At 50.6% G+C, this 141288-nt stretch overlaps 4 protein-coding genes and 1 long non-coding RNA gene across 7 annotated transcripts; all 5 read right to left on the minus strand.

Moving 5' to 3' along the window:
- Positions 1 to 602: 602 nt before the first annotated feature.
- PSMA4 (proteasome 20S subunit alpha 4) lies at positions 603 to 8025 on the minus strand. Its single transcript, XM_027068335.2, has 9 exons — positions 7898 to 8025; positions 6554 to 6579; positions 6271 to 6313; positions 5718 to 5880; positions 4128 to 4205; positions 3536 to 3624; positions 2962 to 3092; positions 2111 to 2234; positions 603 to 996 (listed from the first exon to the last, which is right to left on the minus strand). Exons 2-9 carry the CDS (start codon positions 6554 to 6556, stop codon positions 842 to 844), a joined length of 786 nt encoding a protein of 261 aa, XP_026924136.1. The 5' UTR covers positions 6557 to 6579; positions 7898 to 8025; the 3' UTR covers positions 603 to 841.
- Positions 8026 to 11138: 3113 nt separating this feature from the next.
- HYKK (hydroxylysine kinase) lies at positions 11139 to 27366 on the minus strand. Of its 2 annotated transcripts, none has more exons than XM_027068326.2 (5): positions 27212 to 27366; positions 23116 to 23484; positions 21935 to 22074; positions 16661 to 16844; positions 11139 to 12902 (listed from the first exon to the last, which is right to left on the minus strand). In XM_027068326.2, exons 2-5 carry the CDS (start codon positions 23459 to 23461, stop codon positions 12442 to 12444), a joined length of 1131 nt encoding a protein of 376 aa, XP_026924127.2. In that variant the 5' UTR covers positions 23462 to 23484; positions 27212 to 27366; the 3' UTR covers positions 11139 to 12441. The 2 variants fall into 2 exon arrangements, with proteins under 2 accessions (XP_026924127.2, XP_026924128.2); XM_027068327.2 differs by having other exon boundaries at positions 23116 to 23466; positions 27212 to 27353.
- A 3589-nt stretch (positions 27367 to 30955) lies between these two features.
- IREB2 (iron responsive element binding protein 2) lies at positions 30956 to 75700 on the minus strand. 2 transcript variants are annotated; one of them, XM_027068325.2, is made up of 22 exons: positions 75543 to 75699; positions 74236 to 74325; positions 62990 to 63155; positions 61312 to 61449; positions 60163 to 60381; positions 56782 to 56851; positions 56157 to 56340; positions 55289 to 55428; positions 51910 to 52081; positions 49985 to 50085; positions 46367 to 46483; positions 45121 to 45280; positions 43970 to 44105; positions 42770 to 42854; positions 42239 to 42395; positions 41449 to 41573; positions 40345 to 40449; positions 40108 to 40250; positions 37464 to 37611; positions 37255 to 37377; positions 35100 to 35285; positions 30956 to 33960 (listed from the first exon to the last, which is right to left on the minus strand). In XM_027068325.2, exons 1-22 carry the CDS (start codon positions 75559 to 75561, stop codon positions 33850 to 33852), a joined length of 2895 nt encoding a protein of 964 aa, XP_026924126.2. In that variant the 5' UTR covers positions 75562 to 75699; the 3' UTR covers positions 30956 to 33849. The 2 variants fall into 2 exon arrangements, 1 of the variants encoding a protein (XP_026924126.2); XR_008298876.1 differs by lacking the exons at positions 30956 to 33960; positions 35100 to 35285; positions 37255 to 37377; ... (7 more) ...; positions 45121 to 45280; positions 51910 to 52081 and having other exon boundaries at positions 46346 to 46483; positions 75543 to 75700.
- An 18581-nt stretch (positions 75701 to 94281) lies between these two features.
- LOC106988481 (uncharacterized) lies at positions 94282 to 125124 on the minus strand. Its single transcript, XR_001432359.3, has 4 exons — positions 125035 to 125124; positions 112889 to 112967; positions 105352 to 106919; positions 94282 to 96507 (listed from the first exon to the last, which is right to left on the minus strand). It is a non-coding gene; the product is annotated as an uncharacterized LOC106988481 (long non-coding RNA).
- Positions 125125 to 127881: 2757 nt separating this feature from the next.
- CRABP1 (cellular retinoic acid binding protein 1) lies at positions 127882 to 134224 on the minus strand. The gene is made up of 4 exons (XM_027068324.2): positions 134067 to 134224; positions 133348 to 133526; positions 131302 to 131415; positions 127882 to 128178 (listed from the first exon to the last, which is right to left on the minus strand). Exons 1-4 carry the CDS (start codon positions 134134 to 134136, stop codon positions 128128 to 128130), a joined length of 414 nt encoding a protein of 137 aa, XP_026924125.1. The 5' UTR covers positions 134137 to 134224; the 3' UTR covers positions 127882 to 128127.
- Between the last annotated feature and the right edge of the window lie 7064 nt (positions 134225 to 141288).

Raw genomic sequence — 141288 nt, forward strand, 5'->3', positions numbered from 1 at the left:
AGGACAGCTCAGACTGACAGACCTGCTAAGCCCACCTGGAGTGGAGGGGCGAAAAGCCAGAACACAAACCCCATAGATGAGAGGAAGGATAAACTGAACATAATGTATCTTGGGTACAGGGGTGAGATCTGAAAGGGACACACAAGGGCTTCGCGGGGACTGTTTCTGAGGCTGCTTAGTAGGGACACAGGGTTTCCTTTAATTGTGCCTTTCATACTTTGTTAACTATGCGCACGCATGTGTGTATGTGTGTGCACGTGCGCCCACACGATTTTACGCCCAGGATGATTACCCATCAACAGCACAGGCTGGCAACACCAAGGGGAAGAAGATGACTCTTGCATCACCGGATCTTGCTCTATTGGAGGCCAAGAGAGGGATGGCTCAACTTTGCTCAAGTTGGGCTACAGGGTCTCCACATAGCAGGGGGACAACTAAGGAAATCCTGAGTGCACAATCCCACCTTTCTCTTTGTATGAAGCTTACACGCCGTCAGTTGTGACATCTCACTAGAAGTGACTGCAAAGGCCGCCGGAGTACATTTCGCTCGTGATCCCCGGACCTTCAGGGATCACGGCTACGGAGAATATCTTCCTTCACCATTTCCATTCTTTCCAAGTTTTATTCCCCAAAACAAGGGTGGAGGGACTGGGGCGTCCGTGACGAGTAATCATCAATACAAGATCTGAGTGGACAGAGACAGCAAGGACTCAAGCGAGCTGGTGCCATCCTGGTCTCCCACCACACAAGCCGAAACAAGTCAGAGCTTTCGCAGGGTGAAAAGGACAGCACGGACACTGAAATGGCCCCAGGTGAGTTACAAAACCCATGGTCCTTCCTTCTATTTTTCCTTTTCTTTCTGTTCTTTTTCTTTCTTCTCGCGCTCAGCTTTAGCCTCTTCTTCTTCATGGTTTTTGATCAACTGCTCCACCTCTTTCTGTTTGAGGACTCTGATGACCGTCTTCCCGTTCTCTCTTGTTAGGGTGGCGATTTCCACTGGAAGTGAGCACACGCACTTGTGTTACAGGCGGGCACACTCGGCAAACAAACTCAACAGTCCCAGCTCTTCCCTGGAGCCGAGGCCCCCACTCTCCATGCCGTGTGCTGTGTATGATTCACGGGTACTCTGACAGCAATAAAATACCTCTCATCTTGTGAAGTTCCTATCAACCCTTTCACTTAAGTGTCCCCCCTCTGGCCTATTAGCTGTGACGACCAGATGGAACCACAGCCTCCCTGCTGGAACCTCTGAAGGTGCAGAGAATCTCTAACCAGTGATTATACTCATTTTTCATGGACTTTTGAAACCTCTTTTTAAAACAAAGGCATGAAAAGCCGTTCCCATGACCACAGATGAGAAAAGTAAACGGATACCAAAGAACGAACTTTGAGAGCAGAGGAAATGGAATACGACCTCCTTGAAATTGGTAGAACTAGACAAAAAGGGGACAGCCTGCAAGTAAATTGCATTTTCTAAGGAACAAGAGGAGCTAAATTATTCTAAACAGAATCAATACATTAATTCACCATAGTTTTTGAAAAACATTACTTAGAAATATTGTCTTCTGTGGTTATATGATTTAAGCTACATAAAGTATTTAAAATTGCAAATATGGCATCACATGAGAGATCAGGAGATTCAAAAGAGCAGAGGATACCACAGCTCCTGCAAAAGTCATCCCTTGGATAAAGCGTAAGATACATTACAAAAAAAAAAAAAAGCATAAGATACGTATGTATAAATACCTAATCACATGCATGTTCTTCATCATATATATGTACGCACACACAGATATCACCGTCAAGAAGCTGGTAAGACAATTATCAACTAAAAGTAGCACAACTCAGATCTCTAGCTATGAACACTGAGAACACTCAGGCTCAGGATGTACTGTGGGATTACGGCCCTACAACTTCCCAGTGGTCTTGACCTTGGTCAAGTCACTTAACCCCACTAAGCCCTAGTGTCCTCACTTAGGACACAGGTATAAGGCCACCCAATTCGTAAGGTTGAGGTTTCAAAGAACTCTGACAAGGTGGCCTAACACAGGAGCCGCTCAACTGCTTCTCTCACACAAGCGAACCAATCAGAGGAGTGGACATCGATTACCTTTTTCAGCAGAGAGTTTACTCACATCCATGGTCTTATTTAGGACTTTGATAGCTAAAGCAAGTGCTGACTTCAAAGTCATTTCTCCTTCTTTGTAGTCTTGTTTTAACATTGACACAGCTGCCTATTAAAACATAATGGAGAATCAACAAAGAATTTTCTTTAAATTCTCACATTTTTTAGGAATATGAATTAGTCAGAATAATAATGGCTGAATTATTACGGGCGTTATAAGCAACACACACAATTTCAATGACAGGAGGGCAGACCCGGAACAGGTGAACAGGGCTGTTGGTGCTGTATGAATGGGATCTTTAGCCAGGACTCCCAGGACCTCCAAGGGACTTGTGATAGAATTCAAAGGATCTGAGAACTAGGACGTGGAAAAAATTACACCTTATTTTCACGACTTCTAACTGAAAATTAGCATTTCCAGGCACCTGGGTGGCTCAGCTGGTTAAGCGTCTGATTCTTGATTTCGGCTCAGGTCTTGGTCTCACAGTTTGAGATCGAGCCCCGCATCGGGCTGCTTCCTGACAGCACAGAGCCTGCTTGGGATTCTCCCTCCCTCCCTCCCTCCCTCCTTATCTGCGCCTCCCCCATGCGTGCCCTCTCTCTCAGAACAATAAACTTAAGAAAAAAAATTACCATTTCCTTCCATTATAAACGTAGACAGTAAGTCCCAGTAGTAGCACTACCTGCGACTTCATTACCAATAGAAATTGAAGGTATTTGCATATCACATAAGGTTGTGGCAACTATTTTCAAATAGATCATGTTCACTGCTACTTCAAAATTATGGTGGTTATTAGATCTTTTGCTAGATTTTACAGCAACACAAAACTACTCACAGCACTATTATTTCCAATGCATGTGGCTTTCCATCCTCCATAATTCCCGCTGGGGTCACTCTGGTAGAGCTGAAAACCGTAGTGCTTATCCCAGCCGATGTAAAGCAGGGACACGCCGAAGGGACGTTTTCCTTTAACAGCACAACAAACAGCATCTAGATCAGCAATGCTGCTACCTGAGCCCAGCGAGTGGCACTGGCCCTGCTCTGGGAAGTTAAGCATTCATAAACTGCTTTGTTTTCTGAACGCTGGTGATAAGCTCTGTCCAAACTTCCACTTTTGTTTCCAGGATTTGGACACAGCCAAGAAAGGGAATAAAGAACAGAGGAGCGATGCTGAATTTCATTATTACGTAAAAAGCAATTTGTTTCCAGATTTGAAAATGGCATCACGGCCTTTCAGTGGTCTATTAGCAAAACATGTAACAATCTACATGGTGGAAGCCAATTAGTTCACGAAGCAGGGATGTATGAAAAGTGTTTTCTTATTTCAATTTCTTTTTACTACCTCAAAAAGGTCATTACTCATAAAATGGTTTAACCTTCTGGAACACGACTTCCAAAAACTTCAGTACCTCCAAACTGTGTATAAGCTTGTTTGATATCACAAAGTGCCGTGACCAACTGCTCACAAGGAATTGGCTCCTGATACTGTAACAAATACCTAGAATAAAGAAATTGGCATATTAACAACTTTCCCTAAAACACAAATACACTCTAAGCAAAATACCCTCTGAAAAGAAATCTGTGCCACAAAGACACTAAGAGTCCATGTAATTTGAAGCAGGGAGGAGAGCATGGTAAGTAACATTTTACACCCTTGCTTTAAAAATTTTGTAATTTTTGGGGCGCCAGGGTGGCTCAGTCAGTCAAGCATCCGACTTCGGCTCAGGTCATGATCTCGCAGTTCACGGGTTTGAGTCCCACATCAGATTCTGCACTGACAGAGCCTGGAACCTGCCTCAGATTCTGTGTCTCCCTCTCTCTCTGCCCCTCCCCAACTCATGCTGTCTCTCTCTCTCAAAAATAAAGAAACATTAAAATTTTTTTTTTGTAATTTTCAGTTAATAGATTTTTTAACGTCTTCCACCTTTGCAAATTAAGAGTTCTCCTTGCAAACATCAAGACTAATTTACGTACCATCAGTTACGCTATTTATGACCATACCTCTGTGCAATGAGCCTCAGTTCATTAGTCAGAACATTAGCATCAGAAGTTATGCCTGCCACACTGCAAGCCATGTCCCTTGAGGAAAAGAAAGACATTGATGTGTGAGCAGGGAAATGTCTGGGAGGGGTATTCACAAGTACTGAGAAGTGAAGTTCTGTTAGAAATTCACCATGCTGGCTCCACAGCCACTACACTTTCCAACAAAAGCCACTTACGTTTCATCTTTATAGACTTTCAACTGATGTCATTCAACATAAAAAATAAATACGCCCTTAAATTTTTCTACAGACGTAGTTACCATCACTGCTCCGTGAACAGGGCAAGAGTAACACTAAGAAGCTGAAGTAAATCTCAAGAAGACTCATCCACAAAGACAACAAAGGTTTGGCCAAACAGGAAGACAGGCTACTTCACACCCTCGGGTAGCAGTGTGCTTTCCTCTAGGCCTGGCTTCATGGAGGTGAAGGAGAGGGGACCGGCGGGAAGGGTATTTTATAAGCCTGCCTAGGAGACCCAGGACTATGCTCACCCTGAGGGTGCACTTCCTTTCTCTGTCCCCATTCCCTGAGGTCTGCCCTGACTCTCCTACAGCCTCCATACCCTCGGTCATACCCGGCAAACCTGCAGACAGTGACTCCGCGGAGGGAGAACACTCCTTCGATGAGTGTATCAGAAAGGCCTTGCACCAGCGATCATCTGGCCCATCACCGAAGGGAAGGTCTGCTCTCTGCCAGCTGCAAAGCCCCGCACACCCAAGTGTACCGGAATCTCACTAATGTACAGGGCTTGGCTAAACTGCTCCCAGACCTCCAGGAGGGCTGCTGTTTGGTAACAGTCCATATAATTCAACAAAACTCCTGAGCAGTCACTGAACAACGCTTTGAGGGTCTGCTATAAGCCAGACACTCTGCTAGTTTACTTAGATTTATTTTATTTCACTCAACTGCCATAACCACTCTAGTGGGTTGAGACCTAGAGAAGTTAAACATCAGTGTAGGGTCACACAGAGTTTAACCAAAATTTGGGGCACATGGGTGGCTCAGTCAGTTAAATGCCCAACTTCGTCTCAGGACATGATATCACTGTTCATGGGTTCAAGCCCCATGTCAGGCTCTGTGTTGACAGCTCAGAGCCTGGAACCTGCTTCGGATTCTGTGCCTCCCTCTCCTCTCACTGCCCCTTCCCCACTCACACTCTGTCTCTCTCTCTCTCAAAAAATAAACAAACGAAAGGAGAAGAGAAGAGAAGAGAAGAGAAGAGAAGAGAAGAGAAGAGAAGAGAAGAGAAGAGAAGAATAAATTAACTAATTAACCCAAATTTGTGTGACTACCAAGCCTGTGCTCTTATCACTACACAATGTGGTTTCTCCACTAAGGGCTTGGCTCTGCATTTAAAAAGAATAAATAACGCATCGTCCTGGGCCTCAAGGAGGTTTTAAACAAGGTAAATTAAAAACAAAAATTCTCAGAGATAAAAACAACTGTTCAATTTTACTATGTCACATGGAATGCCTCCCAAAATATGTGCAACGTCACTTAAGTGAGAAAGGGAGACATTTTACATTCCCTTCCCGAAGATCTCACTTACTCATTCAGTTTGTAAATTTTTTCAGAGAAAAAAACTTCATCCAGAAGCTTGTGGATGTTGCGTCTCTCTGCAGCAAGCAAAACACCATCGTTGGCTAAAATCCCCAAGCAGGTGCCTGCATGTCCAATAGCCTCCATGGCATACTCAACTTGGTACAAGCGACCTACAAGACACAGGCAGTGAGTAGCGAAGCACCACTGGTCCCAGAGAATCAGCAACAACCCTGGCAGGCTGCAAACGAGAGGCCCGCTGTGACCCCTCTGTGAGGCACGAAGCCAACCTGGTGACCATAATCAGTCCCAAGCACAAAAAGGACAAACAACTTAGCAAGGATTAAAAAAAAGTTTGTAGGGGCCCCTGGCTGGCTCAGTCGGAAAAGCATGCAACTCCTGATCTCAGGGCGGTGGGTTCGAGCCCCACGTGGGCTGTAGAAAGCACTTAAATAATAAAACTTAAAAAACAAAAAAAGTCTGTAGATTTTTTTTCTCCTTTCAGGTCAAACTCTTTAAAGACATTTTTTATTTGAAATAGATTAAACAATTCCCATTTTTACCTTCCGGAGAAAATATAGTGGTCCGGGAGTCATATCTTCGAGACTGCAAAGGAAAAACATACAGTTGACTCCTACCGCCGAAAGTAAGCCCATCCCTGCAAGCCCACAAACCATCTTATGAAACAGATGCTGGCAGGCGGGGCTCAGGGTACGGGAAGAAAGCGATAAGGAAGAAGACACCACTCCAGCTTTTTCCTTCCATTCAAATTTTCTCATACGCGTCTACGGGTGCATGCAATAGGATTTATGAGGCAACAACTTGCTGGCATGTGTATCAACTCACCATGTTTTCTGAACTTTGTAAAATTCCTGTAAAGAAAAAATAAGATCATTATTAAAAATGAAGTTTACAATTTGAAGAGCGTTTTGTAACTTAAAAAAAAAAAAAAATCTGTTTTGTTCACTCCCTTCCAGCATCTAACATTTTCAGTGTACCAGGCACTATGCTAGATGCATACCAAATTTTGGAATATCCCTTTCCTGAAGAGTTTACAATCTGGCATTCAGGTGAGGGAGGCAGAAACAGACAATTATAAGGCAATGTGGAAACAGGTGCTAAGAGCACAGTAGGAAGCAGGATGGGGAGAAAAAAATCAAGAAAGTATACTTTGAGAAACAAATACAAAAAAATGAACCCAAGTTAGAGACACATGGGAGAGGCAGAAATAAGGCTAAGAACCATTAGGCCTAAGAGGAAAAGTAGGAGAAGGCAGAAGGGAAGAGCAGTCCAGGCAGAGGAGAAAGCCTGCTCTAAGGGCACCGAGGCAGGACAGCTCCATGGGCAAGAGACAAACTGCTCAATTTAAAAGAATCTGAAGAAGCTAGAGAGCTAAGTATACAGATGGACGCAGAGCCTTGAATGCCAAGGTAAGAGGCTGACGCTTTCTCCAGAGTGATTCAGAGCCCCAACTTAGAGCAGGTGGGGGTGGAAATCTTGGATTCCCCATTACCATTCCTGCAAAAGTCAAAATTGGGGCTCGGCGCGAATTAATGGAAATGCCAAACTTCAGATTGCAAAGTCCATTTTCCTAAATCCCGGAGCATCGGGAATCGAGACTGGCAAAATATGCTGGGATCAAGTCCTGAAGGGTCCACGGGCCCAAAAGTAAAAACTGTGAATTTTATCTCCCAAGCAATGGGGCTCAACTGAAAGACTGTGGGGTTAAGAGCCACAGGAGCTGACTGGCATTTAGAAATTATCTCGGCGGCTGAAGAGAGACTGAAGAAAAGGTAACCAGTTACGAGGCTGTTACAACAGGCAGGTGAAAGGTAAGGACGGCCCTGAACACAGCCTCCAGGCGCGACAACTTTCGAGTACTGACCCTCCCAAGCGACACCTCCATCCCGCCTGCGAGACTACGACCCCAGCCCGGACCCCGGCCCCGACGTGCGCGTGAGATCCAAGTATGGACCCCAGCAGGGCCTCTGCCCGGACGCGCGCCCCCCGCAGCCGAGCCCCACGGCGGCCGGCCGGTCGCCGAGGAGGCGGGTGCAGAGTCATGGCACCAGGGCGCCTCGGTGCCGGCTGCAGGCCGAGAGCGCTCCGCCGCGTCGCTCGTGGTCCCTGCCCGCAGGGAGAGCGGCCAGGCTTCCGCGGACAAAGGCTCACCCAGGGGCAAAGGCTCACCAGAGGGACACGCGGAAGAGTAGAGACCTACAAGGACACTCTCCTCGTGGGACACAATCCACCGCCGCCGCCACTACCAACTCCGAGTGGCCGCTGCCAATATGGCGGCCGCGCGTGCGCAGCGCGCCCCGAGACCCGGAAGTCTCGGAAGCGGGGCCGGCGCTGGTGGCGGGGGCGGGAGCGGGGTCCCAGCGGCTGGGGGCGCAGCCGGGCGGGGCCCCGCGGCCCCCACGGGAGGAAGCGTGGCCGTCGCGAATTCCCCTCTCTGAGCCCGGCGCCCTGTTTGCAGTGTGACCGTGGGTTCCAGTTCCGCGAGATCCGCCGCAGGCCTGGGACGTGCGCTGAACGGCGCCGGGAGCCCCTGGGGGCGCCCCTCCCGGGCGGCCGCGCACCCTCGGGGCGGAGAGGTCGCGGGGCGGGGTGGAGGGCTCTGCTCGGGGCGTGGGGGGCCCGGGGCGGACTCAATCGTGCGGACCTGTTAATTGCTTAACTATTCCTGTTCTCAAATGGTGCCACGCTCGTAAGACTTGACCCTGCGTCCCACCTCCTTCCTGAATCTGTCCTTCCTTCCTTCCTTCCTGAATCTGTCGTCTTACTGCTGGCCCAGGTGTTTCTGGACACAGAGCAAGTTCTGATAGGATTCACACCTTTGGGGAGAACTTTACCTTGGTCTCCTCAACCTTCTTCCTCGTGGAAAAGGATCCGCTGGACCACCCTAGTTAAGGCAATACCTACATCAACATGCATTTGTCTTTACTGACGCTGCCCTGTCCGTGTGTTCGTTACCCGTCTCTCCTCCCTGCCCTTTTTTCCATCCAGCTTCACTTCAGCCCCTCTGTAAACCACCAATTCACTCTTTAAGTTTCTTTGTGTTACCAGGTTGGCCAGACCTGGGTTCACATGTAGTCATGTGCTCTTAGTCTCCTCCAGGAAGAGGCCCAGAGGACAGAGATTTTGTCCTCTTCCTGTTGGGTGAAAAGTTAATACTGGGGGGATCTTCACTTTTAATTTTTTTTTTTAACATTTATTTATTTTTGAGACAGGGAGAGACAGAGCATGAACAGGAGAGGGTCAGAGAGAGGGAGACACAGAATCTGAAACACGCTCCAGACTCTGAGCTGTCAGCACAGAGCCCGATGCGGGGCTCGAACTCATGGACCGCAAGATCATGACCTGAGCTGAAGTCGGCCGTTTAACCAACTGAGCCACCCAGGCGCCCCTGGGGGGATCTGCACTTTGAAGAGGAGGCTGCCTGGGAATGAGTTGTATTTTGAGGCCTTTCCTGTCATTTCTGCTTCCTGGGCACACAAGGACAGGAGCCAAAATGACAAAAGGCCCCACCCAGACCGGTGGTGCTCTGAGGGCATCCTCAGGTGATGTTAACTAACTCAGAACCACCGGGGATTCCTGCCACCTTAGTTCATTCTGCAGAATTAAGCAAGTGTTAGCTCAGAGTTTTAAGTGAGAGGCAGAATCTCAGGTCAACAGAAGACAGATCAGTTGAGATAAAAAGGCAGAAGAAAGGATGAGCTTGACAAGTTTGGGATGGAGCAGTTCAGTCTGGCCAGAATAAATAGGACCAAAAAGGAAGTAAAGGCAGAAAGGCATCTGAGGTCAATTTATAAGAGGCCTTCAATGCCAGAATTTTTTTCGTCAGTAAGAGGGAGGATCAAAGTGATGTTTTAGGATGGTGAGGCCCCACAATCTCCCAGCCCACGTGTTCCTCTTACAGCGTGGTGTGAATGCTTCCCATTCAGAGGTCCTGTGTCTCCTTGCCTTGAATCTAGGTGGGCCTGTGACTTACAGTGGTCGGTCATAAAAGATGATATATTTCTGCCTTGTCCTCTTGGGATGGTCATTCTTAGAATGCAGAGAGGTATTCTGCCACAAGCCGAGACGAGGGCCCAGGATTACCTGCCAGGTATGTGAGTGAAGATTGCTCCAGAAAGTTTTAGTCCCCATGAAGTTCCCTCAACCATCAAATCTCCCTTAGTGCTCAAGTCTTCCCGACTGAGGGCCAAGCATTTGTAGAGCAGAGACAAGCCATCCCAGCGCCTGTCTGAATTTATACCTGCAGAATCCATGAGATAATAAAATGATTGAGATTTAAGCCTACGGTTGGGGTAAGTTCTTGGTTAAATTGTCACACGGTAGTATATGTAGCTAGAGTTGTTATCTGCCTCTAGGACGGTGGCTGTAGGTTGGAGAGATTAAGGATAGGAATATCGGAACGTAGGGTTCTCTTGCAGTACAAGAGGGTTTAAGAGCCTGGACAGAAAAAGACCCTGGCAAGAGCAGAGTCTCTCTTGTGCATGTGGTACTGATCCCCAAATCTAGGAATGGGTTTTCTCCTCATGGGTCGAGAGGACCAGAGACTGGCACTTGTAGAAATGCACTCATTCCAGCCGTTTATTAAGGGTGTGCTCTGAGGGTGAAATTCAAGATTCAGTTCATTTTTTCTGGTCCCTAATTTCCTGAATGTCAAGCTTGATTAACAAACAAACAAAAAATGGGAGTGCCAGTCTGGCTCAGTCAGTTTGATCTCAGGATCTTAAGCTCAAGCCTCACTTTGGGAGTACAGATTACTTTACAAAATAAATAGAACAAAATGTTTAAGAAAAATACAATGCCTTAAACTGGGAAGTGTGAGTGCTTTCATGTAAGTGATCTCATTTGATCCCAACACAGTCGTGTTCACGCGCATGCACTTGCATGGGGGGTAGGAGGAGAGGGTTGGGACCCTGGCCCTGGCTGTCTCTGAGCAAATCCCTCGTCTGAAAATGGGGATTAGAGGCGCCTGGATGGCTTAGTCGGTTTAGCACCGACTTTTGCTCAGGTCATGATCTCACAATTCGTGAGTTCGAGCCCCGTGCTGGGCTCTGTTCTGACAGCTCTGAGCCTGGAGCCTGCTTCAGATTCTGTGTCTCCCTCTCTCTCTGCACCTCCCCCGCTTACACTCTGTGTGTGTGTCTCTCTCTCAAATACAAACTTAAAAAAAATTTTTTTAATGGGGATTAATCATACCACTACTTCTCTCATGGGTTTGTTATGGAGATAAAATGAGATAATGCATGTAAAATAATATGACATAGTAGGAAATACAGGTTTAGTCTTCGTCCAGGTTCTGGCACAAAGCTTCTAGAACCCTTGTAATCTCCAGAATGGTAGGGGATAAGCCCCTATCAACTACACACTAATAGGGCGACTGCAGAGGCAGGGAAGCAACAGCTATTCATATAGACTGAAAGGGACAGCTATTGAACAGGGGTTTGCATGGCAAGGGTTGTAGACTTGAGTCGTCTTAGAGAACGGATAGTTAGACCCACAAGAATAAGTAAACAGACACTTAATAAATCACACTGAAGGAGACGTGCAGAGAAATCAGTGAAGGAAACAGTGGTATCATTAACATCAAGTATACAGTGAACCACTGTTCACCAACATCACATTTTCTCTTTTTTTTTAATGTTTTTTTAATCATTTTTGAGAGTGAGACAGAGCATGAGTCGGGGAGGGGCAGAGAGAAAGAGGGAGACACAGAATCCAAAGCAGGTTCCAGGCTCCGAGCCGTCAGCGCAGAGTCCGACACGGGGCTCGAACCCTCATGACCTGAGCCAAAGTCGGACGCTCAACTGACTGAGCCCTCCAGGCGCCCCACCAACATCACATTTTCATGTGTAAAGAGCCACAAATGAGACAGGTTTGGGGGACATCTTAGAGACTTAGTATCAATCGAAAATTGACCGTTGTATTTGTGCCTCGGGAGTCATGGCCCTGCCTGCATGCCCTCTCACCTCCTTGCAGGTCCAGTATCTTCCAGCATCGGTCTCTAGAGTTCCAGCTTCAAGTGTCCTCTCAAAGGCAGACTTTTTCTCAGAACACCATCTGTGTTTCCTCCTAAGGCATCTTAGTCTCTGCCTTATCTTCTCCAACCTTTCTTTTAGCATACATGAATTTTGCAAATATTTTTTGAAACCACGGGGAAAGCACTGTATCGGGTGCAAAAGAAAAAAAGACAGGGGAGACAAAAAATTGTTTCACAGTCTCTGCCCTCAAATAGCTCTTGGGCCACGTGACTATGCAGCCATCATCTGTGATACCGAGTGATGTGCCATGGAAAAGACAGCACAGGGTTCTAGAGACACAGAGCAATAGGAGAAGTCTTCACAGAATTGGTGATATGACAGTGAGGCCTCTGTGCTACACTCGGTAATTTAAAGTACGTGAACATGTCTATGTTTGTGTTCCTTTCAAAGCGTAAAACAGTCATTGATCTTGGGGCTGGAATATATACACCTTGAGAGATTGAGTCAAAACATCACTCTGTGTTTTATACATGAGGCAAGCGAGACCCACAGAAAGACACGCTTGCTCAGGGGGCACTTTCTTAGATTTAAAAAGTGGTTGTGAGAGTGCTCGGAGGGTTCATGTGCACCGATCAGTTCTATAAATTCATTTTTCGTTGTGCAGGGAAATCCTTCATAGAATTAGATTTGGTCCTTCTGGGTTCTTCACCATCCAAGCTAATGTGAAGTTTCGCCTAGTCACATGGCGATCCCAGAGTCGTAGGACCTGGCAGTTTGAAACCAGATTTCTTCTACAGCTTCCTGGCCCATGTCGAACATCTGCTGCAGGTGCTTCCACCCAGTTTTGGCAGTGATCATGAGATATTCTTTGTTCTCCGGGTGTAGCTGGCAAGAGTGTGCAGCTATGACGAGCGACTGACAAAAGCGACCGCACACAAGGAGGAACAAGGCGCCCCTCTCCACAGGTGTCAGTGGGATGACGCTCTCAAATCCGGCAAGGACGTGGCCTCCCACGTGTAGGGGACTCTTGCTCTCAATCATCATGTACATGATGGTGATGGCCACCTCAAACACATAGTAGCCGTAGCTCATGTCACCGAAGTCTAAAATCCCAGACACGTGATACGTGGCACCTTCAGGGGCTGACTTGATGGCCTCCACTAAAATGTTATGGTCATTAAGGTCTCCGTGATTGACACCTGAAAGGAGAAACATTAAGCCACGTGAAAACAGGTATTTAACCCCCAGTTCATTCTTCCCACTTCTCCTTTCTCGGGCATGGCCACTCAAGCAATGCGATGAGCAGTCAGAGGTAAAGCTGAACCCTATTTTCCCTGAAATAAAATAATTTCCTCTGAAAAGGAAAAAAGCAGCTAAATTCGGTGGTTGAACTTGCCTTTGCTTCTGATCAGTACAAGGCCAGACGATGGAGGTTATAGTCACTGCGAACACCTGTTAGCGTAAAGGGAGAGGCAGAACCACCCCAAACCAGAAATGTTTAAAAAGAATACATGTATGTTTGTATTATTATAAGAGGAGTCTAGGGGTGCCTGGATGGCTCAGTCAGTAGAGCATGCAACTCTCGATCTTGGGGTTGTGAGTTGAAGCCCCACATTGGGTGGAGAGATTAAACAATATTGGAGAAGAAGAAGGAGGGGGGGGGAGGGGGAAAGGGAGGAGGAGGAAGAGGAGGAGGAGGAGGAGGAGGAGGAGGAGGAGGAGAAGCCGCCACCAAGAGTCCTAGAATGAACTAGATGTGTCTATTTTAACTTAGGATTTCCAAAAAAATTTCTTATGACGGGGCACCTGGATGGCTCAGTGGGTTAAGCGTCTGACTCTTGATTTTGGCTCAGGTCACGATCTCACAGTTCATGTTCCTTCCAGGAATGCGCTGAGTCGCACTTCCCTGCTCCTCAAGATGTTGGTGTATGGCCATGTGACTTTTTGGTCATTGACATATGAACAGAAGTGATGTCACTTTAGGGCAGAGATTTAAGGGCCAGTGTACAGTGCCCTACATTCTTGCTCCCCGTACTCTAGCAATTGTCCAATTGGTGAAAATCCCATCCATCTAAATCCCAAAGTGAGAATAGTAGAACAGAACTGTAGCCAACCCATGATAGGCATGCAGCCCGAGTTAGAACTAAACCTTTGTTTTTGTAGTCCACATGATTTGGGGGCTATTTGTTACTGCAGCATAGCCTTGCATAGCTGATACACAGTGTGGTATGGGAGGAGACCCAGGCAAATAGAACAGGGGAATAAAATGGAGCCCCAAAACATTTCGTTTATAGCAGAGGTGTACTGCAAAACAAAGAGAGGAAAGATGGCTTTTTTTGAGAGAAAGAGAGAGAAAGGGTGCAAGTGAGTGAGGGGCAGAGAGAGAGAGAAAGAGAAGTGGGACTCACCTGAGGCAGGGCTCGTGTTTACCCGAAATGGGGCTCGTGATCACCCAATGCAGGGCTCAAGCTCATGAACCATGGCATCATGACCTGAGCAGAAATCAGATACTTAACCAAGTGAGCCACCCAGGTGCCCTAGAAAGATGGCTTTTTAATAAATGTTGGTGGAAAAAAATATCAGCCATGGGAAAAATTCACACCATATGTAAATTCCCGATGATTTATAGACCTATTATGAAATGCAAAAGCTATGACATTTTAGTAAGATCATATAGGAGAATATCTTCATGACCACAGGGTAGAGAAAAATTTCTACACAAGACACACAACACTAACCATAGAGTAAAAGATTGATGTATTTGAAACCAATAAATTAAGGATTGTTCATCAAAATATATCATAAAGAAAGTGAAAAGGGAACAGAATGGGACAAAATATTTGTAACACATATAACCACCGAAGGATTTGTATCCAGCAATCAATGAGAAAAAAATCCCAGTAGAAAAACTGGCAAAAGACTTGCATAGGCACTTCACAAAAGGGTTTACCCAAACGGCCAATAAATAGGGAAATGTATAGTAAAACCCCAACAAGAAATCATCACAGGGGTGCCTGGGTGGCTTAGTCGGTAGAGCCTGCGACTCTTGATCTTGGGTCGTGAGTTCAAGCCCCACATTGGTCATGGAACCTACTTAAAAAAAAAAAAAAGTCATCACATTCTATCAGATGGGCGAAAAGTAAAACATCTGATGATACCAAGGGTGTAGAGCCGTGAAAACTTTCATCCTCTGCCGGCAGTAGCATAAAGTCAACATACAACCACTTTGGAAAACAGTTTGACATTATCTCATAAAGCTGCATATAGACACGTCCTATGACCCAACAGTCCTACCCCAGGACCCATGACGTCACACACTCAGTAATCCAGATGAGAAATGAGGGTAGCTTGGAACAAGTGGTAGTAGTTAAGGTGGGGTAAAGTGGGTAAAAATGGGGCACATTTGAAGTTAGAGCTGGTAGAATTTGATTGGATGTGAGGCGTGAGAGAAAGAACAAAGTCAAGGCTGCCAAGTCCTAGGGTTGTGATCAGACCAACTAGTGAGTGGTGGGTACATTTTAATGAGACGAATATGAGTTGTGGGGGCAGACTTGAGGGCAAATCAACTCTGTTTTCCTGCTACCACCTCGCATTGCGTGTTTGATTTTTTTTTAAGTAGGCTGCACGCCCAGCATGGAGCCCATCATGGGGCTTGAACTCATGACCCTGAGATCAAGACCTGTGCTGAGATCAAGAGTCAGATGTTTAACTGACTGAGACACACAGGCGCCCCACCCCCTTGCATTATGTTTACATAAAGTAAATGCTATGGATTGAAATGTGACTGCCCCGCCGCCCCAACAATTCACATGTTGAAGTCCCACCCCCCAGTGTGGTGGTATTTGGAGATGGGGTCTTCAGGAGGTTGACAGGGGTGAGATGAGGTCATGAGGGTGGGGCCCTCATGATGGGATTTATGCCCTGATAAGAAGAGACACCACAGAGCATGCTTGACACCGAGAGAAGGTGGCTGTGAGCCAGGAAAGAAACTGCCCATGACGGCACCCCAGATTTCCAGCCTCCAGGACGGTGAGAAATAAATTTCTGTTGTCTACACCCCCTGGTACTTTGTTAACGCAGCCCAAGCGGAGGCCACAAGGGACACATACTGCCTAGGTTAGGCTTGCTAGAAATGCCCCTTACTTTCTTGTCCTTTGACTAAGGCTTCACGCTCAGTCAAGAGGCTGGTTACACCCTAGAGAAACTGTTCTCCGTGTCCATGAGGAGATGTGGACTAGCGTGCTCACCAGAGCCCCGTGATGTAGCAGAAAAAAAAAAAAAGGGAACCCACACAAAATTCTATTAACAAAAGAACAAACCAGGCCAAAAAAATTACAGTATGTTCAGGGAGCCTGGTGGCTCAGTGGGTTTGGCGTCTCGATTTTGGTTCAGGCCGTGATCTCACGGTTCATGAGATGGAGCCCCACCTCGGGCTCCGTGCTGACAGTGTCGAGCCTCTCTCCTCTCGCTCGGCCCCTCCCCTGCTCACACTCACTCTCCCTCAAAAATAACTAAGTAAAAATTACAGTACATTGAAATAAATGGTGGTACGAACATACTCTGGAATACTATTCAGCAGTTAACAACGGTGAACTAAATGAACTGGAACTACAGGTCAAGTGGATCAATCCAGAGACAACACTGAATAAGAAACGCAGGTTGCAGGGGCACCTGGGTGGCTCGTCGGTTAAGCATCAGACTTCGGCTCAGGTCATGATCTCGCAGTTCGTGGGTTCGAGCCCCGCGTCGGGCTCTGTGCTGACAGCTCAGAGCCTGGAGTCTGCTTCAGATTCTGTGTCTCCCTCTCTCTCTGCCCCTCCCCTGCTCATGCTGTCTCCCTCCCTCTCAAAAATGAATAAACATTAAACAAATAACTTAAAAAAAATAAACTTTAAAAATAAATAATATAAATAGCAAAAAAAAAAAAAAATACTTATTTGATCAGAGGAATACTCACATTCTCGAAAATCACCTAACTTGGTCAGGACCTCGCCCTTGAACAGCTGAATGACCTGTGTGACGATCTCTCGGTTTCGGCTCTGGCCCAAGGCATACAGGTACTTCTCCAGAAGAGGAACGTTTTTCAGATTCCAAATGAAGTTTTCTCGACGAAGGCAACTTAACTTTGGGTGATGGAATTTCTAAATCAAAGGCAAGAAACTCTTTAGAGTCTGGAGAGTCGGAGCGACCGCTACCTCGAGCTCCACAAACCCCCCCACCCCCCAGTGCTGGTCCCAGGAGCGCACGGGAGGGGCGCCACACTCAACAACTCGCCCCATTTAATCCCCCCACAAAACAAGGACTGCATATTTGCACAGGACCTCGTAGCTCTGAGGGCACGTGCCCATCTCGCTTCGCGCCCATGATGGTGTGTCAGGGATTAGCCACAGCCTACGGCAGGGCCGGAGGCGGTTACAGAGAACTCTATTCTCCCCACGTGACCTGCCGGCCCCTCATCACCTCTCTGACTTCACCTTCTGCTGCTTTTGCTGACTGTCCTCCAACCACCCTGGCCTCCCTGCGGTTGGAGAACACGCCAAGCACGGCTCCACCTCGCGGCCTCTGCGTGTGCTGTTTCCTCCTCGTGGGATACTCTTGCCCAGACCTCCATTGGTCCAGGGTCTTCGTTGCTACCAGCTCCTTACTCAAAAACCACCTTCTGTGGAGGGCGCCCTGACCACTCCATCTAAAATCTCAGCCCTCTCTCCAATGCTTCAGATCCCTCTTCTCTGCTTGTTTTTTCTTCTTAAGGTGCGGCACATATTGCTAACATCCACCATACTCCACCCTCGCGCCTGCCTGTCCTCCCTAGAACGTAAGCTCCACAGAGAGGAGTTTTGTGCTTGGTCCCTACGCCTGGAACGGTGCCTGGTGCACAAAAGACACTGCTCAAGCAGTATTTGCGGAACAAATGAGCATTCTTACAACAGAAAATTCTAGAACTGCCAGGGCCTTTGGATTTTGACCACTCTATCTGAGGTTTGAAATGGCTTTGACCATCGTTGCACAAAAGGGGAAAATGAGGTTTGGAGCAGGATAATGAGTTACTAGTGGGGGGCTGAGGGAGGGCTGACCTGTCCCAGAGTGGGGGGATCACCGGTGGAATAGTGTTTCTCCTGTGAGAAATACGCTTTACATGACAACCCAGGATACTGCCAACACATAGAGAGGGGAAAAAAAGTCCATAAACGATACGTAGACTATTATGTGTGAGATATTCTGGTGTTCTCCATTGTATTCTATTTCTTTAAAAATGTGCCTCTAAATTCATTCTAACATCCACTCTCGAGACCTGGGGTTCCAAATCCTTCCCCTGACGTCCCTGCTTTCGCCACCACGTGCTTGAAGTAGCCTCGGTTTCAATACCTCGCACAGGAGGTACTTTTTACCCTTGAACGGTTCTGCCCTCTTCCTTCTGCTGAGCTAAACTCTCAGCAATAGTTATTGCTTCTCAGCAATAGTGTCCCTGCCGTGGGCTGTCACTGGGACATCCGTGCCAATAGTGTCCCTGCCGTGGGGTCTCGCTGGGCCGTCTGGGGCCGTCTGGAACACAGTCAGTGCTTCTCCCACATGACTGTCTTCCATGTACTCCCGGACAGGGCTCCTCCCCCTCAGAGCCTTCTCTTCTGCAGAGTCAACCTTTCTGGTTCCTTCCGTGAGTCCTCACATGACAGGGTTTTGAATTCCTGACCACTGGTGTGTTAAGTGCCACTGCAGATCACAAAAATACCCTGCATAGTAAGCACTAAAACACTGTTAGAAGCTGTGCCTTCTGGGGGGTAGCACTGGAACTAAGAATGGAGATGATAGGGAAGAGAAAAAAATGTTCATGTTATGCCTTTCAGTACTGGGTGAAATTTCAACCATGCATATTTCTTACTTTCATTTTTTTGAGTTTATTTATTTTGAGAGAGAGAGAGAGAGAGAGAGAGAGAGAGAGTGCGCGCAAGCATGGGAAGGGCAGAGAGAAAGAGGAGAGAGAGAGAATCCCAAGCAGGCTCTGTGCTGCCAGCTTAGCACCTGACATGGGGCTCGAATCCACGAGCCATGAGATCATGACCTGAGCCGAAACCAAGAGTTGGACGCCCAACTGACTGAGCCCCCCAGGCACCCCTCTTACTTTTATTTTTAAATAAAGTAAAATATAACACTCTTGCCGCGCTTCCAATGGAGCAACGGTCCACTCAGGAAGGCTCTGAGTCGGCTCCTAAAACGGTGGCACTGTTAGCCATGCGGCCCACAGGACACCCTCTCGGCTCCGGCAGGAGAAGTGGGAGACCACCCGGAATCCAGGCCAGGAGTCACACACGGCTGGGTTTCAACAGGCTCTGCCACTTAATATCTCGGATCTGTTTCCTTGACGGTGAAGTCAGAGTATCAACACCAGCCTCCCAATCGTCTCTGATAAACTAAGACGCGAAACAAATCAAGACCTCATACGTTGCGGGTGCTCAGCAAAGGTTTGTTGAACATGAATGTTGCAGCCAACGCGCCCGACTTCTCTGGCCTTTCTCTCCTGGCTCCTCGGTGCGCCACGCCGAGCTCCTGAGGGTTTCGTCACTACTGCATTAAATGTAAACATCCCGACTGAAGGGCGCAGATGGTTAGGCTGGATAAAATAGCAAGACCCATGTACACACTGCTTGCAAGAAGGACTCGTAATATAGAGGCTGTGGGCATAAAGCAGCCAAGAATTTTTTCCACTCAGTCTCAGGAGATTGTAAATATCAAGTCTCTGGGACAGAGGGCATAAAAATCCCCTAAATCTTATTGTTGGGGTGTTCCCCGCCCCGTCCCATCTCTTAGCTCCTGCTAAGTCTCCACCTTACTCTTCTCGCTAAAGCACCAGCCGGATGGAAAGAAACTGCGGGCAGAAGCAAGGAGTGACTCGGGCAGGCTGACCACAGTAGCCACAAGAGGGGCACAATGTGAGGTCAGTGGGGCTGCTCTGCTTCGTCTGCAGCAAGAAGCCTTTGCCGGCACAGATCTCAGCAACCACCAGCCCCATCTCGGATAGTTCTAGTTCTCCCCCTCTTCATCCCTCCTGTCCTCTGCTCCGGGCTACAAAGGCCACCTCATGACTGATGTCAGGGGAGAATGCTGCCTGCTTGTGCGCGGGGCTGTGACCCAGCAGACACAGGTGGGAACCCACGTCTCGCTCAGCCCCTCCCTCTCCCACAGGCTTCACATTAAATCAATCACCAACTTGGCTCTGTCTCCAAAATATATCTTGAACCTTTCCTTCAAGCCTGAGGAGACCGTCAAGCTCTCAATCCGCGTTTATCTGATTATTCATTAGCTTCCTAGGTGCATTCCCTGCCTCCATCCTGGCTTTCTGCCAATCCATCCACCACACTGATCCACAGAGTGCTATAAACTAGAAATCTTTGCCTGTTTAAAAACCCTCCAAAGTCCCTAAGCTCCTCAGTATCGTATATGCTGATGTATCTTATAATCTGACCACGGGATGTTTCCAACTTTATCTTCTGTCTCCCTCAGGCTTAATCCCTGTATTCCAAGCATAACGAATTACCAGAAGTCCTGGAACATGATCATTTACCGGCATGGCTGTTCGCATGCTCTTTCCTCTAGCTAGAAAGCCCTCCCTCCTTCTTCTCTGACTGATGGGTTCCTAACTTTTAAGAACCAGCTCATAAGTTGCTTCTTTTTTTTTTTAATCCAGTCCTCCTTGAATACCTGCTATGTGTTTCACACTGTTAGACAGCAAGGGAAAAAGATGATTAAGGCATAAACCAGGGGCTCCTCGGTGGTTCAGTCAGTTGAGTGTCTGACTTCGGCTCAGGTCATGATCCCGTGGTTCTGGGTTCGAGCCCCACGTCGGGCTCTGGGCTGACAGCTCGGAGCCTGGAGCCTGCTTCGGATTCTGTGTCTCCCTGTCTCTCTGCCCACCCCCCACCTCAAAAATAAATAAACATTAAAAAAAATTAAAAAAAAAAAAACAAAGCATAAACCATCTCTTAAGAAGCTCACTGCTTCTGGGGCGTCTGCGTGGGTCAGTCGGTTGAGTGTCTGACTGATTTCAGCTCAGGTCATGATCCCAGCGTCATAGGATAGAGCCCTGCGTTGGGCTGCGTACTGAGCATGGACCCTGCTTGGGATTCTCTCTCTCTTCTTCTCTCTCTCTCTCTGCCCCACCCCCTGCTCACGTGTGCTCTCTCTCTCTCTAACAATAATAATAAAAAAAGAAGCTCACTGCTTCTCATGAACCATACGTAACAGGAAGTGCAAATATGCAATAATTACGATACCATATGTGGTAGACTGTTGTTCTGATGTCCCCTATGAATCATGCTTCCTTTATTCACACCCTATGTAGCTTCTCCCAGTTGACTTTGGGATTAGACATGTCGCTTGCTTTGGCCAATGGGACACTAGCTAGCATGATTCAAACTGTCTCAATAACTCAATAACAGGCTCAATGACTGTCTGTGAACTGGGATTTGTCCCCTCGGAGCACTCTCTCGGAAACCAGCAGCCATGCTGTAAAGACGCTCAGCCATCCTGAAGGATGAGACACCATGTGACAAGCAGAGGCCACATGGAGGACTGAGCTCCCAGCTGAGTACAGCTGCATGAGTGACCCCAATCAATACCACGTAGAGCAGGAGATCCACTCAGTCAACCCATGGAAACATGACAAATAAGTCATTACTGTTTCAGGCCAGTAAGTTTGGGGATGACTTGTTACACAGCACTAGCTGACTGGAACATAGCCCAATAAGTACAGTGATAGAAGGATGTCCAAGTTCAGAAGTAGCAAGAGAAGGAAGTGGTCAATTATGCACAGCACGGGAAGAGAAAAGGTCAGGGGAGATTTCACAGACCTGGGCAGAAAGGAGCCTTACTGTCATAAAATTCATGCATCTAAGACCCTATTTCCTTCATCACAAACCTTAGGAGGCACCACACATAAAAAGGGAGTCTGACACTGGGTCTATCTTTTAAGTAAAATAAATCAAAACTAGGGGCACCTGGGTGGCTCAGTTGGTTAAGCATCCGACTCTGGCTCAGGTCATGATCTCACAGTCCATGAGTTTGAGCCCTGTGTCAGGCCCTGTGCTGACAGCTCAGAGCCTGGAGCCTGCTTCAGATTCTGTGTCTCCCTCTCTGTCTCTCTGCCTCTCCCTCACTTGTGCTCTCTATCTTAAAAAAAAAAAAATCAAAACTAAACAAAAAATTCTTATAAATAAGATAAAACTGCAAATCTTACCTCCAGTGTCTTATCCAATTTGCCAGCTAGCCTTCCAATTTCATACAGTAGCTGGGGGCTGATGGGGATCTCAGCTATAGGCCTTCCTGGGAGGTAAGTCAGGAGCCTCACCAAGTAGCTTGCGATTTCGGAGCCACTATCTAGATGGATGGAAGGTTATATCCTGTCAATTATTCTCCAGAAAATGGACTTTCTGGCTTTGTAATTATTATCATAGAGAATAACAGAAATCACAGAAGAAGAGAAATGCATGAGCTAACCTAAAACCAGCCAGCAGGATTTTATGAAGCAGGACTGAGCAGATCGGCGCAGGCAGAACAGACAAACCGCACAGCCCTGGAACCAGGCACTTACACACCAGCAGTGCTCCAGCCCCAGCTTTGCCAGCCTTAGCACTAAACATAAATTGCCTGGTCTGGCAAATGGACCTAAAACACATTTTCATAAGTTTATAATTGAGGAAAGTGTGATATAGAGAAATGACAGTTTCAGAGGCTTCTTCAGGCGCAAACGGGGGGGAAAGCCTGTGTGTCGGGGCCTGGATGGGGCCTCACTTGTCTGGAGCCATGCAGATTATGACAGAATGGGTGATCGTATAAGAGGGAAATAATGGTCAAGATTTAACCTTTAACAAATTCCAGGGCTGAGCTGATTTCAGGCTGCTGCTTAGAGAACTCTACAGGTTCAGCTTAGAATTTTGGCAAAATTAGAGGGAAATGGGCCAGAGTCTCACAGACGAGGACTCCAGTCTTAGGAATATGAAGCAGTGGGTCCCAGGTTACCATACACAGCAATGACAGAGCTGGGATCTAAAATCCCTGATTTCTAGTCCTGTGTTCTTTCTTCCACACCACAGCACCAAGATACACAGCTGGTCTGATGAATAAAAATCTTTCATTATTTTTCTGTTAAAAAAAATTTCCCCTAACTCCACGTGTCCTTAGTGCCTCATCCATCAAGACCTTCCTAAGGGGAGGAGTTACACCAGATCCCAGCTCTAACCACTTCGGAATCAGAGCCCCTGATCTGCACTTGGGTGATGCTGTGGCCTCCCCCAGCCACTGAACAAATAACCACATCCACGCTGGGAGCTATAAACCTGTTCTTGATATTCCCACCTGTAGCCAAAATGCAGTAATGTACATGCACAGGTGATGACGAGTGACGTGGTAATTTCTTACCTGTGGACACAAGAGAGGTTAGGTTGTCTCCTTTAGTGCGACACACAGAGGCTGTTGGGAACCCAGCGGCTCTCAGAAACATGATGATGTGACTCTGAACTTCAATCAGCTCTGGAGTTTTGCTCGACTCAGTGTTGCTTATTTTGAGGACATACTCAGTCGGGCCATCTGTAGTGTCTTTGGTTCTTGAAACGCATACATGAAAGTTTTGGTCATCGTAGCTAGGAAGTGGCTGGATCTTGGAAACTTTTAACCCAAATACCGATTCCACTAATGCAGAGGCTTGGGTTTCACTGAAAGCGGGCTTGGTGAGAGGCTGTGACTGAAGATCATCTCCACGTGACATTATGTCTAGAGAAAACAAAAAAACTAGAAAGAGACATATAATGAATATATTTAATGAAGTGATGTTTCTTAAGACAGACCAATAATGTTGCTCAATATTGATTCTATAGTTCTTACTATTTAAAAAATTTTATTTTGATGTTTATTTATTTTTGAGAGAGAGAGAAACAGAGTGTGACCAGGGGAGGGGCAGAGAGACAGGGAGACACAGAATCCGAAGCAGGCTCTAGGCTCTGAGCTGTCAGCACAGAGCCCGACGTGGGGCTTGAACCCACAAACCATGAGATCATGACCTGAGCCAAAGTCGGACGCTTAACCGAGTGAGTCACCCAGGCGCCCCAATATAGTTCTTATTATTAATTTTCACTCATAAAGTTAAAAAAATCACATCAGCAAATGAGATAAAGAAGTGGGTGTTTTGGCAGGTGAATAAATTTCCTTGCACCACAAATTATGTTTAAACTCACCTTGCAAACAGAAGGTATGTTTCCAGGGACAGGATACAGATGAGGAAAGCGCCTGGTATCACCTCATCCAATTCCTGCTCTGCTCCCCCACTTTATTTATGGGGAGATTTGGGTCCTGGAAGGTGAGAGGCCTCACCCAAAGTGACATACGATGTAACAGTAAGGACTCGGCTCTTGACACTCCTAAGCCAGGGTTTTGTCCCTTTGACTATGTTACCATCAGTTTGGGGCTAAAATATAAGCTGAAACACGGTGGTCTTACTCTCGTAGCCCCACTTGGAATTCTAAGGCTCCCCCTCCAGCTTACCACGCATGCTCCCGGTACGCCAGTGTGGGCTGGCGCGCAGAGCATCATGGGAGGCACAGGTGGCGATGTGAAAGCGCGCCTAGCGGGCTCTGTAACCCCAGAAAAGTTAACTCTGGCTTGCAAATATCCGAACAATAAAAAACTTACGAGCTATTCAAAACAACAAGTTATAAGGCAGTAAGTAATAAACGGAGGGTGCCAAAGAAACCCTGGGTTAAGCACAAACCTGACGTGTCTGAATTGACACTGAATGACTCCATTTACCTTAACTCGTCAAGAATACATTTTCTCCGGCTAAGAGGAATAAGGGCTTGAAATAAACATGTTATGTGGGGCACCCGGCTGGCTCTGTCAGTGGCGCGTGTGACTCTTGATCTCGGGGTTATAGGTTTGAGCCCCACGTTGAGGGGGGAGGTGAGTAGAGACCACTTAAAAATAAAATCTAGAGTGGGGGCGCCTGGGTGGCTCAGTCGGTTAAGCGTCAGACTTCGCTCAGGTCACGATCTCACGGTCTGTTGGGTTCCAGCCCGGCTTCGGGCTCTGTGCTGACAGTTCAGACCCAGGTGCCTGCTTTGGATTCTGTGTTTCCCTCTCTCTCTCTGCCCCTCCCCTGCTTGCACTCTGTCTCTCTCAAAAATAAATAAACATTAAAAAAATTTTTTTAGTTAAAAAACAAAATAAAATCTAGGGGCACCTGGGTGGCTGTCGGTTGACTGTCCAATCCTGATTCTGGCTCAGGTCATGATCTTACGTTTCATGAGTTTGAGCCCACATCAAGCACTGTGCTGACAGTTTGGACCTGGTTGGGATTCTCCCTCCTTCCCTCTCTCTCTGCCCCTCCCCAACTCTCAATGTCTCTGTCTCTCTCAAAATAAATAAATAAAACTTAAAAAAAAAAAATCCTGGGATGCCTAGGTGGCTCAGTCGGTTAAGTAGCCGGCTTTGGCTCAGGTCATGATATAGTGTGTGGGTTCGAGCCCCACATCGTGCTCTGTGCTTGACAGCTCAGAGCCTGGAGCCTGCTTCAGGTTCTGTGTCTCCCTCTCTCTCTGCCCTTCTCCCGTTCATGCTCTGTCTTTCTGTCTCTCTCTCTCTCTCTCAAAAATCAATAAACATGTTTAAAAAATTAAAAAAAAGAAATCCTTTAAGTTCTAAAAAACATTATGGGAAGTTACGTAAAATGAAGTTACAACTGAGTTTCTGAAACGGTGTATGAAATTAATATATGATAGCGATTCGGAGGAGAGGGAACTGATACAGCCTGAGGACGATATTCTTGACAATAGGGATCTGAACTGAGCTACTGAGTATGACTTGGGCAGACAGGATGGGGGAGAGTGTTTTCTTCTCCTTGGTGACACGGCCCTCTGCTCACACGCCCGGCATCCCCAAAGCATCTCGTGACACAGATACAGCGATGTGGGGCTTCTGAACACACTTCAAGGGCCAAGCAGCTAGGGTCCTTGTATCCTCCCTCCCCTCTTTTTATAAAATAGTTTTATTTCAATCCTCCCTTCGTACTAAGTTGTAAATAATTAATAACATCTTGGGGTAGGTTGCATTTTAGGGCACGATTCTGACTGTTGTTCAAGGGATGTAGTGTCATATAAAAAGAATCTCATGGGGGCACCTGGGTGGCTCGGTCGGTTCAGCGTCCGACTTCGGCTCAGGTCATGATCTCGCGGTCCGTGGGTTCGAGCCCCGCGTCGGGCTCTGTGCTGACGGCTCGGGGCCTGGAGCCTGTTTCCGATTCTGTGTCTCCCTCTCTCTCCACCCCTCCCCTGTTCATGCTCTGTCTCTCTCTGTCTCAAAAATAAATAAACGTTAAAAAAAAATTTTTTTTTAATAATAAAAAATAAAAAGAATCTCATGAACAGTTAGCTCTTATTGATAGAAATAAGAAGCTGTTGTTTCTGGCAGGGAGGTGGCAGGAGAAAACGTTCTGGAGGAAAATGTCTATATTTTTACTGTGCTTTGGTTACATGGGTGTATACATTTGTCAAAACTTAGCTTAAAACTTAAGTGAGCGTAAGATCTGTGAATCTCACCAAATGTAAATTTACATTAAAAAAAAAAAAAAAAGGCTGTGTGAGAAACTGGCTAGGAAGAGGGTTGAAGGGGCGTCTTAGAGCTTTCTCAGAGTCCCCAAATCACCATATGCCTGTTAGTGTGCAATCACTTCAGATCTATGAAACCCAAAGCCCAGCCCACCGCGTTGAGGACAGCGAGGTAAAATTCAGGGAGGCACACACAGGATGTGACCCCTTCCTGCCTCAGCCCCACACTGTTGCCTGATGACTCCAGCGATAACAGGAATATTCGTCTAACACGCCATTCCCCTCCGCGTCCCCGCCTTCCTCGACCCTCTTTCCCGCACTGATTTCTCCCACCTCCAAGCCCGCCCCAGCTGCTCAGTTTCCACCACCTGTTATAGTTCCTACGGTCTTGCTAATCACTTCTCATGTTTACTTTCTGACCAGAATATTTGCTTTCAGATTTTGTTCACTAAAGATGTTGTAAAAACGCCTGAATGGGGTTTCGAAACTTAATCTTTGCACCTGAAACCTCTGGGAACCAATATATCCTACCACACTGCGTTTGAGCTTTAAAACTACATGAGATTTTGGAATTCCGGACGAAACAGGGGAGTTATTCTGCATTTTCCCTCCTCTCCAGACGTTACCCCAGCGCGCCCTGCACACACCCCCTCCGATTCCTTCTGCGCTGTCCTCGCGCCAGGCCCCGTGCAGGTCTGCACCCCAGCACCCAGCCCAGCCCCACAGCGCGCCGCCGGGGATTCCGGTGGTCTTCCCGCTGCGGCAGGGGACTGGTGGGGGGCGCCGGGGCCGCGGAGGGGACGAGGAGGAGGGGGCTGCAGCCCCGGACCCCGCCCCTCCGCCAGGGGGCCCCCGGAGCCTCCAGTGCACCCCCAGGCCGGTGCCTCGGCCCAGACCCCTGCTCTCCCCGGTCGGCTCACCCGCAGCGACCCCGGGTCCCGAGAGGACACAGCTGACCCGCACCCCGCGGTCCTGAGGCGGCCCCGGCCAGCTGGAGCCTGCAAGCCCCAACTTCTGATTGGCGCCTCGCCATCCCCCTCCGCCAGTCAGTACACAGTGCTGGGGGGCGGGTCCGCCACGCCCCGGCCCGCGAGATCCGGCTTCTGATTGGCCCCTCGCGATCCCCCTCCGCCAGTCAGCGCAGAGTGCTGGGGGGCGAGGCTCGGCCGCCGGCCGCACCGCCCCGGCCCGCGAGATTCGGCTTCTGGAGTGGCTCTCCGCAGCTCTGTCCCGCCTTCCCTCGGTGGTGACCCCACTCAGAATCCGTCTACCTCTCACAGAACGGCATCTCTTGTTTCTGATTGGCTTTGTGGATTCCGCCCCGCCCCCTTTCTGCCCCGGAAGAGCACCTCGCAGTTGGGTCGAGTCCCTCCGCGGCTCAGAGCGCCTTTTCCACCAGACTTCGGGGTAATCTGCTTTCCCTTGCCTCGGCCTCCGTCCAGCTGCCGCCAGAGTCCGTTCCCGCGCGGCCCGAAGTTACCTCCCTGGTGCCGCGGGCCCACGCGCCCCTCCGCCGCGCGCCGACCCCACCTCCGGCTGGACTCGGTCCGCGGCTCCAACTTGCACTCGCTCCCAGTCCCGCGGGCCGAGCAGCAGATGGAGGGGGCGAGAGGGCGGCCCCCGGCTTCCCGCGGCTGGGCCCAGGTCAGGCCTGAATCCCCTGCAGGAAACCGCCGTGTGCCCGCGGAGTGGGGATCCCGGTGGTCGGGGGCGCCAGGCAGGACTTCTCGGTGGGTCGGGGCTCTGGCCTGCTGCGCGGCCTCCGTGGTTCTATGCCCCCTCTTGCCCCCTGCGGGTACCGCACCCCTCTCCGTGCGGGTACAGCATCATCCCCCCTCTCCCGTGTAGGTACTGCACCCCCACTTTGGGTACAGCACCCCTCCTCTGTGCGCCTACAGCATCCCCCGTGCAGGTAATGCACCGCTCCCCTGTGCGCGTACAGCACCCCGCCCCCACCCCGTGTGGGACGAGGGATGGGGATGAAGGCTGAACCGCCAGAAAATGGTGACAGATGAAGAGTCAGGGCTACTAGCTCCACAGTGGCCTCCTTTCCACCCACAGGGTCTTCTTTAGAAACACTGTATTTTGTCATTTGCCCTTTCATTTTGGGGCTTGAACTCACAACCCCAGGATCAAAAGTTGCATGCTCTAGGGACTGAGCCAGGCAGGTGCCCCCGCCCTTTCATTTTAAATGAGCATCTTTGTCTTTAATAAATCCTCATACATAAATCTTTTGTGCATTTCCATTTATGTCCTTAAAATACCCTGCTCGGTCCTATCACTGGGTCTAAGAGAATGAACATTTCTAAGGCTTTTCATATATGCTGCCAAGTCATGTTTTTCCTCAAAATGCCAGTACTGGGTATCATAATGTAAAAATCTCCACCAGTCTAATAAATGTCATGTCAATGTTGGATGAACAATGTTTTTCATCTCCACCTGGCCACCTGGGACACTTAAGTAGTGGCTCTTAGAGTTCAGTGATCAAAACTTGGAAGGAACAGAATGAACAATCTGTAGGCTGAGATTGCAGGCACGATTTTGTATCATAAGATGTCCTGTCACACATAATAGCCGTTTATGAAACTTTCTTTACAGTGTATTGCAGGTTGTTAAAAATGTTCAAAACTCCGTGACCACACAATCGTCACCACACAGTCACATTTTGTGGGGATTACGTAATACAGCTGCTTTTGCAATACATGTTCCAATTTTGAAGTACACTGAACACAAGCCTAACGGTTTGGTATTTTGAAAAATTATCAAACAACTCACATCAAACCAAAACAAATAGGCTGGAGCTACACTACTTTATAATTTAAAACCTGGACTGGCACCAAGTGGAAACTGGCAACAGAGGCACACTGTGAGACTCCCTTTGTGCTCCAGTATCCGAACCGCCAGCCTGTGCCTGGGTGGGATGAGCCTTTGTAATGCAAACTTCACAGAACGCTGAAATGGAATCTTCAGACCATCTCTAATCATGTGCCAATCTTGGTTCCTGAACACCAGATCTTAATAAACTTGACTCACTCACTTGGGTTGCTATTAAGAGTGGTAGCAAGGGCAGGTATTTTTATTTAATTTTTTTTTCATTTTTTAAAATTTACATCCAAATTAGTTAGCATCTAGTGCAGCAATGATTTCAGGAGTAGATTCCTTAACGCCCCTTCCCCATTTAGCCCATCCCCCCTCCCACCACCCCTCCAGCAACCCTGAGTTTATTCTCCATATTTGAGTCTCCTGTTTTGTCCCCCTCCCTGTTTTTATATTATTTTTGTTTCCCTTCCCTTATGTTCATCTGTTCTGTCTTAAAGTCCTCATATGAGTGAAGTCATATGATATGTCTTTCTCCGACTAATTTTGCTTAGCACAATACCCTCCAGTTCCATCCACGTGGTTGCCAATAGCAAGATTTCATTCTTTTTGACTGCCGAGTAATACTCCATGGTATATATATACCACATCTTCTTTATCCGTTCATCCCTCGATGGATATTTGGGCTCTTTCCATACTTCGGCTGTTGTCGATAGTGCTGCTGTAAACATGGGGTGCATGTGTAAGGGCAGGTATTTTTAGACCAGTGGGCAGCTGACCATATTTACAAAACATCGCTCCAGGACAGAGGCCCACGGCCCTGGCTCCCAGCTCTGGATGACCTGATTCACGGGTCACTAACGAGCGGCCAGCAGAGGGAAGAGGTGTCACCGTCAGCTGACCCTAACATAGAAGCCGATGAAAACACAGCATCTCCATCCTGCATCAAGAGAAAGCCATTTCTGGGGCACCTGGGTGGTTCAGTCTGTTAAGGGCCTGACTTTGGCTCAGGTCACGATCTCACGGTTCGTGGGTTTGAGCCCCGCGGTGGGCTCTGTGCTGACAGCTCAGAGCCTGGAACCTGCTTCAGATTCTCTGTCCCCCTTCCTCTCTGCCCCTGCCCTGCTTGCACTCTCTGAAAAATAAACATTAAAAAAAAAAAAAAAAGCCATTTCTTCCTATAATAGTTTATAGCATGAGACCACCAATTCAGTCCTAAGCGTTCACTTTAACATAAAATACCTCCATAATGAAAGATGTATAGCATGAAAGTTATGTGCACAGGTCCAACTCCTTCACTACTATGTATTTAATGTTTACTTTATACATAAAGTGCTTTATGAGGCATAGACGAATCAGAGAACCAGAATCGGTAGGTGTAAGTTACATTTTCAGCTTGATATCAAGACTCAGTCAACAGGACAGGGTTGCTTAGCACAGCGGACAGTCTCCACCTCATGAATGTTCAAGAACAGGTTGCCCAGCTGGCTGTCACTTGTAGAAGGGATCCTGCTGCCACTCAGAGTGCAGACTTCTCAGGTATAAAACGTGATTCCATGAACTTATGTACCTGTTGAACAACCCCCAGATCGAGGTCAACTTCACCGATTGTTCCCACTGGCGGGCTAATGCCCACCGCACACTGTCACCTTTTCATTCTCCTTGGCCCCAGACTAGAAAGGAAGGCTGGACAGAGGGACGAGGACGACTGTGGCTCACGCTCTGGCAGCCACACTGGGAATGACTAACATTTAGGGAACATCCTCAAAGAGGAATTTCTGGATGCCATCCTATTTAAGTTACGGTGTTTTAGTTTTAATCACCACAAAACATTTTATAACAAGAGATGTGATAATACAATTTTCTTTATTAAAAATAATTTACAGCATCAATAACATATACACAATTGTCATCAACTGAACTTTGCCTCCAATATATTTTTATACAATACTTAACATTATTGAACTTAAAACTGTTACACTGTTTTGTTGGCTTTAAATAATAGACAATGATTTATAGTTACTTGAGATACGTGGTTTCATAGCCATATATGTAAAATTGATAGAAACATCGGCACTATCACACTTCAGGGGAAAAAGCCACTAACAGAGCCTAAATCTCTCCCCCTCTTTATTACTCCAAGTCAAACTAAGACAGAGTCAACACCCAGGATCTCAGTACCTTCTCCTAAAGCTAAAGGCAAAAGACAGGTGTCTTTTAAAACCACAGTAAGACGTCAGGTCCTAGCGTCGCGTCATCCTGTCACCCACCACCGGGAAGGCGAATGCACGTGACACGGTCACCATGTGCCGGCACCCTCTGCTCTGGCTTCCTCTCAGCTACGTGCACTCTGCCTTTGGAGCCAGGAGGTCAGCTGCCCAGCAAACACTGAGTCGCCAAGGCGACTGGCATCCCTCTCATTCAAGTGTCAGCCTAGAGGCAAAAGGGGTAACAGCAACCAGCGTCACCTTGGAACCTTTCCAGCTGTGATAATGGCCAACTCCATGGCTGGACGGGAACCCCCACGCACTTTGCTGCACAGGAACAACGACCACTGAAGGCAGGAAGTATGGCAATGGCAGGTGGCGTCGTTTTTTTAAAGATGAAGACAATGCTGCTATTGGCAATACCTTTGAAAATTGTACTTGAACTTCCAACACTGATCTGCTGCTCTCGTGTGCCTATTATACTTCCTTTCCACAACACTGTGCATTTTTTTAAACAAAATTACTCAGAGACAGTCAACAAAGGAGGGAAATGAAACAACAAGAGCCAACAGATGTCACATCTTCGCCAACAGAGGGTGCGGCCAGAGGCAGGACCACGGGGCGCACAGCCGGACTCTGCGCCGAGGGTGGCCGTGCTCCAGAGCCTTCTGCCCGCCGCACGCTGGCGCGGGGCTGAGAGCCCGGACAAGGCGGGCTGGAAAGTGAGCGCTCGGTCCACAGGGACCACCTGTGTCATCGTGACCTTGCGTCTCGGCTGCCGCTGATGACATCCAGGCCTCTGCCCACAGCCACGTGATACAGCGCGGCTGAAAAATGACACAGAGGTGTCTCCACGGTCTGGAGTCACCACTTCTTCCAAGCACGTAACAGGTACTTTAACGTCCGGCGTGTAAACCCTCCCTTCCTAATTCATGTTTTCAGGTAAATTAAAAACACGTGCACCGACAGATACACAGGCATGATAAAATATCGCGAACACAGTATGAAAGTACCAAAGAAAACCAGTTACAAAAATTTAAATAAAGAAGAAAAATCATTCTGTCGGACTCCAGTCCATGTAACTGTCTACAGACAACTGGCAGAATATTTTGAAAAGATTATGACTGTGTGATTGTTCGTGTGCAAAGCTCTCCACGGTCACACCCGGCCTGGCGGTTTCGGCACCCTATTGACACGGCTCCTCCCGCGTGACAGGAGCCGCCCCCGAGCCCCAGCGGCCTCACTGGGTCAGAAGAAGAGCCCCATGTAAAAAAACACCTCTACAATTAAACTTTCACCTGCTAGGTTCAGTTTCTTAATTTAAAAAAAGGCATAGGACTTTCTAGAATTAATTACCCAACCTTTTTCTTAAAAGTGGCCAAATGTCTTGTTGACAGAACACTTGCTGTGGCGAACAGACACGTACAGAGAGAAAACGGGATATTCAGACAGCAACAATTTAAGTGTTTTATCCTGATAGTCAGCTTTGGTTAAAACAAAAACATAATTAATAGAATCATGCATCCCAGATAAAATAAGGATTCAAAAAGACACAAAGCCAATTTAAATAATTAAGAAATAACCAACATTTAAAATATTCTTAAGAGTTGAGCAACCATATAATTTAGGGTGGATAATTTAAAAGTCTAGAGGAAATAATTTCAGCATTTAACAATTAAGTTCTCTTTAACAACTACAAGAGTGTGGAATTTTGGTTAATGATACCTAAAATAATAGGTTATAGGAAGTAACAGTATCACATAAAGTGAGCAAAATAATCTAATCCAATTAATATAATACCATCTGAGGCCGGCCAGAGGGTCACAGGAGCAAATTACTGAACGGTATGTGATCTGTAGTTTCGCTGGTAACACGTGATGCTATACAACCAGCTCCGTCTTCGGGCCTGGAGGAACCCTTGGTAACACCAGACAGGGTGATCTGGTCAGGGACAGGTTCTGTCCCTTGTGGTTTGACTGGGACTAGGATAACCCTGGCTTATAGTACAAACATGAATGCCAACTATGTCCAGTTCAATTCTGAAAAGGAATTAATGTATCTGAAAGTCCATTTATGATCAGATTCCGATTTCCACAATTTTAGAGTCTAATCTGGCTTCTTACATTTCAACCCGCTGGTCTTAAACCAACAAACAGTAGTACACAGTTTTGTAGGTGCAAAACTAAACAAACAACTTCAGGAAGGTTATTCATATAAGAATCTTCAACACAAATTCAAATTCTGCCTTTATTTACAAAATGGTCTGATAAAATACCCCCGTACTTACAGCCTCTCCCACAGCACACCTCACACGTTGATTTTAGCAATGTTAATAGCACCATTCGTATATTATTTAAAATCAGAAAGATTTCATTTCAGTCACTATGTTGATTCATAATCATTTACACCCACGGTGAGATCGGGGAGCGCACGGGACCGTCTGCGGCTCCACGGCCAGGATTCCTGGATCCAGCACAAAAGGCTTTTTGTATTTGCAGTTACCAGTTCGGAAAGGTATCTGTGTTGAGTAGATACTATGAGAATTTTCGTGCCACAAAGTTTAATAATCCTCCATGTTTGTATAATGTTACTTCCACATCATTTTCAAACGAAGCAATCACGCCGAATACTTTTCCAGTGCTTGTCTTTAAACAAACAGAAACATCTCGTATGAGCGGTGAAACCTTCCACGTACGTGTCCCTCAGACCAGCTGTCCTCACATTCAATGACTATACCTGCCAGACTCTGTCTGAGAAACCTCCTGCCTGGAAAGACCTGACATAGCTAGCCACGGGCTTCATGGCCAAGTAGAAAATCAGGTCCTCTTACCCATATTTCTAAATGACAGTTACCGTATCATCCAGAACACCCAAATGACATAGATTTTGACTTATAACTCGAGAAATGTTACTGTTTATTTTATTTTTGAGAGAGAGACAGAAACAGAATGTGAGCAGGGGAGGGGCAGACAGAGAGGGAGACACAGAACCCGAAGCAGGCTCCAGGCTCCGAGCTGTCAGCACAGAGCCCGACGTGGGGCTCGAACTCACGAACCTCGAGATCGTGACTTGAGTGGCTACTTAACTGACCGAGCCCCCCCAGGTGCCCCATTCATTGACATTTTATATTAAATATTCGTTGCATGTTACATCGGCCACTTTTCTTTTTTTCTTACTTGTAAGGTCTGTGTTTCTCTAACCCTGAACACTCAACTCTGGCTTCTCCTGCAGCCACGTATAAGCCCGGATTAAAAGCAGATCAGGACAGGGGCGCCCGGGTGGCTCAGTTAAACGTCTGACTCTTGACTTTGGCTCAAGTCATCTCACGGTTCATGAGTTCTCACGGTTCATGAGATCTCACGGTTCATGAGTTCAAGCCCCGTGTCAGGCTCTGCTCTGTGAGGAGCCTGCTTGGGATTCTCTTTCCTTCTCTCTCTGCCCCATCCCCATTCACACACTCTCTCTCAAAATAAATAAATAAACTTGAAAACAATTAAAAAAACAGATCAGGACAGAAAGAGCGGACAACCAAGACAAGGGAGCGGGCACGTATAACTGGAAGCCCACGTGTCTCCTTTTTTTCTGGACCGTCTAGTGCTTTCTCCTTTTCCTCACAGAGTATCAACTACATTAACGTGGGTCTGAAGAAACAGGAAACAGTCATCTTAAACTACAATTCACGCTGACATTAGTATACAAGACACGATGATTGTTTTTATTCAATTTACGACCATCTAGTTAGGTATACACCATGTAATCACGTACTTGAGGATCTTAGAGATACCTTTATATTTAACGTAACTCCAGGAGATAGTTCTTCAGGAAACGTTAAAGAAAATGTTTCTCTGCCAGAGAGGCCCAAGGAATCTGCATTTTCTCCCGGAAGGAACTGAAGCGGAGCTATGCCAACTCCAATCAAGTGGTCTTTGTGAATTTTTTCATAACTTTCAGCCAAAACAGCTTTCACACCCTGTAACAAATGTGCATTTTATTTCTTCCAATCATCTCTTGAACATTGCCTTCTTGGAGCATTTTAAAGGGAAAAAAATTCTACCTGTAGCCTATGAAACTTTTTTAACTGAACACTGCATACTGAAGGACAGTAACGTATGAAAGTATTTACAGATTTTTATGTATCTTTAAGTAGCTCCTTAACTTCTACCCACCCCTCTGCCTTTCCAGGGCTGAGCTCGGCCAGCATTGACCAGAGCGAGAGCCCTGCAGTGGGGCGGCTGCTGGGACTCCGACAGGGCTCAGGAGGGTCTGTTTGATCCTGGCAGACCCCACGTGCACGCTCCCCAGCACTGGCTCTTAAACGGCCCCTAGAACACAGGGGTACACAAGGACGTCCCCACAGCAACAGGGAAACCGGGTGCGTGAATTCCGGACATGCTTAGAAGTTACAGGTAAGTGACTCGTTGAAACCACAGAAATCATCAAGTGTGACATTTAGAGAGTGACACTGATAAGGCTCGAGTCCATTCTCAACAACTGAAAACCTATTCTCTGGAGAAAGTAAGCCGGAGAGGCTCTAGCTCCAAGTTGCCCAACTTTTCCACCGCTGTCCTCCTAAGGAGCTCCTCACGGACACCCACCCCCCGCCGTGACCTCCTCCTCGCCGCCCTTCCCAAACTTGAATGCCTCAATCACAGCCCGTGGATCTGTTTAGGAACCATGTGGCTTTACACCGGGGCTTTCCTACAGTTCCCACCCCTCTGTGGCTGCTGTCACCCTGTGGAGAACAGGTGTCCTGGACTGAGGGGCACCGGGCACCGGGGTGGGGGTGAGAACAGCATCAGAAACGGGAATTAGCTGGAAGCCTGTGCCCGGACTGCTGCTCCTTCTTCGGGAAAACTGGCCTCAGGGAGAACACCTGCAGGCACGGACATACGGGGCTCTCCCAAGGAATCCAACCATCTATGCCAAGGCCCGACAACTGACAAAACCCAGCCCGCGCCCCCAGCTTGTAATCAGTGCTTCAATGTCTGACCGAAGAGACAGCCTAGGATCAAATACGAGGAAAGCCTCCAACAAAGAAAACGATGACAAAAGACTTCTGAAAAAAGGGAACCTGTACTTATAATTAATATTCATATTAGTGATAATTAGTATCTCAGAAAGACAAGGCAATTGGGCTCATTCCTACAACTATGAGTATTCACATTTTTAGGGGGGAAATTAAAGATTCAAGAAGAATGAAGTGCGCGTGACCATGACAGCTATGAGGGCTGTCCTGACCGCCTCTGTGCGTGAGAGCCGGGCAGAAAGCACCTGTCCGGACCATCCTCTCCAGCAGACCCCCATCTGTGCTTCGGCAAAGACACAGGTGCACGAGAAATGCCCTCCTGGCAGGCAGGCAGCCAGGTGCCATCATCTCCTACTAGTAAAACCGGGCCACTTGGCCCACTGTCTGAGTCTGTAAATGGAAAGGGGGCCCGTAAACTAGCAGTGGGCACACGTAATCCGTTACAGAGCACCCACCAGTTTCAGACCGGATCTCCTTTCCCTCTACCACACCGACTTCTTCAGGAAGCTTGATACAGGAGTATTACAATGCAACCAGGTTGAGTACAAAATGATTACTTAAAAAACCCCACGAATATGAGATCCAAGTAAGCATGAGAAATCCAAATGAGCAAAATATACTTTGATAGTATGTTACTGATAAAAGGGAACATCTGAAACTCAAGTTTAAGAAAATAAAACTTAAGGGGCGCCTGGGTGGCTCAGTCGGTCAAGCGTCCAACTTCAGCGCAGGTCATGATCTCACGGTTCGCTGGTTCAAGCCCGGAGTCAGGCTCTGTGCTGACAGCTCAGAGCCTGCTTGGGATTCTCCCACCCTCCGTCCCTCCCCCGCTTGCACTCGGTCTTCAAAAATAAATAAATAAGCTTAAAAAAAAAAAAAAAAAAAAAAAAAGATAAAAGTTAAGAATCAATACCAGCAAATATGGTCCTTTGGCAGCCCAGTCTCTTGAATTTCCTGAACCATATTTCTTTCCTGCTAAAATAATCAGCGGGACACCTTCTTTCTGGTACAGCTCTGCCGCCTCAAACACATCTAGCTGTTTAGAACAAACACAAAAATCTGTAACAGAAATTCGGATCTAGTTAGCTAGCAGTTGCCTAAATGCTTTGTAAACGTCCTTACCGTCTGTCCCGAGGGAAAATGAACTGTTTTGGGAGCCGGTTTCCCAATGAACTTATTGAACAGCTTGATGTTTGCAAAAGTGCCTCTCGTCATGACCGCGTCATTGCCCCTCCGGGCTCCATAGGAGTTGAACTCACGAGGAGTAAGGCTACAAGAGAGTCGTGAAGTGGGTTTCATTCCGGATGGGAAATAATCACGTTACTGATTTTTAAAACTTACTCAAAAACACTTCTTTTATGATGGAAAATTTCAAGCGTGTGCACAAGTAGAGAAAACAGCACGGTGAATGCCCAGCTGCCCATCATCAAACTATAGCAACCAACCCACTCTCCCCGTCTCCTCTATGATCATCCCCTATTAGACTATTTTGAAGCAAACGCACGTAACGTATATTAATTAACACTATATACCTCACTATTTTTCTTTGAAATATATGAACGCTCAAAAAATATTACTCAATACCAAAAAATATAGCACAATTTCTTAATATCAATCAAACAGCCAGTCAATATTCCAAATGCCTCCAAATCTGGAATCAACCATTTCTCCAAAAAACGGTGGCTTGTATTGGCTTCCCTGCTGAGAACAGAGCACTCCTATGAAACCTCGCCTAAGTCGAAATGGCATAAAGGAAGATTATCCACCTCCTTCCAGAAATTCACATTGTGCTGCTCTGCTTTTACCAAAGACCTACATGATATGTGGGTGATAACGGCCTTTCCCCGTAAAAGCAAAAACCTTTAGATTTCTTTCAGTTAAGAGAAAACCGGTACTACCATCGGTCCTTCATACAAGCGAAGTGCAATGCCAGCTTGCAGACAGCGGGGACAGCGACACTAGGAAGCAGCAGACACCGTAACCTGGTCGCTATGGGTGTTCATTGCTGCTGGGCTGGTCACAACACATCTGACCTTCTAGGCACAAGAAACGACTCAGTATAAGGAACAACCAGCAACCGACTTTTAGGAGCCTCTAACCTGGTTTCTTACGTAAAGGCAATACGTTTTGTAAACCTGTACATTTAAATTTCTTACTTCAAAATAGAGATGATGAGAGTTTCGAAGGATCTTAAAAACAACTCTAACTGATGAGAACTACTGGATTAAATGCACTGACAAACTCATACCAGAAACTAAAAAACACGTAAAAGTTATGTATCTGAGAAGAGTGGGGACTTTCTTTTGGTGGATGCTATGTCACGATTGTGACCAAGACAGAAATGACGACCAAAAAATATTTAAAAACTTATATTTCACACCACTATAAATAAAAGCCATGTGTGTAACAAATGGATTCACCTTGATCAAGTTATATCAAATGGACTTAACAACTCCTACCAAAAAGTGGCTTTTTAAAAACATTATTTTTATTTTTATTTTATTGGGATGGGCAGAGAGAGAGGGAGACAGAGAGAATCCCAAGCAGGCTCCATACTCAGTGCAGAGCCCAACACGGGGGCTCGATCTCACGACTGTGAGATCATGACCTGAGCCGAAATCAAGAGCCAGATGCTCAACTGACTGAGGCACCCAGGCGCCCCCACAAAATGCGTTTTAATTCATACCAAGCTTCGTTAATCAGAAAAAATTTAAACACAAAAATATTTAAACACAAATTTCAAAACAGCACTGGTGAGATTAGAGTAGGAGCTTTGCAGCATCACTACATGTGCAACCGAGCTACACGGCACTGACGTTTACACGATACTTTGACAAAAAGCCGGCTCTGGAACAGCTCAAGCATCCAAAGCTAATCAGGCACCAGTACAGAAAATTCTGCCCTTACCAAAACTTTGTCTCTGGTGTCTAAACGGTTCTGGATAAGAGCAACACTGTATTATTAATCATGTAGAAATGAAATAAAATTTTTCTAGGTTTAGATTTCTATCTCCTCTATCAGTGATGTTTACATCCACTTTTAGTAAAAATATAAGCTCAAGGAGCAGAAATTCATTGTCTTTTGATCTGACACAGACCAAGCCTAGCTTCACGCACACAGGTTTCAGAGTCCACAAAACACACACTTAAAAATTCTGCACTCCGGCAACAGGAGGGTGCTCCAACCAAACCAGCAGGCTTCGTGTGGTGGGTCAAACCAAGCTGACTGTCTGGCAACGTAGTACTGAAAAGACAATTCTTGCTTCCAGTCAGGTGGTAATTTAGACTACAAGGGCTTAACTTAAAACAGCAATTTCCATTCCTAAAGTTAAAAGCAAGAACAGGCCAGTTACTGCTGAAGTCAGATACAGCGACAAGACACGGTCTGTGGTGATGCCTGTGCAGCTGAGCCCTGGACAACAGGGGGGCTGGGGAACCGACCCTGCACAAAGTCAAAAGTCTGACTCCCCAAAACTTAACACCCTTCTGTGGACCGGAAACCTTACCCGTAACAGAGAGTCGATGAACACCTGTTCTGGGTTGGATGCTTTCTCTCCACATTCTTACAAGGCAGCTAGAGAACAGGAAGTGCTACTCAGAGCATCACAAGCAAGAAAAAGGGACTTACGGTGCTGAGCCATGTTTATCAAAACAAATCGGAGCTGTTCAAGGGTCAACTGTGTCTACCGGGCAAAGGAACGGGCCCAGTACGTAAACGCTCTTCGTCCGCAAGGCGGCTGAGTGCGCGCCCGCGGCCACACACCTACCCTCTGTGGGTCAAGTACTTGGCCGCCGAACTGCTCCTGGCGATGCTGCCCGCGGGTGAGATGTGATCTGTTGTCACGGAGTCTCCCAGATACAGGAGGACGTGGGCATTTTCAATAGGCTGGAGGGCAGCTGGCTCTTTGGTCTAAAAGGTGAAAACAGTTCAAGGCATTTACTCCTGATGAGGTCTTTTAGTTCGTAACAACCCTGAAAAGATCAAAGAGTAAAATCGTACTCACGAGCTTGTCGAAAAACGAAGGACATCTGATATAAGTAGACTTCGAGTCCCACGGGAACAGAGTGGAATCCGGTGCCTCCAAGCAGTTCCACCGCTTGTTTCCCACCTGTGGACGTGGTTTGGCGGGCGAACAAAGAGCAGAGAGGAAATGGAGTCACAGAAAAGAGGTTTATGAAAATGGCTGAGAGAATTAAAAGGTGCTTACATTAGAATGACCAAAAAAAGGCCTTGTTCATTTGGAAAGGAAGCTAAGATAGTGCATTCTATAAAATTAAGACATTTTCGGACAGAATGAATGAAAATTTGCTCAATGAATTCCAGCACTCGGGATCTTCATGAGGACCCGAAGACTAAGTTTTAATATAAACTGGACATCGCTTCTAGAATCCAAACAAAGGTAGAAGATTTAGAAAGAGTCCTATGTGCAGCTAAAGAGAGACTGTGGTGGGCACACTGCTGGTCTTTAAGAACATCATCACAGGAAGGCCCAGGGGGGCTCAGTCCGTGAAGCATCCGACTTCAGCTCAGGTCATGATCTCGCAGTTCGTGGGTTGGAGCCCCGAGTGGGGTTCTGTGCTGACAGTATGGAGCCTGCTTGGGATTCCCTCCACCCCCCACCTCTCTCTCTCTCTGCCCCTTCCCCATTCTCACATGTTCTCTCTCTCCAAAATTAACAATGAAAACTGTATGTTCAAAATCATGTAATTTTAATTTTTTAAAAAATATTTGAGAGACAAAGCACAGTGAGTGAATGCACAGGAATACAGGGAGGGGCAGGGGCAGAGAGAGAGAGGAGAGAGAGAGAGAGAGAGAGAGAGAGAGAGAGAGAGAAAGAGAGAGAGAGAGAGAGAGAGAGAGAGAGAGAGAGAAGGAGGGAGGGAGGGAATCCCAAGCAGGCTACGTGCTGACAGTGTGGAGCCCAACGCAGGGCTCGAACCCACGACTGTAAAACCATGACCTGAGGAGAAACTAAGAGTTGGATGCGCAACCAACTGAGCCACCCAGGCACCTCATAATTTGAGTTTTTATTAAATTCAGAAAGACACATGAAATAAAGAAACACTGCCATTTATTAAACTATTTAAGAAACAGATGAGCCTCTTACCTCTATTTTCTCTTTCAATGTTTTAAACATGGGCAATATAACACGCTCTTCCTCCATCTGATGAACTTCCTCTCGACTGGGCCAAATATCCTGCAGGTAAATGTTCCTGCCGGTAGCGTCAGTCCCTGGTGAAAAAATTGTAATACGAAATTTGGTATAAAAAGCAATTCCCTCGGGGCGTCTGGGTGCCTCAGTGGGTTGGGTGTCTGACTTCAACTCAGGTCATGATCTCGCGGTTCATGGGATTGAGCCCCGCGTCGGGCTCTGTGCTGACAGCTCAGAGCGTGGAGCCTGCTTCGGATTCTGTGTCTCTCTCTCTCTCAGCCCCTCCCCTGCTTGCGCTCTGTCTCTCAAAAGTAAACAAACATTAAAAAAATTAAAAAAACAAAAACAAAAAAGCAATTCCCTCAAGGTGTTCACATCTTCTTACCAATCTATCATAGAAACCAAGTAAATTATTCAACACCAGAGTGAGTGCTTCAGACATAAGCAGCTAAAAAAACTAATTACTTGCACATTTTATTATTTATTTATTTTTTTAAAAAGTAAGCTCCACGCCCAATGTGGGGCTTGAACCCATGACTCTGAGATCAAGAGTGGCACGCTCGACCCACTGAGCCAGCCAGGCACCCCTACTTCCACATTTTGTACTCTTCATGAGTACAGAAATGAAGAGTTGCATGATAAGATTTCCTGAAATAATTCAGAGTGGACGGTCTAAGGAGCATTTCAGAAATACAACGTGTGGAGGAAAGTGTGCACAGGTATGTACGTAAAGGCAAAAAGATACCTAAGGGCTCCGTCTGGAAATCTATATTCACCGTGCCGGCGATGGCGTATGCCACCACTAGGGGTGGGGAGGCGAGGTAATTGGCACGCACACAATCACAAAGCCGACCTTCGAAATGTCTGTTTCCAGATAAAACTCCGCAAGTGACCAGATCACCCTGAAAAAGAAATGTATGTAAACAAATACATATTCGACTCAAGACATGGTAATCTATGCTTTGGATGATCTATGTATAGAAGCAATCGAAATATTGTACGTGTGAGGGCAAGATAACCAAAAGCGTATTACCACAACTGTTATGTACGGAACTACCGAATCCTGTAACTGAACTAAAATAATTGCTTACTTTACTGAGGGATTATTTCAAGGACCTAAAAATGATTTTTTCAATCATTTTAAGATGGACTCTTCCCGAGAGGTGCAAGGACTACAGAAATACAAATACGTCAATATATATATTTTGTAATTTAATACTAAAAGATAGTTATGAAAACCCCTCTCCAGGTCTTACTGATCCATGGATAATTTTACCTGTTTTATTGCATTTAAAACTGCTTCTGATAAGGGTGCCGTATTCCCCACACATGTTGAACATCCATAGCCAACTATTTCAAATCTGCATTTCAAAAAATAGATGTTATTGAAGAGAACATTGCAACACTTGTACCGAAAGCACAGGTCTTCATCTCCATCACTGTAATGAGATCACCGAGAGAACGTTCCTGACCCTCGGATTACCCCGTGTCTACCTCTGTTTCACGGCTTCTGAGCAATCCAACCTGACCCTCAGGCATGCCGCCTGTACTGGACACCCGAACCCCGATACTCAGAACATTCCCGAGATCTGGTGACCTACGTCCGCCACAAAGCCTGCACCTTGCACAAGACAATTACCCAAATATCACCGTCAGGGCTCTAAGCTGACCGTTTAAAAACTGATACTGTACTTCCATCCAAAGTCCTAAGAGGGACTGGTGGCAGGAGTGCAGCAAGCCTCGGAAGGGACACCGTGACGGAAACCCCACACAGCCAACCGCGTGATCCTCAACCAACCAAACTCAAAGAAAGTCTCTGACAAAAATCCCAAAATGACAGAACTAAAAACTTACAAGCAAAACCCTCAAAATTACCCTCAGCCGCTCTTCTAAAGCACAATTTTTAAATTTATCACTCTTGCAAAGGAACTGATCTCTGTAAGTTAACAGGTTCCAAAATACACCCTGAAAACAGAGGAGGCCTCCGTTATTTTTCTTTTTTTTCGAGTATGTAAGAAACGAACGCGTTCTCTGTGAAGTTCAGGGACAGACGAACCTGTGCTTCACAGGGCCAATAACCTCACAAAACGCCAACTAAGACAACTTGCCCCAGTAATAATGCAGCTGGTATATTTCACTCTTTCCGAAACTGACCTGCCCCTCGCAGAAACTATGCACACTCGGTGCCATTCCTCAAACCACCGGTTACTTGGTCTCACGTTTGTCTTCCCACCCTTCAAGGAGCTAGAGACCACGCCTCCGACCTCTTGGCAGCCGACACGCTGCCTTGTTCCTGGAGTCTGCCCAGCAAATTTCTGCCGAGGGAGAAGGCATCAAAGACTGTGTGGGATCGGCAAGGTAACAGGCAGAACAAAGCGTATTTTTTCTATCTTCTCTTTGCCTATGAAAGGTTCTAACAAGTGGCTCCGATCACTGCTGAACACAAGGTCGATATAAATAGCAGACTGTCACTTACCCAAGCTTACTGAGATATGGTAATACTCCGCTCGAACTGAGGTAATGTGTGACCATCCCACTGCCTGGAGATAAACTTGTTCTTATGTAAGGGTTAACACGCAGACCAGCATCTACGGCCTTTTTAGCCAGAAGACCTGCACAGTAAACAATGGCGTATCAGGGCAGCACCCACAACCTCCAATTCGTGTGAGGGTAAAAGTCCGAATTCATCAATTCGCTGTCATTATTTTGCCCATCCTATTATGTTGAACTGTTTCATTTAAAACAAATAAAAAACCTTAACACTGTAAATTATTAAGGTACAGCCTGATATCATGGCATCCTACACACACATACACACACACACACACACGGAAAAACAGGATACATAATTAATATGACACACACAGGTAATACCTATCACTAGCTGAACCATTTGTTTACTTTCTACTAAATGAACCATTTTAAATTCCCCTGTCAGAAATTAAAATTTCACATTTATTATACAGGAATCTGTACAATTAATGAATTGTTTTATGAACATACAACTAATTTCATTTACAATCCTTGTCAATAATCTTTTACTTCCTCTACATTCTCAGTGGTATCTAGCACAGTGCTATGGTAAACTTCTAGTAGATTATCAAGAGATTTGTTAATTAGCTATACTTCTAAATTAACAGAAGAAGCAGATACAACCTAAAACTAACAGACATGTAAATAATAATAAAAAGAATTTACCTTCTGTGTAATAAAACTAATAGCATAAGTCAAAGTCGGTCTCTTTTTTTTTTTTTTTTTTTTAATATGAAATTTATTGTCAAATTGGTTTCCATAAGGTCAGGCTCCTTAAGACCCAATTAAAATCTCAGAAAGTCGGTTGAGTGTCCTACTTGGGCTCAGGTCATGATCTCAGGGTTCACGAGTTCGAGCCCCAAGTCAGGCTCTGTGCTGAGAGCTTGGAGCCTGGAGCTGCTTCAGATTCTGTGTCTCCCTGTCTCCCTGCCCCTCCCCTGCTCAAACTGTCTCTCAAAAAATAAATGTTAAAAAAAATTTTTTTTTTAATCTCAGAAAATCTCTCAATATCAAACACAGACAACGATATACATGCATAACCTACGACACAAAGCATCACAGGAAAGGAACAAATGGCCGCAAGCGACGGCCTACCTGCAGCGAGCATGACGGACGGGTTGCAGTTATTGGTGCAACTGATGACCGCGGCAACGACCACAGACCCATGGCCCAGCCTGAACTCGCTTCCTTCGTACTGAATACACACAGTATCGTTCTGCTTTTCAGCTGCAATCTGGAAGCCTTTAAATCCGACCTACACAAATGTGCACATAAATACAAATACTCTGGGTATGTATAGAAAAAAAGACTGGTAGAAACTTCAACAGATTCTTGACAAATGACATTTAACACTTTAAGTTCTGACTACGTGTGAGTGGTGTTGAAGCTGATGTTCAGTAGTTGTAATTCAGCTGAAGCATGAATGTGACAGTCACGATGGAAGTCTGCTGGCACTCGTAACCACCCGGGATCCAGCTGTTTTTCTCTACTCCTTCCCACTTACGATAATCCTCAAGAGATGATGCAAGGTCTCTGTTAAAATGGCCCTGACAACTGGATTCAACGTGATCCTCTGGGTGTGAATGTGTGTGGAATGGATGAGACAAGACTGCCTATGACTTGGTAACTATTGAAGCAGGTATGTAGGAATCCGTTAGACTACTTTATTCCTGCACAAGCATGACATTTTCCGCAATAAAACAACAACAACATCATTTAAGAAATTATAAAAAGAGGGGCGCCTGGAGGGCTCAGTCGGTTAAGCATCTGACTCGATTTAGGCTCAGGTCATGATCTCAGTTTGTGGGTTCAAGCCCCGCGTTGGGCTCTGTGCTGACATTGAGCCTGCTTGGGATTCCCTCTCTCCCTCCCTCTCTCTGCTCCTCTCCCCATTCACTTTTCAGACAGAAAGTACAAACCCAGAAAGTCAAAGAGGTCACGTGCCATTCAGTTACATTTACCAGATTTTATGAGAATAACTACACAGTTCAGAAGTCGAGAACAGTGTGTCCGACAGAACTTTCTGTGAGGACGGACACACTCACGATCTGAGCTAACACTAGAGCACCATGACCACAGGTGGCTAATCAGCGCTTGAAGTGAGGCGACCAAGAAACTCCATCCTTAACTCGAAATAACAGAATCAGGGTCTGATCGGCACAGCAGGCCTGGGACCGAGCTAATCAAATGACCAACTCGCAGATGGGACGCCAGGAAACCGAGGGGGCTGCCAGTGCCAATATGCGAGCGCACAGTGGCCGACGGTGGTTCCGGGCCACCGGGTGGATCTTTGCCCCTGAGCACAAGACGCACAGACAAAGACAGTGGCGAGGAGACCTGCCTTCTCATTCAAGCAAGCCTGGAAGTCACGTTTCATATCCGCCACGGCAACTCTGTCCTGAGGTCTCTTTGGACCGCTGACGGACGGAACTATTGAATTCAGATTAATCTGGATCACCTAGGGAACGAGAGAGAAGAGGAAGACGAGGAATTAGAATCTGTTCAGTACAGACTGCAATTCAGCACTACTTTCTGAAGCGCAACTAGTCCGTTCATGTTTGCTGTAACAGGACACACACCTCCAGAAATAAAGATCTGAAAACAACCCAATTTATGAAGCTGAACATACAAGCACCTGCTAAAAGCAAGAGTAGCAGATCGGCACGCAAACCACCCCAACACGAATCAGCCAGTCTACACACACTACGGCGTCCCTCCCCATCTCTCTCCTCTGTCATCCAGACGCCTGATGATTAAGACATCGCCTGTGCCAGCCACCGATCTGCTGCCTCCAAGCTCCACACGCGCCCTTCCTTGCTCTGTGACGATGAAGGTGGCTCAGGAAGCACTGCTCCTTCCTCAATGGGCTCAACACAGGCTGCTGGAGGGACACAGCGGGACTTCTCTCTTCCTGGTCCCCAAGTATCTAGCTGGGCAGGCTCCTGTGAGACCATGCTTTTATTGCTTGGGTTAAAAGATGGTATTTTCTTAAAACCCAACCTCCCAACTAGGTTCCTATGCGTTTCTTCTGGCATTTCTACCATTTTCCTCTGTCCGCTTGGGTCTTACCAGTTTAAACGAAGTTTCCCTACACTATGCCTTTCTCCAAGACTTAACCGCCCTGCTTACCCTAATCAATCACAACTGCTACGCCGCTTTGCTTGTACATCACTTCACGGATTCAGTGCTTCTCATCTTTACATACTCAGCAAGTTTACCTTGAAATCAACATGCTAATGGGTTTTAGTTTTATTTTTTTAATTAATTTATTTTTTAGTTTACATCTAAGTTAGTTAGCATATAGTGCCACAATGATTTCAGTAGTTTCCTTAATGCCTTCACCCATTTAGCCCATCCCCCCTCCCACAAACCCCTCCAGTAACTCTCAGTTTGTTCTCCATATTTAAGAGTCTCTTCTGTTTTGTCCCCCTCCCTGCCTTTATATTATTTTTGTTTCCCTTCCCTTATGTTCCTCTGTTTTGTTTCTTTACGTCCTCATGAGTGAAGTCACATGAAGTTCTCGGACTAATGTCACTTAGCATAACACCATCTAGTTGCATCCACGTCGTTGCAAATGGCAAGATTTCGTTCTTTTTGATCACAGAGTAATACTCCATTGTATATACATACCACCTCTTCTTTATCCATTCATCCCTAGATGGACATCTGGGCTCTTTCCATACTTTGGCTATTGTCGACAGTGCTGCTATAAACATGGGGGTGCATGTGTCCCCTCGAAACAGCACACCTGTATCCGGTGGATAAATGCCTAGTAGTGCAGTTGCTGGGTCGTAGGGTAGTTCTATTTTTAGTTATTTGAGGAACCTCCATACTGTTTTCCAGAGTGGCTGCACTAGCTTGCACTCCCACCAACAATGCAAAAGGAATTCTCTTTCTCCGCATCCTCGCCAACATCTGTTGTTGCCTGAGTTGTTAATGTGAGCCATTCTGACAGGTGTGAGGTGGTATCTCATTGTGGTTTTGATTTGTATTTCCCTGATGATGAGTGATGTTGAGCATTTTTGCATGTGTCGGTTGGCCATCTGGATGTCTTCCTTGGAGAAGTGTCTATTGTTCATGTCTTTTGCCCATTTCTTCACTGGATTATTTGTTTTTTGGGTGTCGGGTTTGATAAGTTCTTTGTAAATTTTGGATCCTAACCCTTTATCTGATATGTCGTTTGCAAATATCTTCTCCCATTCTGTCGGTTGCCTTTTAGTTTTGCTGATTGTCTCCTTTGCTGTACAGAAGCTTTTTATTTTGATGAGGTCCCAGTAGTTCATTTTTGCTTTTGTTTCCCTTGCCTCCGGAGACATGTTGAGTAAGAAGTTGCTGCGGCCAAGGTCAAAGAGGTTTTTGCCTGCTTTCTCCTCGAGGATTTTGATGGTTTCCTGTCTTACATTTAGGTCTTTCATCCATTTTGAGTTTATTTTTGTGTATGGTGTAAGAAAGTGGTCCAGGGGCGCCTGGGTGGCTCAGTCAGTTAAGTGTCTGACTTCGGCTCAGGTCATGATCTCATGGTCCGTGGGTTCGAGCCCCGCATCAGGCTCTGTGCTGACAAGCTCAGAGCCTGGAGCCTGTTTCAGATTCTGTGTCTCCCTCTTTCTCTGACCCTCCCCTGTTCATGCTCTCTCTCTCTGTCTCAAAAATAAATAAATGTTAAAAAAAATAATAATAAAAAAATAAAGTAAAACCCTCAAAAAAAAAAAAAAAAAAGTGGTCCAGGTTCACTTTTCTGCCTGTCGCTGTCCAGTTTTCCCAGTGCCATTTGCTGAGGAGACGGTCTTTATTCCACTGGATATTCTTTCCTGCTTTGTCAAAGATGAGTTGGCCATACGTTTGGGGATCTATTTCTGGGTTCTCTATTCTGTTCCATTGATCTGAGTGTCTGTTTTTGTGCCAAGTTTTATTTCTTAAATTTGGTCAAGTCTTTAATAGGTCAAATTATTCTTTTTTCTTATACAATGCAAGGTTTTTCATTTAATTTTTCTTATTCTTTCTCTTTAGGTCTTAAAACAAAAACAAAAACAAAAACAAAAACAAAAACAAAAACATGGCACTACAATAAACAGAGCTGAAAGGGACCAGAAAACGAGGAGCTCACACAAGTGCGCTCCCTACGATCTGCTCTGGCCCTCCACACACCTAGGTGGGCTCACATATGCACCCAACAGTCAGCACTGTGCCAGGCGCACCAGGGCGGAGGGCACGGCACCACACAAACTGAGCATGCCTCTCCTCTTACTGGCATTCTGGCAGGGGAGACAGGCAGACACGTACAGAAATTAATACATTTCAGGCAAGGACACATGCTATGAAGAAAAATAAAGCTGGGTTGAGAAAGTGGATAACCAGACCTATGACAACACCAAGTGCTTTTAGATGCTTACCACGCTCCTAGAAAATGAATTGTATTAAAATTCAGACTTCCCTGAAAGTGAATTTTACTTACTTCAATATAAACTTCCAGAAGGTAAGAAATATTGGCTTAGATTCATTATAAAATATCTTTAACATGTAAGACCACATAACTGTATACCCTTTCATAACATATTTTTATAAATACAGACATTAACCAGATGCAGGCCTCATCAGAATTGATATTTTCAGAGGATATCTGACTCTTTTCATAAAGTAGAAAAAAAATTAGATTTGATAAAATGTTGTAAAACTACTGAGTAAAATCTAAGCAGGGTCATAAATAACATTTACTCGTTAAATGTTAAATAATGATAGCTGACACTGAGCACTTTCTGGGTCCCTAAAACCGTTCGAATACATTTCTATTTAATCCCTTAAGAATACCTTCCTATTTTAGAGGTGAGGAAGCTGAGGCAGAAAGGCTAGATAACATGCCCACAGCCGTCCTGCTGGTAAGTCCCAGAGCTGGTACTCAAACCCGGTGGCTAAGCTGCAGAACACACACCCTGACGGCGACAAGGGGCCTCTCTGCACACACCTGGGAGTACTCAGGTTCTCCTAAGTTCTTCTGGTCATTTCGAAACAACTTCACAGCTTTAAGGTATGTTTCCATCGACTCGAGTTTGGCTTTGTCAAAACCTAAAATGAAGATTAAGAACAACAAAAATACAGTAAGAGAAATCTTTGGAGGTACTGAATTCCAATGATGAGCAAGAAACAGACATTACACATTACTACTCAGAACAGATTTCTTTACAAACTACCCCTTGATGTTGTTCTCAAGAGCAGTAAAAATTTTGCCCTTGGTGAAAACTCTGCTTTATAAAACACACACCAGTCCCCCTTTAAAAGCTACTCAGAGACAAGATGAGAAATACGGAGCCAGTTCTAGAAAACTCACAAAAAAAGTTTGCAGAAGATAAATCGATAACTACACTGAATATAACAAATGATCACCCACCACGAAGGACACTCATTACTTTTCCTAAAAAAAAAAACACGAATAATCAAAATGGAAAAATAAGTGAATGTTAAGAAAGGGTTCACAGAGCAGTGAGAGAGATCTAACAGGATCTTCCAGAAATCAAAACCATCAGATGGTTAGCAAGAAGAGCTCCAGTTAAATATTTGGGCAGCTCTCAGCCAGCATGACTAGAAGTAACTGTGGCCAACTGCATTTCCAACGACTGATGCAACAGCACACACCCAAACTGTGTGCTCACAATGTGCCAATGACAGCCCTCCATCAAGAGGCAGAGATCGGCCCTTGAAACTGAGCCATGGGACTGTCGACCGGCTGGCAAACACTCTCTCCCAGGTCAGCCGCCCTTGGAAAGCCACCATGTAAGTGAGCCCAGGTTACATGGAGAGAACACACATGGAAGCTGTGGCTGACAGTCCCCGCTAAGAACCCGCTGATGGCCAGCATTCAGTGCCAGACATGCGAGCTCGCAGTTGTCAGGACTGCAGGCCTGAGCCGCCAAGTTTTGCATCTGACACCCTAGACCCCACGGAGCAGAGACAGGCGGCCTCTCCGTCTAAACCACGGACTTGCTGAAACCACGCGGCCACACGTGATTATTGCCGGTTTGAGCCACTAAGCTTTAGGATAATTTCTTACGCAGCAACACATCATTACTACACAACTCATATTAACATGTGGGAAGGAGGCATCTCAACCATTTCACTTTCAAATGTTCTAACAAACCCAGTTTAGAGAAAGCTCTGCATTCAGTAAGAATCATTCCCTCCAACATTCCAAGTGACCAAGTGTCCATTTTGCCATTTGACTTACGAATTTATAAAATCTTCCCCCCAACTGAAGAATACTAGACCTCACCCCCCAAATACCCTTATGACGAGAGATTAGTTCAGCAATGGCCTCTTGAAAAGGGAAGCGGACCACATAAAAAGGAGAGCCGGGGTCTTAAGAAACATGAGCACATCCTGGTCTTACAGGTATTTCTACATTAAACCTTCAATAGAAGACGGACAAACGTCTTGCTAATCAAGCTACAAAAAAGATTTGGAGCCTGTAATCCTAGGCTGCTTTTCACAAGATTATGTGCTTAGTCTTCAGACAGGGCACCGGTCCCCAGCCTTTGTGTGGTGGCTCCTCTGTTCCTGTTAAGGGGACAGCTGCACACATGTGCCAGCCTGACTTCCACTAAACTGCAGCCTTTGTCCCTAAGAAGGGTGTGGTAGCCGTCATTCCTGGAACAAGTGAGGTAAGGATCTGCAGTTTGAGTAATTCCTTTAAAATACTGTAGACGGGCCACAGGGGACCAGGTTTTGAGAACACAATACTCTTTCAAGAATGTGAGGCAGTTTATTTGAAAGCCAGTTTCAACATCATAATTTCCTGAATATTCAATAACCTGCACAAGGTAGTTTATTACAAGTTATTTCAGACAAACACACTGGAGACAGTAACACGCTTACCCTACCGATCTGTCATCTTACCTGTATGTTCTAAATGTTTTAATGTCACATTGTCAACAGGGAAAAAGCTGAGGGTAGCACCGTACTCTGGACACATGTTTGCTATTGTAGTCCGATCCACTATAGATAACTGTGAAACTCCACTTCCAAAAAACTCAACAAACTTTCCAGCCACTCCTACTTGCCTGAGGTGCTATGTAAAGGGATACACAGAAACGCACACAAAATTAGTAATGAGAAGATTGGCAAGGATTCTCTGAAAACTGCAAAATCTAATGTTTAACCCCTACCAGTAACAGTGAATGAAAGAGGTTCTCTGTTGTTCTTACCAAACATCAACTCGTTCTGGGTCTGCAGATATTTTAAGCAAAAAGTCAACAGAAGAGTGGCCCCGTGTCACTGTCAGGCAGGGTCAAAAGGTCTTACAAGCTGAAAATGGCTAAGATCCACACGTGCACGTCCCTGAAACGGAGGTGCACTCTGGACTCGGCGCGGCTGTTAGCTTGGCAGCCCTCTTTCTCTCACAGCAGCACGTAAAACCGTGGTGCTTCTAAGTGCGGATGGCATCTCGCATTTAACGGAACACTAACACACTGATAAAACTGTGTATTTAAATACAAAAATATGGGGGCGCCTGGGTGGCTCAGTCGGTTAAGCGTCCGACTTCGGCTCAGGTCGTGATCTCGCGGTCCGTGAGTTCGAGCCCCGCGTCGGGCTCTGTGCTGACAGCTCAGAGCCTGGAGCCTGTTTCAGATTCTGTGTCTCCCTCTCTCTCTGCCCCTCCCCTGTTCATGCTCTGTCTCTCCCTGTCTCAAAAATAAATAAACATTAAAAAAATTAAATTAAATTAAATACAAAAATATGTACCGGCTATAAAAATTCTTCAAATTCTAACCTTGGTCCAAATATTTACAGCTTCGTTAATTATTGGTAAGTTTCATTCTGACAGGACGTCACATGTGGCTTCAAACTTCGTTCCTTGTCAAGCCATGTTTGTGACTTGTCACCAAACAGCAGCAGCCTCAGCCTGGACGAGGACAGCGCCCAGGGAGGGAACTGGGGACAACCTTCAACCCGTGAGTGATACTCAGTCCTAACGGTCTAGAGGTGCTGGGGGCCACTGAATCCAGACTCTTTCATAAAAGGCTAAGATGCTTCTTTACATTGCTGGCTACAGTTGTGAGGATCCGAGCAACACAGGGAAGATACACCAAGGCAACCGCTGTCACCAAGTCAATGAGGCACAACAATATACATGTGGAAAACAATACACGACTCATCCTATAAAAATCACGAATAGAACAGAACCTCAAAACAGAAATAAAGTATTTAATAAATGAAACATACAGGAAAGATTTAATTCTTGTATCAATATACCCAAATTTAAAAACATATAATACTGTTACAAGGAACAAAGCCAGGGGCGCCTGGGTGGCTCAGTCGGTAAAGTATCCAACTTTGGCTCGGGTCATGATCTCATGGTTCGTGGGTTTGAGCCCCGTGTTGGGCTCTGTGCTGACAGCTCAGAGCCTGGAGCCTGTTTCAGATTCTGTGTTTCCCTCTCTCTCTTCCCCTCCCCCACTCATGCTCGGTCTCTCTCAAAAAAAAAAACATTAAATTTAAAAAAAACAAAAAACAAAGCCAGAGGGGTCTAAAAAGTGGCATTTATTTTCAGGATGTCCAGAGGAGAGTGTGGATTTCTCTAAATCCATAATGAGATATTCCTTTTCCTTTAGAAATGATCCTGCAATTCTCAATTTAGCTTCTTGATCTTCTGGGGCCATACACTGAATCAATCATTTCTGCAAGGCGTCAGATTTTTCCTAATTAGGGAAGAAGGATCAACACTAAATGCTAAGAAGGAAGCAGGACCATTTTCTTCCTCTGCAGAGAATCTCGAAAGCCTTCAGACCAGCAATCTAACCAGACAAGTGGCTGCTCCAGGATCTGAATTGGAGCTATAGGTGGGATATTTCCCATGTGCATTTGTTTAACAGAATGGACTTAATCATTAAAATAGAATTAGTCAAGGGGCATCTGGGTGGCTCAGTCAGTTCAGCGTCCCACCTCGGCTCAGGTCATGATCTCACAGTTCATGGGTTCGAGCCCCTCATCAGACTCTGGGCTGACAGCTCAGCCTGGAGCCTGCTTCAGATTCTGTGTCTCCCTCTCTCTCTGCTCCTTCCCTGCTCGCACTGTCTCACTCTCAAAAATAAGCGTTGAAGAAACAATTTTTTAATAAAATAAAATGTAACTAGTCAAAACCAGAAATCTAGGGGGCACTGCCTGGGTGGCTCAGTTGGTTGAGTGTCCAACTTTAGCTCAGGTCACGATCTCACAGTTCATGAGTTTGAGCCCTGCATGGGGCTCTGTGCTGATAGTTTGGAGCCTGGAGCCTGCTTCTCATTCTGTGTCTCCCTGTCTCTCTGCCTCTCCCCTGTTCACACTTTGTCTCTAAACGTTAAAAAAAAAATTTTTTTTTTCAAAATCAGAGATTTAGGATGGACAGTTACAAATTGCTGTTCACTAGGAAACTCTAGAGTACATGTACTAAATGCACGCAGCCAATATTTTTAAAATTCAGATGAAGTTTTTATAAAATCTTTCTAAAGTGTTTAAACAGCCAAGAGAAAATCTTGACCCTCCCACACTTCTACAGTCCGTATTATCCAGTAGAATAGTTTCTCGAGGGCAAATGATTCATTTAAGTATTAAAAGAGATGCGGGGGTGGCACCTGGGTGGCTCAGTCGGTTGGGCGTCCTACTGCAGCACAGGTGATGATCTCACAGTTCATGAGTTCAAGCCCTGCACTGGGCTCTCTGATGTCAGCACAGAGCCTACTTGGGAGTCTCCGTATGCCTCTCTCCCTGCCCCTTCCCCGCTCACACACGTGTGCTCTGTCACTCTCTCTCAACCATTAAGAAATAAATAAAATTTTTAAAAGCAGCATTCAAGGAGATGCAATTATTTTCCTAAATACGATTTTCTAATCCAGGGGCAACAAGCGCTTACTGAGGCAACATGGCTGAGAGCCCAGGGCCGAGGGCCTGGCCGGCCTGGTAGGGGCCTTGCTCCACCTCCCACTGCTCGGCCCAGTGTCCCTTCCGCAAGTCACGGAGCCCAAGGGTATGTCCATTTTCTCAGAATGGAAATGGGGACAGTCCTAGGACCGACGCCACAGGCTTGTAATGAGGAACACGCGAGTCAACGTGTCACGTGAACAATGGTCCAACACCCTAGACAAAGGGAGGGTTCCCGACCGCTGCCGTGATTGTGAGGACAGCTGCGAGGCCACGGCCAGGGAGGCCAGAGCCCTGAGGATGCGGCAGCAACTGCAACCCTGCTCTCGAGGGGCCCCTGTGCTTCACGCCCACTGAGTCACACAGGTGCCACAATTACCTTCGTGATGCCAAGAACAACATCTATGGACGTAACAAAAGGGTTTGACGAGCCAGTTAGCTCACATCCCACCACCTCCGGCAACGTAAGAGAAACGGGCAGGCCAAGCATAACTGCTTCTGTCTCGATGCCTCCAACCCCTGAAGTGACAAAGACAAACGTTAGCGCGGCACAGTTCAACTGTGGTTCTCTCTGGGGCACCGAGCGCTCTGAGTGCTTGAGGAGCTGGTCTGACCACACTCGCTCTTACTGTGCATGTGGACCCAAGTCCTAAGGAATGACTCCACTCACGTGGTTGAAAGAAATTGGTGCTCACCTTCCTATTAAATTCAATAAACAGTCTTTATTAGGCCGAGTACCGCGCTAGGCTCAAGGCATAGATATGAACGGAACCCAGAACCGCCAACCTCAAGAGGCTCCGTCCAATGACAAAGACTTCTTGACCCGGCAAAGAGGGCATGCGCCCTGCCAGAGGGACAGCCTGGGCAAAGCCACGAGGCGTCCAGTAAAAGCACAGCCCACGCTGGGCAGTAAACACTCGTGTGCAAGACACGCGTGCACGAACGGCCAGGAGCAGTCACACAGGCCTAGAGCACAGGCCTAGGCCGCATCGCCTTCACAGACAACGTTCCACCACGGCTGCTCCACAACAGCAGTGCCCGGCCGGGCGCTGCACACCGTGTACATAAACCCTCCCTCACGCCACACTGTCCGCAAAGGCTAACACTCGTTTTTGTTGCTATGACAGAAGAAGAAACAGCCTCGAAGAGGCCACAGAGCCCGCCGACCAGCTACGTATGCTCTTTTGCAGTGTTCCTGAATCATCTCCCCCCACCCCCAAATTAAATATATTTAGTCATCTACTTACCCCACCCCAGAATCCCCAATCCATTCACCATGGTTATATGAGAGTCTGTGCCGACGACGCTGTCCGGGAAGAGGAGGTCTTTTTCTTCGAAAACCACTCTTGACAAATACTCTAAGTTAACTTGATGAGCCATCCCAGTTCCGGGAGGGATTACAGCCACATTCTTAAAAACTCTTGAACTCCACTATATTATGTTTGCATTTTAAAAAATCCAAGCGTTAGTACATCACCTTGTGCTCACAATCAAGATGCAATATTGACACAAAAAATACTTTACCGACGTTCAATATGGTCAAAGTTGATAGCATACACGTAAAAACAAATATGTAAATACTAACCCTAAACATATTCATTTTGCAGATTATTAAATCAAAATTAGGTGAAAGAAAAATGATCTAGTAAGTCCAGATAAATGGTAGTTTTCTGTGTCCTAGGAACCACAGTGAATTACAGTCACTTAGTTTTTATCTTGTTTTATACACTGGGGTTTCCAACAAGATCTCATTTGAAGGAGGAAAAGGGATCCACTGCTACAAAGCATTTAAGAACTACTAAAGGACATAAAAACTGTACTCATCACTATTTTATAAATTTAAATATAAAAATTTCCTCAAATCATGTGTACCTTGAAAAACTGAAGCCTCTCTCGATTTCTGCCAAATTCTACTTCTTGGTTTTTTAACACTGTTTCGGGTCTAAAAGGAAGAAAAGCCAGCATTACACGTATGTATTACACAGAAGACTTACCTTGTTTCTAAGAATTCATTCTCACGAGCACACACACATCTTAAAAACTCCTGGAACAGCAATTTACCAGAGAGACTTCTCAGAATCAGCGGCTTTCTCGCAACACAGAAGTTCTGTTTTAAACACCACACCAGAAAGCTATTCCATCCCAGTGTCCCGAACCGTACTGACTCACTGTGTGAGCTGGCTCAACGTATCAAAAAGAACAGAGCAACCTTTGCTGGAGCCCCCTCAGCAGGAAGAGGGAGGGCAGTGGTGTGGCCTGCACCCAGCACATGCACTTCCCTTCCCCCCGCTGGGCCCCGGTGCCAGCACGGCCGGGCGGCGTGGATAGTGCGGCACAGCGGTGACCACGGTGCGACGCCACTTCGCGCCTAAGAAACTTTCAGCAAAAACCTTGTATTCAACTCACCCAAGTTGGAAAGTTCTATCTTATGTAGAGGTGTATGGACTATAAACATATCTTACATAAATTATTTAAACTAAGAGATAAAAAACGATCCACCTCCAAACAGTAAACACTGTGCCACTTTTAGAAAGCTATTTTTATCTAACGGACATTTAAAAAATGATCTCTAGGGGCGCCTGGGCGGCTCAGTCGGTTGAGCATCCGACTTCGGCTCAGGTCATGATCTCACGGTTCGTGGGCTTGAGCCCCGCGTCAGGCTCTGTGCTGACAGCTCAGAGCCTGGGGTCTGCTTCTGCTTCTGTGTCTCCCTCTCTCTCTGCCCCTAACCTACTCACATTCTGTCTCTGTCTCTCTCAGAAATAAACATTAAGAAGAAAAATTTTTTTTTTTAAATGATTTCTAGCAGTGTTAAGGTACTTCGCCTGCCAGCTGGCGATTGTTAACTAGAGTATCAATACGACTTAAATTATACACGTTCTCCAGGGTCCAGAAAATTACAGTTGTTTGTCAACTTAAAAAACAAACAAAAAGAAACAGGGCTCCTGAGTGGCTCAGTCAGTTGGGTGTCCAACTGCGGCTCAGGTCATGATCTCATGGTTCATGGGTTCGAACCCCACGTCGGGCTCTGTGCTGGCAGCTCAGAGCCTGGAGCCTGCTTCGGATTCTGTGTCTCCCTCTCTCTCTGCCCCTCCCCTGCTCACACTCTGTCTCTCTCAAAAATAAACAAACTTTAAAAAAATTTTTTAATAAAAAAATGAGTAAACATTAAAACCAAAAAAACAGGGGCGCGTGAGTGGCGCAGTCGGTTAAGCGTCCGACTTCAGCCAGGTCACGATCTCGTGGTCCGTGAGTTTGAGCCCCGCGTCAGGCTCTGGGTTGATGGCTCAGAGCCTGGAGCCTGTTTCCGATTCTGTGTCTCCCTCTCTCTCTGCCCCTCCCCCGTTCATGCTCTGTCTCTCTCTGTCCCCCAAAAAATAAATAAACGTTGAAACAAAACAAAACAAAACCAAAAAAACAGACAGGCGCCTGGTGGCTCAGTCCGTTCAGCGTTCGACTCTTGATCTCGGCTCAGGTCACGGTCTTGCAGTTCATGAGATCGAGCTCTGCGCCAGGCTCTGTGCTGACACTGCGGAGCCTGCTCAGGATTCTCTCTCTCTCTGACTCTCCTCTGCCCACGCTCTCTCAAAATAAACATTTTAAATTAATAAAAATAAACAAAAATAAGTAAAATAAAACAAAGGTCATGTTGCTGCATGGTCACTCGAAGCCACAGTGCATGTCTATGTGCTTCTTCTCAGGGCTCAGGGAGCACAGCTCAGTTCCCACAGCGAGCAAGGCTCCAGAGCACCCCCCTCGTTAGCTCAGAGCCGGACTTCGAGTTAGGTGGCAGTTTCAAGGGCCAAGTGTACACTCTCAGCTCTCTGGCTGGGCCTGTGAGAAACACCTCCCTGGGACACCGACGTGCACAGAAGAGCCACTATGTTCATACGGCCAGGGACCACAGTCAGCCCATCCGAATGCTGTATAATCTGGACTCAAAACTGAGGGGAAATGTTACAACAGATTGGATTTTTAATTAAAAACAGACCATCTCAGCATTTTGTATTGTGCCAATTACAAAAAGGCAGTCCAAAAAAAATCAATGGTGTTTGAATCAGGAAGTCTTCCTTTTCAGGAAACTGATTTCTGTGTAAGAAGAGATGTTAATCTCAAAAGTCAACCTGTATCTCACCATCAGGACAACTAGGTAGCAGGAACAAGGACTGATTACATAAAACTGTCATAACCTGATGGCAAAGGACCCACAGATCATCCTGAATTCTTAGCAAGGAAGAGGTCACTATTGACTGGAGGCCTCATTAAATATTGAGCGCCAACTTGTACAACTACCAAGAATTTGAAAGATCCAATTTAACGTATCAGTGGTGCTTAGGATAAAGTATGTGTGGATATTATTCTTAGCTATTCTAAATCTTAAATGTGTTAAAATTTTTAAAATTTGAAAAAGTATGTCATTTTTTTTAACTAAACTAAAAAAAAAAAAAAAAAAAATTTTTTTTTTCAAGTAGGCTTCAAGCCCAGTGCGGAGCCCAACGCAGAGCTTGAACTCACGACCCTGAGATCAAGACCTGAGCTGAGATCAACAGTCAGACACTTAACCAACTGAGCTACCCAGGTGCCCCATAAATTAAAAAAATTTTGACAGTCTCTTGACAATGGGGTAAAACAACTCTTAAAAGTAAGAGTTAAACTTTGAAAATTTCATAGCATATAAAAACTGAAGTATAGTTTTTTTTAAAAAATTACCTATTAGGAAATTTTATCAACTCCTAAGAACAGAATTCTTTCCTGGGCAGGTCCACTACTTCCCATGGCACCATACAGGCAATTATTTACCTCAGAAGGCTCATTAAGTCTGTAATCTACAACAATCATAATATTCTTAACACCGAGCTCTTTATGCGATTGGAAAAAGCAAGAAGTCTGAAACTATAAATAGGGAATTCACAAAAGAAACATGAACGTATAGTGAGCACACGAATGGTACAAATTCACTAAAATAAGAAAGTCAAAGTTTAAGATGAGATCCCATTCTTCTGCCTACATCACTCACAAAAATTAAATATATTTACAGAAAAACCTTCAGAAAGGTTCTGTTCTTCCTAAGGAGAAGTAGGTACTGGTCTTCAGAGACTACCATTTTAATTAACTTTGCTTCTCTCAGCACAACAGGAAACACACGTATGGAAGTGAGGCTACCTAACAGGGACAGAAGGGAAGGAGACTGGTGAGATTTCCTTAACTAAAACATAACCTGGCTCGGATCAGTATGTTTAGAAAATCCCATACTCAGGCACTGGTTGCAAATGAAAAGGACATAGGATGGGTGTGTTCTCAATCTGCGAAGAAAATTTTCCTGAGCTCCGGCCTGGTTCTCCAGAATCACAGGATCCTCGGCAGGCGGTCTGGCCTCTGCAGGGAGCCTTCTTAGGCTGCGCTTTGAGTGGAGAGAGCTTTCCTGCTTTCTGCGGCTCACCACCTCCAGGATTTGGAGCATTCTGTATTGCACTAGCATTCCAAAAGAGGAAACAGAATAAAACCATCGGAAAGTGACACAAATGTAGCTTTTCAAAACGCACACAGTTTGGCAATGGTAGGTGGAATTAACTAAATGTTGTTCAATGTTAATACAGCATTTAACTCAGGTTTCAAAAGCAAATCTCAGATTGCAAAAATATAATAATAATAAAATAAAACAAAAACAAAAAACTCAAATAGGTCATTTAAGTTTACGGAGATGACAGCACAACTCTGCATGCCCAATAAAATCATCTCACACACTTCCGTAATAATCGAGCTTCTAGCAAACACCTAACTAGGTCCTTTTCCCATCTATCAACTCAAGAGCAGCACAGAGCCACAGTGCTAATCTCAAGGGCGAGAGCACTCAGGGGCTGGGACAATCCCGTCTCGCTACCAGGCTCCAGGGGGTGAGAAAGCAAAAGCCAGCACATCGCAACACAATCAGGTCTTCTCCAGTTTGACCTTGGTCACAGGGACCTTTCACGCAGAACATATGTATTTCAGGGGAAGGAAACAGAGTTTTAGCAAGCTCTGTGATTTTAATCACCAATTACCTAAAGACATTCATGGTTCACATCTTTAGATTCTCTCTCGAAGGCCAAGTAGGTTAAAAAACAAAAGAAAATGAAGATGAATTCAGATGGGCACTCCACAAAGCAGGTTCTAGGCTCAAACGTTTCTATCAAAAATGGCAGAATTCTACAAACATTAGTATCATTTGAAATTCAGACTGAGTTAAAAAAATTCACCAGTATGTACACTTCACCAGCTTTTCCTTTCATCCATGAGTGGATACTACCTCGCGCCCCGTACTCAGGCTTAACTGTCTCTACTCCCCTTCTTCTCACCACACAGCCCCACCGGGCTGGCTGTCGATTAACTCGCATGGCTGTCTGCACAAGTATCTGCTCTTACCATTTATTGAAATCAATCTGTAAAGAATGGTCAACTGTGAGATCTGTCGGACGGGCAGGGTGGACTTTCTTAGGGTCGCCTCCAAGAACTTTCACTGCCTCCCTCATAGCAGCAAAGTCCACCATTGCTGGTATTCCACTACAAAGTAAAGAAATGAAAATTATGGCTCACGCTCTTCTTTCATATGCTCAAATAATACACATCTATTCACTTTTACATTTGAAAGTATCCCTTTCTGGTTTGCATTCGTGTTAGATCATGTACTTGTTACCCAAAGTTAGACGTATCCTGTTTAATGAGAATTAAACATTACCTGAGAACTTGAGTGCTTGGGGGCAGACACACCAAAAATAACGAGACATGATTTTTAGACACATAAGGCAATTTCAAGAACTGTCTACGGAATTCTCTGTCTTAAATTCTGACACCCCGCTCCCTCCCTTCACCCTGGCCCCATGCCCTTCCTCTCAGTGCCTGTCTACTACTCCAAAGCTCTCCACGAGACATACGTATCTCCGGCTGACCACACAACAAGCATTCACCACATGCCTTCAGTGTGCCAGACACCAATGACACAGGCTGGTCAGAGACAGCGCCTCCTCTCAGGAGTCCGCACAACAGTAACACAAGGACTAATACGGCAGCAAACAGAGGGTACAAAGCAGTGGCACACGAACCAGACTTGGGTGGGGGTGAAGGAGATGTTCTTAATTATCTAGCTAACTTCTATACCTCCCTTGAAACTCAGTTGAAGGTTAACTCTTCCAATTACTAATCTCTGGACACCCAGATCAGGCAAAGTCTTTCAAGCCGGGGTCAAACGTTTTCGCTTGAATTCTAAGTGTGATGGAAACCCACTAGTATACGGGGGCATGACGCGACCCTAGTTAACATTTTTAATTAAATCACAACATGCTGTGCAAAGACAACTACCGACTCGGAAGTGTGCAAGCAGGGACACAGGCTAGAGACTGTAACAGCTGTAGTCCAGGTAAGAGAGAACGGGGCCAGGACCAGGATAGTGGTGGAAATGGTAAGAGGACACGTCTGAAAGGTAGAGTCTGTGGAACTTGTGGACAGCGTGGATTACACACAGTGGGAAGAGAGGTGTCAAGGTCAACCCCTGGATCTCTGCCCTACATGCATGGAGGCTATAGGGCATTTCCTACGACAGAAGAGACCTGGAAAGGGACAGGTGTGGCTGCTGGGCAATCAATCTCTGGATGTGCTAAGTCTGACAAGCCACTCACTAGCTAAAGACAAGCAGGCAGTTCAGCAAAAAGAGTTTTTCGACAGAGTGTATAAGAAACAAGTGCCTACTTTTTAATGAATTTATTTAGTTTAGAAAAGACAATTCTTTAAATTTACAGACTGATCTTCAGAATTAAAAACTGCAGAGCCAACCATCACGGAGTTTGAATTTTAAGAAGGAAATGTTCAGAAGGCCTGGATGGCTCAGTCGGTTGAGCGTCCAACTCTTGATTTCAGCTCACGTCCTGATCTCATGGTTCATGGGCTCGAGCCCCACATCAGGCTCTGCACTGTCAGCTCAGAATCTGCTTGGGATTCTCTGTCTCTCTCCCCCCCTCCAACGCCCCTCCCAGCGCATGCTCTCTCTCTCCCTTTAAATAAATAAATACTTTTTAAATAAATAAAAAGGAAATGCTCTACCACTCACGTAAAATCTTGAAGAAGAACACGGGCTGGGAAAAAGGGCACTTCAACATTGCGTTGTTTGGTTTTCCAGTCTAAGATGTTCATGACATCCTGTTCTTTCATCAGAAAGCCGTCACAGTTCCGCACAGCAGCTTCCAACAGGACCCGTATTGAGTAAGGCAGGACATCTGATTCGGAAGAGAAGATCACTATTAACAAGGGAACAGTCTTACCTACGTACTGTAAAAATCACAACAGCAAAAAGTTAAAGACAGGGATGCGCTGTTTTCTCAATTAAAAAAAACGGAGTAAACACGGAGGAAAACACTGTTCACGTTAATACCAGGCTTTCTATAAATTCAACTTTCCTATATGTAAGCCAAGGTTCTGAAGAAACTCTTCATACAAGAGTTGCACTGATTTGGGTACACGAGCCAGACAAGTATCTAATATTCAGGGAAGACCAAGAAAAACTGAAAAGCACAGAAAATCAGAATTAAATACAATAATTAAAACATCCCTAAACTGTGTAAAAGTCTTTAACAAATTTTTAAAAATTCCCATTGAGGGGCACCAGGGTGGCTCAGTTGGTTAAGAATCTGACTCTTTTTTTTTTTTTTTAACGTTTTATTTATTTTTGAGACAGAGAGAGACAGAGCATGAACGGGGGAGGGGCAGAGAGAGAGGGAGACACAGAATCGGAAGCAGGCTCCAGGCTCTGAGCCTGACATGGGGCTCGAACTCATGAATCATGAGATCATGACCTGAGCTGACGTCAGACGTTTAACCAACTGAGTCACCCAGGAACCCTACTGAGAGTATTACCTTTTAAGGTCCTTTTCAAAGGTCAGAGATATAGGTTACACAAATGGTGAAATATTTTAAACAAAAGATCGGCAAAATGTCAATAGGGAGCTGACAAATACATACTGGGTTACTGTTTTCTCCCTACTTTTAGGATTGAGATTTTAACTCCACAAGTTAGAGATAAAGAAGTTGTAAGGGAAGAGACAAGGGCCACACAGCCAGAAACACAAGACTGAGAGCCTGTATCCGCTCTTACTATAGGTCTGACCTGAGGACAGGGACTTGAGCGGACTCGTGTTCTGCCTGACAACAGAACACCAGACACCTAACAGAGATGTGGGCATCAGGCTCACGTGCAGCCCTCAACCCTACAACAAAGAGTAGTTCTGGAGAAATGTTAGTTCTCATCCTACCTCAGTCAGAAACAGAACAAAGTCCCCCAAATCAAGAGGAACTGCAGGGGAGAAAATTTTCTATTAGAACATTTGGAAATAATGAGAAGGGAAACATCACAAAAGCAAATGCACAAGATCAGTCTTGGATACGGCTAATTATTCTGGAAAAACAGTATCAGGAATATTTTTTGTTTGAAGATCTTCATAGAAAGCATTTAATCACATTTGTAACAACATATGACAAACTCCAGCGAAGTATCTCCATTTCCTTTGAAACCCACTGAGATAATAATAAAGAGATAAAATTATGAACAGGAACAAAGAGAGAAGCAGAACCGAACAAATTTACGAAGACAGTGCAGGGACGATGGACAGACCCAGAGGAGGGGCAAGGTGAGCACTGGGCCGCAGGCAGCCCGGGCCTTCCCAGGGGCAGCGTGAGGGGCTCAGAGGCAATGGGACAGAGCTTTCCGAGCTCCCAGTGAGGATGGTCTCCAACCTAGAGCTCTCTGCACAGGCCAGCCCTCAATCAAGTGTGCAGGCGGCAGACGCCGTCCTCCCCAGGGGAACACAAAAGCACACAGTCCGGGACGTGGGTCTGTAGCACAGGCAAGAATGGGGACCCTTCCGGGCCAGGCTGTGGCCGTGCAAGTCACTTGACTTGCGGTCAGTGTCCCGTGGGGCAAAGAGCAAGGCCGGGGGGGGGGGGGGGGGGGGACGCTGCCAAGAGGAGGGGAAAACTGGGGAGCCTGGGTGGTTCAGTCTGTGAAGTGTCCGACTTCAGCTCAGACCATGATCTCGCAGTTTGTGGGCTTGAGCCCCACATCAGGCTCTGTGCCTGTTTCAGATTCTGTGTCTCTCTGTCTCTCTGTCCCTACCCTGCTCATGCTTTCTCTCTCTCTCAAAAATAAAAAAAAATAATAAGAAGAAAATCTAAAAAACAAGGGAGAGAGAAGGGGAAAAATTAACTGCCAGACCACCTAAGGGTAGGGCAGAGGGTAGAGTTCTTCTGGAAGTTGTGGAGAGGAATTATTGACAAAGACTCAGAAAACTCAGTGAACAAAAAAAGACCATCATTACTTCCAGGAAAAAATACAAAGTCGCAAGAGACGAGACGCAGTCATCACCTGCTACGTGGCCTGGCCAGAACATTTACAGCCATGATAACCTAAGTGTGGACTACAGACTTGGCCAAAAATCGTAACTGTAATAACTAAGAAGTACATGGGATATATGGAAAAGAAAAGTGCCAACTTCTTATTTTCCCCAACAGAAAGTTAGTGAAGTCTAAAACTGGAAAATCAAAAACCAGGGGCACCTGGTGGCTCAGTTGGTAAAGTGACTCTTGATCGCATGCTTGGGAGTTTGAGCCCCACGTCGGGTGTAGAAATTACTTAAAAAAAAAAAAAAAACTTTAGAAAAAAAAAGAAAAAGAAAACAGCTATATAAGCAAGGCGACTTAGTAACGCGGAGGAGATCATCGTGAGAAATAACCATGGGAACGAAAGATCTCTGCAGAGCAGAAATGGAGGGCGGCGCAAGGGGCTACTGTTTAGTCATGATCCTAGCGACCTCCATGTTTTTGATTCATCGTTCATCATTTGAATGTTAACATTAAATTTAAAAGCAGCTGTCAAATAAGAGTGCTTTAAAAACAAAAGGAGTCACAAACGTCAACTGGACAATTGTCACTAACAAGCACTAACTTGCAAATCTGCCTGAATCTGTAGTAAGTACCAGCGGCCGACTGTGAGAAAGACAGGCGCATCCGACCCGTCCCTCCGACAGAAACAACTGCTCATTTCTCTCCGGCCTCACTTCCAGCTGGTCCCCAAGACAGTACTAGGATCTCCCCCCCCCCCACCCCGCCGGCATCCACTGTCGCGCCACCTTCCACACTGGACACCGGCTGTTGTGTGAGCGGCAGAGCGTGGCGGAGGCGACAGCACGGACTTCAAAGGCCACCTACGAAAGTGCTCCAGCCTCGGCCTTGCTCTCCCGGACTCACTCCGGGGGAAGCCAAAGCCCGTTCCGAGGGCAATCCCGCGGCAGCGAGGAGAGGCCCGTGAGGGATAAAACCGGGGCCCGGGGCCAGCGTGCGAGCGGGGCTGCACTGCCCCGGGGGCAAACCCTCCGGCCACAACCATTCAACCGCGCCACCCTCAGGTCCTGACCCCCAGGAGCCAGGAGAGGTTAACGCGTGTTTACACACGTCGTCCTTTAGGCACAACGCTTTCGGGCTGTTAGGCAGTAAAAAGTCCTACAATTCTCTTCCTCGACTGCTCTCACAATGACACATGCAGTTATTTATTTAGGACCCACCAAGGAGAGGTTGAGGCGCTCTGCCTACGTCATCTCGTTCAATCCTCAACGCGAGCCTCTAGGTAGACAGCCCAGAGCCAGAGCCACAGCCACAGCGGGTAGCCTAGCTGGTGTGGAAACCCGGGTGCAGACGCTCTGGTTAACCCCACACCCCCCCTCTGAAGCAGGTGCGAAGTTCAGGAAGGCCCCAGGGTCTCCTTCCCTTTCTCCCTACCGCCTCCACGCGCACACTCCTGCTCCGACCACACCATCTTTAATTAAAGTCCGCGCACCTCAGGGCCTTTGTGATCCCCACTCACCCGGGCGGTTCTCCAACACGGTGGAACGTCGCCTTCTCCGCCCCCCGCGCCGCCCACCCATGGACCCCCTCACCTTCGCACTTCAGGCCCTACTCGCTTCCCAGACCCCCACTCACTCACCCCTTCGTTCTTTCATCCTAGCGGCCGCCAAAACACCAACGTGTCCTTCGGGCAGTGAACCCCACACCACTTTCCTAAGAACTCTTCTTTCTGTTTCAAAAATAACATCACCGTTGGGGCGCCTGGAGCGTCCTACGCTTGATCTCGCCTCAGGTCACGATCTCAGAGTTTGTGAGTTCGAGCCCCGTATGGGGCTCTGCGCTGACCGCTCAGGCTGTTTGGGATTCTCTCTTTCTCCCTCTCGGCCCCTCCCCTGCTCACACTCTCTCAAAATAAACTTAAAAAAAATAATGTTACTGAGGCATATTTTGCCCATCGTGAAAATCACCCTCTCCAAGCACACCATTCAATCCTAGATTTACTGAGTTGTACAATCAGCACCTGTTCTAGAACATTTCATCACTCCATCGGCCCCTCCCACCCATTGGCAGTCCCTGTCCTCTCCTCTCCCACCTCAGGAAACCACACAGCCACTTCTGTCTCTAGCTCTGTTGTCTCTGGCTCATTTCATACTGACAGAATCATACAATCAGGTCTCTTAGGGTGTCCGGCTTCCTTCACTGAGTGTGCTCCCGAGCACGTCCACGCAGTAGCACGTTACGTTGTTTGCAATTTTTAGCCATCGTGAATAACGCCACTCGGATCATTTGCGGATCTTTGTGTGGATAACTGTTTTTATTTCTCTTGAGAAGATTCCTAAGAATAGAATTGCTCGGTCATATGGTAAATGTATGTTTAACATTTTAAGAAACTGCCAAGTGGTTTTCCAAAGGGGCTGCACCACTGTACGTTCCAGCAATGTACGAAGGTCCTTAATCTATTTTTTATGGAATACCCATTCCAGGGGGTGTGAAACAGCTCGATGGGGTTTTAATGGCGGTGACACGTGAAGGCGGGAGAGAAAAAGAAACCCACAGTAACGGGATAAACTGGAAGCAGCGTGAATACGTGCTGCAGCCTCGGCTGGGTCCTCCCTGTTCACCCAGAGGTTCTGCCGCGTCTCTCATGCCCGTCTCCCCGATCTCCCCAATAATCCGCACGTCGTCCACTCTCCTCGTCCAAGACCCGGCCCCACACCCCACCGCAACCCGTCCCGCTACACCCACGCGCACGGCCACCTCGGGGTTATTCCTGCCCCAAGAAGACGGCTGCGCAGCTCCCACTAAGTGCCAACCTCTCTGGAGGAGCTCTGCCTCCCGTCCCTGTGGGCACACCTCAGCACCCTGAGTCATCCATCACCCTGTCTCCTTCGCCTGCGATCTGGCCCTTTCTTTCGGGTCCTTCCAATGAACAGCCTCTAGCTCCAGGTCACACACACACGGCCTCCAGGTACTTCCTTCTTCAAACTCTCAGTGAAGCTTTCTGAGAGTCACTTAGATTCCCAACATCTGCTTCTCTAGACTTCCACACACTGTTCAGCCCACGCCAATCCGATTCCTATCCTCAAACGCCAACAAAACAGCCCCTCTCAGCAACACTCGACAGGGCTACTCATCCCTCCCTCATGAAACTCTCCGGGACTAGTTCAACACCATTCTGCTCGTCTGTGTCTCCCGCCTCACATTTCAGCATGACTCTCGAGCACACGCAGTAATAGTTCCAGACTATTCTTTAAACAACGGTGAAACACTGAATAGCCCTGGCAGACAGACAGCGCCTCCTTCTGGAGCAAAGGGCAGGCACGCCTACTCTCCATTACAACAGACCTGGGTTCCCTAAGTCCGAGCTCCCGTTTTGTAACACAACCATTCCGTGTGCGCGCATCACCTGGCCCTCTTCAGAGTCACCTGTAAGAACGGGGGCCTGCATGCTGGTACTATGGATCCCGCTTTGCCGTGGGTAATAAGCCACCCGTTGTCTCTGAGAGTCTCGTGTCTTCCGTCAGCATCTATGAAAGTACGTCAGGCTAACTTGTTAACTTGAAAGGAGGGTAAATTTTAGATCCTTTCCAGTCCTTAACACCTTCTGGCAGGACTGTGTTTCCTGGCCAGACTCTACTCCTCTGCCTGATATATATATATATAATATATATACACAATATTTATGTATGTATGTATGTATATATGTATGTATGTATGTATGTAAAGCAAGCTCTGGGTACCAACATGGAGCTCAAACTCACAACCCTGAGAACAAGAGTCACATGCCTGGGGCGCCTGGGGGGCTCAGTCGGGTAAGCGTCCAACTCGTGATCTCGGCTCAGGTCGTGATCTCATGATTCACGGGATCGAGACCCGTGTCAGGCTCTGCGCTGACAGAGGGATTCTCTCTCTCTCTCTGAATAAGCAAATAAACTTTAAACAGTCACACGCTCTATTCGCTGAGCCAACCAGGCCCCAGTACTTTAGACTGCAGTCCAGACTGAGAAAGAGGGCTAAGGGGGTGGAGAACCCACTGGAGTGGCTAGGGGGTGGACCTAAAAACCCTGGTCAAGGCCAGAGGCCTGGACCAGTTCTACGAAGTCTTGTAACCCCCTCAGATCTGGCAACAGGATTAACTCCTATCTGTGTCTGATTAGAGTCAAGGTATCGTTTCTGTCTCTAACTAGTACTAGGCGGGACAGATTTCCAATAAAGAACTGTGACCTTTAAGACACACGCACACACTACTGCCACGAATGAAATTTAAGAAGGCAGAGAGAAGATTCCTGCTTCTTCAAGACTATTTTCGCCCACTGACTGACAAGGTGGAGAAAATAAGAAAAGCAGCACCTACTATGGAGGAAAGCGCACACACGTGCACTGTCCTCAGGCACCCCTGGCAGGCACACAACCCGGCACCAGCTGCTAACCCAACAGACACGCTCTGTGACACTGTGCAAACCGCCACCCGTGGTGTAGACGGCCCTCTGTGTCCCAGGACCTCCCTGGCTGCCACGCGCAAGCGAGAGCCAGGGCCGGACAGGTCAGTGACCTACAGTCTGAGGAGAAAAAAATACCCTAGGACAATGATGTCCCTGTCCCAGGGATTTGCAATCAGGACACAGAGTGACCAGAAAGGTGTTAAGAGCTAACCTAGAGACTGAGGCTGCCATTTGGGGCCACATCTAAAGTTAGTGGGCAAAGGACGCTGGGTTGCAATGAAGCAGAGGGGGCAGAAGATTTGAGGGGGCAGAAATCTGAAGCCTTGAGAGGAAAAATAAAGAACTTCCTCAATTCTGGCCCATGTGCATTTTCTTCAGATACAGCCACCTTTCACCGGCCAGGGAGCTCTGCACTATTACGATAAATCTTTCTTCACTTGAGGTAGCAGGGGTCTGTTCTGTGCCACCCAAAAGGCCAAATCTAGAACACAAAACGTCAACAAAAGCAAAGTTAAAATCAACAAGCCCTTGGACAAAATGTGGAGGGGGAGTGAATATGCAGCTGTACCTGAACAATAGTCAGGTACAAAAGTCATAACAAAAGTCATGTTAGGTGAAAGTAACCCTCAGAAAGTTCTGCACCATGTGTAAACTTTACAAGCAAACTATTTTGCTGCTAACCCAACTCACAGCCCTTTCCAGAGTCCAGTGCAGAGACAAGATCAGAAAACACGGACTTGTGTCCCTTCCAGCAAGAGAACTACTCCAGCAACAGACCTGTGACAAGCCAGCCAAGCTAGGTTAAAACCATAGGCGGAAAAAGTCAGCCACAGGTACAGTCTTAAGTGGCTGGTAAAACAATCCTAATGTAACGACCAGCAGCGGCTACACTGGGCATCACATAAAATGAGTAAGTGGGCTACAGACGACTAGAGGGTAGACATTCAAAAAGAAACACAGATAAAAAGACTGGCAGCCTTCAAGTGACAAGAACAGCCTCTGGCTTTAGAAATCCTGGTTCCCATGAGGACTGACGGCTTTCTTCCTTCGTCTTTGGATGTGTGGAAACCACATCTTTCCTTGAGTTTTTGTTCCTTAAATCAAGGGTAAAGCCTGGAACACGCAGTACACAGTGAAAAAGAAAAATGCTGATGAAGGTGGAGGGAATGGCACGCTTTCAAACCAATGAAGCTAATGACAAGCTTGCATCAAAATTTAAATATCACACACACACACACACACACACACACACAGCAGCTTTATTTATAAATAGGGAAGAGCTGGTGAGAAGCTCACCAAACTATTATGCATTCACACAGGCAGTACGGTGCAGCCGCCGGAGGCTGCTGAGGAGTATAGGTATCCTTGCTACCTGAACTCACGCTCCCAGACTCAGAAACCAGAGGATCAGATAGCAAGGGATACTCGTATTCCAAGGCATGGAAAGATGCTCATGATACAGCAAGTAAACAAACAAAAAAAGGTTACGAAACCACACACACCGTATTTCTCTTCAAAGTAGCACATTTATGTGTATCTGTACCCACAGGTTAAAATGACAGTTTCTGCACTGCCTGAAGTGTTGTCTTCTTGCGTTCCTCAGACCCAGTCTAACATCTTATAAACAATAAAAACTCTCCTAAAAAATAGGCTTTTTCAGAGGCTAGGTTAGGATGTGGAAAAGTAAGCCTCGGCTCTACTACAGGACAGTAGTGAAGCAGTCAGGAAGGGAAAGAGGGTGAATGAGCTGGCCTGAAATAAAGAAGGGGCCCGGGGCTCTACTCCAGCCGAACACCCCGTGCTCAGCGACAGCCGCTCTGAAACGCTCACCACCGCCAGGCCAGTCTTTGCACTGTCCTCCCCCTTCCTCAACACTTCCCCTTCCGCTTGTTCTATTAACTGCTGACCGTTCTCACTCCCTATGTGCTGACTGTCCTGCATGACCCGTCTGTTCAGTATTAATTCAAGTCCTAGTTCCTTCAGAAAGCAGTCCGACTGTCCCAGGGAACAGTGATTTCTCCCCTCCTTGGAAACATCCAGAGATGTGTAACAGAGTTACTCAAAATCTCGAAGGCTGTAATCTGTGCATTGGAGCGCCTGACAGGCAGCTCCCGATCACTAAAAAGGCGATTTGCCAAGGAACTTATAGAAGATCGAAGTGAAATCAATGTGCAGGATGTGTCCACTTCCACAAAGACACCATGAGTATAAACCTGGGAAGCAAAAAGATCAAACGGCAATAAAACAAAAAACCCACAGAAGTGAAGTCATTTATGTTGTGCTCTATGGAAAGACAGACAGAGTAAGGAAGAATCCAGGCTGGCTCACTCCCCAACCACTTCAACCCTTTCTCCCTTGCCGCATCTACTGTAAAAGCTGGAAAGCCACCTATTCTGACCTTCAGCCTCCCCGAAGTGGACAGGGGCCACCGACCTGGCCAAGGAGATACAGGCAAAAGCAGAGGGCTTTTCTCCCTCTGCTGCCCTTCAAGCTGCCGAGGACAGGCACAATGTCTGGAGGTGCAGCGGCTCTTTGTGACCAAAACAACGAAGGCAAAACAGAAAAAAAAAGAAGCCTGGATCCTTGCTGGCACTGGTGCTATAAGGTCCCCGTCTGCCCAAATCTAGAGTTCCTGTTACACGGGAGAAACCACCTGTGTGCGGAAGTCACTGTACAGCAGGTTCTCAGCTCGACGCAGGCATTCCTGACACAGCATGCAGGGAGCTCAGGAGAGGGGCTCGAAAGAGTTAAGTCATTACAGCTGTCATGCTCCACCTGGCGGGCATCAGAATGAGGGACAGGAGCAGAGAAGACCGCGGTCCCAAACCCCGGTGACTACAAAGCGGGGTCCCCTAAGCACATCTCTGGAAGGCCACCCAACATGGTCCCTCCAGAAGTGCAACAAAGACTCTTTGTTCTGATGATAAACAAGCAAAACAACCCTCCACTGAAGCGACTCCTGTCTTCCCAAGTCACTTCTTTCCGATTTTATTCCCCCAAGTGAAGACTAAGAAGGTACTAATTATTAATAAACCTTTCCTAATAACCACTCCATGAATAAAACAGAGCTTTAATCCCATGGAAATAAAAACCAAATTTCTGTTTTGAAGGCAGTTGTATTTACAGGTGTTTTATTATTTTTTTCATGGTTATAAACACCTCGGTGTTCTGGAACTCAGTTATCCGGATGGCCACGAAAACTTATTTTCCAGAGAAAATTTAGCTTTTGTGTTATTAACCATTCTCTTTCAAAACATTTTAGTTATTTTTGATAGTTTCCTACTGATTGTCTGCATTTTGGAAATACAGGCCATTTTCCAATGGGCACATTCCCACATATCATCCACAGAAAGAATTCATACTTAATTTTTAAAATATCCGCACATATGTTCTTTCAATCGTTAAGCTATAAAATATGGGTTAAGAAACTTCTAGGCCAGAATCACTAGATATTTGAAAGTAAAGGGAAATAGAAGATCTTTCTTATACATAAGCACTTTAGCTGTTCCCTGTTCAAGATTTAAAAATTCACCATCACTGAAAGAATAAAAGAAATGTGAATTAAAGACATACGACACTAAGAAAACCACCAGCCTCTCCTAATACAAACCACCGCACCCAAAGATGTAAGGTAAAGGGTACTGCTCCCATTTTGGAGAACCTTTTATTTTTAAAAGGCAACCTGGTTCTAAGATAGGTTTCTTCTCCAAAAATTGAAATATTCTCATGATGTACACGAAAAACTGCCAGTGGCAGTCTACAATATTTAGACACATCAAAATCTACAGGAAGATCACAAAAGCAATCTTCTTAAAGACTATAAGAAGAAAAGATTAAAAGAAAAGCTCCCTCCAAAACGCACTGCAATCGATTTCGCATTTATCTTTTCAGTAGTTTTCACTGAAAAATCCAAACAAAAAACACTCTTCCAAACAGGTCTTCTCTTCATTGGCTGGTTCAGTTTTCAATTGTCCATAGAGTCAAGACTTCCAACAGATACCCTAGGGTTGAGGCAAATTCAGTCTTCTGAGCTCTCAGTGAAGGGTTTGACCGTGGTCAGGCACCTGCAAAGGTCTGGCAACGGTGCTGGTGCACAGGCCAGGGCAAGCCATGCCCTGGAGAACAACTCACATCAGCGGGCCCTGTTGACGGTTCCGATTCAAGTACAGCAGGTAAAGAATGGTGGGCACTGTTCACGTGAAAAACTAAAGCATGGGTATGATAGGTATAGAATATCATCAGTCAGGTTTTGTTTTGTTTTTTAAATAGTTTCTCTGCGGAAAAAAAAAACCCTGCTAAATGAACTTACATTTTTAAATGAGAAGTTAAGGTATGGACTTATACCCTCCCTCAAACAAAAGTCCCAACAGGAGATTTTAAAATGTTACAGGTATGTGTAGGCTTACCTGTTACAACATGGTGGGAGTAAATTTAAAATTTCTTCAGCTGAGCTTAACAAATGCAGTTTTATTATTGGAAACTAAATCCCTCCCCCCCACCCCGAAAATTTAAGCAACATTACCATACTTGGTGCCTCCAAGTCTAGGTACATTGAAGAACTTCTTACGTGAGCTGTCATTTAATGTTTCGATAAGGTACTCAAAGGCGTATCCTGAAAAAAAATTATGGTTTCATGAAACACAGCTACTAAGTACCTTAACACAAAGTGAAAACAAACAGAAACCAGCTTTGTCCATTAAAATCTTCTGCAATGGTGGAAACGTTCCATATTTGCAGTGTCCAATAAGGGAGCCAATCAGCCACACGTGGCTACCTGAAATGCAGCCATAGCCATGGAGGAAATGAATTTTAAAACTTAACTTTAATTAATTTCAACCTAAATAATCACGCACGGCTAGGGTCCACTGTATTGGACAACAAAGTTCAAAGCATGATTCTTGTCACATAAAAACAGCTGAAGTAACGAACTCCTGAAAAGTGGCAACAAAGAATACCCAGAGAGGAGAAATAAGAATGATTTAAATGATGTACAGGCGTTTGTTCGGGGGAGGCCCTGTCCTGAAAAATGCTAAGTACAGACAGAACACTCTGAGAACGCCACAATGACAAGGGTTGGGGTTTTTTGGTTGTTGTTTATTTGTTTTCAAATAATCGAAAGAGATTTTTACAGAGTGTTGGGCAACATGGATAAAATCAAAACCACACGAAAACAAGAAACTTGTCCGGTAAGACCCTGCCAGGTCTGCAGATCCAAAGTACAAACGAACAACAGAATTTCCCCCTAAAGGAGAGTGAAGCGAACCAAGAAGTCAGAGACCCGGGGGTCTCCGCGGAGCGTTCCCAGCTCGCAGCGTTCCCGGGAGCAGAGCCTGCGGATCTTTTGTGCAGACTCATCGCGGTGGGTGGGCAGGACCCTCGGCGTTAGCACCCCGGCCCACTGTGGGAGCGGGAGCGCGTCCTCCCCCGTGGAGGACGAAGACGGGGGGTGGGGGGGACCCGCGCCGCAGTGGGTGCTCCGGGACCGGCCGACCGGAGCCCGGCCTTGACCGCTTCCCCCTCCCCCCACCACCACTCCGGGCCGGAGCCCGCGGCACAGGGAGGGGCTCAGCCGAGCGGCGGGGGTCCACCCGCGGAGGCGCGAGCCCCCGGCAGGGAGACCCCGCCCCCACCCCGGCTCCGCGGACGGGGGCGGCCGGAAGGCAGGCGGCCCCTCCCGACCCCGGAGCCGCCGAGCAGCGGCCTCGGGCAAGCGGCGGGCCCCGCGCAGGCCGGCCGGCCGGGGCGAAGGCAGCGGGCCCGGGGCGCGCGGCCCGCCGGCCAGGCCCGGGCGAGCGGAGCGGGGAAGCGCGGCCGCGGGCGGAAACTGACCTGCAGCTGGGGCGTCCATCGCCGGCGACCATAGTATCCCTGCGGGGAGGGGGCCCGCGGGGGAAGGCGGGGGAGGCCGGGCGGGGAGAGGGAGGAAGGCGGGCGGGCCGGCGGGGGAGCAGGAAAGGGGCAGTCTCGCGCAAACACCGCGAGAGCCGCAGCGCCGGGCCGGCCAGCGCTCGCGGGATTTGTCGCCCAACTGTCGCGAGATCTTCGGACGAGGAAACAAAGAAAGACAAGGGGGCGGGGCTCCCGGAAGGCGGTTCTCCTGGCCCCGGAGCTAGAGTTACAGGGTTGTGGCCGCCTCGGGTGTCCTATTGGGCTTGTGGGGTCGAGCGGCATGCGGGTTCCCGTGGGGAATCCTGGGAAACCCCGGGACACCAGGCGCAGGAAAGCCGCCTTGCCCTGCACACTGGCCTGGCTTCACCTGGGCGCTCAGGTGGAGCCCGCGCGCCTTCCAGGAGCCCCGGCCCGGCCGACTGCGGAGCGAGGTCTCTCCCTGCGTCCCTCCGCCTCCGCTCCTCGGGCTCTTGGCCCCCTCGGCCGCCGTACCAGCCTGTGGCAGCCAGGGCGCCGGAAAGGGCTGCATGGGCTCGTCCTGCCTCCCTCGCCCCCCCCCCGCCCCGCTACGCCCCCCCCCCCCCCCGGAACTGCCGGGTCCAGGTCGCGTGGCTGCACGTGCTGACCTCGGTTCTCCAGCCTTCCTGTCCTGAGGGGTGCCCTTTCTCTGCCCAGCTACTGAACGTCAGGAAATAAACAGACCCCAGGGCCCTCCCTGCTCTTGCGCCCCTTCTCTGAGCTCCCTGACCCACCTCACCGTTTCCCTTCCATGCTGATGCTTCCCATTCCACCTGTAACCCAAACACAACTCCTAAGCCCAGAGGTGTGTATACTAGTACCTACTGGACTCATCCACAGACACCCCAGACAAAATCTCCAAAACTAAACTCCTCATTTCCCCCCTAAAACCCACTATTGTTTTTGTACTGCCTGTCTCACTAAACGTACCACCATCCACCCAGTTGCCCAAGCCAGAAACCCGCCTGTCATCCTTGACCTCTGTACCTTTGATCCATGACCCAAGACCTGGCCATGAGTTTATTCACCTCTCCAACCATACTCCCCTGCTACCACTGGGGGCTAGATTTGAACGTTTCCTGTCTGGATGACTGTGACAATCTTCTCAAAAAGAACCCAGGACATGAGTGCTATTGTAATCTCCCTTTTCATGATGATAAACTCAGAGTTAAGTAACTTACCCAACATTATCCAGCCGCCAAGTGCCTCAGGACTTGGACTCAGTTCAAATGGAGGAACAAGTCTACATGTTTAACTTAGTCCTTCATGATCTGGTTGGTATCTCATACCTATTGTTCATACCCTTTTTCAGGGAGCTGATTTAGGCAGAATCACTTCTCTGTCAGTGCAATAATTCAGTGTACATTAAAACTATACCCAAATTGCTTTTATTTGTAAATGGGGTTAACTTTTAGGCTCAGATAATTGTAGCAAATATGTTATTATTTGTGTGTGTGTGTGTGTGTGTGACCCATCCTAAACATCTGGGAGTGTGTTCAGTGGGGGAGGTTGTCTGATTCTTGTGCAATTCTGTCCTGTGGAGCGCAGGTAATCTAACATTCATTAATTGCCAAAAGTGTGCCTCCACCATAGTAACAACCAGGAACACACTCCCATTTTCTGAATGTCTTGCTGAGAAGAACTAACTTAGATCAATCACCATGTGTTTGTGGCTGGACACACTGCCTTTCTTAAAAAAAAAAAAAAAAAAAATTGAGATTCAATTCACCCATTTTAAAACCTTTGTGATAATTGTAGATTTAAATGCAGTTGTAAGAAGTAATAGAGACCCGCATAGTCTTCACCCAGTCTTCCCCAATGTAACAGTACAAAATCAAAATAGGAAATTGACATTGATACATTCCTTTGACCTCATTCAGATCTCAGCAGTCTTACATCGTCCACTCCTTTGCCAGGTGTACGTGATTTTATCACCCGTGTAGACTTGTATGACCATGGCCATACTGAAGATACAGAATGCTTCCAAGGATCTCTCTTGTTGCCCTTTTAGAATCACACCCATTTTCCATCTAGGCTGCACTCCGTCATTCCGGACCCCCTGCTCAACCACGAATCTGTTCTCCATTTCTATAATTTTGACATTTCAAGAATGTTATACTAATGGAACCATGCTGTATATAACCTTTTGGGGTTGACTTTTTTTTTTAAGTTTATTTTGAGAGAGAGACAATGCAAACGAGGGAGGGGCAGAGACAAAGAAGGAAACAGAGAATCCCAAGCAGCCTCCATGCTGTCGGTGCAGAGCCCGACGAAGGGCTTGAACTCACGAACTGTGAGATCATGACCTGAGCGGAAATCAAGAGTTGGATGCTCAACCAACTGAGCCACCCAGGCACCCTAGGCTTTTTTTTTTTTTTCTTCCACTCAGCATCATTCCCTAGAGGTCCATCCAGGTTGTTGTATCATTAACTTGTTCCTTTTTATCGCTGAGTAGTATTCCCTCGTACGACTGTTCCACAATTTATCCATCCCTCGTTGAGAAACATTTGGGCTGTCTCCCATTTGGGGCTATTATGAATAAAGCTGCCATGAGCACCTACGTGCAAGTTTTTGTATAAACGTACATTTCTATTTCTCTGTAATAAATGCCTAAGAATACAACTGTGGAGTTGTAATTGCATATTTTGTGTTTAAAGAAACTGCCAAACTTTCCTGAAGTGACTGTACCATTTTACATTCCTACCAGCAACATATGAGTGATCCAGTTCTACATTCTTGCCAGTGTTTGGTGATGTCGCTATTTTTTATTTTAGCCATTCTGATAGGTGTGAAGTGATAGCTCACGTGCCTTTAATCGGTATTGCCCTAAGGTCTAGTGAAACTGAATACCTTTTCATGTGCTTATTTGACATCTCTGTATCCTCTTTGGTGAAATGTCTGTTCATGTCTTTTGCCCACTTTGTAATTAGAGTGATTTTTTTCTTTTCTTTTTTTTTTCTATTGACTTTTGAGAGTTCTTTATACATTCTAAATGTAAAGTCAAAATGTGGTCTTTTGTCAGACATGTGGTTTGAAAATATTTTCTCCCAATCTGTAGTAATGTTCGTTGCTTTTTCTCCCTCACACACTGCTTTTTGGACAGAATTGGAGTTTTCATTAGCAAGGAAGAAGAGGAAATAACTGTAAGACTGGGAACCCCCCAGTGTCCACCACATAGCACTAGCCTATTCCCTCCACGAGGGCACATGCCTTATCCGTGTTATTTCTTGCTATGTCCCCAGCATCTAAAATAGTGCCTGGCACAGAGTAGGTACCAAATAAATGTTTGTGGAATGAATGAAATGACTTGTTCAAGGTTGTACAACGGGCAGTACCAGATTAAAAAGAAAAGCTAGTAATTTGGTTCTTCTTTCAACATTTAGAAAATATGTATTCAGTTTTTATTTAGAAGAGAGATGAAGAAGTTGACAGGGAAAGAGAAGAGGGCCTCCCCTAACAGGCCAAACGCTGACAGGAAGTGTCCATTGATCCTTCAGCCGGCCCATGGGGACCTCACCTCTCTGCATCAGTCCAAGCATTTTTTCCAACCACATCCATATTCTTCAAAGACAATTTTGCACAACACATTTTTTTCAAGTTTCCGTTCTACGAAGATGTCTGGTGCTACATCGGTGTCCTGGGCAGGATCATCCGTTTTTTCTTTAATTAAACTTTTTATTTGGGAAAAAATAATTCAAGGACACAGGAGTTATGAGAAAGTTACAATAGACTTTCTTACACATGTCACCTAGATTTATTTAGTGTTAACATTTGTTACGTTTGCTCTACCTCTCTCTATGTATTTATATATTGCATAATAAGATCCCCAATATTTGGGGCACTTGTTTATTTTTCAGCTTGAGGTGTAGTTGGCGTATAACACTGTGAAAATGTAAGGTGTACAATGCGACGATTTGATACACATATATATTTGGAAATGATCACTACTGTAAAGTTCATTAACACATCCATCACTTCACATAGTTACCTTTTTTGTGTGAGAACTTTTAAGATCTATTCTCTTAGCAACTTTCAAGTAACAATAGAGTATTGCTAAGTATAGTCACCCACCCTAGTGATTTCTTATTCTCATTCTTCCTGAACCACCCGAGAGTAAATTACACAGATGACAAGCCCTCAGCCCTAAAAACTGCACCGTGTATCTCCTAAAAGCAAGGAAGTCTCTTACGCAGCCACAGAGACATGATCACCTTCGGGCAAGTTAACATTTTATAACGCTATTCTCTAACTGATAACACATATTCAAAATTTGCCAGCTGTCCCAATATTGTCCTTTCTAGAAACTTCTTTTAATAATCCAGGATCCAATCCAAGATCAAGCATTGCATTTCGATGTCACATCTCTTTTGTCTCCTGTAATCTGGAACTTTCCCTCTGTTTCACTTTCCTTTACGGCACCGACACAGTTAACAGTAACGGCCCCCCGTGGGCTCGCCCAGCTGTTTCTTCAGGATTAAATGTCGCCCATGCGCCTTTGGCAGGAAGGCTGCATGAGTGATGTGTCCATTTTACCACATCATATCAGAAGGCACCTGATTTCATTTAGTTCCCATTTAGTAACCAAGCCATCTCTTATCTAAAACCAGGTCAGCTGTCAAGTGTGAGTCTGTGAGGTTCTAGAGCCCAGGTTTTTACCCATCTGCAGCTTTGTGGCTTGGCACAGTTTCACTTATTGTGAGGGGGGGAATGGAGGCCCCACGCCTTTCTGAATCTTCTCAGGATGGCCTCTCAGTCGCTGAGTCCTGAGTCCTGCTTGCTCTTCCAATCTGCGTTTTAATTCTACACAGGAGAGCCTCTTCGGTTCTCCAGAGTTCCAAAACAAATGCCGTATCTTGAGAAACCAAAGCCATGATGCGCAAGAACACCTGTCACCCGTGGCTCACCTTGGAAGCCAGTGCTGAGTCTGACTGCCGGCCGCGGCCCATGAGATCAGAGGGGCCGTTGTACACGGGGGCCGGTCACTGTGTGTTCTGCCCATGTGGCCAAGTGGGATGCAGCGAAGGTCTTCTCCCCTTAGCTGCTAAGGTTAGATCACACATTAAAACGTTTTAGAAACTCACAAAAGCCCCCGTCTGTTGCCAGTATGTGGTAAAGACTGTCAGTGAAGTCTTGCAGAACACTATTCCTTGCAACTGTGATAAGATCTAAAATAAATAGGAAAGGTGACTCTTTCTCCTAAAGGAAAAGACAGAATTACCATCAGTAAAATGAGGAGGAGCATAACCCTCAAAAATACTGTTATGGGTTAAATCGTGTCCCTCCCAAGTGCATACGTTGAGGTCCCAGCCGCCGGTGCCTCAGAATGTGAACTTATGGGGGAACGGAGTCCCTGCGGGTGGAATTATCTAAGAAGAGATCCCATCAGAGTAGGGTGCGTCCTAGTCCAATGGCTGGGGTCCTAAGGAGAGAACGCAGGCACACGGACACACAGAGGCAGGCGGCCACGTGAAAAAGCGGGGCTCACACACCGAGAACACCGCGTGAGCATGAAAGCGGGATTGGGGTGGTGCATCGACACATCCAGGAGACCAGGGGCAGGAGCAGGCTGTCCCTCCCAGCCCCCCGGAGGACGCAGCCCTGCCCACCCCTTGGAGTCCGATGTCCGGCTTCCGGGAAGCCCCCCCCCCCCCACCCTGTGGTGCTCTGTTTTGGGGCCACATCAGGGAACTGGTAGAAACCTTCTTGGAGTATCCACAGTGTGGTGAAGATGATGCGGCCCAGTGGTCAACCCAGCCAGCCCCAAACTCACCGTGTCGCCGTCCCCAAAGGACTGACTCCACCAGGCTCAGCTGCAGATTTATGGTTGAAGGAAATCTTCTCGTTCCAAAATTCACCTCATACCTGTTCCTACTCCAGGCACAGGCTCTGTTCTTTCCTCTGTCATCAAAGAAACCATAAGGTCCTACTGCGTCAGAATTCCTAAATACCTCCTCTACTGCTGCCTCCGCTTGGGCTGGGGTCATCTCTCACCCGGACCAAATTGATGACATTTGGCCATGTTCTGACCTAAACAAAAAGGGTTTTATATGGTTCAACCCAGTAGTCATTTCCTAGTGGGTCTTCTTGCCCTGCTGCCCTGATCACCCTTTACAGCCCTCAGAATATTCTTCTGAAAGGCAAGTCTGATCATGTCGGCTGAAAATTCTTCAAAGTCTCCCCCAGTACCTGCAAGATAAAAATCTGAATCTCCTCCACGGCAGTTGAGGTCCTTCTGGACCTGACCACCCCCCCCCCCACTCTGCAGTCTTATCTCCTGACGCAAGTCCCGTCCTCACAACACCGTTCCCATACAGAACGAGCTTCCCTGGGTTTCCCTGGAAACAAGCTGCACTGACCTGGATCCGTGCACATTGACCGGCTGACATCTGGCCGGCCTTTCGGAACAGTAGAGGCTCCTGTTTGTGAAGCATTCACTGCTCGCATCTGCGTCCTGCTCCCCAGCCTTGGGCTCCTGCTTTCGTGCCCTCCTAGCCCCTAGGGCTTGCCCCTCATAGCACTCAGCTCACTGGGCTGTAATTCCGGGTTTACTGTCTGTTCACTCGCTGCACTGTGACTCCCTGAACACAAGGACCAGGTTTTTACTCTCCCTCCCTTTCTCCTGGCACAGGGCCTGGCACATGGCGGCAGCTCCAGAAAGTCCCCTCGAGTAAGCAAATGGATGGGTGAATGAATGAAAGAAACCCGATCGTGCATCTGTAACGCTTCCCAAACTTGTGCAACAGGCAAGTTAGACATAAATGATTCAAATTGCGAAAGGATTACTCTTTAAAAAAATAACTTTCGGGGCGCCTGGGTGGCTCAGTCGGTTGAGTGTCCGACTTCAGCTCAGGTCACGATCTCGCGGTCCGTGAGTTTGAGCCCCGCGTCGGGCTCTGGGCTGATGGCCCAGAGCCTGGAGCCTGCTTCCAATTCTGTGTCTCCCTCTCTCTCTGCTCCTCCCCCGTTCATGCTCTGTCTCTCTCTGTCTCAAAAATAAATAAACGTTAAAAAAAAAAATTAAAAAAAAATAAAAAATAACTTTCTAGGGGCGCCTGGGTGGCTCGGTCGGTTGAGCGTCCAACTTCGGCTCAGGTCACGATCTCACGGTCCGTGAGTTCGAGCCCCGCGTCGGGCTCTGTGCTGACGGCTCAGAGCCTGGAGCCTGTTTCAGATTCTGTGTCTCCCTCTCTCTGTGACCCTCCCCCATTCTCTCTGTATCAAAAATAAATAAACGTTAAAAAAATAAAATAAAATTAAATAAATAAAAAAAATTAAAAAAAATAACTTTCTACAGGAATTCTGTAAGCAGCAAGCTATTCTAGTGAATTGCAAAAGAGGACTTGAATTTAAAAATTCAATTGATAGAAACTTGACTCTTGGATGGTTGGTACCTTGGACACTTCAGTTCGGTTCAACCACCATTTAAATATCATCTGTCACATTCCAGAATAGCGAAGTGGAAAGTACCCGCATTTGAGGAGCTCATAAATAGATGTGCTAATACAGGTGCCAATAAAAATCATAATGGCTAACACCTGTCCAAACTAGTGAAGTGCTTTACACGCCTTATCTCATTGAGACCTTTGTAGCAGCCCCCTGAGGCACTAGTTAGGGTGTTTCTAGCTACAGGAAATATGCAGCTCAGACTGGCTTTGTGTATTTATTATTTTCTAATGTTTTTATTTATTTTTGAGAGAGAGAGAGAGTTCGTGAGCAGGGGAGGGCAGAGAGAGAGGGAGACACAGAATCTGAAGCAGGATCCAGGTTCTGAGCTGTCAGCACAGAGCTCGACATGGGGCTCAAACTCACCAGCCATGAGATCTTGACCTGAGCCGAAGTCAGGTACTTAATTGAAGTACTTATATTTTCTCAGGAGCATGGGTATCAGGGCCGCTCCCTTCCAGAATCAGAGGCAGATACAGCTTGAGTAGTATTCCTGGAAAGAGCAGCCCCAGGACAGCAAACGTTTCTCTGAGGCTGATCTCAGCCTGGCCCCGCGCTGGGGCTGGGCACACAGAGCAGGTTAGGACAGCTCCAGGCTGATTTCGTAGTCTAGACAGGACACAGGCCCTTTGACAATGTGTCCAAAGAGCCAGAAAACAGTGCTACTAGGAGGCAAAAGTGTTTAAACTCCGAAACCTTGTGAATAGGGTATTTCTCAGCCAGCACCGTGCACATCTGTTGTCCATTTTCTGTTTCTTCTGCCCCAACTACTATGATTTTCCTTTGGGCAAGTCAATCCTTTCCCACTCTTCATTCACAGACCCACCACTGGACTCATTATCTGGCTCAGGAATCAAAGCAACAAAGCACAACACTTTTGCTGACAAGGGAAGTTTCCTTTTCTCCTCTAGAAGTCATGGGGAGTAAGGTTGTGACATCTGGAGCTGCTGCAGCCATTTTACCACCATGGTGGTGAGCCCAGAGCCATTGGGTCCACTGTGCAGAAACTAAGAATGAAAACAAGAGTGTGGAAAACAGAATAGATGGAGAAAAACTGGGTCCTGCGTGTTAATCCTTTTAGCTTGTGGATCAAGCCTTTCCTGTTCTCCACAAGAACTTCCTCTAAGGTTTTTTTTTTTTTCAGTTATGTGAGCCAATAAACCCCTTTATAGTTTAAGCCAATTGGTGTTTTAATTTGTTTTTGGTAATTTGAGTCAAAAGATCTAACACTACTTACTAGCTGTGCAATTTAGGGCAAATTACTTAACTTCTCTGAGCTGCACTTTCCTCAATGGTAAAGTCAGAACAGTAACAATGGCAATGTAGATCAATTCGTGCTGTAAAGTGTGTGTGAGGGTTGTGTTAGTTTTCAGCAGTGGCTGTAACAACCACACATTTAGTGGTTTAAGACAACACGATTTCATTATCTTGTAGCTGCGGAGGCCAGAGTTCTGACACAGGCCTCACCCGGCTAAAACGGAGGTGTCGGCAGGACTACGTTCGTTTCTGGAGGCTCCAAGGGAGAATCCATTTCCTTGGCTTTTCCAACTTCTAAAGGCCGTTCTTACTTTCTCGGCATGCACCCTGAAGGCCCAGGGGTCCCCGGGGCCTCTGCTTCCAGCCTTACATCTCCTGGATTCCTCCTGCCTCCCTCTCTCACTGAGAAGGAGATTATGATTCCCCGGGGCCGCCTGGATCAGCCGGGATAATCACCCCTTCTCAAGGTCAGATGATTAGCAACCTTAATCCCCTTGCCCTGAGGTACACACGGGTCCAGGGATTAGGACACAGACATCTTTGCGGGGGAGTCAGAGGGGACTGTTCTGCACCACAGGAGTCTCCCCCCGTGTGGACACATACCCAGTAGTCCCTGAATTATTCCCACAGAGTCTGAAGCACAGATGAACCCACTTGGGGGGACAAAGTTTCTGAGGGAAAATGATGCCTAAGTTGGGTCCACTTTAAAATAACGTCTGCCATTGATCAAATACCTCAGACACGGTGCCCGACAGTTTGCATAAAGTCTTTGCAATCTTCAGTAGATTCAAACTGAATTCCAGATACATAAGTGAAGTTAAATACAGTAATATTAGCCCTGTTTCTCAGATTGAAACCCTGAGGTTCAGAGATGGGGGCTCTATGATCCCTCGCTGGCTGGCAGGATGGAGAGGATTTGACCAGGGCAAAAGAAAACACAAGGTGGGACGATGGGGGGGGGGGGGGGGGGGAGTCAGGAAAGGCCCAGAAGGGGACTGCGGAGGACAGCCCAGGAGAGCTATCTGGGGAGAGTGAGGGGATCTGACGCAGAAACTACACTTCACTTGGGATTTCATCAGCTCTAAACTGTCAGCAAGAAGGGGGCCTGGAACCCCTCCAGTGTTGGGCTTTCTCTCCAGGCCGGCTTCGCTCCGCGGTGAGTTATCCCGCCAGACGGGAGGGCCGGGCCCGCCCACACCCTTCCTCCAACGCAGGCACCGCCGAGTCAGGACAGAACCTTCAGGACCACCCCTCAGTTCTGCCCGAAGAACAACGCCGAGAACAACGCCGTTTGCGCCCCAAAACCCCAGCGAGGTTTTGGGGAGGGACGGCGTGGGTGCGATGCGACGCGGAGCCTCTGGGGGGCAGCAGCGGGGCCTCTGTCCCTCCCAGCGACGGACGCGGAGCCGCTGAGGACGGAGCTCCTGCTGGGCACCGGTGGTTACACAGGAAAGGAAGAGTAAGGCAGTGAGGCTCCCAGTCGTACCATCTAACATGGTAATAAAAACAGATTTTTTTTTCACTCTTAAGACACCCAAAGGGCCCTTTCAGAGCAGCCGTCCTGCCAGGCATGGAGTCTGCCCAGCTCAGAACACCGCAGCCTGGGCTGCACCAGACGGGTCAGGCTTAGGGACGAGCGTTTGCTTTGGGAGCCGTTCATCTGAGGCTCATACGTTAACCTCTGGCCTTCCCTCCCCAAACCCCAGGCGCCCTGGGCCTTGGCCCCTACAAACTTCCCATGTGTCGCCCTGATCTGCAGTGGCCTCCAGTCTCAAAACACCCTCCCGAGGGATTCTGCTAAAACGGAAGCAAATCCAGGAATTCGGTCTTCAGAGTAGGACGTTCGGAGGGAGGAAGCCGAGCACGTACACGTGGGTTTGCCTCTAACCGGCTATGATTTTGCTCCGAATGCACAACCCAGTTCACCAGTCCTGAAGGTTGGCGTACCTGCCCTGTAGAATCCCTCCCAGGCTAAAAGTCAGTGACTCTGCAGGAAACCCCGTGGACGGGCTCCCGTGATACCTTTCTGACCCACACAGGCTGAACCACTAACGGCCACATTTCCAAGACTCCCTTGCCGGCTGGGATCTGGTTGTGATTTCTCTTTTGAAACTCTGACTCGGAGCTGAATTTTGTGGGAAACGGGCATCTGTTTGCTGGCACGGCATGGGACGGGGGCGGCATGGCTCCGGAGACTTCCAGCGAGGAGAGCCTTGAGACGGCCACATACAGCTGCCTCGGTGGCCCGGCTGTGCAGGGTGGTTGCGTGAACGGTTCCCCGAGTCCCAGTGGTATCGGCCAGGGCGGCAGCACAGCCCGCGTCCGAGCAGGAGCCCGGCCCCCGGTGGGAGCAACTCCCCAAGGCCCAAGGGGGCTGCTGACCAGGCTGCTGGGGCGCCAGAGGACACCCAGGCTGCCGCCATCCGGAAGCTTCTAGGATTATCCAGCCCTCGCAATCAGGATGCCACCTTGGTCAGAAAACGCAACCGTGGCTGGCACTCCGGGGCCGCACGGGGCCTGCTTCGATGGATGCAGCAGGCGCCAGGTGCCTGGCTCCCCTGCACTCCTGAACCTGGTGGCTGGACGCTGGGACCTCTGCGAGGGCGGCGGACAGACCAGCAGGTGCAGGGAGCCAGGCTCCCCCAGCGCCTCACACCCAGCCGCCCTGCTCCCGGGGAGCCCGGGAGACCCCGGGGACAGCTTTGGAGGAAGGGGGAACCCGACACTAAGCACTGTCCACCGTCCACGCCCTTCCCGCCCAAACCACCTGGGACAGATTCAGGGGTCAGGCGTCTACGACCGAGAACCCTGGCCCACAGCTCCTATCGCTGGTGGTAGGCCGTCTGCCTTGGGCAGGTGCCTGTGCGGCACGGGACAGGCCGACTGGGGCACCTTCTCTTCTCCGTTGAGCTGAAGCTGTGTCCTTGCCGCTCTGCGTTCGGGGACCCGGCAGAACCAGTTGGCTCCCGTGTCCCCCTGCGTGCCCTTCAGGGATCTAGGGACGCTGACGGAGACGCCCCCAGAGCCGTGCTCGGCCGTGTTGCCCGGGCTTCCCCACGGAAACTGCTGAGGACGTGCAGGCTCCGAGGTACAACCGCAGAAGCCGGGGCCGAAGGGGCGACAGGGACCCACCGCCTGCGTCGGGAGGACCGTGTTCGGTGTCTTAGCAAAGGCAACCCCCAGGCGGCTGTGGAAAGCGATCCATTCAAAGCGTACTGTAAACAGTCCGCGAAACTGGTCGCCAGGGGGAGTCGGAGGCAAGGACTGCCAGGACTCCACCAGCCTTTTCCTCTTCTTCCCCCGGAGCCCAACAGGCCCCTCGTCACCGCCCCCCACCGCCTCATTAAGGACAAGTGCCTCAGGAGCCAGCAGGTGGCCCGGCTCGTTATCCCACCTGTCGGAGAGGGGCACCGAGAGGTCAAGTGACTTTTTTTCACATCCCGCTAATTAAAACCCTCTGTGGCGGTTCCCCCCGCAAGTCCATGGGCTCCCGGGAAGCCCAGTCAGTGACTCTAAAAGCCCAACTCGTTCACTGACTGCTGTGACACTGCCATTAAGGAGAGGGGGTCAGAAAAGAGGCAGGTTCCCCGCATTTTTGTTTTGTATGACTGTCAGAGAGTTTGGTCAAAGTAGATTAACTGCCTTTGGCAGAATTTATTTATTCATAATACTTCTTGATTTCCTACGTTGGGTAAGTATTATGGACAATACAGCGACTGAGAGCTTGACCCCAAGAACCAAACAGTCCAGCTGGGCAGGGCCGAACGCACGGGCCAGAGGAGGAGAGAGCCGTTCTGGAAGGGCAGGGCGCTGAGGGACAGGAAAAACAAAACCAAGGAGTGGGCATTCATTCCTCACCCTGGGAGCAACCCTGAGGGGCCGGCCCGGAGTCCTGGAGGCCCTGCTCCTTGTGCCGGCTCTGGCTCTTCTCCCCAGCCTCCCCGCAGACGCTGGGGCAGCCCCGTATCCTTCTGGTAAATTCCATCTTGGCTTAAGCTCACCTGAGTGAGTGAGCTCTGGCTGATGAAGAGAACTTTCTGAGTGAGCAAAGTCCTGGAGAAAGACTAGGCCCTTCAGGGAACAATGGAGCAGATTTGCAACGACCAGGTGTGAGCCTCCAAATTTTCCTTTTATACGAGGCCCTTGCCCCGATGGCTACACATTTAAAAAGTGTCCTGCTGTGGTATACACTGTCGCCCTAGGGGGAAGCTGGGTAGAACCTCCCCGTATCGTTCCCCAAACTTCTGTACATCTGTAGTTATTCGAAAGCAAAAGTTTTTTGGGGCGCCTGAGTGGCTCAGTCGGCTGAGCGTCCGACTTCCGGTCAGGTCGTGATCTCGCGGTTCGTGAGTTCGAGCCCCGCGTCAGGCTCTGTGCTGACGGCTGGGAGCCTGGATCCTGCTTCCGCGTCTCCCTCTGTCTCTCGCGTTGTCTCAAAAATAAATAAACGTTAAAAAAAGAAAGCAAAAGTTTTTGTTTTGTTTTTTAAAAGCTCATTGCGGTTGCTATTACTAAAGGAGGCAGCGTCTGAATTCCCGTCTCCCCTCCTAAGGGAAGTGAGTGGGAAAGGCGGAAGCCAACACCAGACGTGTCAGTTAGACCCGAACCACGGGGGACAGGGGGCCGTGTGGGGAAGTGGGGGAAGTCCGGGGCCTGAGGCAAGAGTCAAGCAGCTTCAGAAGCAGAGGCAAGGAGGGCAGGGCTGGGGTGAGCCTGTGGGTCTCCCGGACCCTGAGCCGCCAGGAGCCTCACCCCTCCAGCCCCCGTCCCCACAGGTCTAGTCGAAGTGTCCCCGCAAGGTCCCAGAGACGCTCATCGGGCCACCTCACCCATCCTACGCAAGCTGTGAGCGGCGCGTCTTGTACCGCGGGACCCGCCATCCTGGCCCAGCCCGGCTGCTGCTGCCATTTCTGGACCCAGGGGCAGGTGCGTCACTAATTTTGATGAATCCTGCCCAAACGGCCCTCTGCGAGCACACTGGGTGTTCCCACTTCTGCGATCTCCGGGTCGTTTCTAGAAAATCAGATTATCGAGCTGGTATAATTTACATAGGACACTAGGGTGGCTTGAGTCACACTTTCCCCTTTAACAAGGGGGGCCCTATTTGATATGTTTTGTCCGTTTTTGCTCTTTGTTGTTTTGAGAGCGCGCGCACACACTAGGGTGAGAGGAGCAGAGAGGGAGGGAGGGTCTCTGTGCTCAGCGAGGAGCCCATCTCAGGGCCCGATCTCACAACCCTGGGATCACGACCTGAGCCCAAATCAAGAGTCAGACGCTCAACCGACTGAGCCACCCAGGCGCTCCTCTACGTAATACGTTTATATGATGGGATGATGTTAGGTCCTTCAAAGAGTTGTGTGTCCTGCTTGATGTCTGACCGTCGCACACATGCTGCATTTGTGCTCCTTCTCTATCCCTGTTAAGGCCCAGCAGTTTGTCACTTGGGTCTTTACTGGTTTTGAGGCCGAGACTGCACGCGCTTCCTGTCCGTCATCTTGTCCTGTGCCCATGGTCCCATGAGGTGGTCCTAACTGTCTCCATTCCAGGGGTAAAGAAGCAGAAGACACAGCGAGCCAGTGGCATCCACCTCTTGGTTTGGGCTGAGGTCGTGATCCCAGGGTCATTGGGCTCTGCACTGAGCATACAGCCTGCTTAAGAGTCTCTCTAGGGGCGCCTGGGTGGCTCAGTAGGTTAAGCGTCCAACTTCAGCTCGGGTCATGATCTCGCGGTCCATGAGGTCGAGCCCTGCATCGGGCTCTGTGCTGACAGCTCAAAGCCTGGAGGCTGCTTCGGATTCTGTGTCTCCCTCTCTCTCTGTGACCCTCCCCCATTCATGCTCTGTCTCCCTCTCTCTCAAAAATGAAATAAAATCAATAAATAATTAAAGAATCCTGGTCTTTTGAGCCCATGGCCCCTAATCTTCTGACTCCCAGGTCTGGCTTTCGAGACTTGGAGCCAGACCACCAGGATTTGCACCCCAGCTGCCATGAGTTGCCCTGAGACATCGAGCAAACCCCTTGCCCTCTCTGGGCCTCTGTGCGATGAATGCTGGAGTTGCTAATTTCAACGGCCTGGGTGGAAGAAGGGGCAGGAAATAACCCAGACTGAGCAGACCCCGATCTCGTCACTGCCCTTGAGAACGAGTGAAGCAAAACGTGGGCAAAGCAGGACGCCCCTCCCCGGAACGAGGCAGCCGCAAGATGGCGCAGCTCCGAGCCCCGGGGGGTGGGAGGTGAGTGGGGGGGGGGGGGTCCATTTTCAAGTGTTCAGCACGTGCAAGGCAGCCCAGCCTTGTCAGGAGGCGTCCCTCGTCCCAGGAACACATTGCAAAGGCAGGTGGAAGTGGTTATCCTTGTTGAGAGAAACGGGGCACAGGAACTCGTTCAGAGGCCCTGCGAGAGGGTGAGAATGAGAACCAGACTCTGCAGGCTTTCGGGCTGCTGTGTAGTCTCAGATCCCAGGGCCGGTGGGGGGGGGGGGGGGAGGTGCATTTTAGAGGCAGGAGAACGAGGCGTGGACGCTCGAGTGTCTTGCTCCAGGTCACAGAAGCTTTAAGACTTGAACGCAGGTCTCTCCGTTCGGTGTCACCGCTCCCCGTCTCCCCACGCCCCTGCAACCAGCCAGTCTGCTTTGCCCACCACCCCACCAGACAGGGAGGCTTGGGAACGCCCAAACCGCCGGGGAGGAGACATTCGAGTCTTGCTAATACCTCTGCCAGGCCTCATGACTGGCCTTTTATTACTTGCACATTGAAGATGTCGTTGCGAACATTAACTCTGGACGTTCAGCTACAATGACTGTTTTGCTCCACAATTTGCTGGAATCTGCAGACACAGAGCTTTGCTATAAAGGGGAAAAATGGAAAATTCCAAAGATGTGGCTCAGCCCGGAACACATGATTTTTACCCGAAGCTTGTAGAACATCCGTCCATCCCTTCAAGCCCCTCTCATCCGCGGTAGCACCTGCACTTTGTCTCGTTAGGGAAGCGTGGCGAGCAGCAAACTCTCCTGGTGGGCCGCGTGCTCCTGGTGGGTCACAGACGGGGCCGTGCTCCGCTGCCCACGCACTGCTGCACACCGGCTCAGCCGCCCCCGTCCCCGCTCTCCGGGGCCCCAGGCTGCTGAACCCGGGAACCAGGGTTTGGCCTTGACTGAACCAGACACAAAGGCTGAGTCCCACGGCTTTGGAGTCCACATGAACCTGGTTCGAATCCCAGCTCTGCCAGCGGCTGTCGACCTTGGGCAAATCGCTTCGCTTCTGAGTCTCATTTTGTTCGTTAGCAAAACATGAACCATAACAGTGCGGACATTACGGGGCCGTTGAGAGGATTAAATGTGGTAACATATATAATCGGATTAGCACAGTATGAAACTCAGTAAGTGATAGTGTGGTTATTACACACGTTCCCCAAATCTACGATGCGATCGGTTGTGAGAGGCACTGTCATTTTATGTACCACACACAAGAAATTACCAATTTAACTATGGCACAAGGCTTTCTTATGAGGAATTTTTATCGTGTACTCGTGAAAAACCAGTCACAGTTATGCAGACATCAGTGTCTGACGATATATCACTTTTATACACACATAAACAAATGTAAGCATAACGAATTCACTTCAGAAGGGTACAATTCTCCAGAGTCAGTTTTCCATTCAGCAGGACTAACAACCATATTTTCACATAACGGTATGAGTATCACGTGCTTCCTTTTTTTTTTAAGATTTTAACTTTTTTTTTAAAATTTTTCTAAATCTTTATTTCTTTTTGAGAGAGACAGAGCATGAGCAGGGGAGGAGCAGAGAAAGAGGGAGACACAGAATCAGAAGCAGGCCCCAGGCTCTGAGCTGTCAGCGCAGAGCCCGACGCGGGGCTCGAACCCATGACCTGTGAGATCATGACCTGAGCCAAAGTCGGACGCTCAACCGACTGAGCCACCCAGGCGCCCCAAGATTTTAACTTTTAAGTAATCTCTACACCCAACGTGGGCTCAAACCCGCAACTCTGAGATCAAGAGTCACACGCTGCCCCCCCCCCCCCCCCCGCCCCGAGCCAGCCAGGAGCCCTGACACGCCCCATCGCAAAAGGGGTCTTCTCTACCGTACCCAGAATCTCCTTCCCAGCCACCAATTGCCACCCCCAAGGCTGAGTCTGGGGGCCACCCGCCAATCGTGACTTCAAGGTGCAGCCTGAGTCCAGAGGTTCAAAGTGGGGAAAGTGTGCATTCAGAATCCACAACACGTGGCCTTACCAGTGTGTTACAATCAGTCGTGAAGTGCATTGCGAGACATTTGTAACTAGCAATAATTAGGGCTTTGGAGTCCGTGAACGGCCTCCCTGCTCTGGGTATGACGTTCCTCTTCTTCAGAGTTACTGTTCCTACCAGGACACAGTCTCTAGGTGTCCTTCACTGGTGTAAATTACCAACACGTTTACTCCTCACGACAACCAAATGAGGTAGATGTAATTATTATGCTCATTTCGCAGATAAGGAGGCTGAAGCACAGAGAGGTGAAGTCATTTGCTTGAGGTCACACAGCTAGTCTGTTTCTGGAGTCTTCGTTCTTTTTTTTTAATTTATTTTTTATTAAAAAAAAATTTTTTTTTTACATTTTTATTTATTTTTGAGAGGCAGAGAGAGACAGAGTGTGAGCGGGGGAGGGCCAGAGAGAGAGGGAGACACAGAATCCGAAGCAGGCCCCAGGCTCTGAGCTGTCAGCGCAGAGCCCGACACAGGGCTCGAACCCACGAACCGTGAGATCACGACCTGAGCTGAAGTGGGACGCCCGACCGACTGGGCCACTCAGGCGCCCCTGGAGTCTTCATTCTTAGCGACTACACCAGGGTTTCTCCATTTGGGCCCTACTGACACTGGACCAGACGAATACTGCGGGGGGCGGGGGAGCTGTCTGTATTGCAGGCTGCTTAGGCTCTGGATGCCGGTGGCACCCCGCGTCCGCCCAGGTAGAGAAGCAACCGTGTCTTAGATGCTGCCGAGTGTCTCTCGGGGGCAAAGTCGTCCCAGTGGAGAAGCACCACATTACAGCCGGCCGTTTCCGGCGGCCACTGAGGAAGCCAGACCCCAGGCCGCTCAGGGCCTTGCCCTCAAGTCCTGAGATACCAGGAGGGCCCGAGATTCTGGGCACACCCTGCTCAGTCTCCCGTGCACCGCACAGAGCACAGGCCTGTGCAGACGGCCAGGTGCCGCGGTGTCTGAGGCAGAGCAAATGGTCAGTATTCGGGACAAGGGAAATCCAGAGAATCCAAGGGTGCACTAGGTGCAAATGAGTCAGCAGCCTTCTGGAGAAGGTGACCCCCTCGTCCTTCCCACCTCTCCTCCTTCTCAGGGACAACGGTGGGGAGGGAGGCACAATCCTTTCATCAGCTTTTTACCCTCTTGCATTCACAAATTTACACGCACCAGGGGTGCCTGGGCGGCTCGGTCGGTTAAGCGTCCGACTCTCGATATCGGCTCAGGTCACGATCTCACGGTTTGTGACATCAAACCCGTGTCGGGCTCTGTGCCGACAGCACGGAGCCTGCTTTCTCTCCCTCTCTGCCCCACTCACGGGCACGTTCTCTCTCTCAAAATAAGTAAATAAACCTAAAAAAATCTATATGCAACTACGGTAAGGATGTAGTACGGCTTTCTCTATTTGTAACCCTATACAAATAGGATCTTAACTTTGTGTCCTACAGCAATTTTGTTTTCACTCGGTATGTTTTAGAGATCCCTCCATAAAGATACGGATAGCTTTAATTCATTCCTTTTAACTGCTGTGACGTATTCTATTGTGTGGCTTTATCCCACTTGACCATTTTCCTGTTGGTTCGTTTCCAGTTTTGTGTGATGACCAACCCTCGGTGGGGACCCTGCGCACAGAGGTTTGCTGCGTGCGAGCTGCGCTCTTAGCTCACCTCACGGACGGACCCGCAGGCCCACAGGGAAGGCCACGGGGGCTGGTCCCACCGGGGGCAGGCCAAGCATGGGGACAAGCACCGCGCATCACACGTCTCAGAGAGGAAGAGGCTGAGAGTCAATGGGTCCATGAGAACAGCCGCGTCTGACCGCAAACATCACACTCAGGTTAAAAGTCGATGAATTGTTTAACGAGCCCTCATAGTAATTCACCTTAGCCGGTGAAACACAAAGTGCTCTTACAGCAAAGCGGTCACATCAACCGCTGCGATGAAAGCAGTTTCCAGCGGATTCCGTAACTGTGGTCCACAGCCTGCCCAGCAGGTCCCTGTGGGTTGCCTTGGCGACGGAGTAACAGTGAACCCGGGGGTCTGCCACCCTCTACGCGGCGCTGCCTGTGGGGGAGGGCAGGTGGGTGATGGCCTGCGTCCCAGCCCACTGGGAGGAAGCCAGGGTTGGCCCTGTTTCGGGACAGCCTCCTGCCCTGGGTCTTTCAGACCTTCCTGGCTCACTGCCCCCCACCCCAGAGTCACAAAGGTTGGGCCCAGTTCCACTCCTGGCCCAGGATCTGGCTGGGGGCCAGATGCCTCCTGAGATGGGTGTTGGGGCAGGACCTTGCAAACTATCAAGTGCCGTAGGCGGCAGGTTAGGTGGGGGGCAGTGTGGCTCAGTGGGGGAGGCTCCAGTCTGGCTGTTCAGTGGCCTAGTCTCCACCACTTAACCAGCTGGATAACTTCAGGAAGTCTCCTCCTGGCTCTGGGCCTCAGTCTCGCCATCTGTGAATTAGAGCTTTGGACTTGACTGGCATTCCTAAACCGTGTCCACAGATGCTCAGCGTGCTCCACAACAAAAGGGCTCCGTTGCCCACGCCTGGGAGACCCTGAGTATGAACACCCTTATGGCCCTGGAGGCCCCATCAAAGGTAGCATTTAAGGGTTCTGAGCCACCTTGCAGGAAAGACACTCGGTATTTCCCAAACATCTTTGGCTTTGGAACCCTTTTTCTGTGGAATGAATACCATTTTGACATCTCTGAAATCAAGGATACGTCTCACAATTGATGTATCTTAGCGGCTTTGAAATACGGTTTAATAACAGCTAATGTATATCAGCTAATGTAGATGCTGGTACAAAATATTTAACATGTTTTTATTTACTATTCCCAGGGATCCTGTCAGTTAGGGACTACTGTTATCCCCACTTTGCAAACGGGGAAACGGAGTCACAGTTAAGCGGCTCACGCAAAACCACGTAGCTAATAAATCGTGGAGTTGGGCCTAAGCCCTGGTGACCCTGAACACTTAAACACAGGTAACCTGCCCTCTCAGGTCCCTTTAGAACCAGGCTGTGATTCAGCGCCCACGAGGGACATAAGGCCTGGGAAGTACCGTGTCCTATTAGAAAGGGCAGAACCGTATGCGGGTACTTGTATCGCAAGGCAGGACAGCGGGCCCATGAGGCCCTCAGGTTAGTGTGGGAGTAGAGGGAGCAGAAAACATGGCGGTGGCAGGGGGGACCCCGATGGGGCCTCCCAGCGAGGGGCGACATGAGGTGACCTCGCAGGGCGGAGGCATCAGGCACCTGGCCTAGGTGATGCGAGGATCGCATCCTACGCTGTGTCGCCCTCTGAGCCGGCAAACTGCTTCCCACCCTGATGGTCCTAAACGCACGCCCACGAGGGAGCGGGCAGGATTACCGTCACCCACGAGAGGTTGCTGGGCCCCAGGGAGACAGAAACTCAGAAGTACCTTCTTGCCACTGTAGTCCAGGGGCGCCTGCGGGACCGTTCTCCGGAGTCTGCAGAGAAAGCGCGGATGGTACTTCACCTTGGGAAGACAGGGCCAACCCGTCCGTGAAGACGGCCATTGCAAGGGCACACACTTCCCTTCGTCTCTCTCTCTTGCTCTCTTGTGTCGCGGTAGAAGCTGGTGACTGCCACCGGGGTCCTCATACCCTGCTTCCCGGAAAGGACCCGAGAAGGGCCTCCGATTCAAATCAGCTGTGTTCCTCACGTGAGGGGGAACCTGCAGCCCGTGGTGTGCGTACCAATCCTGCAGGCCTTGTTAAGATGCAGAGTCTGAGTTTGTAAATCTGGGTGAAGCCAGAGATTTCTGCACAGCAAGCTCTCAAATGACGCTGAGGCGGCTGGTCCCGTACTCTGAGTAGCAAAGGTGTAACGCCGGCCGGAGAGCCTGGCGTCGATGGCGGCCTCTTCCTTCCCCTCAGCTGACTTTGGAGAGCCACCCGCTTCTAGTCTTACTTTTTCCACCTGTAGAATAGTAAATATCTATCAGTGTTCAGTAAATACCAAAATATTAGTGGAAACCTAAAACGGCGGCACCTACCTAAGGGAACTGTGGGACGAATTCAATGAAAACGCACGTACGGGGTACTCAGCCCGGAGCCCAGCACATATCGACCCTCGCAGACAAATACCAATCCGCAGCCCCTGTTAAAGGGGGTGGAAAGGCCAGTCTGGTAGAATCCCCAGCTCGGAGGGGGATGGGGACGAAAGAGATTCCCTCTGGTGTCGTGGCGTGAGGGTGAGACGTTCCTATCTGCCGGGACACGTCTCCTGTAATTCATCTCCGCTGCTCTGCGGTTTCCCCCAGAAAGAATGAGACCCTGGGTCACCCAGGGCACACGTGACGGCGGGTCTGGCCGCCCGTCTCTGCAGCTTTGTCTCCTCATGAGCGTCTCCGCAGGGGGCACTCCGGCCTGCCCAGCGTCCCCTTAAATCACCCCCGCGGCGAGGGCTGAGAGCAGCCCCCCCCAGCCGGCCCAGCTGGCCCCCGTGGAAGGGGAGTAGCACCCGTTGGGCTGTTTGTCTTACCGCGACCTGCTTTCTGCACAGCGTCTGCATTGGGCATCTTTGCAGGCTCAGAAGCCATCAGGGTTTTTGGTTGGGGGGGGGGGGGTTTGGTGACCCTTTCTGGGAGTGAACTGGATTCATGAAGATCCGAGGACAGCTCTCGCCTGCGTCTGGAGAGGCATGGTCTCCTTCTCGTTCATCCTTGTGTTCCTGTCTCTCAGACCCAGTCACGCTCAAACCAAGGAAGCCCAGGGCCGGAGCTCAGGGGCGGGCCTTGTCTGACCAGAAGGCACATGCAAACGCCCTGAGGTCTTGTCAAACCGCAGGGTCTGATTCGGTAGGTCTGGGGCCAGGCCTGGGATCCTGCATTTCCAACAAGCTCTTGGGTGGTCTGATGCTGCTGGTCTGTGGCCCACACTGTGAATCGTCCGTCGGTTCTTCAACGTTATTGCACGTCAGCATCACCTGCTGGTCTGTGTGAAACACGGATCGCTGGGTCCCACCCTCAGAATTTCTCATTCTGTAGGCCTCAGGTGGGGCCAGGGAATCTGCATTTTTACTAATGCTGCGGAGCCGGTACTGGGATTCTCCGAGCTCTGTGACTTTTCCTAGAGGCCTCCAGTCCCAACTGCCCGCCATAGTTCAGTCCTGCCGGGAGCCTCTGTTCCATCGTCTGTCATGCTGGCAGAGCCCCAAATTTGGCCAAACACACCTTGTGTCCCTTACACTCTGGCTTGACTTGCCTCACACCCTGAAAGTTGCTGGCCTCCTTTTCCCACGCGCAGCCTCTCCTGGTCCTGACCCGGGCCCACCACACAGCTCCCGCTCGGGTCTTCGGATCTGTGTCCCCGCTCTGCCGGCCCCAGACTCCCGGCCGTGGCTGCCCTGGGCGAGCAGTCCAGTCCTGCCTGCATGCTGGCCCACTGCCCTGGGGGACCCTCCTCTTTTCCTGGTTCCTCTAAGGGCACCAGGCAGCTGCCAGGGGCCTGGCATGCAAGGCTGTACCCGAGGGAGGCAGTGACCATGGAACTAATTAAACCAACATGGACACAGGGTCCCGGAACTCAGGGGCCTGCCCGCTCCCGCCGCCCCCAAGTAGATAGAGCTCCCGAGCTGGAAGGAATTAGTTTGACCCACTTGACTAAGGCAGTTACTGAGCTGGTTGTGTAATGCTTTGTTTAGCACGATTGGCTTCTGGCCCCGGCCCAAGACCCCGCTGGACTCCGGCCCCAGCCCACCCATTCCATGAGCCTCACACTGGCCAGGGCCCCCTGGACGCCCCAGGCTGGCATCTTGTGGCCAGCTGCCCCGAACTCCTTCGCCTCCCCTGACAAACCCAGGGGCAATCCCTCGGACCTTCCTCTGGAGCCCCATCTCTGAGAAGCTTTCTGTTTTACAAACTGGGTCTTCCTGCCCGGAGACTCTGTTTGTATAGTTTGAGCAGAAAGGAGCAGGCTTTTCAGGGCCCTGCCCAGCAAGATGAAGGGACCGCCTGAGGGCCTGGTGGCCATACCTCTGTGACTAAGAGGAAGCTTTGCCTCAAAGACGCAATATTCTCCCTTCCTTGCTAGAGTGCCCAAAGTTCCTCCTAACCTTGTACGACAACTCCTGCCTCAACTGTCCCACATCACCTTCCCCGAGCCCAGCACGCTGGGAGGGCTGAGGCTTGGTGTCCGGCTGGCCTGGGTACAGATCACAGCTCCACTGCTTTCTAGCTTTGTTACTTTGGGCAAGTGACTTAACCTCTCTGAGCCACAGTTGCCTCACCTGCAAAATAAAGAATACGGTTCCTAGGACTAGTCTAGGGGGTGAGAGGTAATGGCCCCAGGACAGTGACCGCACTTAGGGCTCTTACCGGTTACCCCCACCTGACCCAGCACCCAGCAAGAGGCTTCAAATGGCTCAGCTCTTGAGATGGGGAGTGAGCGCGTGGGGTTCCAGGCTGGCTTAGTTCTCTCGTCACTCTAATCTGAGGGGGTGGCAGGGGGCCTGAGACCTAGGCCTGGCCGAGTCCCCCCCAGCCTGTGTGACACCAGGCAGCCCACCCTCCCTCTCTCTGCCCTGGTGGTCGCACCAGTAAGAGACAGCTCGACTGTGACGCTCAGGTTCTCTACAGCCCTCTGGTTTTAGAGCAGGCACCTGATTGACTCAGTAAGCACAGCGGGGCTGCTGCGGCCTGTGGAGGCCCCTGAGTCCCTGCCCTCCCCGCCCCCCTCCCTGCCTGCCCCCGTAAGGGCCCAACAGGTCTCACCCCAGGGCCACCGTCCCCGCCCGGTCTCCATCACACGACTCCCCGGCCTGACCCGTCTCACCCCAGGGCCACTGTTCCTGCCCCGTCTCCGTCACACAACTCCCTGGCCCTACACTTCTGAACTGGGCTATTTCGGAATCTGTGCTTTTCCTCTTTCTCGTCTAAGTGCAGCTTCCTGGTGAGCCCCACGAAGTCAGAGCAGCCACACCTTCCAGAACCGGTAGGTGGTCCCTCCCCAGTGGGCTTTTAATCACTTCCCGGATTCCAAAGGCTCATTATGTGAAATCCAAGCTGGAGGGCCCAGCGGGTTTGCTTCCCCTATCTGGGCTGTCAGCGGGGGCTTGAATTGTTCTGGGGCTGGGAGGCCTGAGGCCTCTCCCCATCCTGCCCCGCTGGGGTCTGCCCTCTGGTGCACCTGCCAGCCTCCCGGCTACAGGGTGGAGAGTTTGACTTGGGCCTGACCCTCCCATTGCGGGTGGGGCCTGTGGGGCAGAAGAGGGGATCCATCCGGGGAGGACTAGTTAACAGCTTGCTCACAGGACCAGAAATGAACTTGAAATGGGTGTAGACAGCATCCCACCATCCCTTCTAGAAAGAAGCACCAAACAGCTCCTGCAAACACAGAAGCAGATCTGTGGGGGGGGGGGGGGGGTTCAAAGAATCCCGCCCATAAAGAAAGACAACCTAGAGAGGTTGGCAAAGGTCATCCTCTGTTCCTTCCCTCTGTTCCCTCTGTCCTGGCTCCGAGCCCCTCCTCCTGCCCTCAAGTTCTGGGTAGAAATGGGTATTTGGGGCACGTGGGAGGGCTGAGGCTGAGGAGGGCTGTCGTGCTCCCACTCCCTCCTGCAGGCTGGTGCTCACGGATGGGAAACACAGCCTCCGCCCTGGGGCCACACAAGGCCCAGCACACAACTGTGAGGGTCTTTGCTAAGTGCCCCCACAAGGTACAGAGCACCAAGCAGGGGCTCGTCCCTCCCGGTGAGGGTACCAAGGGTCCTCCCCAGAAGCCCCAGGGTGCCTGGAAGGGTGGAGGTTTCTGCAGCTGGAGATCAAAAGGAGGGAAGGATAGGTAGTGACAATGCGAGGGAACAGGATGTGATCAAGGAACAAGTTCGATACGAATTAACCAGGACAGATTCCCCTTTTCTTAATAGCTGTGTGGTCTTGGGCAAGTCGCTTAAGTTCTCTGGGCTTTCTTGCTTCGGGTTTACAACGCAAAGAAGGCAGAAAGCCCCTGCGAGGTCCTTCATTTGTAGAGCAGTGAACAAGACAAAGTCCCTGCTCTTGTGCAGGGGGACCTTAACCCTCACCCTAAGGAAGGGAGAGGAGACAGTTTAAAACAGGAGATCGGGGAAGGCCTCACTGCTAAGATGACAAGTGAGCCGAGACCTGAAGGAGGTAGACCTGGAGCCATGCAGGTACCTGAGGGAAGGGCGGTCTACACAGAAGGACTAGGGAGTGCAAAGGCCCCGGGGTACTTGCGAGCATGGTTTGTTCAAGGCCCAGTGAGGAGAACCACATGGCTGGAATGGAAAGGAAGAGCAGGGGGTCTCCATGGAAACTGGTTCCAGAAGGATATATGAAGCTGGCCTTTCCGCCAGGGTTGAGTCCCATTGTGTGACCAGAAACAGCTTGATTAGGCTGCTTAGCAGGAAGCACATTCAATGCCGCCATCAGCATCTGGCCGAGGGCCTAGGGTGCCGGGTGCACCTGCGGGCAGTGCTTGGCTGGACCAGCTGGCTAAGCCTGAGAGCATGCTTCCTGACACACCGTGGGGGTTCTCAGGTGCCCCTGCCTCTGACCCAGAGGGCTCTGCCGGTGTCTCTGGGGTGGGCGGGGCGGGTGGGGGCTATAGCCCTCATACCTCTATTCCCGTGACCAGGCCCCCACCCCGGCGTCGAATCCTCAGCAAGGTGGCGCGACAGTGTGCAGGGAGAACATCAGACATCTTAACTGGGTCCCCGTGTCCCCCGTTCCCGACATTTTCTTCTGCCCCTCGACCCCCACTCCGTTCCACCGCGGAGAGGATGTGTCCTGTGCTGCTCCAGGGGAGAGATGACGCACCAGAGCCCTGGGGACAAAGAGGGCGAGACCCCGGGGGGTGACTGAGGGGTGGTCTCAGCTCCCCGGAGGAGAAAAGACATCACAGCCACGGGGTGGGTGGGAGGCAGAGGGAAATGAAAACCGGGCACTGGGGGCCCACGGACAGGAGCCCGTGCTCTGCCCCTTCCAGGTCAAGTGCCCAGCGTGGACTGGGTGCGTCCCGACTGGGGTCCGGGAGAGCCCTCCCCACACTCTGCGGCCACCGCCCCACTGTCCCACGTGCCTACAGGTGACCTGAACAGGACCTGGCGTCTGGGAACCGAAAGGCCAGGCCAGTGGGAAAGGGTGCAGGTGGGGGTGACCCCATCAAACCCGGGCACACAGAGGAGTGAGTGTGGGTCACATGCAGCGTTTGTCCCAAAGCACTGCACGCGCACCGGCTCGTCGAGCCCTCGCAGCAGCCCGGTCGGGCAGACGCGACTGTTAACCGTCTTACAGACGAGGAAACTGAGCCTGTAGGAGGCTAACTTACTCGCTCAAGGTCCCAGGGCCAGGAAGGGGACGCCGGGAGCCGAACCCAGGCAGCCTGGCTTCAGGACCTGCTCTCCTCCCCACCCTGCTTCCCGCCGTGTTGCCAAGGCCAGGCTGCCATGGAGATGATGCCCACGCGGACCCTTGACTGCCGTGAAGTCCAGACTGCGTGTTGCACCCCAGCCCCGTGGCTCTCCAGACGCTTCCTCTGCTTCGGTGCGGTCGGACAACACAGGGACGGGAGATCCCAAACTGACCGAGATTACGCTTCCATCGCCTGCTAGAAGGAGGCTCCTCAGTGAAATTTAGTTCGGCTGTAGATTAATGAAGACTTGGTACACTAAGGGTCATTCCTGTTGAAACAGCCACCCAGTACTTACGTGCTACTTCCTGCTATGCTGCTGCTCCCACCACAGTCACCACCATCGGGCCACTGGCCATGAGATGTGCCAGGAAAGTGCGTCACCGTCCTGGGGTAAAGAACAAAGATGGACCCACGACTGGGCATGTGGCTTCCTCTTCCCCAGTCAAGGGTTTCCAGTTCCTGGATTGAGCCATTCCTGTGGGTGAGGCCCCGTCAGAACGGCTGCGGGCATCAACACCCTGCTCGCTGACCCAGCCCGGCCTGTAGCAAGCTCATCGGGAAGGAGTGAAGGCAGCAGAGAACTCGGGTCGCCTGATGCAAACCCGTTGTGCAATCAGAAGGAAATGGGCGTGACTTTTATGGACATTCCACTTCTCGTGCAAGAGGCCAGCGGTCGGTCTGGAGAGAGCAGGTCATTTGCAGAAAAGGGGCATTTCCGCTCGGGCTGGATTCATTCATTCTCCCGTCACCATCCCTGGACCTCCCCGGGACCCTCAGCTCCCTGCAGATGGGCTGCGTGTGTCAGCTCAGTGGTTTCAGAAATTCCAACGGGATGACTTGGATGCCACCTTCATTCCTTTTTTCTCTTTCTTTTTTTAATGTTTATTTATGTTTGAGAGAGAGACAGCGTGAGCAGGGGAGGGGCAGAGACAGAGACAGAATTGGAAGCAGGCTCCAGGCTCCAAGCCGTCAGTGCAGAGCCTGACGCGGGGCTTGAACCCAAGAACTGCGAGATCATGACCTGAGCTGAGGTTGGACGCTTAACCGACTGAGCCCCCCAGGCGCCCCAGCCATATTTATTTCTTACAGGGCACGGCCACAGACGCAAGGACACATTTGACACATCAAAGAATACTGGAAGGGAGCTTTGACAGTCACCACCCTGTTTCAGTAGGTGTGAACTCACAGAGGCAGGGGCATTGAGCGTTGGCCTCCACCGTGTAGCACAGGGGCATCGGGGGCAGACACACAGTCTCCCCTCATCTCCCTTCCTTCTCTGTGCCCCTGACTCTGCCATTCAGCCACCCTGGTCCTTCCTCTGCCCCCGTGGACTGCCAAGCACTGTCCTGCCACAGGATCTTTGCACACGCTGTCCCCTCAGCTTAGCTGGTCTTCCCTCCTCCTGCGTTTGCCTGGTTAACTTCTCAGCCCAGTCAGCACATCCCTTGGGGAAGTGGGCCCTCCCTGACTCATCAGCCCCAGGACAGATTCTCATTATTTTCCAAAGCTCTCCTTGTTTCCTCTGTCACAGTGGTCATTCCATACTTTTCCATGTGAATGTCTGTCCCCCTCTGCACACTGTCACCACCACTGCCTTGCAAGTATGGAGCCGGGGGACTGACATTCACCGGGCACCTGCTACTGTGTACCAAACGCCGAACCACCCTGAAAAACAGGCATTATCCTCCTTTGGCAGTCAACTGAGGCCCAGAGAGGAGAGGAGCCTTGCTCAAAGCCACAGGGCTTTGAGCGTGGTAAGGGCCAGAGTCAGGCTCTTCTGACGTGGGCACCAGCTGCATACTTACTGGTTAGTGGAAGGGTTAACCTCACCGTGGGGAACAGACGCAGGGACCTTGCACGGGAATCCACAGACATCAGGCTCTTGTGCCAATGTGTCTGCAGTCTCCGCCCGCCCGAGAAAGGAGGCTGCCAGTCTGCAGCCTCAGGCCAGCCCCTCACTGCTCAGCCGGACAGGGAGGGGCCCTGAGCTCTGAGGCGGCCAGGAGGGAGCTTCCTGGGCCCTGGGCTCCGTGCGGGTTCCGCGCCTCTCCCTGCGATTGCTACAGCTGGCCCCACGTTCGCCAACGGCACTCTGGGAAATCGCCCCGGGTCCTGGTTCACAGAACCGCCCGGAAAACGACAGCTCCGGGTCCACATGAAAGGCATTCTTGGAAAACCTCCCCACCCTCCCTCCTTCCCCTGCCGAGCTCTTTGTGCTGTGCAGGGTTCGTGGGGAGGAGGGGGCCGGGGTTCTCTGCTTTATTTGTCCAATGTGTGCAGAATCAACTCTGAAGAAGAATTTCCCTTCTCCCCACCTCCTCGGGAATTAAGATGGTCAGAGCAGTGGAAGCAGCAGACAAAGGGCTTGCGAGCTCCCCTCCATATTCCAGACCCCCTAGCAAAAGACAGGGGGAGGGGAAGGCGGTCACAATCCCCACACACTGCTTCCCCGTCCCTTGTCTCCCACACTTCCCACCGGCACAACTCAGCAAGATGCACATACAGCAGTGAGCCTGGCCTCGCGGAAGAGGAATAAACCCGTGGAAGACCGAGGACTCCACCTGCACAGAATACACATGGTCCTCGAGCATTTGCTGCCGCGCAGAGTTTTGACTGCCCTCGACCACTGCAGGGGAGCTGGGACCGCACACACACTTCGGGGGTTAGTTTCCCACACCTTCACACCTGGACAGCAGCAGTCCACGAAGCTTCCTGGGATGATGTTCTGGACCCATGTTCCCTGTGCCACAGACCCTGTCCACACGTGGCTGCTGAGCCCTGGAAATGCGGCCAGTGCAACTGAGGAACGGAATTTTTTATTTCATTCAATGTATTTAAAAATGTTAAGTTTACTTAATTATTTTGAGAGAGAGCGAGAGCAGGGGAGGGGCAGAGAGGGAGACACAGAATCCGAAGCAGGCTCCAGGCTCCGAGCTGTCAGCGCAGGGCCCGATGTGGGGCTCGAACTCACTGAGAGATCAGGACAGGAGCCCAAATCGAGAGTCAGACGCTTAACTTGGCTGAGCCATCCTGGTGCCCCTAATTTAATTTAAATACCCACCAGTAGCTAGTGGCTGTCGTGTTGGACAGGGCAGTTCTGGAGTTACTCGAGGTGTGGTGCTGGGACCACAAATCAGCATTCCCCCCGCCCCCAGAACCCCAGACCTATTGAATTACAAGTGCAGTTTAACAAGGTCCCAGGTGATTGCTATGCAGATTTTAACCTTTGAGAAGTGATCTCTGGAGTACAGCCAAGAACAAAGGAGGGAGGGAAGGGAGGGAAGGGAGGCCAGGAGCCAGCTGGGGGGGGGGGGGGGGTCGGTGCGGGGAAACAGCTCTCCTGAGCCCTCCTACCTCATGGAGGAGGTCTGTCGGGCTTGCTGGTACTTACTGTGGACCCAATTCCAGCCGCTTTGGCCGCGGGACTGGCTTCCAGCCTGCAGACTGGAAGCAGCTGGATGCAGATGAGAGCGTCTGATGCCACTTATTCAATCAGCACGAAGTGCCACGTGAAGTAAAAACGTGGCTGCCAGGACCACTTTGGAAGGTGAGGTCCAGAGCCTGTCTCCAAGGCCGCGCTGGGGTCTCCTTGTGGGAATTCTGCAAGCCAGGGCAGCGTTCCAGAATTCCGATTTTAAGGACGCGTTGGTGTCTGCTATAATGAAACACATGCTACAGACCGATGAAATTTAACGTTCGAGCTGAACGACAGAAGGTTTTATTTATGGGCAAATTTTACGTCTCCCTGCAGAGGTGAGTTAGCACACAAGCCCTTCCCAATCCTGCAGGTCTGACATCGCAGGGGACAAATGGGGACGAGGGAGGTGTTTGTCTCTCAGCCTGTGGCAGGCTAGCAGGGAAGGGAGTTAAACAGGACCAGCTCATGGGGTTGATTGATGGGGAGGGCAGCATTTGAGAATTTTTTTTAAACTGTCAAGAGACCACGGGCAGGCAGGTCTGGCTGTGCTGGGGAGGGTTCCCAGTGCTCACAAACGTATCCTTCACTGATAAACTTGCTCCATCACTTCAGGAGCCCGTCGGCAAACAATGGTTGAGCTCTGTGTGCTGGGCATTGTTCTAGGTGCTGGGGGATTGAAAAGTACAAACCAAATCGGAGGGCTTGCCCTCAAGGAGCCTGGGTCCCAGCGGGGCTTAAAACTGCACACTAGGAACTTCCAGAGTGAGCAGAGAGGTGTGGCAGTGGTCAGAGAGGGCTTCCTGGAGGAGTGAGATGAGTGAGTGAGGAGGCAGGTCCTGAAGGCCCCAGGAAGGAATTCCAAGGAGAAGCAGGGGGCTGGCGTGGTGGGGTGGTGGGGTTTTATTCCAAGCAAAGCAGGAAACCAGTGAACGCTCGTGTCTCCTGAAGAGGGGTCTTTTCCAAGGCTCACTCTGGCCGACACGCGGAGGAAGGACAGCAGTTTTGGGGAGGAGGCTGTGGTCTCCCAGAGGCCGGACGATGGAGGCAGGGAGGGGGTCAGAGGGGAGGTAAGAGAGGGAGCGGACATGAATTGGTTGGATGCGCGGGCAGAAGCGGAGCTCTGTTGTCGGAGCCACGGGTGACCCGTGAAGGAAGTCAGGGCCGGGCAGGCTGAAGGAGAGTTTTAGCAGAATTTCTGTAATCGGTATTTCTGCAAGTTGGAGATGCCGCTTCAGTATGCAAGACGAACATCATTTAGGAAGGTGGGTAGGGTCCGGAGCTCTTGGACTGGAGTTCTGCAAAGGTGGTCATCAGCACATCGGCACACGGAGGGTGTTTGGGGGCTGCAGGGATAAGACTGACGACGGCGGTGGCACAGCCACTGCTGAGTCTTTGAGAAAGCTGGCCTTTGGCCCCACAGAGGCCACAGTTTGGGCATCTGGTTACGGCACCGATTCAGAATGCTGCAGCTGGTCCAGGACGGAGTGGGCGGTAAAACAGAAGAGCGGGGACATCGAATCTAGATGAGCTCTGGGGACATTCTGCTGGGAGAGGGGAGACAAATGGCTTGATTGTGGCGTCGAGGAGAGCACCCCAGCCGAGATGGGAAATGGTAGTGCAGGATGAGAGCGGACAGTTGCGGGACGGCGGGACGGGAGCCAGGAGGTGGCTCATCTCGGGGGCAGGAGCGCCTGTGGGAGAAGACACTGGGGGGGTCGGGAGGAAGGAACATGTGATGGGCGTCCAGGGAGCTGCAGATGTCCTAGGGCCGCAGGGAAACGTTTACTTGGTGACCCTGAGGGCCCGTTGGACATCTGGGGTCACAAGACTGAAGTGTGATTACTGGGGGAGACGGCGGCTCTGGGAGAAAGGAAGGTGGTCGCTTCTCTCTCTTGGGCCCGCCTGCACGTGGGGGTCTGCCCGATTCTTCTTCAGCGGAGAGAGCGCGTGACCTGTGCTCCTTTGGCTCCTGGGTGCTGGTTGGTGGCGAGGGTTGGGAGGACGGAGACGTGTGGGTGGGACAGAGCTGCAACTACCAGGCAGCAAAGGCCTGACTGATTCTCGGAGGAGCTGTTGGTGATGGGGTGATGGGACGGATGTGGATTTGGGGTGCTGGCTTCAGACGTTGGCACTGGTTGGCAGTGATAGCAGGTGGGTGTTGGGCGTTGGCACCCGGCTGTTGAAGGGCCAGGGGTTGCTAGGGGTGCGCAGAGCGTGAGTGGCCCTGAGGGACAAGAGGGCTCGCACCGTGAGGAACCACCCAAACTGGGTGATTAGAGGGGCACAGTGAAGCCGGGCTTCGCCGCAGAGACACGACAGACCAGTGCTTGCCCGGGCTAGCGGTGGGACTGGGGATTAGGAGCAACCTCGCCCTTTGGGGTCACGGAGTGTCCCCAAAGGCGATGGTTCTATAACTCAATATATTAAAAACCACTGAATTGTATTCCTGAAGTGGATAAATCTTATGATATGGAAATTATGCCACAATAAAATTGCGGGGAAAATGAAAGAATGACCTAGCGTCAGGCCCGGCACATAGCAAATCCTCAATAAATAATTAGTAAGTGAATAGTCTCCTTGCCAACCAGGCGGGTCCTGAAACACCAGGCACGGTTTGTACCATGAGCATGCACTACCCTCCAATGGGAAGAACACAGGTTTCCTAAGTGGTGTCCTGCCTCAGTCCTCTGTCCTTGTCATTCCCAGTATCTTTCCTAAACCTGATGTTTCCACTTTACCAGTCAGCTGCCAACGCCACACAGCCAGCTCCTCTGCGGCCCGCTGGTCCCCCGGCCTGGGGTTCTGTGCCCCCATCGCCTGCCAGGGGCCCCGACTGCCCTGTGGTCCAGCCAGCATCCTGGGGGCACCCCGCCCCCCCCCCCCCCCCCACTGCATCCACCCCCCCCAGGTCCTGACCTCCTCTTCCTTCCCCCCCCCACCACCCTCCTTGGTCTGTGGCTCCCCGTCTCCGCCCTTCCCCTACCCCTGCCTCCACCCCCTCCACGCTGCAGCCAGAGTGACCATCCCAAAATGTAACACTGGTCACCTGACACTCCTTCAATGTCTCTGAGCCTCACAGTTTCCAGGATAAAGTCCAAATTCATAGCACAGGCCCTTGAAGGTTCTCCGCCCACCTCTGTTCACTGCTCTCTGGATCCCCCCGCACGCAGCCTGGACACCTCCAGCCCCTTGGATCTGCTGTTCCTTCTGCCTGGACCGCCCTCAGGCTTCCCCTGGGAAACCACCCCTTCTTCAGGGCTCAGCCCATCTGGGTGAGGCATGATTCCTCAGGGCTCCCTCAGCAGGGTGTACCTACCCCACCCCCCATCTCCCGGGCGGGGGCCCTGCCTGTGCAGCCTCAGCACCCAGCACTGGGCCTGGCACAGAGCTGAACTCCTACTTGTTGGCAACCTGCCTGGGGTGTCCACAGCAGGACCTGCCCAGAGGCTCGATCGAGAGAGGACATGTGGCCTTCGAGGGGGCCCTGACCGGGCCCTTGTGGGCACAGACCATATCCTCTTGTTCTGTGTTGTCTCCTTGCCCAGCGCAGGGCCTGGTGTGGTAGGGGCTCAATAAGTACTTGCTGAGGGGCCAGAGAAGTACAGGTGTGAAAAAATGAACCCAGAGGCAGAAAAGGCCCAGGGATAGCAGGGCCCAACCCAGGCCACCCACATGTGCCCCAACAACTCACAAAGGAAGAGGCTGACCCCAAGGAGAAACTGCAGCCTCTTACCCACAAAGACTAGTAACCAGGTGTCCCCGCTGGGTCCCAAAACCCACAAAGACTAATAACCAGGTGTCCCCGCTGGGTCCCAAAACCCACAAAGACTAGTAACCAGGTGTCCCCGCTGGGTCCCAAAACCCACAAAGACTAGTAACCAGGTGTTCCCGCTGAGTTCCAAAACCTACAAACTAACCAGGTGTCCCCGCCGGGTCCCAAAACCCACAAAGACTAGTAACCAGGTGTCCCCGCTGGGTCCCAAAACCCACAAAGACTAGTAACCAGGTGTCCCCCCTGGGTCCCAAAACCCACAAAGACTAATAACCAGGTGTCCCCGCTGGGTCCCAAAACCCACAAAGACTAGTAACCAGGTGTCCCCCCTGGGTCCCAAAACCCACAAAGACTAGTAACCAGGTGTCCCCGCTGGGTCCCAAAACCCACAAAGACTAGTAACCAGGTGTTCCCGCTGAGTTCCAAAACCTACAAACTAACCAGGTGTCCCCGCCGGGTCCCAAAACCCACAAAGACTAGTAACCAGGTGTCCCCGCTGGGTCCCAAAACCCACAAAGACTAGTAACCAGGTGTCCCCCCTGGGTCCCAAAACCCACAAAGACTAATAACCAGGTGTCCCCGCTGGGTCCCAAAACCCACAAAGACTAGTAACCAGGTGTCCCCCCTGGGTCCCAAAACCCACAAAGACTAGTAACCAGGTGTCCCCGCTGGGTCCCAAAACCCACAAAGACTAGTAACCAGGTGTTCCCGCTGAGTTCCAAAACCTACAAACTAACCAGGTGTCCCCGCCGGGTCCCAAAACCCACAAAGACTAGTAACCAGGTGTCCCCGCTGGGTCCCAAAACCCACAAAGACTAGTAACCAGGTGTCCCCCCTGGGTCCCAAAACCCACAAAGACTAATAACCAGGTGTCCCCGCTGGGTCCCAAAACCCACAAAGACTAGTAACCAGGTGTCCCCGCTGGGTCCCAAAACCCACAAAGACTAGTAACCAGGTGTTCCCGCTGAGTTCCAAAACCTACAAACTAACCAGGTGTCCCCGCCGGGTCCCAAAACCCACAAAGACTAGTAACCAGGTGTCCCCGCTGGGTCCCAAAACCCACAAAGACTAGTAACCAGGTGTCCCCCCTGGGTCCCAAAACCCACAAAGACTAATAACCAGGTGTCCCCGCTGGGTCCCAAAACCCACAAAGACTAGTAACCAGGTGTCCCCCCTGGGTCCCAAAACCCACAAAGACTAGTAACCAGGTGTCCCCGCTGGGTCCCAAAACCCACAAAGACTAGTAACCAGGTGTCCCCGCTGGGTCCCCAAACCCACAAAGACTAGTAACCAGGTGTCCCCGCTGGGTCTCCATCCAAAACCCACAAAGGCAAAGGCCTCCAGGAGCAGGTGGGCTTGTCACTAACGCCACCCCAGCCTGAGCACGCGCGGTGTGGCAGCTGGGCGCTGTGGGTTCTCCTGCACCCAGCCAGGCAGTCCTATGCCAGCCCTGGAAGGAGGCGTGGTTGTCACCTCATCTTACAGCCGATGAGATGGGACCAGAGCTCCTGGAGGGGGACGGGGTGGCGAACCCTGATCCACCCTGACCCCAGCACTGGTACTCTGAACCGCACGCCCTGCACCAGGATGGCTTGGAAAGGAGTGCCTGGTGGGGGGTGGGGGGCTGAGCTGTGTGTCCCACGTTGGGGAGAAGGCCCCCTCTAGGCCCCGGCCTGGCCTCTGGCTCCGGGGGTGGAGCTGGAAGAAGGGGCCTCCCCTGCTGACGCCTTCTCCAGCCCTGCCTCTGCTGGTCTCCAAACTGCGGTGGATTTCAAGGGGGTTGAGTCTGAAAGACGCCCATTTGGTGCAGAAGACGTGGACTCCGTGGCATCAGCCCCTGCGGAGAGCTTACCGCTATCTACCCCAACCCCCGCGTCCCGGTAACTACGATGGGTGGCTGTCCTCCGTGTCGGGTGTCAGAGAGACCAGGGTTTTCGTGCTGAAAATAGCAGGATATTCAGGACCCACGGAGTCCGGAGAAAGACTTGGAGCCTGCGAGCGTACCACAGGGCAAGTGTGGACATGCCTCTGCCACGCAGCCAGGTCACGGCCGCTTCGCTGGCAGACAGTCTGCCCTCTGGGCTGCAGCTGCACTCACTGTGTAGTAAGCCGTTAGAAAGAAAAAACACCCATCTGCTGTTTCTGAAAAGTCATCTCTGCGGACAATAGGAATGAGATGGTCGCAGCCATGTCCCCATTATGGTCTAAGAGCTATGAGAGCCCATTACAGAACAGAAGGCTCATTTCCCACCCTCCGGCTGAACGTGGCCTGTTTGCGAGGGCAGGCAGGGACACTGTGCACGCTATAAAAAGGCACGCTTTCCGCAGCCCTGTGCCAAGCGGAATGGCTAGACGGAGGCTGGACACCGGCGAGTGGGGTCGGGAGGCCAGATCCCTTTGAACGCTGACCACACGCCCATCCGTATACCACGGCCCTGCTTTCCCAGAAGCATCTGTATCCTCCCGTCTGTGTGAATTCACTTCACGAAAGGCCAGTGTTCACCTGCTCTCACTCAGGCCCCACAACAACCCTGTGAGACGAGGCCACAGTGCACCATTGTCCTGTTGTGGAAGTGAGAACACTGAGGGGGCGCCCGAGGGGCTCAGTCAGTTGAGCCTCCGACTTCGGCTCAAGTCATGATCTCACAGTTCGTGGGTTTGGGCCCCACGTCAGGCTCTGTGCTGACAGCTGGGAGCCTGGAGCCTGCTTCGGATTCTGTGTCTGCCTCTCTCTCTGCCCCTCCCCCGCTCACACTCTGTCCGTGTCTCTCTCAAAAGTAAATAAAGAGTAAAAAAAATTTTTTTAAAGAAGTGAGAACACCGAGGCTAAAAGACGTGAATGATTTCCTAGTGTCACTGCCTAGTAGGTGATGGGGCTGGAGGGAGACATGTCCTTCTCACGACACTGCTCAGAGCAAGGTGGCCCTGGGGGGATGGGCATGCGCTTTAGCCAGCAAGGGCACCTGCAGCCACCCTCAGGGCTCTGCCTCTTCTGTCCCTTGTGAAGACACTCAGCAAATACTCCCCCCGCTAATTACACAGCTTCTGAGTTACAGCTCAGAGCAGATGAACCACGATCAGGATCAAGTACTTAGAGGAGTGAAGGAGTTAGCACACCCTGAATAGATTCTGCCCTTGATTTACAGCCAGTGCCTTTGCTGTGGGCCTAGACTGAGGGCCGTCCCCCCAGGGCGGGAAATAGCCGGCCTTTCATGGAGCATCAGAGCCAGAAGTACAGGAGGCTCAACCCCCAGCAGGAGGAACAGGCATTCCCTCTGGATGATCTGGAAAACAATACGGTGCCTCACGTGGGCGTAACTGGGAAACATGGGCTCCGTCTGTGCTGCTCGGCGGTGCCCTAGGCTCCACTTCCTCTGCAGAGGCCCCTGGACATCCCGCCCACTCCTTGTTTGTACACCTGCCCTCAGGCCGGCAGCAGAACCCACCAGGAGATTTACGGCAAGACACATGCTAGACCAAGGGACCCACAAGGCCAAGGGACCCACTGGCTTCCTGGAGGTCACCGACAGGAGCAGGGATTTGCAGACAGAATTTCGGGGGGGTGTGGACTTAGATCACAACAAGCAAGGACACCTTTATCTCCCTGAACCTCTAGACGAATTGAGCATTTCCCTTCATTATGAACGCGGCCAACAAGCCAGCCGCACTAGCAGCCCTGGGTTCTGTCCCCACAGAAATCACTGAGGGTTCGTATCACGCTACAGTTGCTGTAGGTACCTTAAGATACGGCTTCTGCTCTTTGCGGCTTCACCACGATGGTAGCTGTCAGACGCACTGCTGGACCTCAGTTGATGGGCTAATAAAGAGATACCACATTGCAATTAAAAAAATAATGCCGATAACCGTATTTCAAAATAATGATTTCATCCATAATCCATATATTTCACATATTTACGAACATTCTGAGAAGGTGTCTATACCACCAAGAAAGTAACAACGTGAAGATCTCAGACACCCACAGTAACCTTCACAGCGGGCAGAAGTAACAGGTCATGTCACCCGGGCGGGCGCAGAGGGCTTTGTACTTTTGAACTACAGGTTCCGGGGCCTCATCACAGGGTAGCCTGCTCCGAGACGGAGTTCAGGGAAGTGCCTTTGGGATCAGTACTCGTGGAAGAGCCAGGAGGGAATCAGGATTGGGCAGAGGGGGAAGACTGAGCTCTGCGGAGGCCTCACTGACCCCATGTGCCATTCTGAGCTGTCCCGAGTTGGCGTAAGGGGGCCAGGTCCCCTTGGCGTAATGGGGTCCACCCCATGTGGACTGGTTAGTGGGTGCAATCAGCCCAGGAAAGGGACATGACCTTGGGCAGGGCTGCTGTCTCCAGCAGAGTTATTTCCCATATTGGGCCAACGGTGGTGCACCCCACCTCCCAGCAGCTGGGGGAGAGTCACTTGTCCCTGCCGTGGCTCAGGGTGGTGGCTCACAGTCCACCACAGCTCCCACCCTGGGCCTACTGCAGCTGAATCCCTGGATGGAGTCCAGGGTCCGTCATCTTTAAAGCTCTCCCAATGATTCTGATGCTCTGCCAGGTGTGGAAGCCGTGATCCCAGGTGGTAGGAGGGGGAGGGTCTCCAAGATCATGGAATCCAAGGGACTTCGGTCGAGGCTATCCAGCCTGTCGGTGGCAGAGCCACCCATGGCACTTCTCCATGTACTGATTTCACGTGACAAGTATTCGAGACACTTACACACCAGGGGCTCACAAATCTCTCAACGCAGGGTCTGCTCGGGCTGGCACCTCGCCTAGGGGGGGCTGTGCGTCCACACGGTTTTTCTGCGGGGCAAGCTAAGCTGGCATCTGTCAAAATCCCAAATGTGCCCACTCAGCACTTGCACTCCTAGATATGTGTCCTGAGGAGAGACCTCCGCACGGATGACATGACTTGTGCCCAAGGATGTTCACCCAGAAGTTATTTTTAATAGCAAAACCTAGAAAAAGTCTCCACGTTCATCACGGGGACTGCTCAAACAAAAGGAACCCTATGCGGCCATTAAAAAACAGAAGGAGCTCTATGTTGATACAAAAAAGTAACAACAACCCTACAAGGTGCATCAGTAAACACAGAAGGAAGATGCAGAACCATGTTTAAAAGTCACAATTTGGGTGGACAAAAAGGGAAATACTTAGGTGAATCTGTGAGAGTTTGCAGTTAACCGGGAGCTTTAAGAAAAAGGGAATCAGTCAGATTAGAAAAACAGATTCCATTCAAGGTTTTTCGGGCCGAGAGAATTTAATTCAGGAAACTGGGTTGGGCAAGTGGTACCAGAGTTGAGGAGGCAAGCCGGGGGTGGGGGGGCAGCCCCCGCACGGGCCACAGAGGAAGCCGCTGTACCCTAAACGGAGGACAAAGCAGAACGAGGCTGCTGGCAGAGCTGAGGGGCTGCAGAGCCGTCCCCCATCCCTGGAGGACACACAGCTGCGGCTGGAGAGGCCACCCAACGCGCGGAGAGAAGGGGAAGTGAGGGCTTTTCCCCCCTACCCCAGACCTCCCGCTGTGCCTCTCCTCCGCTGAGCCCAAGCCCAAGTGGCTGCCCCAGGACCCTGGGAAACGGGGGCCTGTAAGGATCGGCCTCTTGGGGTATGGAGAAGAGCAGGAGGGGGCACGGAGTGCAGCTGGGAGGCAGCACGACCGACTGACCTTGCAGCATGACGAGTGTCTTCAGGAAATGCAAAGAACCTCCCCGGGGCCACATAAGAGGTGCTAACAGGGCTTGCTTTCCAGGAGTCAGGGATCTGGAGGGAGACCTAGTTTATGTTAGGGACCCCTTGGGGCTTTTAAATTTTGCACCATGAACACATACAGCCTATTTGAAGCAAGATGCTTGCCTGACATTCACAGTGGGTCCACTGGAAAGGGCAAGGCTGTTGTTGTATTTTCTCACTGGAAAATATCCCGCCTGCTAAATCTCCCCCCACGCTTCCCGTAACGGCCCCCGGGGGACAGCACAGCAGTTCTTACCGCCTCTTCCGCCAGTGTCCTCCTCAAACCACCCCTCTCCCCGCCGGGCTGGGTGAGGGCAGAGGGGGGAGCGCGAGCTGGAGGGGACGCATCCTGCCCCACCATCTCACAGCCCATTTCACAGAGGCCTGCCCACAGCCCAGAGCCTCGGGTGGCCCGCAGACACGCCCTGTATTCACCACTCCGCATGGGGGGCAGTGGAAGGTCCACCTGAAACCCTTGTTTACCGGACGGGCTCCGGGAGTGCCAGGGTGCAGCTTGTGGGCCACAGAGTCAGGCCCACCCAGGTCTCTCACTGGGGGACAGGAGCAGCGGGGCCACCGGCCCAGAGGTCTCTGCCCATCCACACTGCCCCCCCCACCCCTCAGGGGACCCCAAATGGCCTGCAGCTCCCCTTACTGAAACCCCGTCCACCGCAGCTTGGTTGGCTACCAGGCAGGACCGTGAATATCTCATCAGTTGCAACGAGGGTAAGTGCCAACAACTGTAAAACGGCTTCTGGCTAAAACATGAGTCCCCTCTTCCTTGTCTTCAAGTATCCCCGTCCTGAAACCTCACCGGCCACTCAAGGCTCCAATGAGGGCGCCCACGTGTCTGGCCAGGGCCGGCCTGGGACGTGGGCTCCGCGGGGCCAGCCCTTCTGTCTCGAGATCCGGGTGGAGACCTGCCTGGCCAGGTGCGCAGTGGGGTGAACCGTCCGCTACCACGTTCACGGACTCCTTTCTGGCTAAATTCCGAGTGCACGTCCGGAGAGAAGAAACTGACAAGCTCCCTGGGCCTGAGCCTGCAGCTCCTTCGAGGCAGGGCTCTCCAGTCTGTCGGCAGATGAGCTGTTGGCACAGCCTCTGCTCAGCAGTCCACTCACTGGGTGCCCTGCAGGATCACGACAACCAGATCCACGGCCGAATGGTGCCCCTCATGCCTTTGTTTCTAAGGGGAGTCCAGGAGATGACCCAGGCAGGGCTCCTGGCCCCAGATCTCTCCTCACCACATGGCGGAGGCCACTCCACCCCCATGGGACTGATGCCGCCCACGGTCGTGCAGACGGGAGCCTGCGGCTGGCATTTACCTCGCTGGCTTCAGGTTATCCTGCCGTGGGCCTCACCGTGACCCCCAGTACAGAGTGTCACCTCTAGGGTCCGGTAGGGTCCCATAGTGCTCCCCTGCCTGCGTGTGTCCTGCTGCCTGTGTCGGCGGGGCCTGCACAGAGCTTCCCCAAGCCACCCTGTCTCCCTCTCCCTCTGCTAGTGTTTCCTAAGTGCAGCCCCCGGGCATGGAGACGGACACACGTCCCTACCTCCTATCCCCTGGTCCCTGACCTCCCTGGGACTTCGCAGTCCAGCAGAAGAGACAGGCATGTAATGAAACAATTGCAGCTGATGTGGTCAAGGCTCTGACCGAGCAACGTGTGAGGAACTCCGGGAAGAGAAGAAAAACCGAGGAAAACACACTGAAGTTTTCCTGGACGAGTCAAGGCTCAAGTTCCAGTCACCTCTTGCTCCAGAGCAGCCTCCGTGTGCTTGCAGATTCTGTGGCTTAGGAATCCGGACCGGGCACCGTGGGGCTGTGCCCACCCTGCTCTGTGATGTCTGGGCAAGATGAGTCTGTGTGAAGAGTGGGCCCGGCTGGAAGTGTCAACCACGGGGGCCCCGTGTGGGCTCCCCAGCATGGTCTCGGGCTTATGGCGTCTCCGGGACTCCAGAACAAGTGCCCCGAGTGAGCACGGTGGTTGCTGCACGGCCTTTACGGACTTAGCCTCAGGAGACACAGCATCACCTCGCACACTTAGGACCAGTCAAAGTCAATGTCAGAAGACCAACCCGACCAAGGCATGAGGACACACGCACGCCTCCTGACGGGAGGAGGCGGGCAGTTTGCACCCGCGGTTTCACACTGCCCCAGGTGTCCCTCAAGCTGAATTTCGAAGGCAGACTAGAGGTCTGTCAGATGACAAAGTGGGGAGGGTGTCCCAGGCGGAGGGATGGGCACATACAAAGGCCCCGGGGCATGAGAGTGGACTGCCTTACACGACACGAGAGCATCAGATTTCTCAGGAGCTCACCAAACACCGTCTTCCTGCTGACTCACTAGGCAGCTGTCTGCCCCTGGTCCTCCCCAGACACCGGGGCCCTGCTGCGCCCCAAGCTCAGACACCAGCCCCTCAGCTGAGGCTCAGTCAGCCCCATCGTGGGTGGAGTAGCCAGCCCACGTCCCAGCTGCCTGGCCCCCTCCCCTGGCTCTGGGGCAGCAGTGAGCGCACAGGGAGTCGCCACCTGGGCAGGGCTGCGAGTGGAGCCCCATCCGGTCCCCACCCCTATGTTCTCATCCCCGGCTCTCAATGTAGAAAGCCTCGAGGCCCCCAGCCAGAGTTTTCTTGGTTTGGGTTTTCAAAGCACTAAAGGCTCTGGGTCCACTGGCTTGAATCCCAGCAATTCTTTCCATAATGGTTAGTTCTTCTGATTGTAGGCATAAAAACTCAAACTAGATTAAACAAAAAAGAGAAATTACTGGTTCTTGTAACTGGAATATTCTAGGAGCGAGTTTAAAGAGTATCAAACAATACCAGAATTCTCTCTCTCAGTTTCTCAGCTGTGTATTTTTCTGTGTTGGCTTCATTCTCAGACAGCGTCTCCCCAAAAGTAACACCCGGCGGCTCGAAAGCTCCAGGCTTAACTAACACTCAGAGCCAGCAAACCAAAAAAGTCAAAAGAGGGCATCTCTTTCCTGAAGGCTTGGACTGCAGCCCCAAAGAGGGTTCTAATTGGCCTAACTTGGATCACATGCCCTACCCAGAACCAATCACCCCGCCCATGAAGATGCGGTATTCTGACTGACTTTGACGGGATCAAATGCTGACCCCAGGTCGGGGTTAAGAGTTAGCCTCACTGTAGCCACACAGAATCACTTCATTTAAAAAAAAGGGGGGGGGGGAGGGAATTCCACAACCAGAAGGGGAAAAGAAAACGTGAAAGGAAGACAAAATTTAGCTGTCATGGCCCAGTTGCACACTTCACGCACTGCACAGTCAGGGGACGGGATGCCTTCTGTGTCTGCCCAGAAGGGGCCCCTTTATCTAATTCAGGTGGAGGCGGCCGTGTGGACTACTGCTGGGGTGCCACCAAGTCTACCACACTTCCCTTGACCTGGCGCTTCAGTACTGCGTGAACCCTCCTTACCCTTTATCTCCTAGTTCAAACGCCTACTTCTCCGTGAACTGGCAGCGATACGTCAGAAGTTATTCGTGTGCCCACAGGTTCATGGCTTCTGCCTCAGACATGGCCACACAGCTGTCCCGATGTGATTCCTCGTCTGTGTCATCTGGCCCGAGACAGACTCCACCAGAGCAGCAGGTCTGGCCAAGCTGCCCTTCCAGGCTGGCGGAGGACGTGCAGGGGAGAGCACCACAGTGCGACGATCACAGAGGAATGTGAGCCCTCCGTTTTGGTCATGAGAGGCTGTTGGCTGGATCCCCTGGATCTTCTGTCTGTGTCCCTCTGCCCAGCCGCTGGAGACACTGCCCAGAGGAAGGGGCCTTGAACAGCGCCTCCAGAGGGCCACTACCCAAGGCCAAAGCTTTCTCCAGGAGACCTCTGGGGACGAGAAGGTGGCTGGGCTCCATCTGGGCCTCACCGAGGACAACCGCGCTAGGGCTCAGCTGCAGCTCCAGATTAAAACCAGATCCCGGAGCTGGGGACCTTTGGTGAAACTGGATACCTATCATCGTAGGCAAAGGAAATCCACCACGAGAGGGAGGGAGGCTGGCTCGCGTCCCGGCACGGCTGGGCCGGGCGGTAAGGCTGCGCTTTCCTTCACGAACGCCCCCGGGACTCTTGCTGTGTGGGGCGATGACAGCCCTGAGACACAGGCGCCCCGTGGAGCCTGAGAAACGTTTCCACTTCTCCTTCTCCCCACCTCCCTGCTCTTGGCTTGCCTTCAGCTGGAAGACCTGGGTTCAGTCCCACTACCAACTTTTATTCAGTTAGGGCAAAGTTATTTAATCTGAGCCTCAGTTTGGTCATCTGTAAAATGGGGGTGAAAACAGTACCTTCCTGGCTGCCTACTGTAGGATTAAAAGTAATGCTATGAAAAGCGCTTAGCACAGGACCTGGAACACAGCCCTTAGTAAACGTCAGTTATGCTATGCCTTCTTCCTCCCTCCTTTCCCCCTTTTTCCCATCGATACCATTAAACCACAAACACAATCCTTGATGACCATAGTAAGGAAAATATTTCACGTCCCTGATGGCGGATGCAGGGGAAAACGCACTGGCTCCGGGGCCAGACAGCCTGAGGTTGTAAATGGTCGCCATTTATCAGCTGGGCGACTTAACCACTCTGAGCCTGAGTGTCTTCATGCAAACGGGGACACCGGTAATGCCTGTCCTGCCCCAGGACTGCTGTGTGTGTCACACGGGGCACCTGTGTGAAGGGGGCGCTGGAAACGGGGAGCCGAAACAGTGCTGTCATTGTTCGTGCTTCCAATACTATGCCTTCTGTCTTGCTGTCTCCTTTTCTTGTTTGGTCCTTCTCTTCCTATTTCCAAGGTCACAAGTCAAATGAACTTGGGGGGGGGGCGGTGGTCAAGTCTTGGAGCTGCAAGAGAACTCGAGGACATTGGTTCGGTCGTTCTATCTGAAATCACTTAGAAAACAAAAAATTCATAAAAATTCAGATTCATGGGTTCCAACCCATACCTAGAGGGTCCGACTCTCTTTTTAAATGAAAAATGTGTTTAAAATTTCAAAAGTGATACATGCCCATTCTAAATGAATTCCAATGATACAGAAATAATGAGTAAAAAAGGCCAGTCCTCCGAGGTAACTGCTAGTAACGGTTTGGTGTGTCTCATCTAGGGTTTTGTTTTTCCTGGAAAGGGCTAAGCATATAGTTTTTATTTTTTCCCATAAAACTAGATCATCACTCATTTTCTTCTTAAACTTAACATAGCTTGGACATCTTTCCACACCAGCACACATATGACTACCTCATTCTGTTTAACAGCTGGAGAGAATTCCATGATTGGGCTTATCGTGGTCGACTTAACCATTTCCTTATGGGTGGACATGGCGGGCTCTCGTTGGCGGATCCCACGCGGCCAGTCCAGCCTCTGTCCTCTGTGTGGCACAGAGGGGCAGTCAGAGGCCCAAGGAGGGATGTGGACCGGCCAGGATCATGCAGCAGGTCAGTGAGCCGGGTTTACAGCTCTGGTCCCTGATGTGCTCCTGGCATTGAATCACACCACTGGTTTATTTTTTTTTTAAATGGTCACAGGGAACTTAATATTTTTCTGAACCTACTCCTGATACTAGGGAAGAGAAAAAAAAAACAACAACCAATGTTAACATTATTCCATGTATCTTTGAGAATTGAATTTTTGCTCAAACTTTCTCAGAGTTTTCATTTTTCATTATATTCCTTGCAAGAGTTCGTGAGTCAATATTTCCCAGACATTGTTTCCGAAGCTAATTTTTTTTTAAGCTGGCATCCCGAAATCCCCCTTCCGCTGAGTGTGACTGTTCTGAGACCGAGCCAAAGTCCACTTCAGGAACACCCCAAGTCCCTGCCCTTCATTCACCGTAAGTGAGGAGTTTCCTCTCTTGTGGAACAAATGGAATTAAAAAGTTGTGACTGTCATCTATTTTTTCATTATGTAAATGTCTCCAAGTCCTGTCGGTATCTTTTCCAGAAAGATAAATTACCCAGTTGGCAGAGATAGAACACATAATGTTTGCAGAATTCTTGTGAGAATTTGCTGTTTGCCCAGAAATTGTGCTTAATATTCCTAGCAAGAAATGGAACAGTAAGCCCACCTCCCATGAGGGAGAGAGTTTGACTGGAAGCGACCACTGTCCGTCAAGTCACACCCTCTGGCGCAACTGCCCTCAGAGCTCGGTGCTGAGCCGCCTGCAAATGTGTCCAAGTCTCCTGCCTCCACCCCATCCCCTGTCACAGAGGGGCTGCTCTGAAACCGCTCAGATTTCTGAGTAAAAAGGAAAGGAGCTGGCCGGCCAGTGTTGGTAACATCTGAATGTTGTTTAGCATCGTCCTGGGCAAAAGACAAAGGGAACAGAGGACTATGGAGTAGCTCTTTTGTTGGTGAGCTGCCTCCTGGGTCCTAAAACTCTGGCTTCTGTCTTAGAATCAAAAGTAGACCCCCTCTCCTGGTCCCTCGATTGTGCCTCCTAAAAGCAGGGCTCCTAGGACAAATGGCTGGTACCAGGTCCGAAGCAGGAAACGTACCAGATGAACTCGGGGCATCTTGTCACACAAGTGGCAAGGAAGTCATCAAAGACATCTACGGTCCTACCAGAAGGCTGAAGAGTGAATTCGAAGAGGCTCCCACTGGCCAATACGGACCACCTCTCACACCCGCTAGGATAATAACTGTAGTGAAGTGAATTGTGTCAGGTAGGTTTCAACCTACAGATTCATAGCGATATCCAAAGAAAAAGATTAAAAAGAAAACCCAAAACACATTGGTCGCCTTTGAAGAATGCCAGGAGAACCAACTTATTACTTTGAAAACCAGTCAATACAGGAAAGAATCAAACATCTATTGTGCTTTTCTTATTAAACTACACCTCAGGATTACCACACAGTAGATGAGGGTGAGTAACTTCTTATGGAAGTATTCTAGCTCATAAATGAAGAAATGGTAGAATATCCCCATGTTTTAACCTCTAGCAAACACATGGATCTACTCTCCAGCGGCTGCTAACATCATAGGAAGAGAGGAGCTGGACATACGGTCCTCCAAGGAAGTAGAGCACACCAGCCCTGCTATACTCTTGCCGGAAAAATCCAACCTGAATCTGACTGGACTCCTAGACCTAACTATCAATTCACAAAAATACAGTGAACAACACTGTGGACATGTAATCATCAAGATCCAGACTACAAGCAACTCTATGGGACAACCAGTCTCTCTAAAAATATACATAAAAAACAAAATGAGGGAGAGGGGGACTTGTAGACCAAAAGAGACTTAAAAGGAAAATCAACTGATCACAAAGTATGGTTATTTCCAATCTTAATTTGAATAATCAGGCAAAGGAAGTTATGAGACAATCAGGAAAATAATTTGAATATTGACAGGATATTTGATGACATTAGGAATTATTTTTAATCTTTAAGGTGTGATCATTGTATTTTTTTTTAAATTTTTTTAACGTTTATTTTTTTTAATTTTTTTTTCTTTTTTAACATTTTTTAATTTATTTTTGAGACAGAGAGAGACAGAGCATGAATGGGGGAGGGGCAGAGAGAGAAGGAGACACAGAATCGGAAGCAGGCTCCAGGCTCTGAGCCATCAGCCCAGAGCCCGACGTGGGGCTCGAACTCACGGACCGCGAGATCGTGACCTGGCTGAAGTCGGATGCTTAACCGACTGAGCCACCCAGGCACCCCAAACGTTTATTTCTGAGACAGAGAGAGACAGAGCATGAATGGGGGAGGGTCAGAGAGAGAGAGAAAGACACAGAATCTGAAGAGGCTCCAGGCTCTGAGCTATCAGCACAGAGCCAGACGCAGGGCTCGAACTCAAGGACCGCGAGATCATGACCTGAGCGGAAGTCGGACGCTTAACCAACTGAACCACCCAGGCGCCCCTCGTTATAGTTATTTTTAAGGTAATTATCAACATTTAGAGACATACGCTGAAACATTTCTGGGTGAAATCATAAAATGTCTAGGATTTGCTTCAAAATAATTCAAGAGAGGAAAGAGTGAAACAAGATTGGCCTTGGGGCGCCTGGGTGGCGCAGTCGGTTAAGCGTCCGACTTCAGCCAGGTCACGATCTCGCGGTCCGTGAGTTCGAGCCCCGCGTCGGGCTCTGGGCTGATGGCTCAGAGCCTGGAGCCTGTTTCCGATTCTGTGTCTCCCTCTCTCTCTGCCCCTCCCCCGCTCATGCTCTATCACTCTCTGTCCCAAAAATAAATAAACGTTGAAAAAAAAAAAATTAAAAAAAAAAAGATTGGCCTTGAAGGTTGTTGAAGCTGAGTGGTGGGTGCATGGGGAATCATTCTACGATTCCCTCTACTGTTACATATGCTCGAAGTTTTCTATGAGTTAAAAGAAATAATAATAAGAAGAATAATAATAAAAAGACAGGGCAGTGCAGGGGGGACACCACGGATCTTGATAAGCACCCGAAACGACCCTGGGTGATTCAATTCCTGGGTTCCCTCTCTCCACACCTGAGATGCGTAAACGCAGAGGGGCTCTGATGGATTGGGAGAAGCACAGCTGTCTGTCCAATTTAAGAGTTTGCAGTCAAAGGGGATTCCAAACGCACTCTGGGCTGCGTTATGAACTCTTTGCGGAATTCACGAAGACTAATTTTCACCAAGGACATACTGCATTTCCTTCACCCTGGGGCACGGTGTTTCCTCGACAGTAGGGAGGGCAGACATAGGTGCAAGGGATGTTTTCGACAGAACTGAGGGCTTTGCTGGCTACGCGGTTACGGTAACAGTGCCACGGAGGCAGGAAAATCCCTGGAGAGCACTTGGACAGGGCTGATGCCTCTGAAAGGTGTGGTGGGCTAGGTTGGCGGTGTGAAGGCTGCATTTCCAGGCTTATTTCCCCACATTTTCTCCGATCATATCCTTGTTTACTCCCACACACTGGCGATTATGGTGATAAGAGGTTGAAGAGGGGACTGAGAAAGATGTCACAAAATGAAGTGGATCTTGCATAAAATGTTTCAACATTACTTTTTCCTTTGAGCAGGATGGCACATTGTGCTAGTGTTCCATCGCACTGGTCGTCATCATGAAGACAAGGTTTCCTAGAAATCTGCAAGCAAGACAGGCCTCTGTCCTTCTTTCCATGACTTGGTTTATTAGTTAGGAACGCTTTTACTTTCAAGAATGGAAGCCACTGCATAACTGGCTTAAACAAAGAAGGGCTTTTTTTCTTTCTTTCTTTTTAATCACAGCAATACCTCCACAGAGAGGTAGGGACTGTATCATCCCAACGACTTTGGGTTGGCATCTCCGAGATTCTCTTGGCCGTTTCCTCACAGGTAGAAGACGGCTGCATCAGCTCCAGGCATTGAGATCTCACACCAGACTCTCGGGCTCTCCTCTCTCATCAGGAAGAAAACATTTTTCCCAGAAGCTCCTTAGCAGACTTCCCCTTAAGTCTCACTGGCCGGAATACTGTGGCATGGTCAACTCTAGTTACAGAGCAGCTTGGAAAAACAAGCCTGGACTTTCTGGGGCCTCTCCTGGGGGAGGCAGGCAAGGGAGAGGGGCTAGGAAGAGACCCGGCAGGCAACATTTTCACTTTTCTTTTAAATGGGGCTTGGAATCCCTGCCCGACTGCGTTTGAGACCGAATACTAACCGCACGCTGTGCCCACCTGAAGGGCTAGCCTTGTTGTCAAAGACGTGCTCCCCCACGTCTGCCTTGCCTTGAGGACATCCGTTCAGGGAGGCCTGGATGTTGCAGAAAATTCCGACTTCCCATCAGTCAGATAATCAGCACGTGTTTACAGAGCACCCCCATCGCCAAGCGCTGCAGGAACAGAGAGATGCTTAAGCAGCCGTCCTGGCCTCGGGGACCACACAGGCGGGCAGAACAGGACAGAGACCCCGGCAATGTGCAGTGACGGCACAGGACCACCGCAGGAGCCCTGTGAGCACCAGGCGGGCCATAACGGCGAGGCTGGCGCGGGGCCGGGACAGCGAGGTGAGGCCACGAGGGCAGCCATCGCGGACACTAAAACCGGGAACGGTGCGAGAGGCCCAGGCGCGGGAGGGGGTTGGGACCCCGGCGGCTGCAGGGCCAGGCTCACTGGTGTACGTAAAGTCCTCGGCCCCCCCGCGAACCTCCACTGACCTAACCTTCACCCCAACCAGCCCAGGCAGGTTTCCCGTCCGCCCCAGGGGAGAACCTACCCAAGGTCCAGCCAACTTCGGCCCACTCACCACCGCCTTCCGGCCTCCCCGACAGGCTCGGCCCCGCCTGGCGCGGTCACATGACGCGGAATGGCCAATCGCCCCGCCCCGCCTCCAGCGGTGATTGGTCCACGCGGTCATGTGCCCGGAACCGCTAGCAGAAAGCCAAGAGGGAGCTGGCTTCGCGGTATGCCCCGCCTGCTCCGGGTCTTCGACGCCAAGGCAGAGCACGTTCCTTTCTGCTGAGACTGGCTGCGGGGGAGTTTCTGGCGCTTGCGAACTGAAGGTGTGCCCAGGAGGCGGCCCTTGTGTTTTCTATTTTACCGGGTGAGGCCAAATCGGGGAAGGCCTTGAACGCCGGGCAGCTGTTTGACCCGGGGATTGCCGAGCAGCGGAGTGTCACGTGCGGAGCAGTGTTTTTTTTTTTTAGTGAGATGAGTCCGCTGACAGTGATCTTTGTGTGGGTTTTCATCCTACACGTGTGTAAACTCTGTATCCTACGCAAGGTGTGCACACGCTTAAGACTGCAGCAACAATTCCCGGATTGCGGATTGCGTTCCCTGGAACACCAGTGTCCCCTCAGGGTGTGCCAAGAGGGAATGAGAAACGCTGTGCCTTTTTTTCCTGGAAAACGAGAAAGGAACAGGACTTAGGAGAAAGAGGCTACAGCGATGTTCTGAGTGAACCACTGGTGCTGTGACCGCACGTCGTCACCCGGACGGACGTGCCCTCGTGCCTGTGGGCTGACGTGGGGGTTACAGCTGGTAGCCTCCGTCACTGTACCTGTGCTTCATCTCCCGAAAAGACAAATCAGAAGGAAACACACGTGCCCTATGGGGCGTGTCCTAAAGAACAGGACGGAAATGGATGCTCCCGTCAACCAGGACCCGGGATGGGCACCGAACGGCGGGGGCAGTGTCCCTCATGCAGCAAATCCGGGTCTGGAGAAGCCGGTGCTGCAGCAGGAGCCAGGAAGTGTGTGTACGAGGATGTCAGGCCTTGCTCAGTCCGTCCGTAGGGAGGAGCACTCAGTACCCGCCGGTGAAGTCCAGACGGGCCAGCCCTTGTCCGTGCCGCCAGCTTGGTCCCCTCACTTCCCTCAAGTCTAGCACCCTCGCACGCGGGTTGGCCCTCCACGTGGCCTTCCTCGCCACTGCTTACCACTTCCGGCACCCTCCCCACCCTCACAGACCCCACTCCACACCTCTTTCCGCAAGAAGCCATCAAGCAACGTCTCTAGTGCTTGCTCTCTGCCACAGGACACTGTGTTGTGCAGGGTACTGAGTGTGCGCTTGGCTGTCTCTAGCAAGTGCTTAAGCCCCAAAGAGCAAAATGGAAGGAGCGTCCTGGCGTCTGTATCCACTGTCGAGGGGCACTGGGGCTGTTTTCATGAAGGGCTTTGAGAAGTTCTGGGGACATGCAGAGGTGGCTTCGGGTCCCAGGCGTGTGTACGGCCCAGTGTCAGTCTTTCTCCTCCTCTGACCCCAGCCCAGCCCTTGCTCTGATACTTCAGGGCCTGGGAAGCAGGGCTGTTAATGGAGCCACTGGTGCTTTTGTGGAGGGCAGCACGACAGAGAAGTCCACAGAGAGCCAACAGGCAGGCTGGGGGATGTGAGCTCCATCGAGCCCTCCCCACACAGTTCCGTGTCAGCAGCAGAGTATTAGGGAGGGGCTAGGCTCCCCTGTTGCAAAGTGGGGCCCTGGACTTCGGAGGTGTGAGGTTTTAGGTAAATTTGTCCTCATTTACACTCAGGTAGTGGCCCCTGGGCCTTAAGGTCTGCCTCACAAGAACGTGAGCTCTTTGGGGGTCACCTTCTGGCCTCGTCCATACCTGCGCCCTGTTGGTCAGCTAACTCTAGCCTGGCTCCACCAAGACCCACATACCTAGGACAGCAAGGAGAGATGCCCAAGAAGCCAGGAAAACAAAGTAACTGAGGGCAGGGACGACGACGGCAGGGTCCGCGGAGTGGTGGACTGTACAAGCTCCACTTAAAAGGGGGGGAAGTTGTCAGCTGTGACCCTGCGGGAATGTTGGTTCCGGAATGTCAGGCTTTCCCAAATTTCTCTTCAGGAAATAGAAATCCAGAGTTTTATGTGAAATCTGATTTTACAATGTAAGAGTTGGCAACTGTGGAGTGCTGTCCACCTACATATCCTGACTCTGTCCTGGGAGGGGGGACAGCCCCTCAGCACCCCTAGGCTCCACTTGTGTTTGGCCAGTGGGTAGCATAGGTAGATCAGAGACTGAAAGCTGGGAGGTCAGGATACTTAACCCCTTAGCTCCAAGCCAAGCTGAACCCTCCACCCTCTACCGCCCACCCCCATACACGGGGGCCATGGTTGGGCAGTGACTACATTCTTCTGTGCACTGCCACAGCTCCCACATGGTGGTCTCCCTCCCAGGCTATAGCTCTTCTGGTCTGGGACGCCTCTGTCCCAGGCGCAAGGGAGTAATGGCTCCCCTACTTCCAATCTCAGTGCTGCCCTGTCCTTTGTCTATTCCCTTCATCCTGTCCTTGTAGATGCCTGTGTAAACAGTCCCTTTATTCTGAGCTCCCCTCAATTAACCTTTTGAATGTGCTCCCCCTTTCCTGCTGGGAACCACCAGTATACAGACTAATCCAATTAGAAAACAATGCCGTGAGGTCCCAGCACACCTGGACCTGTAGTCCGGATCCAGGTGGAGGGGGCCCAACTTCCACCCCTGCCGTATGCACCCGGCACGGGACTAGGCGGCAGGCTGAGGCTGCAACCACGACACAGAACACGTAGTGCTAAGACAGCAGGTACACGGTAACCCCGTGCTGAAACTGAAGAGGCAGTTCAGAGACAGGAAAAGCCTTGAAATGTGGCCAACCAGTTTAATGACTGACAAACCATGCGATGCCAGACTACGGAGCGCCAGGGACTCAGAGGTACAGAGGCCTCGGGGGGGGGGGGGGGGGGGGGAGGGACACTACCACACTGTCGCAGGGAACATGGGGTCACCTAACGTTGATATGGGGTAAGGGAAGGTCCACTGGCAGCTCAGACCTATGACATTTCTCAGGGAACATGCACCCCACCCCCAAAGCAGCAGGAAGCCGGCCACCTTCACTCCCGAACGTAAATCCTCGTGCAGACCACGTCATCGGCGCCAAAAGTCTGCAGAAAAGGAAAAACCATCAGAACAGATGCCTGTGAAAAACTGTTTAAAGCATATCGCTAATAAGGCCACTTACTGCCCTGTTAAAAACTCTTGGTAACAGACATTCAATTTCCTGTGCCATGTGCTCATGCTAACGGCCAAGGTCTTTTTTTCTTCTGTTTTTCTCTCTTAAGCTCCATGCTGGCAGAGAGGCAGCTGGGGAGCAGAATTGGGCACGGTTTTCCTTTGTTTCTGAAGCCTGTGAATGCTGACTTAAGAAATGTTTTGGTTTTAAAAATTAAACTGAAAGCGGGGAGAAGTCATATTGGACGTTTCAGGGGTGGTTCCGTCTTCTCAGGAGAGCAAGGGGCCAGGACAGCTGTAGCCAGTGGGGGGGCGGGGGGGAGATGGGGGACAGCTGGGCAGGGCAGCATTGGAGGGTATAAAGAAGCTTCCAGGAAGTGGCTGCCCACACTCAGTCACCTGCAAGCTAGAGAACTGGTCTGAGCAGCAGCGGATTCCAGACCCCGCTTTGCAGCACATGGCTGGGAAAGCCGGGCACGCAGGTCCCTGCCTCCCTTGCTGGTTTGGAGCGGGAGGGGTGGAATAGAACAAGATGACCCCAGAGGCTCTTTCCAGCTAAAATTCTGTGGCTCTTTGTTTGTTTATCTGTTTGCTATGGGGAGGGCACAAATCGCTCCACAGACAGAGATTTTCCTTCTTCTGGGCCCTGAGATGGTATCACCCATAAGTTAAGTTTATCTTAACTCTCCCCCAAAGTAGCAGTTATTCACAGGCCTGCCTCCTGGGCTCTCACAAGCGGTCAGAAGAGGTAAAGAGTATGTTTTAACAAAGAAAACCAAAAAACAAAATTCTCCAGTCTGAAGACCTGATGTGGGCATGTCTGCAGACATACACTTTTCGGGGGGGGGGGGGGCGCTCCTATCTCTCAGATTCTCAGAGGGGCCTGAGGCCCCAGAGAGGCTGAGAGCCTGGATAAACCTGGGCCTTCAGGTCTGGGCCCATCAGCTGACTGTGAGATGGCTCTCAGGGAACATGTGCTAGGACATTATCTTGATGTGCGTTTCAGGGAAATACCAGTTATGAGTGACACTAAGGAAGCAAATGCCCATCACCAACTTCTTTTCCAAGTAGGGGCTCCTGGTCACACGGGCACAGCTGTCCTGTGCTCCCTGCTCTGGACACCTCCTCTGTCTGCAGACAATTCTCTGTCCGGGGAAGGAGGGCAAGGGGCCCACCGAAATTCACCTCTAGATGTGCCGACCTTTCAGCTCTACGGCCACGGAGTGGTTGGGGGTTTGACTCTTTCCGTGTGCTGTGACCACCCTAGCATCTGACCCCTCACCCAGGCCAACAAGTGGCTTCATGATTCAAGAAGCAAATTACATTTCCAATCACATCTGGGATGTCTTTCTCAGTCTGCAGCCATGCTGAAAGGTTCCTGAAAGAAACTCTAGAATGTTCCGGAGTGGTCTGAGGGAAGATACTGTTTCACAGAAGGCGGCTTACAGCCCCAGGGGACAACTTGCTGTTGGCACTGGAAAAGCTTATTTCAACTTAACTAGAATAATTTGCCTCTTGTTAAAGAGACAGCATCTCCCTGCATTTTGGTTTATTAATGATAACAAGCCTTGAAACAAAAGCCCGTATTTCAGGTCTCAGATGCCAAGAATTCATGCTCCCTCTGAGGCTCATGGTCGTCGGCTGAGCCAGAGAAGGACGCACAGCGGAACGGGGCGGGGGTGGGAGTGCTGGAGTCCTTCCAGCAGACCGTGCTCTGGCCGCTGGGATGTTACAAGGTTAATACAATCACACTTTCTTGTACAGCAAACTGGCCGGCCCTCAGCCATGCTCCAGAACTCTGGAGGTCTTTGCTGGCTCTGGTACCGGTGACGCTTTTGTTTCTTCTTCTCCTAAACTCCCATGTGTCAGCCTCAGATTGCCCCCCCAACCCCATCAAGTATTCCTTCCCTGGAAACAGCATTAACCAGGTTGCAAAGGAAGCCAGTGCCTTCTCCATAAAAGCAGAAAGTACTTGGATCATGCGGGGGAAGGACAGGAGAAGCCAGCTCGAGCAACCTCAATGAAAGTAGCAGAGACAAGATCAACATGCAATTTCAGGGCTGAGGGCGACACCGGGGTCACGTGTTGGTGGAAGGCCTCATTCTACAGCTCGGGAAGGGAAGGACCACGCCCAGGTCACACAGGGTGGCTGTCCCACTCTGCTGGCTCCCTACCCAAGACTACAGGGTGACATTTGCTAAGACGGCCGAGGAGGAGCCGTCTTAGAGGGGAGATGGTAACAATATGCATGATAGAGAACAAAGGGGGGGGGGTGAGGCAGTGGGGGGTGGAGTTATTTCAGGGAAAGCTTGGTCTCTTCTGAAACATAAAGAGACAGTGACATGAGCATTGCCCTGTCCTCCCTGTCTTCCTTTGCCCCCAACACCGAAAGTAAAGGAGAAGGAGGTGTGTGATTAAACTACAGGGGTTTCTAACTTGGCCTCACCAGGTACGTTTTGTGTGGCCAGGAATGTTTAAATTGTTTTAATCTGAGTATCTTTAAGTTGAGCCCCTTTTCCAGTTGTAAAGCCCCACCGCCACACTGTGTCACACTTGCACTCGGACACTCCCCGAATTAGCATTACGTGCAGGGGCTCCCTAGGGCCAATGCAGTTTGTAAGTAAGTCTAGGGGTAAAAATGCTCTCAAAGGCTCCCAGTGCTGACGTATTAAAATTCCTGAAATCTTTCTCCGGCAGCGAAATGGGGGATGAGGAGGGGGAAGGAAAAAAAAAAAAAACAACTCTTCTGCAGAGTGAAACACCCTGCGATCTCCCAGAGCCCAAGCACTCTGGCTCAGAGCGAGCCACCGCGTCGCCATGGGGATGCACAGTGTGGCCACTGCAGCCCACCTCTGGCCCTGCTCTGCCTCTGCACTGTGCTCCTCCCACACGTAACAATGATTTCCTCTGACTTAAACTGTCACCTCAAGCTTTCCGCTCCAATGTTAACCCAGGGCAAACGGAGTCCCTCTGGGTGAGGGAGGACTGCGTTCTCACGGCCCACTGTGGGCGTCATCTGGGGACTGCGGGCTCAATCTAGGGCCCAAGCGCCTCACCAGGATGAGCTCGTCGTTGGCCAGCTCGCGGGTCCAGTAGGTTTTCGGGCCGTCGCCCTCGAGGAGAGTTTGCGTGCAGTGGATCTTGTTTTCATTCTCCCAAGTGGCCAAACTCTGCGGGTGGGAAAACCATTAGTGACATTAATTACGGTCTTGGCAGCGGGAGCAGAGACAACAATGAACACCAGAGTCACTGCTGTGGAGAAAAGCAACACATGGTCCCTGTCAGCGGGGCACGCAGCCCCGTGCTGCACCCTGTGGAGTCCAGATCCAGAGGGCTGGTCACGGATTTTATGGGGTATAAATATACATCGTATCCCACCCCTGCACTCACACTCACACATCACTGACCCATGCTTTACATCTCCAGGAATAAAATTAGAGCATGCAGGGTTTCATTTGTGTCAAAATGGACTAGCCCTTCAAGCAATTGGGATATTAAGGACAAGAACCTTCACATCCGAACTATACAATTTTAGAACTGCCGAGACACCATATTTATAACCACACACAGAACGAACAGGCCAGGTGCTCCTCCCTGCACGGTTTTGGGATAACATCTTCTTTTCTGTTTGCCCTCAGATTGCTCTGATAAACCCGGGGATCTCCGGCTCTGAGGATAAAACGCTGCCACTTTCCAGGTTACATCCCTCTAGGAACATGGAATCATGTTGGAGGTGGGAGGTGAAAGGGGCATGCCCTGCAGTTTCCCCAGTATCTGCACAAAGCAAAATGCTCTACAGCTGGGTAGGGCAGGGGTGTGGGGGGGGGTAGGGGGAGGGGGATATGGAATGTGCACATACTCACTTTCTAACTAGCATCTGGGGAACAAAAAGCCCCAACTTTCCAGGCTGTTGCGTGAGCCTTTGAGTTTTTATAGGAATCACTGTCACTGGCAGTAGCCACCAGTGATGTCCCCAACTGAGCCCTGCTGACTGCCAGGCTGTCTCCTAGTGACTCCCAGACCTTCACTCTTACTACCTCTACCCACTCTTTTGTTTTTTACAAACGGTACAGTGACTAGAGGCTCAGATCCTGGCAGCTCCAACCCCGGACATCGTTTTCTGGCCATGCCAATTCTGTGGGCCAAATATTGTCACGTGGGTCACCTCCTGGGGGCTGTGTCTCTGTGTCCTTCTCTCAAACCCAGTACCCAGAGAGTCCCACTCTGCAGATCAAATAGGCAACACTCAGGAAAGGTGAAAATCAATTTCTCACTTTCTCCAACTTTTTTTGTTGTTAACACTGTAACAGGAGGGAGACTTTTTTAAGAAAAGGTAGCAGCAGCGATTTTTTTTTTCCATCTGTCCCCCCACTCTATTCCAGAGATCAATGATACGCAATTTTTGCCCATCTAAAAAAGGAATGTACAACCGCTCGCTTCAGTCCGCTGGTTCATCTCTGGGGCCGATATACGTAGAAATACAAAAGTCTTGCTCTTGAGGACTAAGAAAGCCCTTCTCCCCGCCAGAATCTGCCTTGCTTTTGGAAGGATTCCGCCTTTCCTTTAAGACAGCAAGCTGACGGCCAGAGGGAGAGGTGCCTGCCCAAAAGGCTGCCTAAGCTGGATCCGGAGCGTCCCTGGGGGGCCCGGGGACCCGGGGGGGGGGGGCGCGGGCGGGAGGCGAGCGCTGCAGCTCCACCTGCGACAGGAGACGTGGCGACGGCGCAACCCGGACCTGCGGCCCCTGCAGCCCCTGCAGCCCCTGCAGCTACCTCCGCGCCGCAGCGCCAGCGCCTGGGCTCGCACCCGCACCCGCTCCCGCTCCCGCTGCGGACGCCGCCGCCCGGGGACTCCGGCAGCTCCCGCGCGGCTGCGAGCGCGGCGGGGCGGGGCGGATCGGGGGTGGGGTGGGGTGGCGTGGCGTGGCGGGGTGAGGGCAGACCCTCTCCCCAGCCCAGGGCAACCCACTAGCACAAATCCTCCCTGCAAACAGCCTGTGCGCGCGCTGCAAGGAAAGCGCGCCACAGGCTGCGGCGGCCCGGGGGTGGGGGCGGGGGTGGGGGCGGGGGCATCCGGAACGCCGCCCGGCTGCGGGGCCTCACCCTGCACTTGCGTCCGTCCACAGTCTCCTCCTCGAAGCCTTCTCCGACCTTGAAGTTGATCTCGGTGGTGCGCACCGTGGTGGAAGTCTTGATGTAGAACTGATCCCCGTCCTGGCGGATCTCCACGTGCGGCTTGGACGCGGCCGCCACCGCCACTTTCCGCAGCATGGCGTTCACACCTGCGCGGGACCGGAGGGCCGCGCCGCGGGCTCAGGTCCCAGGGCCGGCCCGGCACTCTCCAAACCCTCCGACCACAGACAGGGACCTCAGGACGGACCCACTCCTCCCCCGACCCTCGCCCGGATTTCCGAGATGAGACGCTGACGCTCGGGGTGGGGGTTGGGGTGGGGTAAGCGGCTTTTCCCGAGCAGCACGGTGAACTCGAGTCTCCCAGTGTAAAGGCCCTGACCCGTCCCGGACTCCGGCGAGGATCCCCCCTTGCGCGGCTCCAGCACGAGACGAGGCCGAACCGTCGGGGAAGGCGCCCAGCCTCCAGCGCTCGTCCGCGGGGCGCGCGGCTCCCGGGCTGCCCTCGCCGGAGCTCCCACGGGGTGGCCCTGGGACGCTCCCTTCGCCCTCGCCCTCGCCCTCGCCCTCGCCCTCGCCCTCGCCCCGGGGACTCCCCGCTGCCCGGGCCGGTCCCGGAGCCCACCCCCGCGGGTCCGGGGCGCCTCGGGGCCGCTCGCCCTCGCAGGCGCGCACCGACCGCGGCGGCTTACCCAGCGCCTTGAGGAGCTCGTCGAAATTCTCGCTGCTGCGCATCTTCCAGGTGCCGGCGAAGTTGGGCATGGCGCGGGCTGCGGGCGGCTGCGGACGGCTGCGGACGGCTGCGGGCGGCGACGGCGCGGCGGGCTCGCTGCAGCTGCAGGGCGGAGACTGACGCTCTGCGCCCAGCCCGCGCGCCCGAAGTCCCGGGGAGGGCGCCCCCCGCCCCGCCCCCGCCCCGCCCCCTGCCCCGCCCCCGCCCCCCGCCGCCCTACCCGCTACCCGGCTCCCAGCCCGCGGGGCCTCGCGCCGCGGTCGGCACCTCGGTCTCGGTGCTGCGGTGCTGCGGCCCCGGAGCCCGCTCTCCTGCAGCCGGGGGTGGGCCCTGGGGGCGCGTCGGACGCTACAGCACTGGCCCCGGAGCGGACACTTGCCGCAGCTGGGCGGTGGGGACGTGGGGGAAGCATTGCATCAGCCTCTGTACTCGTGTGCATGCTTGAGAGTAACTATGATATAAAGTTGAAATAAAGTGCGTGGTGGGGCCGTCTGGGTTGGGAGCCGCGCCCTCCCCACTCCCGGTCGTGCCTTCGGGGTGTGCGCAGCCGGTTTCCCACCGCTCCAGTGCGGGGTCCTATTCCGCACCCCCCCACCCCCACCCCCACCCCCACCCCACCCCCACACAACCCTGGCGCAGGACCAATGGGAGCGAGTGGCGGGAAAGGCCCAGCCCCGCGCGGCCCAGGCCCTGCGCGGAACCCGGGGTCCCGCGGGGTTGCTGGCCCTCACCGTCGGCGTGCCCAGGGCAGGAGGCGGCTCAGGCCGCAGCGCCACCGGACTGCGGTCGCCAGGGCTGGACACAATGACCCCGGAGCGCTAGGCAGGAGCAGGCTGTTCTGCCCAGAAGTGTGGCTCTGCACAGCACAAAGGAAGTCCCCCTTCTCCCTTTGCTCCCGAATACACACCAACCACGTCTAAGTCCCCGTGGTGTCTCCAGCCAGGGGCACAGACACTCCACCAGCCCTGTGAGCCTCAACGCCAGACGCCGAGGTTCCCTTCCGGTCTCTGTCCGCTGTTCCTTGGTGCCTGTGCCTCAGCCAGCCTGCACGACTCAGGGTTCTAGGAGCCGCCATGCCTCTGCCCCTGAACCCTGTCCCCGAAATGCCCTTCTCCTCTCGTCTCCTCTCCTCTCCAGGTCACTAAAATCCATCCTCGTGCCGTCTCTTTTGTGACATTCGCGTTCCCAATCGGATATGATGATTTTCCTCTCAACCCACAGGATCCTCGTTTGGCTTTGCTCTTGTTCGGGTTCATCCCGCCATAAACTGAGCTCGTGCGGTGCAGTGACCGAGTGTTCGTCCATCAACCTGTCCTCTCTCGCTCAAGCTCAGCCAGGTGGGGCTCCATAAATAAGCATTGGTTGGAAGACGGTGTAAGTGTTGTATAGCCCTGAGGAAGTGGGGAGGGGGCCCCCAGAGGGCTGCAGGAATCTGCGCTCACTCCCTGCTTGAACAGGCTCTGGACCTCTGGAGGTGGCTGGGGTTGGGCTCCTGCCCTGAGGCCCTGAGGCCCTGAGGCCCTGAGGAGCTGTCCTAGAAACCCACTGAGGGTAGGACAGGGGAGAGAGACCATCCCCGCTGGCAAGAGGTGTGGGCAGGGCTGGCCTTACCGGTGTGAGGCATGTGCAGTCACACAGGCCCCTATCCTCAGGGGGGCTTGGTGGTTGGTTCAATGCTCTGCAATTGCCATCTTGAAATCCTTAATCATTTTTGGACAATGTGTCCTGCATTTTTATTTTGCAATGGGATCCGCCAATTATGTAGCTGATCCTGAGTGTGGGAGGCAGAGGATAGGCTTGCTACACACTCAAACTCGCTTCACAGAGTCTCTGCTGTCTCTACAGTGAGGGAGCAAAACGGGGGTGCCATCCAGCTAATGCAAGCCTCCACCCCCACCCGACACTGCTCCCCAGCAAGTTTTTTCAAATATGTTTTTAAAGTTTATTTGTTTTGAGAGAGAACGTGAGCAGTGGAGGGGCAGAGAGAGAAAAGAGAGAGAGAGAATCCCAAGCAGGCTCCATGCTGTCAACACAGAGCCTGATGTGGGGCTCAAACCCACAAGCTGTGAGATCGTGACCTGAGCCAAGATCAACAGTTGGACGCTCAACCGATGAGCCACCCAGGCGCCCCTAGGCTTTTGCCATCTTAAGACCAGGGCTGGGGAGGGGCTGGGGAGGAGCTGGAGGGGCTGGAGGGCAGCAGAGTTGGGAGTCAGGACCATAGGGAAAGCCCCTGAGGATGAGCAAGGCTGTGGGTGAAGCGTGCCCGTGACTGGCAGGTCTTGAAGCAGAGGCAGTGGGTAGGCAAAGGGGGAGAGGAGAAGAGGAGGGAGGAGGTCGTGGTAATAGAATGGAGGGATGGGGCGACAGGGACCCCGTGAAGTCGTCCACCCTCCAGCTGGGGCTGCCGTGACGGGAAGACAGTGGGTGGTGCATTGTCCAGGCACCAAGGGTGGGAGCAGGGTCCAGGAATGGGGAGGGCACAGCCAGTTCGGCATTTCTGGGGGAAGTGGGCCTGGGTCCTTGTGAGCCTATGGTACTTAGTCATGACGTTTGAAGGTGGCCCGGACACACAAAAGGGGCTAGGGCTTCTTAGGAGCCTGAAATCTCATCGGGGGCAAAGGGAGGGGAGGGCAGGCTCCTGTCACTGGGCCTGGGGGACCCAGAGTGAAGAGGGCAGAGAAAACACTGCCACCGTGGTGCCTCTGTGGACCTAGCCTCAGGATCCATTGCACGGTCCCTGCTGGGTAGGGATCCAGCTCAGGCCTGGGCCTCAAACAGGTTGGCAGAATCGCCCTACCCCTCTGAGCCTTCCTGCCATCCCTCATTTCTTCTCCAATTTGACTCTTCTGTTCACCAACTCCTGCCAACCACCTTTCTGAGCTGGGAACTGGGCTTAGATCTGGGAGCAGTGGCCACTGAAGGTCCAGATCCTGTCTCGAGGGTCCAAATGTTTAACCAGGGCGGGGGATCCTAAACTATCTGTGGTCACTGCTGATCGGGCTGCTGGCGCCTGAGAGGCAGGCGGTTGGCCTGACTTGGGTCAGGATGCAGAGCCCATCCAGAGGGGCGGGATCAGAAAGAACCACGTGTGTTGAGATGGGAGCTGTGAAACAGTGCCTGTATTTGGGGGACCACATGTCTTCCTGCGTGGCTGGAGTGCATAGCCTGAAGGGGGTTAGCAGGGGGTGACAGGAGGTGAGCAGAAGCACACGGGGCCACGAAGCAGTGTTCCCAGAGTGGAGGCCCGTGGAAGGGTTTTGAGCAGAGGTGAGCCGTGGTCCTGTTGTCCGTTTGCGAAGCTGCCCCAGCCTCAGTGTCGGGAACGCATGGGAGGGTAACACTGCCAGGGCGCCGGGAGGAAGCCCATGCCACAGCTCCCGGACCCCAGCACGCAGAGTGGAGGTGGGAGGGCACGATGGCAGACGTGCGAACCAACAGACGGACGCAGGGAGACAGAGAGGACAACAGACAGTGGGGGCCAGGGTTTGGGGCCTGCGCATCCTGTGAGGTTGGAGAGCGTGTGCCCTGGGGCTGCTGGGGCGGCAGGGAGGCAGGCAGAGGTGAAGACTGCCATTTAGGAGAATGAGGGAGCCCTTCAGGTGCTGATACACATCAGGAATCTCAGAGGGGCCCTCAGCGCGCGCATCTGGCTCTGGTGCTTGAAGCCCGCACCCGTGGAGCCTCCTCCAGAAGCCGCTTTGGTCGATTCCACAGGAGGTATTGTAAGAAGTGACTTGGTCAGATTGCGTCTTGGACCCGTCCCTCTGGCGGCCTGTAAGGAGGACGGACGGAGGCTGGCGGAGAGCCCAGGCGCTGGCCTGTGAGGAGCTGGATATGCAGGTCCAGGCAGAAGATAAATGGGCTGAGCTCGGGGAGGGCCGGGTCGAGCAGTGCCTGGACGGGAAATCGGGAGATCGGGAAATCGGCAGGGCCCCTCATGGCTCCCACAGGGGCAAGCCCATGAGCCCTCTGTGGACACCTCAGGGTCAGGCACCTTGGGATCCAGGGACCCCAGAGTCCAGGCCAAGGCGGCTGTCTTCAGCTGGCCGCTGTTGCCTCTGGGGTAAGGCCAATTCCTGGAGTTTCCTCCCCTGATGCAGATTTCTCAGAAGCAGGAGCTGGGGCCTGGGCCCTCTCTCCAAGACCCCTTTGTTCTCTGCCTTTGCAGACCCCTTGTTTCCAGCTCCCCCCCAGGCCACTGACCTGCCTCCGTCCTGGCCTTTTTGCTGAGCTTTGCTACTTTTGCCTGGAGGCAGGCCAGAGCCCCAGCCTCCCAGGGGCCCGTTGGCCTGGCCCCATGCCCTCAGGCAGGCCGAATTCATGCCGGAAGAATGGGGGTCAGAGTTCAGTCCCTGAAAGCTGGGGACTCTGGAGAGGGTCCCAGTGGGGGTCTTCAGGACAGCTCTCTGTGGCGGGGGGGGGGGCTGGGGACACTGCTGGGACAATCTGGGAGTCAGCAGAACAGGACAAAGAAGACCTGGATTGTGGGGCAAGGCCGGGGTAGGCGCCCACCTGCCCTTCTGGGCGAGCTTCTTCCAGGTTAACAGAGTGCAAGGAGCACTGGATGGCGGGCGTCACCAGGCCGGCGGCGGTCCTGGCGACCACGGAGTCCCACAGAGGAACAAACACATGTCCTTAACAGTTCTTGGCTTTTACTAAGTATCAGGCATGGGAGCAAGTGCTCCATGAATACTCACACACGCAGGTATGGGTTCATCCCTCCTACACTGCCGTCCCGTGAGTACTCACACGCGTACACTTGCATTCATTCATCCTATCCCACTGTCCCGTGAGTGGCACTCAGTCATTGGTGAGGAGACTGCAGCACAGGAGGTCATCAGCTGGTTGGGACAGATCTGGGCAGTGAGCCCAGGAGGGCTGGCCCCAGATGTGAGCTCTTACCACCCCACTCTGCTGGCTCATCATGCACATGGAGGGGGCTTCTGGCCCCTGGCCAAGCGATGAAGTGGAGCGGGGCTCTCATCCCTGGCTGCCGGCCCCAGGCATCGGGCTTGTGGAGATCTCCAGGACCCGGGATTTCTGACCTTTGAACCTACGGAGAACAACTCTGCTTAAAACCCGGAGCCGGAGGAAGGGGTGTGGCAGGTCCAACTCTGTCAACCTGGGCATTAGTCCCAGACTGCCGTCGAGAGCCCATTCCCTGTGGAGCAAGTCAAAGCACGGTGAGCCTCAGTGTCGTCCTCTGTGACGTGGAAACGAAAATCCCAGCCACGTCTGCCCTAAGAGGTAAAAGGAACTCATGAAAACCAAGGGCGGTGCACCCCTCTCAGTCCTGGCTCGTCCACCAGCCCCCATTGGAGCTCTGGCTTGTCCTTGGAGCGATGGTTTCACTCATCCATCAAATATTTATGAAGCACCTACTTTGTCCAAGGGCCTGCAATTCTCAAACTAACCCAAGGGGGTTGTTATTACACCCACTTTATAGATTTGGAAACTGGGGGTTAGAGGTTAAGTGACTCGCTCAAGGTCAAAGAAGTCAGGGTGTGAATCCATGATTGTCTCCATCCAGGGTCTGAGGCTCCTAAAAGCTGAGGGGTGAGGCTGGCCCCCAAATTCCATGAGGTGGAGGGGAAGAGGGAAGTCGAGTAGCAAGCCAGCCCCTAGTAAGAGGGACAGGCCCAGGGACAGAGGGACAGGGGAGCGTCCACGTGATGCAGGAGCAGGAAGGAAGGACTGTGCCAGGGTCAGGCCGGGAGCCTTCAGGGAAGGGGACACCTAGGGAAGCTGGAGGGCTCTGAGTTTGCCGGGTGAACATCTCAGACCGAGGCAGCAGCAAGAGCACAGCCTGGTGGCTCGAAAGGCAGGGAAAGGTAAGGGGATGTCCCGTAGGCTGCAGCAGGAGAGCAGGGGTCTGAGAGCTGGGAGCCAGCCTGAGGGTGTCACGGAGGAGCTGGGAAGCCTGCCTCTCCTGCTGGAGGACACCCTGTCGGGGACACCGCCTGTCGGGGACACCGCCTGAGAGGGACACTGACTGCCTGTGGGGGACACTGCCTGTCGGGGACACCACCTGAGAGGGACACTGACTGCCTGTCGGGGACACCACTGAAGGACAAGCACTACATGCAGGTGTCGGGTGTCTACAGCGTGGTGTGGGGCCCGCCGCGGTTGCTCGCTCCTGTTCCTCCAGCCCTGAAGCGTGTCCGTGACATCAGAGCAGGGACCACGTCCCACTGGCCACTGATGCGACGGCTGATTTCCCCCTTTCTAAGATGTGCTTGGCCTTTGTTTCAGTGGTGTAGGTGTAGGTGTGTGCATGTGTGCATGTGTACGTGTGCGCGTCCCAGCCTTTACGTGCCCGTCCCTGGGTGTGTGCGGGTGTGAGCTTGGTCTCTGTTCTGTGTGCGACTCAGTGTGTCAGGCCACGTGTGTCTGCGTGTCTCTGACTTGGGGTCACCAGCGGTCCTGGTTTGCCTGGGACCGAGGGGTTCCCGGGACCCGGGAGCTTCGGAGGTGAAGTGAGAAAGTCATGGACAGACCGGGATGAACGGGTCACCGTGCTGTGGTCTGCCCGGATGCACTTGCTCCGTGACTGTGTTTTCTGAGCTTCGTATGCTGTGTTTCCCCGGCTGCAGACTGTGTGTGTCCACGGCGTGTCCCGATCTGTACTGCGGGCACCTGTGTGCTCTGGGGAGTTCTCTCTGCGTGGGCCATGTCTGCTCGGGTCCCCGAATCCTCCCTCCACCTGTGAGCCTGTGTCTGAGGGGGATGCTGCGCTCCGGGGTGGACACTGGGCCCTTTCCAGGTGACCCTCCCGGCCGTGTGTGTCCCTGCTGTGGGCCTGCTTGCCCCGCCAGCCCCTCCTGTGGCTCAGCTGCCTTCTCTCCAGCCCCAAAGCCCACTGATGCTTCTTCCCAGGCTAGGCCCCAGGCCTGAGCCACCGCAACAGACAGTTTAGCGTCCCAGCCCCTGGTCCTGCAGGCGGTGGTGGGACCAGCCCTCTGAGCTCCTCGTGGCTGGTACAGTTCCCAGCTCTTCTCTCAGCACCCTGCACCCTCCATGAGCCCTTCCTCTGTCTCCTTGTCTTCCAGGTACCCCTGTTTCTCCCCTATACCCCATGCCCTTACAATCCCCGCTCTTCCCCAGACCGTATTCTTTTTAAAATTTTTTTAATGTTTTTATTTATTTTTGAGAGACAGAGTGTGAGCAGCCAAGGGGCA

This window comes from Acinonyx jubatus, chromosome B3 (genome assembly GCF_027475565.1).
Source record: "Acinonyx jubatus isolate Ajub_Pintada_27869175 chromosome B3, VMU_Ajub_asm_v1.0, whole genome shotgun sequence".
NCBI classification, from domain to species: Eukaryota; Metazoa; Chordata; class Mammalia; order Carnivora; family Felidae; genus Acinonyx; species Acinonyx jubatus.

Coding starts and splice junctions, on each gene's coding strand:
- CRABP1 (XM_027068324.2), bottom strand. CDS start 134,136: ATGCCCAACTTCGCCGGCACCTGGAAGATGCGCAGCAGCGAGAATTTC. Junction 133,527..134,066: donor CGAGCTCCTCAAGGCGCTGG/GTAAGCCGCCGC, acceptor GGTCCCGCGCAG/GTGTGAACGCCATGCTGCGG. Junction 128,179..131,301: donor CCAACGACGAGCTCATCCTG/GTGAGGCGCTTG, acceptor CCTTTTCTGCAG/ACTTTTGGCGCCGATGACGT.
- PSMA4 (XM_027068335.2), bottom strand. Junction 5,881..6,270: donor CACTATATTTTCTCCGGAAG/GTAAAAATGGGA, acceptor TGTGTCTTGTAG/GTCGCTTGTACCAAGTTGAG. Junction 4,206..5,717: donor AAAATTTACAAACTGAATGA/GTAAGTGAGATC, acceptor CTTTTCCTCAAG/GGACATGGCTTGCAGTGTGG.
- HYKK (XM_027068326.2), bottom strand. CDS start 23,461: ATGTCACGTGGAGATGATCTTCAGTCACAGCCTCTCACCAAGCCCGCT. Junction 22,075..23,115: donor AACCTCTCTTGTGTCCACAG/GTAAGAAATTAC, acceptor CCATCCATCTAG/ATAGTGGCTCCGAAATCGCA. Junction 16,845..21,934: donor AATTGGATAAGACACTGGAG/GTAAGATTTGCA, acceptor CCTTTGATTTAG/AAATTCCATCACCCAAAGTT.
- IREB2 (XM_027068325.2), bottom strand. Junction 60,382..61,311: donor CAGATTGATTTCAATAAATG/GTAAGAGCAGAT, acceptor TTGGAATGCTAG/TGCAATACAGAATGCTCCAA. Junction 40,251..40,344: donor CTTCGTTTTTCGACAAGCTC/GTGAGTACGATT, acceptor TTCACCTTTTAG/ACCAAAGAGCCAGCTGCCCT.